Source organism: Ochotona curzoniae, unplaced genomic scaffold (assembly GCF_017591425.1).
Source record: "Ochotona curzoniae isolate NIBS_2020 unplaced genomic scaffold, NIBS_Ocur_1.0 contig_2699, whole genome shotgun sequence".
Classification (NCBI taxonomy): domain Eukaryota; kingdom Metazoa; phylum Chordata; class Mammalia; order Lagomorpha; family Ochotonidae; genus Ochotona; species Ochotona curzoniae.
In genome coordinates, this window is record NW_024465561.1 from 3,274,862 (window position 1) to 3,407,835 (window position 132,974).

At 57.0% G+C, this 132,974-nt stretch overlaps 11 protein-coding genes and 2 non-coding genes across 16 annotated transcripts in view; 5 read left to right on the forward strand and 8 right to left on the reverse strand.

Annotated features, from left to right (window-relative positions):
- RPS16 (ribosomal protein S16) overlaps positions 1-1,062 on the forward strand; it is a 1,619-nt gene extending 557 nt beyond the window's left edge. For both annotated transcript variants that reach the window (XM_040976327.1, XM_040976328.1), the window contains exons 3-5: positions 508-604; positions 700-747; positions 861-1,062. In XM_040976327.1, the coding sequence (XP_040832261.1) occupies positions 508-604; positions 700-747; positions 861-1,006 (291 nt within the window). In that variant the 3' untranslated portion in view covers positions 1,007-1,062. The remainder of the gene's footprint in view (positions 1-507; positions 605-699; positions 748-860) is intronic.
- A 3,156-nt stretch (positions 1,063-4,218) lies between these two features.
- PLEKHG2 (pleckstrin homology and RhoGEF domain containing G2) lies at positions 4,219-15,388 on the reverse strand. Of its 3 annotated transcripts, XM_040976329.1 has the most exons (19): positions 14,742-15,388; positions 14,109-14,225; positions 13,389-13,657; positions 13,209-13,309; positions 12,581-12,647; positions 12,421-12,467; positions 12,037-12,187; positions 11,661-11,798; positions 11,339-11,539; positions 10,965-11,057; positions 10,779-10,865; positions 10,608-10,641; positions 10,425-10,526; positions 10,289-10,336; positions 10,168-10,206; positions 10,023-10,039; positions 9,671-9,847; positions 8,658-9,573; positions 4,219-8,577 (listed from the first exon to the last, which is right to left on the reverse strand). In XM_040976329.1, exons 2-19 carry the CDS (start codon positions 14,200-14,202, stop codon positions 7,088-7,090), a joined length of 4,071 nt encoding a protein of 1,356 aa, XP_040832263.1. In that variant the 5' UTR covers positions 14,203-14,225; positions 14,742-15,388; the 3' UTR covers positions 4,219-7,087. The 3 variants fall into 3 exon arrangements, with proteins under 3 accessions (XP_040832263.1, XP_040832264.1, XP_040832265.1); XM_040976330.1 differs by lacking the exon at positions 14,742-15,388 and having other exon boundaries at positions 13,389-13,474; positions 14,103-14,421; XM_040976331.1 differs by lacking the exons at positions 8,658-9,573; positions 14,742-15,388 and having other exon boundaries at positions 4,219-7,141; positions 9,662-9,847; positions 14,109-14,421.
- Positions 15,389-15,807: 419 nt separating this feature from the next.
- Positions 15,808-15,900, forward strand: TRNAI-UAU. Its single transcript is given in 2 exon segments — positions 15,808-15,845; positions 15,865-15,900. It is a non-coding gene; the product is annotated as a tRNA-Ile (tRNA).
- Positions 15,901-17,098: 1,198 nt separating this feature from the next.
- ZFP36 (ZFP36 ring finger protein) lies at positions 17,099-19,476 on the reverse strand. Its single transcript, XM_040976332.1, has 2 exons — positions 19,368-19,476; positions 17,099-18,681 (listed from the first exon to the last, which is right to left on the reverse strand). Exons 1-2 carry the CDS (start codon positions 19,389-19,391, stop codon positions 17,746-17,748), a joined length of 960 nt encoding a protein of 319 aa, XP_040832266.1. The 5' UTR covers positions 19,392-19,476; the 3' UTR covers positions 17,099-17,745.
- A 6,812-nt stretch (positions 19,477-26,288) lies between these two features.
- On the reverse strand, positions 26,289-28,052 carry MED29 (mediator complex subunit 29). The gene is made up of 4 exons (XM_040976333.1): positions 27,807-28,052; positions 27,582-27,640; positions 27,283-27,367; positions 26,289-26,548 (listed from the first exon to the last, which is right to left on the reverse strand). The coding sequence occupies exons 1-4, from the start codon at positions 28,020-28,022 to the stop codon at positions 26,306-26,308; spliced, it is 603 nt and encodes a 200-aa protein (XP_040832267.1). The 5' UTR covers positions 28,023-28,052; the 3' UTR covers positions 26,289-26,305.
- A 238-nt stretch (positions 28,053-28,290) lies between these two features.
- Positions 28,291-32,118, forward strand: PAF1 (PAF1 homolog, Paf1/RNA polymerase II complex component). The gene is made up of 14 exons (XM_040976335.1): positions 28,291-28,469; positions 28,643-28,672; positions 28,757-28,849; positions 28,992-29,113; positions 29,205-29,271; positions 29,365-29,466; positions 29,558-29,663; positions 29,745-29,813; positions 29,901-30,004; positions 30,090-30,206; positions 30,292-30,420; positions 31,234-31,339; positions 31,437-31,527; positions 31,608-32,118. Exons 1-14 carry the CDS (start codon positions 28,423-28,425, stop codon positions 32,006-32,008), a joined length of 1,584 nt encoding a protein of 527 aa, XP_040832269.1. The 5' UTR covers positions 28,291-28,422; the 3' UTR covers positions 32,009-32,118.
- A 447-nt stretch (positions 32,119-32,565) lies between these two features.
- Positions 32,566-70,296, reverse strand: SAMD4B (sterile alpha motif domain containing 4B). The gene is made up of 13 exons (XM_040976334.1): positions 70,265-70,296; positions 56,732-57,131; positions 43,137-43,607; positions 39,169-39,408; positions 38,667-38,776; positions 38,447-38,533; positions 37,570-37,909; positions 37,039-37,124; positions 36,478-36,596; positions 35,937-36,135; positions 35,666-35,789; positions 34,404-34,487; positions 32,566-34,239 (listed from the first exon to the last, which is right to left on the reverse strand). The coding sequence occupies exons 2-13, from the start codon at positions 56,925-56,927 to the stop codon at positions 34,211-34,213; spliced, it is 2,085 nt and encodes a 694-aa protein (XP_040832268.1). The 5' UTR covers positions 56,928-57,131; positions 70,265-70,296; the 3' UTR covers positions 32,566-34,210.
- Positions 70,297-73,219: 2,923 nt separating this feature from the next.
- GMFG (glia maturation factor gamma) lies at positions 73,220-77,423 on the forward strand. Its single transcript, XM_040976337.1, has 7 exons — positions 73,220-73,305; positions 73,719-73,815; positions 73,911-73,960; positions 74,571-74,620; positions 76,493-76,575; positions 77,052-77,125; positions 77,224-77,423. The coding sequence occupies exons 1-7, from the start codon at positions 73,303-73,305 to the stop codon at positions 77,293-77,295; spliced, it is 429 nt and encodes a 142-aa protein (XP_040832271.1). The 5' UTR covers positions 73,220-73,302; the 3' UTR covers positions 77,296-77,423.
- A 10,093-nt stretch (positions 77,424-87,516) lies between these two features.
- LRFN1 (leucine rich repeat and fibronectin type III domain containing 1) lies at positions 87,517-93,152 on the forward strand. Its single transcript, XM_040976613.1, has 2 exons — positions 87,517-88,935; positions 91,511-93,152. Exons 1-2 carry the CDS (start codon positions 87,530-87,532, stop codon positions 92,391-92,393), a joined length of 2,289 nt encoding a protein of 762 aa, XP_040832547.1. The 5' UTR covers positions 87,517-87,529; the 3' UTR covers positions 92,394-93,152.
- An 8,472-nt stretch (positions 93,153-101,624) lies between these two features.
- Positions 101,625-103,037, reverse strand: LOC121153859 (interferon lambda-1-like). The gene is made up of 5 exons (XM_040976614.1): positions 102,858-103,037; positions 102,653-102,730; positions 102,035-102,187; positions 101,824-101,916; positions 101,625-101,723 (listed from the first exon to the last, which is right to left on the reverse strand). The coding sequence occupies exons 1-5, from the start codon at positions 103,035-103,037 to the stop codon at positions 101,625-101,627; spliced, it is 603 nt and encodes a 200-aa protein (XP_040832548.1).
- A 12,496-nt stretch (positions 103,038-115,533) lies between these two features.
- LOC121153919 lies at positions 115,534-115,641 on the reverse strand. Its single transcript, XR_005883448.1, has one exon. It is a non-coding gene; the product is annotated as a U6 spliceosomal RNA (small nuclear RNA).
- A 7,047-nt stretch (positions 115,642-122,688) lies between these two features.
- LOC121153791 (interferon lambda-4-like) lies at positions 122,689-123,980 on the reverse strand. Its single transcript, XM_040976534.1, has 5 exons — positions 123,834-123,980; positions 123,374-123,445; positions 123,158-123,301; positions 122,923-122,997; positions 122,689-122,784 (listed from the first exon to the last, which is right to left on the reverse strand). Exons 1-5 carry the CDS (start codon positions 123,978-123,980, stop codon positions 122,689-122,691), a joined length of 534 nt encoding a protein of 177 aa, XP_040832468.1.
- Positions 123,981-127,601: 3,621 nt separating this feature from the next.
- Positions 127,602-128,914, reverse strand: LOC121153793 (interferon lambda-4-like). The gene is made up of 5 exons (XM_040976535.1): positions 128,768-128,914; positions 128,290-128,361; positions 128,074-128,217; positions 127,839-127,913; positions 127,602-127,700 (listed from the first exon to the last, which is right to left on the reverse strand). The coding sequence occupies exons 1-5, from the start codon at positions 128,912-128,914 to the stop codon at positions 127,602-127,604; spliced, it is 537 nt and encodes a 178-aa protein (XP_040832469.1).
- Between the last annotated feature and the right edge of the window lie 4,060 nt (positions 128,915-132,974).

Here is a 132,974-nt window from a genome sequence, read left to right on the forward strand (position 1 = left end):
GGGGCAGAAAGTAGGCGGAGATGTGAGCACTGGGCTTTGCAAGTAGAACGTTGTGTTGGTGCTAAATTTCAGGTATCCAGACTTTGAATGTGGGGAGGTGTCAGACAACACAATAGTGTAGCTGCTTTGGAGAATAAAAGATGAGGGCTTCGGGAACCTCTTGGGTGGCTGATTGTGAAGCGTGTGGCTGGGTACCGGGACGGTTGGCACCAGTGCCCTCTGTTGCACTTGGGGGCCCACATCCCTGGCTCCCACCCTGAGAGGGAATTTGAGGGTGTTTCCAGAACACATTGGGGGTGTCAGGTCCTGAGTGGGGACACCTGGAGGGAAACTTCGGCCATGTTATCACCTCTTCTGGCTCTACTGGGGGGTCGTGCAGCCACAGTGATGCCCCCTTCCACTGTGGCGTGGGAGCTGGTGAGGGCATTCCTGAGCCTCGCAAGATCGAGGAGTGAATGCTTGGAGTGGCCAAGCTTACCCCTCTGGGCTCCGCTGTTTCCCCACCAGCTGCTGGAGCCCGTCTTGCTTCTGGGCAAGGAGAGGTTTGCCGGCGTGGACATCCGTGTCCGTGTGAAGGGTGGTGGTCACGTGGCGCAGATCTATGGTGAGTGTCGGAGCTGGGCACGGGTGTGAGGGGACCCTGTGGGCACAGAGGCTTCAGGAAATTCACAAGCCATCTGCTGTGTGTCTTCCCCCCAGCCATCCGCCAGTCCATCTCCAAAGCGCTGGTGGCCTATTACCAGAAATGTGAGTGAGCGGGTTTGGGTCCTTAGCGGGGGATGGGTTGGGACACTGGTGTGGGTGGGCCCTGTGGCCAGGGTGTCCCCATGGGGTCTGGACTGTCCTATTCTCACCTCTAGATGTGGATGAGGCTTCCAAGAAGGAGATCAAAGACATCCTCATCCAGTATGACCGTACCCTGCTGGTTGCTGATCCCCGCCGCTGCGAGTCCAAGAAGTTTGGAGGCCCTGGCGCCCGCGCTCGCTACCAGAAATCCTACCGATAGGCCTGCACTAGGATCGGGGGTTGGCTTTATAATAAATGGAGGTTGCGGGATTGTGAGAGTTGTGCTGTGGTCTTCTGTCATGGTGGGTCTTAGGGCGGAATGTGGGAGGGCAGCCCTGGAGGCTCAGGAGTGATGACCTGGCGAATGTGGCTGCATGGGGCGATCTGGCCTGCACTCCAGGTCAGTCCAGAGAATGAGCTATATCCCTCTGAGGCCATGAGTCCCCCACTAGTGCTGGATCTTTTGTTTCAATCCCTTTGTTGCTGTTTGCATGGCACATGTGGAAAGAGAAATACACAGTGACCTTTGAAGATGGGTAGGGAGAGACCAGGTAGACACTAAGAATGCACCAGGCCACAAGCAGGGAGCTGGATGGGAAGTGGAGCATCTGGAACGAGAATTGGTGACCAGTTCCAGTGGCATAGTGTAGTGTGTATAGTCCTTGCTTTGCACACACTGGGATCCTGTATGGGAGCCAGTTCTAATCCTGGTGGCCCCACTTCCCATCCAGCTCCCTGCCTGTGGCCTGGGAAAGCAGTAAAGGGCAGGCCATAGCTTTGCTTAGGACCCTACACCTGGAAGAAGCTCCTGGCTTCAGAGTGGCTTGGCTCCAGCTGTTGCAACCGCTTGGGGAGTGAACTATCAGACAGAAGATCTTCCTCTGTCTCTCCTCCTCTGTATATCTGGCTTTCCAATAAAAATAAATCTGAAAAATTTGGTGACCTTATGGGATGATTGCAATTGTAGGCAGAGGATTAATTAGTTATCTTACTGTCCCCTTTGGCAAGTTTTTTTTTTTTTTAAGATTTAATTTTTATTGGAAAGTCAGATATACAGAGAGGAAGATCTTCCATCTGCTAAATCATTCCTCAAGTGGCCACAACAGCCACAACAGAATTGAGCCGATCTGAAGCCAGGAGCCTCCTCAAGATCTCCCACATGAGCACAGGATCCCAAGGTCTTGAGCTGTCCTCCCAGGCCAGGGGCAGGTAGCTGGATAGGAAGCAGGGATGATTTATTACTTTGTTTACTTTTTAAGATTTATTTTTTACTGCAAAGTCAGATATACAGAGAGGAGGAGAGACAGAGGAAGATCTTCTGTCTGATGATTCACTCCCCAAGTGATCGCCAGTGCTGATCCAAAGCCCCGAGGCAGGAACTCTTCCAGGTCCCCACACGGATGCAGGGTCCCAAGGCTTTGGGCCTTTTTCAACTGCTTTCCCAGGCCATAGGCAGGGAACTGGATAGGAAGTGAGGTTCATATGAGATCATGGCGTGTTCAAGGGGAACACAAGCCACTAGGCTTCTGGGCTGGGCCCTGACAAATTTTTGTATGATTGCAGCGTATGATGTAGATCTTTGTAAGGCTGACACGAGGGCTTGCACAGATTTAAGGACCTTCCATCTGAGACCTGGCAGGTTGCATGTTTCAGGGCAGGTCAGCCTTTTCTGGATTTCCCATCATCCTTTGGCACTTGTCCTGCTGTTTTCCCTCCAGGGGCTGTGTCCTGGATCATTGGTACCTCTGGCCTCCTGCAAGCAGGTCTGGTTAAGGCTCCTTGACCATTTACCTGGTGTGTGAGAAGCTGCCATTCACTGGCTGCTTTTGCACTTGAGCGAATGGCCCAGGCTCTTGGAAGCCGTAAATGTTGAACTTGGACCCCAGCATGAGCCACGGGATCCCAGTCCCTGAACTCAAGCCTTCCAGTGTGACGTGCAGACCCTTAACCTGGGGATTGTTTTAAGATTCTGAGAACGTGTCCAACTGCTGTTCCTTCTGTGGAGTAAGGGCCAGCAGAGAAGTTTGGTGTTTTTCCAAATCCAACTGCTGCTCAGGCTTGCAGCTCCCTGAGGTCTACCTGCCCCCCACTGAAGGAAAGGTCACTGTCAAGGAGAAACTTCTCCGGGAACCCCCATTCCCGCAGGTGGCCAGAGACCCTGCAGGACAGAGGGTCCCTTGCCGAAATGGTTGAGTACTCATGCTGTCCGTCGCACTGGGCTGTCCCTGCCCTGGCTCTCCGGGGAGTCACACTCCACACCCACCAGGTACAAGGACAGTGTGGGCCTTGAATCCAGGAGGCCGGTCTCCTAGTCCACGTTTGGCAGTAACTTGGCAGTTGCCACAAGACTGTCCCGTCCTACACAGAGGCAGAGACTGTACTCAAACTGGCAGCAATGTATGATGGGATTGTTTTTTTTTTTTTTTTTTTTGAAAGATTTACAGACAAAAGGAGAGAAGCTCAGCCAGTTCACTCCCTAAACTGACAGTGGTCAGAGCTGAGCCGATCAGGAGCCAGAACCTTCTGGGTCTCCCACATGAGTGCAGGATCCCAAGGCAGAGAGCTAGATGCGAAGTGAGGTAGCTGGCCATGAGCTGGTGGTGTCCCTGAGTGCTATTTGCAGGTGGAGGTTTGGCTAGGAGCCGTCACGCTGGCCTGACAGTTGTTTCACAGCTGCTTAAGCTGCCATGAGGGATGCTTCCCATCCCAGCTACTCCCACTGATGCATGGAAAAGCCTCAGAAGGTGCTGAATGCCTGGGCCCCTGCACTTAGGTGGGAGATCCAGATGGGAGTGCCAGCCTCCTGGTTTCCGCCTGGCCCTTGGCAGCCATTTGTGGATAGGCCAGTAGTTGGCAGATTTCCCTGTCCCTTGGCCTTTCACAAGCAGGTATTGAAAGGTTTTATTTCCTTTGCTGTCTCGCCATCATCTTCCAGAAATGCCCCACCTTCTAGCTCTCTGGCTATCTTTCCGTGTTCACCTGGTCCCTTCACAAATAAAACTTCTGTTTGCAACAACAACAAAAAAGCATTTCCTCAAAGATGCCTCCACCTGTGAGTTTACGCAAACCTCAAAACGTTCCCACTGCAGGGCTGGGCCAGGCTGAAGTCAGGAACTTGCCTGGTTTCCTGTGTGGGTAACTTTTGGTTCGTCGCTGCCTCCCAGGTGCAACGACAGGAAGTTAGGTGTGTGCCTCACAACAGCTGCCATCGCTGCTGTCTTCCCTTCCATGAATGCTTTGCAGCCCTGAAATACGTAAGAACTGGAAGGACTGGATTTTTTTTTAAAGATTTATTTTTATTGAAAAGGCAGACATGCAGATAGAAGAGACTAAGAGGAAGATTTCCTAGGCCACAAGCAGGGAGCTGGATGGGAAGCAGAGCCACCGTGATTAGAACCAGCACTCCGAGGACCTTAACCACTACGCTATCGTGCTGGGCCCTGACTGTGGATTTAATAACCCTAGATGTTCCCTAGGCCCCCCTGCCCTGTTTTGTGAGGAAAGGGAGTAGCTTGCCAGAGCTAGTGTGTGGTGGGTAAGTGGCTTTCACAGGCTGGTGGTGTGGTCCCAGGTCCAGAAGCTCCTGAAGCTACTCCATAGGCCACAGTTTGAGGAGGGAGGCACTGGAGTCAGCCTGGGGCAGAGGTGTGGCTTGTGGGATCAGACAGATACCTGTTCCTGGCAGACTGGAGTCATTAGGTGAGCTCCCTGGGGGAGGTGACATCAGCTGGCCCGCTGAAGCAGAGCTGGAGATGGCGGAGCGTCTAGTTGACTGCTCAGTCTTGCCCCTCTCCCTGAACACCTGCTGGGCTGCCTGTTAGCGCTGGGGCATCGCAGCGACCACAGCCCAGAAGTCACAGGCAGCGAAGCATGTGTCACTAAATAGAGCTGGAACGGAAGTGGGTGACCAGCCTGGAGCGCTTCAGAAAGCCTCACTGCTATGTGGGGGAGGGGTGACACCTACTTAAGTTAGCAGCTTCAGTAGCCCCCCGCCCCCCCGGGGAGTCCTGCACTCTGATATGCCTGCTCCCTGCAGCCACATGCAGTTACCAAGCTGGGCTGCGGGAGGCTGAGCAGGTCCACTGGCCAGCAACTCGGGAACGGACAGTGCTGAAGGCAACAGGAGTGTGGATGCTTGGTCTGGCATGTGAGCTGGGCTCTGCCTGGCAGAGGATCCTGACGACAGCTTCTTGCCCTTGATGATGTGGACTCTGCTCAGGCAATTGGGTGTCCTCCACCAGGCTGAAGTTCCCAGCCTCGGCAGCTCTCCTGCTGCATGCCTGCGGCAAGACAGCTGTCTAACTCCCAACACAGGATTTTTTTTTTCTTCTCCTGTGAAGCTTTGGGAGTCACAGAGCACTAACTAGGTGCCAGGCTTCGCACTGGAGGCTTCCTCATGGTCACTCTGAGCTTGGTGGCACAAGTGTTCCCCTGTGAGACTGGGCAGCTGCCCTGTGGTAAGACACAGATTCTGGTTTGGGACTGGGCCTAGCTGGTGGTAACCCAGGCCTCCCAGTTAGGGCCTCAGGCACCACTCCTGTTCTTGAGCCCGACTTTGCTATGGCTCTCAGGAGCTGGGCCCCAGGAGGCCAGCGGATGAAGGACTTCTGAAGAGATGGCAGGATGAATCTTGAAGCACAAATAGGTGGACAGGATGGAATTCTCTAACACCAGGAGGATGGGTCTGTGGCCAAGCCTGCACCCAGGCCTCCCCAGAAGGTCCAAAGACCCCCTCTTGGAGGAACAGCTGGGACACATCTAGAGAGGGGGCTTGGCTCCCCTTTCATGCTCCAGGCCCTGGAGTAGACAGCCCTTCTTCCCTTCCCTGCCTCCTCAAATACCGGGAATTCCGGCGCCGCTGGGAGCCCAGGCCAGGCTGGGAACTTGGCCTCAGCTGGGAATGTACAGCTGGGAGTGGAGGAGGGGAAGGCTGGCCTCAGCCCTGACCTTGGGGAGGCTGTGTTGGCGTCTGCTCCAGGCCTCCGAGGGGCCCAGGACTCGGGCCCTGGAGCACAGTGGCCGTTCAGTAAGCACTGAGTAACAGGCACCAGCCTGCACTTACACGGGGTCAGGTGTTGAGCGCTGGCTGGAAGCCCTGGGCCAGAGCAGCACCTGGCATGCAAAAGGTACCCAGTCAACTGGAGGGCTCAGACCTATGCCTCAGTTTCCCTTATCTCTGAGAATTAAAAGGCATCCCTGCTTCCTTTTAGGGATGCTGTGACGGCTGAATGAGTTCACTATCAAGTGAGTAACTCTCATGGTATGCAACAACACTCAAGTTATACTTTCTTTGCTGTTGGCCAAAAATCCACATTCTGGAGCTAATAGGCTGGGACCAGATCCTAGGGGGTTGATGAGGCCAGTCAGAAATTCACACATTTGGGGATGAGCCTGGAGCCAGGCACTGTAGCAGGTGAGACTGGCTGGAGATGGAAGGTCATACACTTAGGAAGTAACAACCATCAGGTGCCTCAGAAAATGCCAACGGAGACACAAATGTGTGAGGGCAGCAAACTCAAGGCTGTCTTACTTTGTCCCCTTTCTCCCTGGGCACACCACAGCTAGAAGTTAGGGGCAGAATCCTCACAGAAAAGCCTTTTGTCTCTGCAGCACAGGTCCCACGCTGGTGGGTGTGACTATGATGTAGGCGGGCCAAGAATTGGGACATTCATGCAGACCAGGCTGGGAGGCAGGGATGGGAGTAGCTTCTCCCAGCCAGAGCCCCATTGCAGGAGCAGTGTCTGTGGCCACAGTACCCAGAGCCAGGGTGAGGAGGGAAGTGTAGTGGAGTTGACAGAGAGAGGGAGACGGTGCCCAGAAGGACAAGAGCTGGTGGGACAGATTGCACAGAAAGATGGCTGGCCGGAAGGCTAAGTATGGGGTGGGGCAGAGCTAGTCAGGGAAGAGATGGGATGACAGCTGGCCGCATGCCAGGGGAAGAGCTGTACAAATGAGCTACAGTGGGACACGTGGGCTGGTTGAGCTGCTATTCAGCTTTCCTGGCTAAGCAGCAAACAGTGGACCCAGTTATTCAGAAAGGAGTCAGGTTTTTCAGAACCTGTGTGTCTGTCAGCCCCCACTCCACCTCCAGAATGGGAAAACACACGATTTTGGTATTCATTAACAAAAAATATTAATGGAAATCCACCTCCGTGATACCTATCCCTGTCGGGTCAAGCCAGGGAGAGGTATTCACTGCTATGATTTGCAGGCCTGCTGCTGGGATCTGCAGGCACGAAGTCCAGGGGGCCTGTGGCATCCGGCTGTAGTCCCAGCCTTAGGGGAAGGTGGAAATCCCAGTTTATGTGTGGAAGCGGGTGTCAGGAGCTCCCTGGGCCCTGCGTAGGCCCACAGGCTCTTGGGTGGCCGTCAAGAGAGCCGGGTGGTTCAACCGGACCTGGGTCTTGGCTGGCCTTAGCCGCCCCCCACCCCCTACCTGGATGCTGACCGTGGTGGCGTAGCTGAGGCGCCGGGCTGGGGGAGGAGGGGGCTGGGGCTGGGGTGGTGGCGAAGGCGCCCGGGATGTGGGGGCGGAGGAGGGCCAAGGGCCCCGGGGAGCTGCGAGGGCCTCTCCCCCGGGGCCCTGGCGCCGAGCCAGGCTCTGACTGATGTATGAGGCTGCCAGGTACCTGGAGAGGGCAGCTGCACTGGGGCCCAGGAGCTGGCGACTTGGGGGTGGAGGGCTGTGGGGTGGACTCAAGTCTGAAGACATGGACCTGGCCACAGGAGAGACCACATGGCATTGGGGTCTGGACACAGTCATGGTGGTCTCAGCCAGAGCAGGTGACAGGTCCTCCATGTCCAGAGCAGGTCCATGCTCAGGCAGAGTCGTGGCCACTGCAGCCCTGGTGAGGCCATGTGGTGCTGGTGGAGGTGGGAGACTTGGGGCTCGGGTATCAGTGAGCAGGGGTCCTGCTGCCAGCTCCTGCACATCCAGGCCACCCTGCCTGGGCAGCAGTGGAAGGGCTTGGACCCGGGTGTCTGTGAGGCCCTGTGGGTGGGACGAGGCCGCGGCAGCTGAAACGTTTAGACCTGGGAGGTCTTGGGCCAGGGAGAGTGGGGCACTGGCTGGAACTGGAGCATCCAGAGCAGGCGAAGGTGAGGTATCTGGAACCTGGATGTCCAGGAGGTCACAGGCCAGGGGCAGTGTGGTGCTGGCTGGCATAGGGGGTTCTGGGCTGCTTCCACACAGGAGCGAAGGGCTGACGGCTAGACCACTGACAACAACTGGGTCCTCCACATTCCTGGGACCGCCCTGTGTAGTCACTGGCATGTCGGTGGGGCTTTGGACGTCCAGGCAGTCTTCTTGCTTGGGCAAAGGAGTGGTGGCTGATGCTGTGACAGCAGGATGGCAGCTCTGCGTGGGTGACACTGGGGGGACTCCAAGTTGGGTGTCCATGGGAAGTTCCTGCTCAGGGACCTGCATATCCACGTGGCTTCTATGCTCAACCAGATGAGTGGCAGCTGGCACTTCAACTTCCATGCGGCCTCGGTGAGGCAAAGCGGAGGCAGCTGCTGGCACAGGGATGTCTGGGGGGCCTTCCTGTTGGGTCAAAGGTGATGTGGCTGGAGCCTGTGGCTGCTGGAAGCCTCTTGACTCAGGCCATAGGGTGGGAGCAGGGGCACCCCTGTGGTCTGATACCTCCTGGTCACTCAGGAGGCCACCTTGCTTAGACAAAGGTGTGGCAGCTTGAACACGGGCTGCAGGGCCCAGGGGGATAGACTCCTGGGCGCAGGCCAGTGGAAGGGCCAGCTCACACACCAGCACATGTCCAAACGCAGCCACGGGCCCTGTATGCAAAGAGAGACCGGAGTCAGGATGGAGCCACCCAGCTGTGGCCACCTCCACTGCCCACACACTTGAACCTCACCTGGCTCAGTCTGCTCCTGCGGCAGGTGGGGGGCCGGCTGCGGCTGGGCAAGGACCCTTGGCCGGCGGCGGGGCGCGTTGGCCGATGCCCGGGTCTCAGCCCGCTGCATCTGCTGGATGCGCTCGCTGTAAAGACGGGCCAACTCTCGCACTCGAGACGCTGCCCTTTCAGAACCTGGGCCGCCTGCTTTCCCACTCACACCACCCCCTCCCAGGTCTGAATCTTCCAAGATGAGCAGTGGCTCTGGGAAGCCTGGCCGGGCCAGCTGCCCCTGTTCCAGGGCCTGCCATGCGCTCCGGATTTCAGAACAAGAGCGGAATTGCAGCTCCTCTGGGAATGGCTGATCCTGGCTGCTGGCACGCTCAGGCTGGAAGGCTGGGAAAGACACGTCATTCTCTTCCTGCTCCTCCGGTTCGGCCCTGCTTTGCAAGGGCAGTTCCCCCAGCGGCTCGGGATGGTTTGCGGTGGGGAACAGTTCTCTCCTGGGCGCTGGGGTCTCCACCGCCTCCTGCACACACTCCTGGAGCCAGGAGTCACAGGGCAGGGCGGGAGGGCTGGGAATGTCAGGGACCCTAGGCATGGCTGGAAGGCAGGGTAATTCAAAAACACTGGAAATGTCAGAGAGACAGGGAAGGCAGGGCACTTGGGGAATTTCAGAACAGCCGGGCATCTCGGGGAGGCTGGGCATGTCGGGGATTCTGAGAAGGCCGGGAAGGCTGGGAATTTCAGGCGCAGTGGAAGACTCCAGTCCCTCCAGGACGTGGAGTGGGGAGGGCTCCCTGTCTTCCAGCTCCAGCTCTTCCTCCTCCTCCTCCTCTGAAGAGTCTCGGCTGGGCAGGGCTTGGAAAGGGAGCGGTTCGTTGTTACCTGCCACTTGGGAGTCTCCGGGGAGATTGGGAATGTTGTGGGCAGATGGCTGCAGTGGACACAGGTTGGGGACATAGAGATCAGGGTGGGTGTGCTCACTGGGGACCCCCCCCCCCCAGGGCCCTCACAGGGGAAACCTGGCTTACCCCTGGGTCGCGGAGGCCTCTCTGGCTCAGCAGTTCCAAGATTTCCTCAGTGATAGAGGTTCCGGAGGGGTCCAGTGTGGGGGGTCCCGTGTCTTCTGGGTCCTCAGTGGGGCCAGAAGCTGAGCCTGGCACCTGAGGCTCTGTGGGTGTATAGAGCTCCCCCTCGCTGCCAGCATGCTGTGGACAGCAGGTGTACAAGGTCAAGCCACGGGGGGTGGGGTGGAGCTCCTAGCACCCCTGCCCTTAGGGAGGAGACCAAGTCCTCACCCGTTCTCCACCTGGGATGCTGTGCCCCAACTCTCCCCAGCCCCAGGAGCTGGGCACCCAACCCCTATGCCCTGGTGTTCCTTACCCTGACTCCAGGCTTCTCTGTGCACGGAGCGATGAGGAAGAGAGTGGGTGAGAAACGGGGATACAGGCACCAGTTACTCCATGTACCTGATGCAGCCCCCTCCCCAGCATCCTCCCCAGGAGACAAACAAGGACCCTTCACTGACCGTTCTGTACAAATACGACAGAGGAGTCCTTCACCGGCTCTAGGGATGGAGAGACAGATAGCGACGTCAGGGGACGCCCCTGCTTTCCTGGTCCCCAGTCACCACAGCTGCTGGCACTCACCGGACTGTCTGCGACCACGACGACTCCCAGAAAGGCCTGGAGATGGAGCTGTGGGAGAGGCAGTCAGGACCCTGAGGTGAGTCCACTCAGGGAAGTGGGTACTGGTGGGGTGTGAGGACACAGAGGCCTCCTTTACCTGTGCTCCTCCGGCCAGGGGTGAATGTCCTGGCCTCACGGGGTCGTGGGGAGCTGAGTGGGGGCGTCAAGGGCTCTGGGATAGGCTTGCTTTTGGGAGCACCTATGCAGAGATGGGGGGGTTAGCAATTTATTTTCTGGTGGGAGTAACCCCACGTGCTCCCACGCCTCGGCCCCAACTCACAGTGCAGGCTGTTCTCCAGGAGAACCTGTTTGGCCTGCAAGACAGAAGGACGGGGCTGAGGAGGCGGGGTCCCCAAGGGCACATTCGCGATGGTGTGGCTGATGGCTGGTGGGTGCTACCACAACCTGAGGTGGGCACCTGGCGGAGCTCAGCAGGTGGCAGGGGCTATACCTTGGCTGGGATGGAGGCAGGGTGGTTCTCAGAGAAGAGGCGCTGCAGGCAATGAATCCACAGCCTCTTCTCTTCCTGGTTCTTGGCCTGGAAGTGGCGGGGAGGAGAAGCCAGGAGCGGCAGGGATGAAGTCCAGCTGTGGAGAAGGACCCTGCCAGCCCAGACCTCCTCACCCCACATGCTCACCTGGAGCAGGTACCTGTGCTTGGGGATGGTCAGATCTGACACCTTGAACCCGAGAGGGTCTCGAGGACTCTCACTCACACTCAGGTTGCAGCACTGGGGCAGAGGACAGAGAGGGGTGGCCAGCTCATAGATGCAGTGAGGTACCCTTGGATCCCAACCCTCTGAAAGGTACCCCCCATTCCCACACCACACAGAGCCTGGCAGGCTCACTCCCTTGGCACCTGCCCTGTGGGCAAGTCCAACACAGGCTTGAACCCAGCACCATCTGGTGAGTCGGCTGGCCTGGCTTTGCCTGCCTTCTAGAACCTGAGAGAAACTACGGCCCTCCTGCCCCGCCCTGGGTACATAAATAGCCGCCGCATCCCCAGACTCACAAAGATGTGGCCCTTGTAGGTGTATTCTGGTCCCCGCCGCTTGGTCACGAGCAGCATTCGGGAGAAGAGAAAGAGCAGCCGCTCACCCCCACGGAGCCGGGGGCCGCCCCCGCCACCCCCTCGAAATGCACCCTCCAGCACCAGCTCCCCGAAGGCACTGAGCTCCGGGCCGGTCCAACCGCTCAGCCGCCGCTGCACTTCCTGCCAGGCACAAGGGCATGGTCAGCGGGACCCCACAAACACACCAAGAAGTAGGGGTCAGCCCTGAGCCACCTGACCTCGACTCCCTCCCCTGCCTTGCTCATGGCGCCCTGAGGACCACCTGCAGGCGTGCGGCGTGCTCCTGCTTGCGTTTCATGTCATTGATGTACCAGGCCACCGCTGTCATGGACACAATAGCTTCCTCCACCATCTCGCGGCCCCCGGCCCCAGGGCCCTCGGCCCAGTGCTTGCCTAGCTCCTGTCCAGCACACAGGGAGGGGGAGAGTAGAGGTGGGGGAAAGCAGTAGGTGTCTGGGCCTGGGCCCCACAGTAAGCAGATGCCTCTCCTGGTGCCCAGCATGGCAGGCAGAGGACAGATGGACAGATGCCTCCTCCAGCCTTGGAGGTTATGGTGTGCCCACCTGATGGGAGTCAGTGGGGAACCCTTGCCACATCGCTCTGCCCCCACCCCCGCTCCAGCCCAGGCCCTGGCTGACCTGCAGTAGCAGGTGGTACTTGAGGATGCGCTGTACAGGCTTCAGCAGGAAGCTCTGCAGGGGCAGCGAGTGGCGGAGCTGGGCCTGGCGCTCCTGCAACCACATGGCCGCTGGCGGAGACAGCGCCAGCTCCCGGAGCAGGGCCAGGGAGCTGGGGGCACAGCATGGGTCAGCCGGGGCTGGGGGCAGGGCTGGGAGGGCTCAGGGCATGGCCAAGGTTCAGAAGTGGTCAGGGCCTCGCAGGGAGCAGGGAAGGGGGCAGGGGGCAGTGAGGGCGATGCATTCCTGGAAGAAGTCATGGAGCCAGGTGGGCTGGGGTCAGGGGAGGGGGGCAGGTGGCACAGCAACTCGGACACAGCCGAGCAGGGGCTTCTGGTACCTCACCTCGGGTAGTTCATGCAGTACAATGTGTAGATGTCAAAATCCTCGCTCTGCAACGGACAGGGGTGTCAGGAAGACCCCAGTCGCCCACCACTCCCGCCCAGGGCTGCCCATGCCTCCTCCTCTGCAGCCTAGCCCAGGTTTCAGCTCCTGTCTGACTCACCCGCTGTACGAAGCACTGAGCAATGCCCCCTGCAGTGCTACAACCCTCTAGGTCCTCCAGGAGCTCACTGTGGACAGAGAAGGGTCAGGAGGAGTTTCCTGGGGACCGATATGTCCCCAAGAACAGTCCTCTAATGGGGAGCGGCATGTCTTAACCAGGCAAGGGGCACCACAGCTCCTAGTTAAAAGGGATGCCATGAGCCCCAAGAGCCCTGAAGATGCCAGGGTCCTTCCATGACCCTGAGAGAGCTGGCCAGGACACTCGGAGGGGCTGTGCCTGCTCCTGGGGGTTGGCAGTGTCCTGGCTGGGGTGACCAAGCCTGGGACAAGGAGCTCTCAGTGGTGAGCCTGGCAAATGAGGACAAGCTGGCCACACAGGCTCACTCCGCCCCAACCTCAAGACCCACAGACTCCAACATTCGTGGCACACCCAAGCTGGACATGGTTCTGAAAGCCAACCTGAGGCCACACCCCACCTGGGCTTGCACCCCCCCATCATGCTCCCACCCCAAACCCTGCTGTCCTGTGTGCCAGCCTGTAGGGAGCAGCTTGGATGAACACCACCCCCACCCCATCTCCTATCACCCACCCCAGCCAGGGCCCTTCTGCCCATCCCACCTGCCCCTGACCTGCTGAACTCGTAGATGTCCTCAATGTTGGCAAACAGCGTGCCCACCTGCTCCACACTCAGGCCCAGAACCCCACCGTCCAGCAGAGGGCCCAGGTAGTCCTGCGGGGGTGCCACAGTTATGGCAGGGAGCAGGGCAGGATGGGGATCTGTGGCCCTTACCCTGGGCAGCCGGCCTCACCTCCACAATGCAGCGCAGGTCGCGGACATAGGCCCGCTCCGTCTCTACGATCTCCCGGGCCACACGCTCCAGCCTCGAGGGCTTTACTGAAGCTGCGATGCCCACGGGCGACAGATCCAGGCGAATGGGCGGCCCTGGGAGGGGCTCAGGCCTGGAGACGGGGCAGGCTGGAGCAGGCGCTGGGGCTGGGTCCCCTTCGGAGCCCACCGTGCTCAGAGATGTGGAGCTTCCGGACCCTCTTGGGGAGGCCATGGCCGGGGCGGTGGAGGCTGCAGGGCATGGAGCAGACAGTCATGGCATCTCCCCTGCCGGCACCCTGGCACCGCCCTCTCCCACCCCCACCTCGAGCCAGTGACTTTCCCACAACTCCCCTCCTCCCACTGCCCCGTCCCTGCCCTGGCCCAGCCAAGCCGCTCTTCACTCAGTCTGGCAATCCCCCCCATTCGCCACACCCCAGCTGTACTGGTCAGCAAGTGGCTGGTCCTCACCTCTGAGCCTTTCCACATACTGTTCCCTGACTGTGCTGACTTTCCTTCCTGTCTGCCCCCCTCCTTCCTCTTCATCTCTAACTCTCTCTGCCTCCTAGAATCCCTCCCTAAGCTCTCATCCCACCAAGGCGGCTCAGCAAGCTCCAGTGGGGGTGGGCTGTCACAGGTCGTACTGACACTGGCTGTCTGTCACCCCCACACCCCCCACACTGCCTCACGCTCCCACACTTACCTGGCCGGGTCTCACACGCAGCGGGGCAGTCACACACCTCCCCAAGTCCGAGGCTGCGTTTGGCCAGGCTGGGTCCCCGGGCTCCCTCGGGCATGGCTGAGCGGGTTCAGCAGCGACCTGCAGCCAAGATCCCCGACCGGTCTTCTGACATGGGGGATCCCACCGGCCCCTCTGCGGCCCACACTGAGGCCCCAACACTCCCTCAGGTGTGGGTGTGGGTCATGCAAAGCCAGGGAGAGGCGCCCAGGCCGAAGTGACAGCCGAGGAAGAGGTGGGGGGGGGGCACGGAGAGAAAGAGAGACCTTCTAGACCCAGCCTGGGGGGAGGTGGAGACAAAGAGGCACGGAGGCCCCGGGCTCCTGGGAACGGCAGGGATTGGCGGCCTGGAGCGCAGGGCGAGGGGCAGGGCTGGGAAAAGCCGGGGGCGGGAGGCCGCGGGGTCCCAGGGGAGGAGGCTGGGGGACCGGATGCCAGGGTCCAGCCGCCGGCTCCCTCCCCCGCCCGGCCGGCCGCCCGCGTCGTCACCGCCGATTCCGGGGCGCCCGGAGCCCCCCGCTCCCGCGGAGCCCCCGCCGGCACGCCCCCCTCATTGTTCCCCGCCGCCCCTCCCCCAGCCCGCGCCTCCCGGCTCACCTCCCCCGGCCCCGGCAGCCCCGGCCGGGCCCCTGCCCTCGGGGGCGCGCTCAGGCTCCGGGGGCTCGCGCGGCGCGGGGTCCGGCGGTGAGAAGTTCTCGCTGTCCTAAGTTGGAGCGGGGACAGCCTCGACTCCGGAGTGGCGGATGGGCCGGGCCGGGCTGGACAAGGGTGTGTGTGGGGGGGATACCCGGAGTCCCGAATCTTCTACGCGAGGGTCCCGCACGGGGCTCCCCGAGTCCCCCCGAACTCCAGGGGCGCGCGGAGGCGGCAGCGCGCGGGCTTCTAACTTCCAGAGTCCCCTTTGCAAGTGATGGACACGGCGGCCGTCGAGCGGCAGGCCCGGACTCCCGCCGGAGGGGCTCGGGCCGCCCGGCCGGCGACTCGAGGAGGGAGTCTTGTGGCTCGGGGTCCCCGTCCTCTCCCCAGAGAGCTGCGGGACGCTCGGGGTCCAGAACCCTCGGGGGCGGCCGGTGTGCTGGCTCCTCAGGTGGGGAAGGGTCACCTGAGACGGCCCCCACACCCGGGCTCAGACGCCGGGACGGGGGGGACCACGGATCTCGGGGTCTCTACGGACGCGGTGCCGGGGTCCGAGCCTCGGGGCGCCTCGGGCTGCCGGCTGCACGGCACAGGGGGCTCCCGGGGTGGCGGCGGCGCCACATCTGGAGAGTCCGGACCCAGCTGTGGGGCGGGGGGCGGTCGCCCGGGGCTTCCCCTCCCCCAGCCGCCCCGGCGCATATCCTGTTCCCGCCCGCGGGGGGGAGGGGCCGCCTTCCGGCCGGCCCGCCAGCGAAGGGTTAAGGCCCCACCTTCCAGGCTCCTGAATATTCACGAGAGGCGAGGCCTCCCCGGAAGGCTCCGCCCCCACATTCCAAATGCCTCGCCGACTGTTTCCTTTTACAGCAAGGGGGCTCAAGGCGTGAGAATCCGCGACCGAGCACGTCCTGTCTCCTATTGGTCAGCCAGGAGGGTTCTATTTGCATACGCAATGTGAAGGCGGGGCTGACCGGCAAGTCACGTGGTCAGGAACGACTGAAGCAGTCACCGTCTGAGCAGCCCAATCGGGGCTCCAGTGGCGCAATCGGTTAGCGCGCGGTACTTATATGACAGTGCAGGCGGAGCAATGCCGAGGTTGTGAGTTCGATCCTCACCTGGAGCACTTTTAGTTTCTCCGCTAACTTTAAAAATTTATACGTCATGTTGGTTAACCCAAACTGCTAGATCGCTTAAAAGGAAACAACATTCCCGCCTGCCGAGTTTTCGGGCTTGGAACTCCCGCGGGACTTGGGCCACACAACCCCGTAGCTTTCCGCTGGGAAGGCAGTTTTCATGCTGGCCACCAGGGAGCGATGTCGCCTCTCCACGAGCTCTCTTTGGTGCTGCCAATCTGAATTTTGACACTCGCTAGCCATGTGTGCGGGTCCTGGACCAACCGTGCCTAGGACTGTTTTCCTCCATATTCTAGAACTTTCCGATCTTTTTTTGCAAGTGGCCACAGCCTAAAGAGAGTGTGTCTATTTAGGCTCAAGCGGTGGGCGGATGTCGCAGGACACGGGGGGAGGACGCAGCCGGAGGTGGGGTGTCCAAGGGCCTGTCAGGCCTGCGGACAGCGAGCGCCCCGGCCTCCCCGGCCGTGAGGGCTCCGAACCGGGAGCGCTTCCCCGCCCGGCAGGGATGGAGGAGGCGGCTTCCTGAAAGTCAAGTCCAAAGGTCAGAGCGAGCCAGCGGGAAGCGCCGGGGAGGGGGAGCGCGGGGCGGCCGGCGGGGGCGGGGCGCCGACTCGGGGCACGGCGGCTTCCGGGCCAGCGGCCGGCGCCCCGCGCCTCTTCCCTTGTATGGTCCGAGGCCGCAGCCGGTCGGGAACCCCGCCCGGCCTCGGACAGCGAGCCCCAGCCGCGGCCCCAGCCCCGCCGGGCCCTCCTCGAGCCAGCTTCCCGGGCCCGGAAATGCCCCAAGATCCCGCCAGGCCCAACTTCCAGGACCGGGCCGGCCCCAGGCTTCGCCCCGCCCGCCCTGGCTTCTAGAAGCTTCTTGGATTTGACTTGAGCGTCTCCAGAAGTCTCCTCGGAGGCGCGAGGCTGCCGAGCCCGCAGACCCCCCGCGCGGCCCGCTCGCGCCCGGCACATTCCGTCCTCTCCCCTGGCCGCCCGGCCTCGGCCCCTCGGGGATGAAAACATCCCGTCCCCGCCCCGGGAACCGGCTCGCCCGGTTTCGACAGGGATGGCGGCGGGGACAGGTGACCTCACCTGGCCCCGCCCTCTCAGGTGAACGGCCGGGCCCGGTGACGTCACTTCCTGCCAGGTAAGCGCCGCCGGGCGGCTCAGCTGCCCCCATCCCGCCAGCACGAGAAAGGGTTCTTTTACACGCAGATTCCTTTTATTTAAAAATTCCAAAAAACACAAAAATATAGACTTTTAAGGTACCAATATATATATTACTTCATATATTATTATAGGACACTTAGAACAATAATTATACCATCGTTTCCAACATTACAAAAAAAAAAAAAACGGGGAAGAAAAATAATTGGGAAGTAGACGACTCAATAGATATAAATATTATAAAATCTTATTAGAATAAATAAAGTCGTCATAAATAAAGGGCCCATTGGCCAAGGGGAGGGGCTTGGCAACGGTTTTGGCTACTTGCTCCTGGAGGGAAATTTAAGCACCAAAGAGTCTCCCTCGGGGACACTCCACCCGGCGGGGCCAGGAAAACCCGGGAGGGGGGTCGACTGTTCACAGCACATCAAGATTCCAGAACAAGGATTCCAATGGGGGTGAGGGAGAATGGCGGGGAGCTAGGGACTCACTGCCTCCCTGTATGCTACATCTGTAAGGAACCCCAGGAAACACTGTCCCCCAACACCATAAACACTGAGCTGGCACACCAGGGACCTGCCCCAGCGTGGGGTCCGGAGGGGAAAGGGGGGTTGTTGTTTGTGAAATTAATGCATTTTGGAATGTGGGGAGGGAAAGACACGTTTGATTTCATCGGGCACCTGTCACTCAGACACAGAGATGCGATTGAAGATGGGGAGCCTCCTGGGGGCTGCAGGTGGCTGGGGTGGTCCCAGCACCCCAGTCTCAAAGACAGGGGAGTCCGACCCACCGAGACTGCTGCCGCTGCTGGCGTACTCATCGGGGTCGGACCCCAGAGAGTGAGCCGAGGGGCTCCGGGCCAGACCGCCCAAGGGCCCCCAGATGCTGCTGGGATTGGCCCTGCGGCAGGAGGGGCAGCAGGTAGCAGTGGGGTCCCTTCGAGTCACGGGGGTCCCAGGGGCAGCCGAGAAGGCAGAGGGGGAAAGAGGGAGGTCCCCGGGTGGAGGCGGTGAGCTGGAAGGGGAGAACGACCAGGCAGACGCAGAAGGGCCGCCGGCCAGGCCCGGGGGTGGCGGCGAGGTCCTGCGTCCCGAAGGCATTCCGGAGAAGCTGACGCTCTGGCGCAGCACGTGGGGGTGGCCGGGGGCCGCCTGGTCCTCGTTGGGGTTGTGGATGAAATGGCAGCGGGAGCCGTAGGGACAGCGGCCCTGGAAGTAGAACTTATGGCACAGTTCAGTCTTGTACTTGGGGTGGCGGTTGGCCTGGCGCAGCTCGCTCAGGCCGTGGGCGAACTGGCACTTGGCCCCGTAGCGGCAGCGGCCGCTTTCCGAGAAGGTCCGACACAGCTCCGTCTTGTAGCGGGAGGAGGTGGTGGGGGTCGCGGTAGGCGAGGTGGGTGAGGGCGACAGTTCAGCAGCCGGGCGCGGAGCCAGGGGTGCAAAGCCAGGCGGCGGGGGCACCCAGCCGCAAGTGCGGCCCTCCACCAAGCTGGTGGAGCGGCCGGGCAGGCGAGAGGAGACCCCAGCCGGGTTGGGGTCCGCCGGGTTCAGGCCCCAGAGTCCCGAAGGCTCTGTCCCTCCGTGGTCGGATGGAGGGTCAATGTTCAGTGACAGGAGGCTCTGTGGGAACAGCGACTGGTTAGGACACCCGAAAATGCAGGGTGACGCGCGCCCCAGCCGCACTCGGAGAGCTTGCCAGTCCGGTTTGTGGGCTCCGTGCCGGAGCCCCACCCGCCCACGGGCCAACCCGGGGTTTCCGGAACCCAACGATTGAGAGATTGAGGGTTCTGCGTCGAGTCACCCCAACAGGGAGCCTGAAGCCAAAGCACACCACTGTTCCCCTCAACTTTGAGCGGCCTCCGGGTCTCCCCGGGAGACGAGGCGCGCACCGAGTTCTCTAGTTTCACAATGGGAGAGAGCGGGGCAAAATTGAGCCGGGGAGTCGGATCTTCGGGGTTTGAGTTGCCGGAGGAGAGTCGGGGCGTGAGAGGCACCCAGTCAGCTTCCCCAGGCCAGGACGTGGGGGAAGCCAGGTGTAGAACCGCTTCCGCCTCCAGCCAGCTCGAGTCCGAGCAAAGTCCCCCCCAGCTTCCACCTTCTCGGACCCTCCCCGACATCCAGGTGCTGGAGAGAGCCGCGGGAGGCGAGGGCTCCATTTTCACCCTCCCCATATTAAAGTCCCCGGAAAAGGCGGCTAGGCTCCCCAGGTAGCGGAGTTGTGGCACAGTAAGAGTTCCCAGCTAGCCAGAGAAGCTGGCGCCCCGGGCAGATATTTCCGGAGCTGGGGAGTCCGGCGGGGGACTCACCTCGTAGATGGCAGCGAGGTCCATGGCGGCGCGCTTGGCCCCGAGGGATCAGCACAAAGTCTGAGCGCTGAACCGGGCTGCGGCTCCGGGCTACGGGACACCTACTTATAGGACAGCTCAGTGGTCATGACGGGGCGGAGCCCGGCCGGGGGCGGGACCAGGAGGGGCGCTTCCCGGACGCGCGCCCCCGGCGCTGCCCGGCCGGCCCCCCGGCCAAGGCGGCCGAGGGCTGGGCCCGGGGCCGACCGCGGCCTGGACGAGGGTGCGGCAGGTGGTGGTGGTCGGGGAGGGAAGGGAAGGGCTCTGGGGCTGGGTGGAGGCAAGGCTGACAAGGGCAGAGGGAGAGAAAGAGGAAGGGAGAGACGCGGGCAGAGTAGAGGGAGGGAAAGACGGGGAGGGAGAGGTGTATACAGAGAGGGCTGGAGAGAAAAAGACTCAGGTAGATAGGCAGAGGGAAAGAGGAAGAGCCCGGAGGGAGAGCCAGGCTGACACGGGGAGGGAAGAGACACAGGTGTCCCGCATGCAACAGGTGGAGGCGCACAGGCGACAAGACACAGGGAGGAGGCGGTGGCCCCAGAGACAGAAGCGATAAGAATCAAAGAAAAACTCCCTTGTGCCCCTCACAAAGAACCATGAGACTTAAACACCTCCAGAGACACCTGGCCAAGTGCACGGAGAGAGGGAGGCAGGCAGCGCTCCTGGGAGGGAACGCTCTGTCGTCGGACACCTGCCTCTACCCTCGGGTGAGGTCTCAGATGCCTGAGGCCCCTCACCTGCCACGGGTAAGATAGTGGCAGATTCCTCTGGGCTGGGCTTGCTTCTAGTGCTTTCCATACTTGAACTCCCGGTGCCCAGGAACACCGCAGGGACACCTGAAGCTGTGACTGTCCCAGCCCCAGCCAGGAGAGCTGCAGCAGCCCAGCAGGAGGACATCCCCCTTCCTAACTCCACGCTTCCATCCCCCGCCTTGGAACACCCAGGAGGGGAAAAGGCGCCAAGTCTGTTATTATGGTGAAGGACCGCCTCGAGTGAAGGCTATTTTCAAGAGCAAGAAGTGGGTCAGCCCTATTGCCTGCCGATGGGCTGCTACAAGTCTAAATTAGCCAAGCGCGTCGCCATATTGGCAAGGCTTTCATAATCGAAGCGTTTGCCCGGCCTGAAGACTCTTCAGAACTGGGAAAGGGGAACCAAAAAAAAAAAATTTTTTTTTTAAACTTTTTAAAAGGGGATCTTGGTGAGCTGGCTGCCTCGTGCGAAGATGGTGGCCAGAGGGGTCACGAAAGCGCAGAAGTTCCCGCGCGCGGCGGCGGCTGCGGGCTTGTGTCGAGGTGGGGGAGACCCTGACAGGCTCGGGCGCCGGGGAATCCCTGGTGCGGCGCTCTCCGGGGCTGAGGGGCCTTCCGAGGCCGGTCCCGTGAGCTAGGCGGGCCGCGGGCGGCTTTGGCACGGTTGCAGCCTCCCCGCTCACCCGTGACTCACTCGCGCGGGGCGGGGAAAGGGGGGGCTTCCTGGAAGCCGTGACGAGGAGGCTCAGCCCGGACGCTCGGGTTCCTCTCTGGTAACCAGGGCTCGTGTCTCCTGTAAACAGAGGACAACGTGGGGAGGAGGGGGGACGAGGGGGACCTGGGACTTGCCTCAGAGCTGGCACTAGATCTTCGGGCTGTTTGTAGGACTAAAGCAAAACGCCCGAGTGCGCGTGCGTGGGGGGAGGGTATCTCCTGGGGGGGGGGGTCCTCCAAGCAGGGCTGGGCTCTGGCCCCGATCTCGGAGGAGGGATTCCAGTTTCAATTTCCTTGGAGACTGGGAACATATCGCATCCTTGAGTCAGCCTGGCCCCCTCCCCTCTCCCAACTGCTGAGTCATCTGCCTGAAAGCCTGGGACTTGGGGATTCCACCACTCCCTACGAATCCGGGACCTGGGCTTTGCACGAGACAAGGCTGTGACTTTTCTGCTCCAAACTCACAACTCACAGACTCCAAGCAGCCAGGCCCCTGCGTCCTGGGCCCGCTACCCTCCTCCCTCAGAGCCAGGGATCAAGGTCGCCCCCTTCTTCCCCCCCACCTCCAAGTCGTCCCCAGCCTCAGCGTCCCAGACCGGGAGGAAGTTCGCCCAGGACTCCTCCCCGTTCCCCACGTAGCCAGCGGGGAAAATCCGCGGCTCCAGCGGCGGCCGGGAATCCCCTCTGGAATGACGGTGGGGAAGGGGGAATGCCTGGGTCCCCGCGGGGCGCGCGAGGACGGGGTGGGGAGGTGGGGGGCGGGGGTCGCGGCTGGTCGCGTAGCGGGGCGGGGAGAAAGGGGCGGAAACCAGAGAAGCTAAAAATACAGCGAGCACTTCCGGCCCAAGGGGAGGGGAACGGAGAGCAGAGTTTCCAGAAAAACAAGCAGAGACGGGAAACGCGGGGGTGTGAGAGTCGGTGTGTGTGTGTGTGTGTGTGTGTGTGTGTGTGTGTGTGTGTGTGTGTGTGTGTGTGTGTGTGTGTGTGTGTGTGTGTGTGTGTGTGTGTGTGTGTGTGTGTGTGTGTGTGTGTGTGTGTGTGTGTGTACGCGCGGGCGAGCCAGATTGCCGTGTGCGCGCGGCACGTGTGCCTGGGCCGTGCGCGCTCCTGGCGGGGTTGTCGGCGAGGGCGGGTGGGGCCGGCTGAGTGCGACAGGGGCCACCCCGATGAGTGAAGCCCTGTGTGCACACCCGGTGGGGGTGTGAGGTGTCCCGTCGGGGAGCAGGTGTGCAGGGTTTCCTGTGCGAGCCTGTCTGCCGGTGCTACCTGCGGGGACAAGGGGCCTCAACGCCAGGCGCACATCTGCACAGCTGGGTGTAGCTGTGATCAGCAGTTGACAACGTGTGTGTCACCGCTGGGACTGACCCTGCGGGGCTGTGCACACCTGCGGAGCGTGGCAGCCCGCGGGTGGCTGCGTGCCAGCCGGCAGGTGTGTGGACATGGTCAGGTTGCAGGGGAAGCCACGATTGTGCCTCGCTCTGGATGCGGTTCCTCTACGGCCCAGTCACAAGGTGGTGAAACCCATGAACTTTGGTTACTGACGTGGACGAAGGCGCGTGACAGGGGAGGGACCTTCCGTGTCCCCCCTGCCCCCTCCCCCTCGGGGCTGTTTTGAGTCCCGCCTCTGGTGGGAGCAGACAGAACAGGCGCTTGCACCGGGGAAGCCAGTGCTTGTGTGTGTACGCGTTCGCGCCAGCCTCATCCGTGCCGAGTCCACTCTGGATCGTGTTTGGCGGAGAGCAGGGCTGAGTCAGCTGTGATGGGCAAAGTGCGATGGGTGAGAGATAGCGGCCTAAGTGGTGGTTACAGCCTTGTTTACGGACTCGGCCAGGTGGTTGGTGATGGGCTGGGCTAGTCAGCTGGCAGAGCTGAGGCTGTCCTTGTGTCCCCTGGCCTCACCCAAGCCCTATCCCTGCTCCCTCATGCAGCCACAGCCTCCTCACTGTCCCTTACACACCTGCCTTCCGACCCTGGACAGCCACAGGGCTCCCTCCGTCTCCCTCAAACCTGCTGTATCACCACTTCAATGAGATTCAAACAAAAACAAAACCAAAAACGAAACAACCTTGTTGTTTATTTATGGCAATTAATGCACGTAACACCAAGTTATTATAGGCAGTGTTTATGAAATTACTACTGCTCAACCAAAGTTCTAACACTTTTGTTTTAAATCAGAAGAGACAGACGACCCTGTCTGTGCTAGATCTAATTACTGGCACCATCACACTTCCTCTCGGGGTGGGGTGGGGGATCAGGAGCCGGAGGCCTACACAGGACCCAGGTGCTCCATGGTGGCATGGGGGCACCCAGCTGGTGCTCAGCCCTCGGGCCCCGCCCACCCCTGGCTGCCCAGAAGCTTTCTCCATCCCATCATGTCTCCTGCGGTTACAGATCTTCGGTTCTGGTCACACTCCACTGCCTTTGCCTTGAACCCTCCTCCTGCCGGCCGTGCTGTGCTGTGCTATGCGTCCTCTCGTTCAGGCTCCCACGGCATGGTCGTGGGCTCCAGGACCTGGGACTTGGCTGGCGCCAGATGCTCAGCAAGCGTCTGTTGAATGGTCTGCCTCCTGGTACGCATCTGCCACCGTGCATGGTGATTCATGTGCGTTCAGCACCCTGGTGACCAACTGGGCATCTCTTGGGTTGTGGTTTTATGTTCTTTTGAAGTTTTTTTTTTTTTAAGATTTATTTTATTTTTATTACAAAGTCAGATATACAGAGAGGAGGAGAGACAGAGTGGAAGATCATCCATCTGATGATTCACTCCCCAAGTGAGTGCAACAGCCGGTGCTACGCTGATCCGAAGCTGGGAACCAGGAACCTCTTCCAGGTCTCCCACGCGGTGCAGGGTCCCAAAGCATTGGGCCATCCCTGATTACTTTCCCAGGTCACAAGCAGGGAGCTGCCAGGATTAGAACCGGCGCCCGTATGGGATTCCGGTGCGTTCAAGGTGAGGACTTTAGCTGCTAGGCCATGCTGCCAGGCCCCTTTTGAAGATTTTTACCGGAAAGGCAGATTTAGAGAGAAGACATCTACTCACAATGGCTGCCAGAGCTGGGCCGATCTGAAGCCAGGAGCTTCTTCCAGGTCTCCCACACGGGTGCAGGGTCCCAGGGTTTTGGGCCGTCCTCGACTGCTTTCCTATGCCACAAGCAGGGAGCTGGAAGGGAGGTGGAGCAGGCAGGATACAAACCAGTGCCCACATGGGATTCCAGTGCATGAAAGATGAGAACTTTAGCCATTAGGCTATCTTTGTGTTCAAACTGACTTGTCCCGGAGTGCTGGGCAGAGGGCATGTTTCTGTTGATTGCTCTGTATGTGGCCTTAGCTGGGCCTGGATCAGGATGAGATTAGGAGCTAGACTCCATCGGGGTTGTCCATGTGGGCAGCAGGGACTTGAGTGCCTGAGCTAGCCATCTGCTGCTTCCAGGGTGCATCGGCAAGCAGTTGGAGTAGGAGCAGAGCGGCTGGGACTCGAACTGGGGTTGGTGGTAGATACAGGCATCTCCAAGCAGTAGCTTATAACCCGTGTCAGTCCTGGCCCATGATCCTTTCAAAGGCAGACAGACAGACAGTCCACCTGCTGGTATACTCTCCAAGCGTAGAGCAGGCAGAGGCTGGGAACCCTGGCCTCAGCTGGGTCTCCAACACACTTGGGCCATCAGCTGCCCCCCTGTGTACACAGAAGCGGGAAACTGGACAGGGATACAGGGCTGCAATGTGAAAGCAGACACTCCACCCTGGGATACCTCAAGGGATGCACCGTGAAGTCACCGTGCAGCACTGCTGGCCTCCAGACAGTGTGTGCTGCAGCACTGCTACTCCCCTGGAGGACCAACTATACCTCTGTCCTTTGCATGCGTGCCCACAGCTTGCTACTGGGCTCCCCTGCAGGGGTGTGGTGGGCTCCCCTGCACGGGTGTGGTGTGTGAACGTGTGGCGCCGGCTCCTTCTCACAGTACCCAAGGCACCTGCATCAAGCTGCACAAACAGGGCTTTCTCTGTGTGCTTATCATGGGAGTAGGTGTGGCTAAGATGATGTGGGTGCCCAGCTGGCAGGGGCTGGGCTGTGTGCGATCCTGCCATCCTGGCAAACCCCAGGCTGGATGGCATTGTGGAAGCATTTTGTAGCTAGGACTAAAGTCCATCATCAACTGACATCAGGGAGGGAGATGACTGTGGGTCATCGCAGGGGCCGACCCAGTTCAACAGGGGGGCAGGGCCAGGGCCCTCTCATTTGGGTATAAAGTTTTCTCCCCTGCTGGCCAACCCATCCTTCCATCCTGGCACTTCAGCAGTCACTGGGAAGCAATTTGCTGGGATACACACACACACACACACACCCCCTCCCTCCCCTGGCCACTTTCCCGTGTGAGACCTTGGGCTCTGGAGCCACAGGCATCAGGGTGCAGGGGTGCTGGGCGGGGCCGTTCTCTAGCCAGGCTGAGTCACTGGAGCCTTGCGCACTGCTGACGGCTCCTCCCTGTGCTTGCCCAGGCCTGAAGGCCACAGCTGAGCTCCCCAGAGCAGAGATCTGGGAAGTGGGGAGCGGGGATCCTGGGGGGAGGGTCCACCGGCCCTTCCCAAAGCCCCCTCCCCGTGGCTTGCTTCCCGGAGCTGGCTTCTTCCCCGGGACTTGATGATTCACCACATTTGGGGCCTTTTCACTTCTCCTTTGGGCTAAAAATATGGGGACCCAGGCATTCAGCTAGGCCCTGCCTCCCTGCCGATTGCACAATTCCCTTCACCCCACGTTCCGCTGACGCAGGGCCTGGGGATGGGTGTGTATGTGTGTGCGCCGGGAGGGGGGCGCTCAAGCTGCTCCCCCATCAGGCTTGCTGAGGTCAGGGCCCAGAATCCTGCCACTTCTCCTTTCCCAGGGTGGACTGACACAGGCAGGGCTGGGGGATCCTGGAAGGACAGTAAGCCCCACCTCCTTAGACCCAGGGGTTCTGGTTGCCCCCACAGTCAGTCTCAGGAAGGAGCAAGAGGCTGAACATGACCAGAGGGACAGAGAGGTGAGGGACAGGAGACACAAGAAAAGCAGAATGATTAAAAAAAAAAAAAAGAAAGAAAGAAAAAGATACCTAAAAATAGAGAAGACCCAGGACTTACAGGATGGAAATGGAGACAACTTGCCAAGAGGGGCAGCACAGAGGTGCCCAGCCTGGCAGCGCAACCTGGCAAGGTGGGAAGACAGCCCACAGCCTAGAGCTCCTGGGTGGGCCCAGGAGTCCACCGCCAAAGTCCAAAGTCCACTGCCCACACTGGGCAGAAGGGCCCGCCCTGCTGGCCTCTGCTGCCCCCTGCTGGTCTTGAGCTCGTGGCTCAGGCGAGAACAATCACAGCAGCCAAGTGCTTTGGCTCAAGCCATTCTTCATTTCCTTGCTGCCGCGCTTGCGCGCCACCCCACCCCACCCCCTGCCCTGCCCCGCCCCCTCACAGGGTGCCCCCCGGGCCGGCCGGTGGTGCCGGCGTCTTGCCCGTGACCTTGTTGGCACAGTCCAGCAGTGCCGTGTGAATGTCCTTGGCACAGGCGATCTGGGCTTTGATGACGGCCAAGTACTGCGGGTAGGGCAGGCTGTCGGGCTGCACCGCGTCAGGCTTGGTGGCTGTGGGCACCAGCGTGGGAGAGTGCTTGGCGCTGTCACAGCTCTGGGACAGGCATTCGTGTGCCAGGCGCTGAGGAAAGGCAGGCCAGGACGCCGCATCAGCCTTGCTCGGTGGGGGGTCCTTCCAGCCCCACCCCACCCGGCCCGGTGCACCACTCATGCCCTCACACACGCATCATTTCTGGGCCCCCAGACTTCCCCTCCTCCTGAATGCCCTGGCTCAGGGGTGGGGTAGTGTAGAGAATATGCCAACGGGGCACATGGCTCATCCTGCAAACTCCTCCCCAGTAGTGCATTAGTCCCATGGCATGCAGCCCCCCGACCTGCCCTCGACCCCGGGGCTGGGGGAGCAGGTAGTCCATCTCCAGCTTTCCTGAATCCCTCCTGGGGGTCCTCCTTTCAGCCCACCTCTCATCTGCCACCTGAACTTCCCCGACAGCCCTCAACTGATTTCCTCAACAGAGTAACGGTGTCAGAGGCTGTCAAGGAGACCTGGGCTTTGCGCCTGGGTGTCTGGTGGGTGCCTCACACACCTGGGCCGGGCTGATTGGGACCTGCAACTCAGGAACTAGAGCTGCAGGTGGAGGCTGACTGTCCATCTCACATCAGAGACCCTCCTCAGGACCACACACCCCCAGCCTCTCCTGCTTTGGGGGGAACAAGCTGGATGCTTGGGTCACTGAGCCTGGAGCTTCCAGAGGACAGGGCTCTGGACAATGCTGAGTGCCTAGCGAGTGGTAAGGGGTTCCTGAAGACCCTGTCGCCCTGCCCAACACCCGCAGAGCCACTGTGGCAGGTGCTCACCAGGCACAGCTCCAGCTGGTCACACAGTGCGTAGAACTCCTCCAGGCACTTGTCAAAGCGCTGGATGGGCCCATCACTGCTCTTCCTACAGCTCGAGAGAAGAGGCTGACTGAGGAATGCGCTTCCCGCTCCGGGCACAGCCCTGCCTGGCCCAACAGGAGTCGGGCCAGTGCACAGGGAGCCCCAATCTCTTGGACACGGTAGGGGGGTGTGTCCCAGTGGATGGGGGAAGACGGTCCCGGACTGGAGAAGGGCTATTCCGGGGCGCGGGGAAGGGCTGGGGAGGGGGCTGCACTCACTGTCCGTTGTCAATATTCGTGTTCTGGATCAAGTTCTGGGCTGCAACCTTCATCAAGGTCTACAATTCAGCAAAAGAAAACACAGCTCTGGCTGATCCACTCTCATCCCTGAAGATCCAGGTCAGCCCACTCGGCTCGTCCCACCGCCCCCACCGCGACTACCTCCCGTGTCCGGACAGCAGCCCCTCGGACCGCGCCGCCCCCCAACACCCGCCGGCCCCGCACCTGCAGACTCTCCTTCAGCTGCGGGATCAGCATCTTGTAGCGCTGCACAGGATCGAAGTCCTGCTGCTGCTGCTGCAGCAGCCCGCTCTGCGATGATCCCACCAGCTGTGCCGGCGGCTGCGGCGGCTGCTGAGGCCCCGGGCCGCCGGCCGAACCGGGCCCGGACACCCCCGCGGCCGAGGAGGCTCCCGCAGCCTGCTGCTGGGAGGCAGCCATCTTGCACGCTCAGAGCCCCGGAAGTGCGTCACACGCGTGTCTCTCTAAGGACTTCATGAGCTAGTTGGGTTCCGCCTCCCGAGAGTAAGCCAATAGGAGAAGAGGGAGGGACTTGCTCTTCGCAAGCTCCACCCCCAGATGGAAATGTCCTGCGACCAATCACAGGAGGGCTCTGCCCACCGTTCCGCCCTCTTCCCCCGCGTTGGCCAATCCGCGCGCGGCTTGGACGCGGACTCTGTTTCCCTAAAGGCCTCGCGGCCTGAGGCGCCTGTCGGAGCCTCAGCGTCCCCGGCGGCGGTTGGAGGGTCCGGGAGCTCCGCGTCTTCCTCAGGCTCGACAGCCCGGCTCGGCCCGCCCGCACGCCCCTTCGCGTCCCCCCGGCCGCCGTCGCCTCGGCGCTATGGCGCCCACCATTCAGACCCAGGCCCAGCGGGAGGACGGCCACCGGTAGGCTCCGCGCTGTGCTTCGGGGAGGGGGAGGCGGCTGCGACGTCACAGCCCCTCCGGGGTCGGGCCGTGACGTCAGGGACGCCCCCCGGGACGAACGGGGCTGCGGGTCCTTACAAGGCCTGGCACCTGTCAGCCCGCCGTGCTAGCACGTTTCCTCTTTCCCCCTTCAGGCCCAACTCCCACCGGACGCTGCCTGAGCGGTGAGCCCCTCTCTGCTGCGCCCAGGGCCAGGGTGGGGGGCGCCTGGGGGGCAGGGGGGCAGTTCTGAGCTGCTGGGTCCCCAGGTCCGGAGTGGTCTGCCGAGTCAAGTACTGCAACAGCCTCCCCGACATTCCCTTCGACCCCAAGTTCATCACCTACCCCTTCGACCAGAACAGGTGAGACCACCCCAGAGGGGGACTCCCCGCTGAGGGCACCGACTGCCCATCGGGGGTCCGGCTCCCTCGTGTCCCTCGTGGCAGCGGTGGCCCCCCCGGGAAGCAAACCCGAACCCGCCCTGGGCGTGCTCCTCCTGTCCAGGTTTGTCCAATACAAAGCGACATCCTTGGAGAAACAGCACAAACATGACCTGCTGACCGAGCCAGACCTGGGGGTCACCATCGACCTCATCAACCCCGACACCTACCGCATCGACCCCAATGGTGCGTGGGGACACGGGACGGGGCTGCCCTAGCTCGGCCGGGCCAGGCCTGGGTCTCACTTAGTCTCCTCTGTCTCCTCACTCCCCTCTAGTTCTCCTCGATCCAGCTGATGAGAAGCTTCTGGAAGAGGAGATCCAGGCCCCGACCAGCTCCAAGAGGTAAAGGTTGCAGGGTGGGGATCCAGGAGACAGGCTGAGGTGGCCCCAAGGGCAGGAGGGCGGTGGGTTCTTGAGGTGGCCTTTCTCACTCAGGTCCCAGCAGCATGCCAAGGTGGTGCCATGGATGCGCAAGACCGAGTACATCTCCACCGAGTTCAATCGTTACGGCATCTCCAATGAGAAGCCAGAGGTCAAGTACGTCCCCTTGGCTCACCCCGGCAAGCCAGGGAAGGTGCGGGCTGTGGAGGGCCCGGGGCTCCTAGCAGGTCTTGCTCCCCCCTCCCAGGATTGGTGTCTCTGTGAAGCAGCAGTTCACCGAGGAGGAGATATACAAGGACAGGGACAGCCAGATCACCGCCATCGAGAAGACGTTTGAGGATGCCCAGAAATCAGTAACGAAGGGACCGGAGTGGAGGGAGGTGGACCGTGTGCAGCCCGAGTTCATCCCTTTCACGTTGATCTCTTCCCACTAGATCTCCCAGCACTACAGCAAGCCCCGGGTGACGCCCGTGGAGGTCATGCCTGTCTTCCCAGACTTCAAGGTCAGGGGGAGGGTGGCACACAGCGATGGTGACCCATCATGGTGGCCTATTCTGGTCTGACCTGTTACCTCTGCAACTCTTCCGCAGATGTGGATCAACCCTTGTGCCCAGGTCATCTTTGATTCTGACCCGGCCCCCAAGGACACCAGTGGTGCTGCTGCCTTGGAGATGATGTCTCAGGCTATGATCAGGTGAGCGGGCCTGCTGGCCGCCCAGCTGCACTCCCCCACGGCCCTTTTCTCTGCCGTCGCTGACCCAGTACTTCTCCCGACCCAGGGGTATGATGGACGAGGAAGGGAACCAGTTCGTGGCCTATTTCCTGCCAGTGGAGGAGACGCTGAAGAAACGCAAACGGGACCAGGAGGAGGAGATGGACTATGCGCCAGATGATGTGTATGTGGGCGGAGCCAGGCTGGGGGCTCCTGGGAGGGGCCAGGGCTGGGGCTCAGCAGGATGCCTCGTTGCCCTGCCCGCTCAGGTACGACTACAAGATCGCTCGGGAATATAACTGGAACGTGAAGAACAAAGCGAGCAAAGGCTACGAGGAGAACTATTTCTTCATATTCCGTGAGGGTGACGGTGTTTACTACAACGAGCTGGAGACCAGGTACTGCTCATGGCTGACCGTCAGAGGAGCCGGGGCCATCTGTAGGCAGGCCATTCGGAATGGTCAGAGCTTTTGTGAGGGTGGACGGCCAGGTTCGCTGGCAGGAGACTTCATGTAAAAGCAAACCCAGCCCCATCCACGTAGGGAGACATAGAGGAAACCAGCGTGAATGTTTCCAGCAGGACTCCGCAGCACTGCCCTGCTGGCCGCAGGCACCCTGGGGTGCCTGATTTGGGAGGGCCAGACTCTTGTCTGGGAAGCAGAGATGATAGAATCCCACGGGACGTGAGAAACGTGGAGGCCAGGGGATCTAGGCCACCCAGAGCTCCCTGGCTGCTTGGGGAGCACCACGCCCCACCCATGGGGATGGGCCGCTGTGAGCAAGTTACAGTTCTTCAAGGCCAGAAACTGCTTGACATTTGCACATGCGCACGCCTGCACACAAAGGGTACTTGAAAAATCCATGGAATATGGGATTAGAGTGTTTATTTTGGTGCCAAAAAAAATCTTGAAATCTATGCATATGCAGGATATTGAGATAGTTCATGGAAAATGAATATTCTAAAAAAAGTACAGATTTCAATTTTTTTGTACCAAATTAATCTTTTAATTGTTTCCCACCACCTTTTGGAAGAAGCACGTGGCACAGGGCAACCTGGTGCTTTGAGCGCTGCCATCCTCCCTGCCCCCAAGCCCTTGAGGTAGTCTCCCCACAGTCCCTATTGGTCCTGGTTCGCTGGGGCCCACATGTCGAGAGGGAACCACGTCTCGTTTTGATGGCATTTTTCATTCCTCCCCACCTCACCACCCTAGGGTCCGCCTCAGTAAGCGTCGGGCCAAGGCCGGGGTGCAGTCAGGCACCAATGCCCTGCTTGTGGTCAAGCACCGCGACATGAACGAGAAGGAACTAGAAGCCCAGGTAAGAGGCTCTGCTGCCCGGGGCCCTGGTGGGCAAGGAGAGGGACAGGGCCTGGCCTAGCGCCTTCATTGCCCCATCCCAATGCTGCTGCTTCCAGGAAGCACGCAAGGCCCAGCTGGAAAACCACGAACCCGAGGAAGAAGAGGAGGAAGAGATGGAAACGGAAGAGAAAGAGGCCGGGGGCTCAGGTAAGGGAGGCTGGGCGGTTCTCCGGGTGGGGCGGTGGGGGGCGATGGGCTGTGCCTCACAGGGCTCGGCTCCGTGACAGATGAGGAGCCGGAGAAAGGCAGCAGCAGTGAGAAGGAGGGCAGCGAGGACGAGCGGTCAGGCAGCGAGAGCGACCGAGAGGAGGGCGACCGGGAAGAGGCCAGCGACAAGAGCGGGAGCGGCGAGGACGAGAGCAGCGAAGACGAGGCGCGAGCCGCCCGCGACAAGGAGGAGATCTTCGGCAGCGATGCTGACTCTGAGGACGATGCAGACTCAGACGAGGAGGACAGAGGCCGAGCCCGTGGTGGCAGTGACAATGACTCAGACAGCGGCAGTGAAGCGGGCGGGCAGCGCAGTCGCAGCGCCAGTCCCTTCCGCAGTGGCAGTGAGCACTCGGCCCAGGAGGACGGCAGCGAGGCAGCCGCTTCAGACTCCAGTGAGGCCGACAGCGACAGTGACTGAGCCCCCAAGGCTGGCGCGGACCCCGTGGGAGGGAGCAGGAAGGCACTTTTCTAGTGGTCTACTTGGGGAGCCCCTCATGTTGTCCCCCCAAACCTTTACTGTGAATAAAGCCACGTACTCAGCCATCCCGACAGCCCAAGGTCTCGCTCCGTGCCCTCCGCACCCCGCCCCCAGCTCTGAGCACCCCAGGTCGAGGTATCGAGCACGGCGAGCGGCCGCGGCTGCCAAGGGTTCCCAGGGACATGCAGCGTAACAAAGGTCACAATGCCTTTTTTTGTTTTGTTTTGATTTTTTTTTCCAAAATAAGCCCAGACCATTAAACAAGTGAAACTCCAACAAATAAGTCTTCTCCAACAGCGAGAAAAACTGTACAGTTACTCGAAGCTGATTCTGCCAGTGGGACTGGGGACAGAAGTGGGTGGGAGGGTGAACTCATGGAGGGGATGGGCTGGGGCTGGGGAGGCTCAGGGTCCCGCCCGTCAGAGTGGGGCCGCCTGCGTCCTGCCACTCTGCTGGCAGCTGGGGAGGGGCAGCTCGCGCCTCCCTGGGTGTGGGGGCGGGTGTTCCTCCCGGCTGGTGGGGGGGCAGAGCCTGTACACAGGGTCACCCTGCTGCCATCCACCCCACCTCCCCGCGGCCTGGGCCGGGGGTGCTGGAGGAGGCCCGGGAGCTGGAGGGGAAGGAGCAAGGCACAGAACATGGAGGGGCCGGGGTGGGGGGCTTGCATAGGTTGATGAGTGTGCAAGAGGTACATAAATAAACCTGACGCCCCACCCAGCCCGGCACTGGGAGAGGAGAGGGGGACCCAGAGGCAGGTCCCCAGGGCCACCCCACCCCCTGGTTTCCTCTCCGCGCCTGGGTGCAGGGCGCAGGGAGGACCACAGACCAGGACAGGGCCAAAGAGGTCTGGGGGATGGGGTGATAGTGCAGGGGGTGGTGGTCTTCAAATTTTTTTTTTTTTTGGTTTTTTGTTTTTTCCCAACATTTTGTATCTTTAATAACATACACAATGGTTACCAGCCATATTCATAACAAAAGTTATTCATAAAATGTATCTAAAAATAACATTTTTTTTTTCTTTTCGGTGTGAAAAGCTTGAGAATGAATGTCCCAGTGAGGGGGTAGGTGAGTTAGCGGGGAGAAAAGGGGAACCCTGGCTTCCCCAGTCTGAGCCCCCAAGCCCCTTCCCCCTGACAACCCCTCATCAGGAACAGGGCCTGGAGGGTCTGAGACTGGGGCGGGGCGAATCTCTGGGTTATGACATAGTGTTCCACGGAAGTGAGGTCATGACATAATTAGGGTGGGTGTGGAAAAAAAAGGGGAGGGCAGGAGAAAAACCCAAAAACCCAAAACCAAACAATCCCCTTTCCCTCATTCCTTACCCCCAAGTCTTTTACCAGCCAGACCTGGGAGGGGAGAAGGGTGTGTGTATTCCTGGGGAAGGGGATGTTAAGGCAACAGACTTCCTGACCTCACTGGCTGCCCACCTTCAACCTTCACATCTGGGGAGCCAGGGCCGGGGGGCCAGGGAAGGGCATGGGGTCTAGAGGAGGGGGCTCTGCCCTCTCCTCTGCAAGTTCAGGCTACCCCTGCCACCATCGTGGCTCTGGGAGAGGCCTGGGGAGTCTAAAAATGAGAGGGAATGATCAGAGAGAAAAACCGTTAAGAACTATATAAATATGCATCTTAAATAGGCCTAAGAAATTAATTGTAGAGAACCTCTGATAAACAGGGCAAAGGGGGAGGGGGAGGCGGAGAGGAAGGTGGCTCCTGTCCTTGGGGAGTGGGAGGGAAGTGGACCGCCTGGAGAGCAGGTCAGCTCCGCTGCTCATGCTGCCCGGGGTCAGCGGTCTGAGCAACTCCACAAGGTAGTGGTCAGTTTGTCTTGGAGGGAGTCTGCTCCCGTGGGGAAGGGCAGGGGGCCATGGCCGGGGCCGGGTGGGCACGAGGGAGGCCAGGCAGGGGCTGGCAGTCTGGCTGCTCCCTCCCACCTCCCCCAGCCTCGGCAGAGACCCTTCGATGGGCTTGGGCATGAGCAAGGCGAGTGCCAATGTTAAACAAAAGTTAAAAGGGTGAGAGAGTAGAAAAATATTAGAATGTATAGCTGAGCCAGCCCCCCTCGCTGTCGCGGAGAAGCCTGTTGGGGGTCGGCCCCCGCCCGCCGCCCAGGGAGCCTATGGGTGCGCTGGGCTGTGGGTCCTGTCAGATGGTGGAGGTTTTGTCTGTCCCATCTGTGACAAGAAAGGGGAGGGGGGTGGAGATCAGGAGCTGGCACAAGCCTGAGAAAAGGCCCTCTCATAGCCTGTCCCCCCCAGTGGGCTCCCCAGTGAGGCTTCTCTGTGGAGAGGAGACACTGGGTGGGCGGAGCTGGGTCAGGGAAAGAGGAAATGCTCACCCCCCAAAGCGTGCTCTGTCATGCTCAGACACAGGGACTCCAGGGTGGGATTGATCTCCAGGTCGGGCCCAGGGACTGGGCAGTCTGTGGGGAGAAAGCAAGACAAACGAGGGTGGTGAGGACCAACTGCGGTGCAGAGGAGAGCCAGACAGTGCCTGGTGGGTGGGCAGCAAGGCAAGACAGAAATAAGAGCCTGCAAGATCCACATGCTGGGATGGCAGATGTTACCTGGGCAGAAGAAGGGCAGAGGTGCGGCATGCACAGAGCCCGACCTGCTGACACAGGCAGTACTCGGGGCCACACCTGTGCCATGACAGTTGTGCCCGTGGACAATGCACTGTGTTGCCATCTAGCACGTGCCCCAGACCCTCCACACTCCCTGATGACCTGCTCTATACTTGGCACAGAGGCTGAGGTGAAACCCTCCCCGTTCCTTACTTGGGGCCGGATGGCAACTGGGCAGGCAGGACAAGGCAGGACAGCAGCCATGGCACAACACCAAGGTGCCTGGGAGGGCTTGACCCCCAGCTCATACTGGTGAAACCCAGCCTCAGATCTTCATTAGCACTGGGAGGGAACTGGAGCCTCCAACCTGGGTGTCAACTGCTGTGCACTCCCCTCACCCTGTCAGAACCCTGGGCTCTCACAGCATCACACACGCAACCTGCCTCCTTCTATGCTCCCAGGGTACAAGCATTTAGACATCTACTGCATGCCACACACTGGCAGTCACAGCATCTCATAAATGCAACCCCCAAAGTACGGTGGTTTGTGACACCAACAGCTTAGGGTCTTCTGCAATCTGAGATCTTAATAGAAACAGCCCAGTCCAGAACACCCTGTTTCTGCCCCACAGGCCCAACTGGTGGAGGAGCCAACCATGCATTACCCTGTGCCCACTCAGCGCTTGTCTGTTCCCAGCGCCCAGGTCAGTTTGTGAGCAGAAGGAAAACACCTGTTGGTTTTTTAGAAGTTTCTCTAAGCCCAGGCGCCTGGCCTCACAGGGTGTGCTGACGGACCTTGGTGCCCCTGCCAAAGCCTTCCAAACTGATACACACAGAGAAGCAGACAGAGGCCAACACAGTAACAACGACAGGGAGAAAGAAGTGAAGCAGGAAACAGGGGTGAGAGATGAGACACACATCCTCCACCTCTCCCTAGAGAAGGAAAGAAGAGGGGGAGAGAGGCGCAGCCTGGCAGGAAGCAAGGGGACATGTCCTCCGTCGAGAAGGGCCAGCTGAGCCTGGGCTGGGGTGCCTCACCTGGAGGGAACATGAGAATGGCCTGGGGTGATGAGTGGACCGGGAGCGAGTGGGTGCGTTGCACGGAGCTGCGGCTCTGGCTGGGCATGCTGTTGCTACCTCCAGGGTTGGCAAACCACAAGTTCTGCACAGGGAGAGGAAAGAGGGGATGAGCAGGGGAGGAGGCCCAGAAGCCCCCTTCCCCAGATGGAGTCAAGCAGAGGTAAGGCACGTATCCCAGGAACTGCCTCAACTCCAGCGGCCTCAGGGCCTCTGCTCCCAGTCAGCTCACCTGTCGGCCTTGGCCCCCAAGGCTGGGGCTGGTAAGGGCATGTCGAGGGGAGACGCCCGCGATGCCCGAGGGGCTCAGGAGGCCCATCCGGCCAGGTGGCAAGGCCCGGGGAGGCATTGGAAACTGGCGCTGGGTCCGCCGAGCCACTCCCATCCCCACAGAACCAGCTATGGGGAGTGAGTTGGAGCCAAAGGCCCAGCTGTGAGAGAGCAGAAGACAAAGGAGTTAAAGAGGGTAGGCTAGCTGCCCAGGCCTTCATGTCGGCCTTCCCTTCCCTCTAACCCCATCAGCTAGAACGGAACCTCATCTGGCTCTGAGAAAGGAGTCCCTGCCTTCTCATACTGTCTCCTCCCGATTCAGGGTCCCTGGGGTGCAGCTGTTACTTGGGGCCCAGGCACGCTGGCTGGCAGCTCAGCGCTCAGCACTCCTGGGAGGAGCAGGTCTTCCCTGGGTGATGTGCTAAGGCCAACGTGTGACTGGGCGGGCACCAGCTGATTCCCAGGCTACTCCCAAATGCAGGCCCAGCGAGGCCGCTGCCCACCCTTTCTGCTGCCGGTAGTTCTGCATTTCCAGCGTGGCTTTGCGTGGGAATGTCCGGAGCAGCTTCAGCACTTGCTGTTTCCAGGACAGCAGCCGTTTCTTCTGTGTCTCTGTGAAAGCCTGGAGATAGCGGAGGGGAGGTGTTGGGGAAGCACACCTCTGCCCCAGCCGTCGGGCAGGCCGGCTCTCTGCAGGGCAGTGATGGCTAAGACAAGCTTTTCTGGCAGTCCTGTGAGGGAGCAGGAACCTGCAGCAACAGCTAAGGGCTGGCGAGGCCTTCCCAGAGGTATGTATGTATGTATATATTTTAAAGATCTCTTTTATTTATTTCAAAGACAGAGTCTCAGAGAGATCTTTCTGCTGGCTCAGTCCTTAAATGTCTTTAAGAGCCAGGGCAGGGCCAGGAGTTAGGCGCTCCATCCCAGTGTGTTTACATAGGTTTGACTGAGCACGGAGGGCTGAGCAGAGGCCTGGCTCTGGAGAGGAGAGAGGCTGAGAAGGGGAGCTATGCCAGGCCAGCAGGGGTGCCGCTGGCCCCGGGAGAGCCTAGCAGAGGCCTCACCTCATGAGTCAGGCACTTTTCGATGAGCTGGAGGTAACTGGTGATGTTCTCTTCATCTGGTCGGGACACCAGCAGCTGGGTGCACACTGGAGGGGAGAGGGCAGGAGTCAGCCAGCAGGCCCGCCATGCTGTGGCTGCAGGCTGGACGCACAGGGCTACGAGCACACGCATAGCGCTGGCCACAGCGCCTTGTGTGCGACAGCGATGAAGGCATAACAACAATCTAGCTGACTTCTCTGAGGAGACACTAAGCCTCAGTCAGGTCCAGTCACTTGTTGCTGCTCCAATAGCTACGAAGATCTGGACCCAAACACGAAGCCAGCTGTGCTGTGCTGACCCCATGGTGAGCGCCATCACATGCCAAACTTGGCCCCGGGGCCCCTTGGTTCCTCTCACTGGCCAGCATGTTAGCATCAGGCCGAGCAGGCCCGAGGGCAGAAGCCTGTCCCCTTAGTCCTGCTCCCACCATCTACACGGGCTTGATCCCTAATGCCTGTCCTCAGGATTCCCGTGAGGCTCAGCTGGTCTCACCTTTGCCCATCACCCGTGTAAACTGGCTGGGGATGTCTCCGTCGGCGACGGGAGCCGGGGCTGGCTCACTGCCATCGGTGGGAGCCGGAGCTGGTGGAGGGGGGTAGCTCTCGGCAGCTGGAGGGTCCGTGACCTCGGTGCCCTTGTCTGCGCCTGGATGGGCTGGGGGAGGCTCAGCACCAGGCAGCTCCCCCCGGCTGCCATCCTTGGCAGCAGGGCTGGCAGCAGCAGCAGCGGCAGCCACCGTGGCCTGGAGGACACTGTAGGCTTTGATGGGGGTGATGATGATCTGCTGCAGCTCCTGCAGGGCATTTCGCAGATTCCCACCTTCCAGCACGTCCTGCGGGGAAGGGCACAGCTCTGGGCACAGCTCCGGGTCTCAGGCAGGCCTCACAGCTAGGCCCTGGGTCAGACAGCGAGGCATGGGAAGGATGTGGGGTTCTGGCCCACAGAGAAGACAGGTCATGCAGGAGTACTGCAGGCTGTGCGCTGACAGGCACACACACACACATTCCCCTCTCGCCTTAAGGTGAAGCTCAGAAATCTGGGCCAAAACATGGAAGGGGAAGAAGCAGCGAAGGCAAACAAAGGAGAAAAAAAGAATGCAAATCAAGGCAGATGCGGAATGAGACTGTGTGGACAGAAACAACCCAAACTGAAGACATGGTGCACACGGGGACACAGCTCTACTGGGAAGCCCAGTCAGTCAGTCAAGTGAAGAAAGACGAGGCAGTGAGGAAAGAGAGGGACCACAAATCAAGACAGCCAGTGAGGGGCCTTCGTGCCACCCTGCAAGTGAACCCTGGAGACTGGCTGCCCAAGGAGGGGCCCTTGTGCCACCCTGCAGGCTGGCTGCCCAGGGTTCAGGCCCCCTCACCTTTTCCAGGGACTTGAGGACGCTCTGCCGCTCACGCAGCTTCTGGATGCTCAGGGCTATCTTGTGGCGAGCCCCTTTGGTGACATTCTGTGTTGAGGGCAGAGGGGGACAGGATGTTGGAGCTGGAAGGCTGGGGGACTTGGGAGGTGTTCCCCTAGGGATCAAAGCCACAGGGGAGGGGTGGCTCTGGCTGCCAGGGGACTGCCACAGCAGGCTTCACCTGAGACTCCAGGTGTTGCTCGGTCAGTGTCATCATCTCCTCGTAGCTCATCTGTGAGAAAAGGGCCGCGTACTTGTGCAAGCGGAGGCTCTTGAGCCACGAGGGTACATCTGAGAAAGGAGGGAGAGTGAAGGTCAGCACTGGGTCCAGGTCAAAACTACGGGCAGTCTTTAAAGCTGCAGGGAATCCGGGCCGGGGGTGGGGTGGGGTGGGAAAGCCCAGAGTCCACGGGCTACTCCTCGGCCTACTCAGCTGTCCCGTCTGGGCAGCCTCCCCCGGGCAGGGGCTCAGACCCCGAGCTCTCGGCTGGATGTGTACCAGGTCAGCCTCCCTGACCTCCTCAAAGTCCTGGAGCTTCAGCTTCCCTGCGAACTGGGCCCCGTGTGCCACTAGCTGTGGGATCTCTGCCGTGCTGAGTTCCTTCCCTCAGGCCTGTCCCCTGCCAAGCAGGGCAGGAGGCTGGCAGCCCTCAGCTGTCAGTCCCAGGGCTGCCCTGCTGTACCTTTCATGCCGCTGCCGTCCTCCTGGAACGTGTTGCGGCTGCAGCCCTGCTCCTCCGTCTGCTCACTGCCGGAGGATGCCACGCTGCTCTGGGGCGAGAGGGGAGCGTGGTCGGGCGTGCTGAAGGCAGCCCGGGCGCCAAGCTCCTCTGGACTCGGCCACTCCCCAGGGGCCTGGGGGCTCGTGGGGATGAGTGACATGGAGCGCTTCAGCGGGCTGGGCTGGATTTGGCAGGGGAGACCTAACCAGAGGTGAGAGAAACAGGAAGTCAGGCTTAGGGATCTGAGTGCAGATCACAGACCCTATGGCCAGGATCAGGACAGTGGCTCGGCCCCATCAGCCTCCCGGGAAAGGGACGCTGGGTCTAAGAAAACCTGCCCACCACCCCACTGACGCCGCTCATTCCCTCACCCCAACACCCACTATTTCCTGTAGTCTAATGGCCTTACTGCACCCACACTGATCCTTCCAAAACCACAAACAGGACCAAAGTGCTCCTCTGCATAAAATCCCATGGCTTCTTTTCATGCTGAGCACAAAAATCAAACTCTGTCATATGCCCAAAAGGCAGGTGAGCCCTGCCCCTTGCTAATCCTTGCCCCTCTCTCCCATAATCAACTGCAACCCTCATTTGCTCCTGGAACACCAAGCTTGTTCCAGCCTCAGGCATCAGGCCTTGCTCTTTCTCCTCCGATCTCAGTTGCTGACTCTCTTCAAGCATCCTGAGGGTGGCCCTTCCCCGTCAATGTCCCAGCTACTCTGTCACATTATCCTATTTCACCTTTGTTACAACACCCACCACAACTGCAAATGCTTTTAAATACTTTGTTTACTTATCAACTGCTCTCCCTGCACTGGCAGATGTGTTATGGCAGGGCCCATCCCGTTTTAAACATTACACCTTCTCAGCAATGACGGGGCGGCTGGCCTGGAGGAGCAGCTTCAGAGGCTCAGGAATGGAGTGCAGGGGCTGCTCCCCGCACTCTTCTGCACTGAGCTTGGACCGGCTCCTGTGTGTGGCCCTGTTCCACAGGGAGGTCACTCCCTCTGTCCGCCGCATTTCTGAGGTGGCAGAGGGCTCCCACGTCATACTTAACCTCTCTCACGACAGGCTGGACACCATGAACTCCCAGACCAATAAATACACCATTCCCACAATCCAGCTCTCTCTTCTCCCACCCTTCCTTGCACCACTTCCACCTTCATGCCTCACTCAGGCATCCCCCGTGCCACCTCGAGTCTGGTGCTCACTGTCCTCCCCAGTCTGCCTGTGGGCTCCAGAGGATGCCACGTCCAGCCAACCCATCATTTCTGCATCCCCAGGATTGGGCGTGATATGACCCACGAGCCCTCCAGCAAGTTCCACAGAACAAGGGGTGCAAGGGACCTCTGAGCCAAGAGAAGGGGAAAAGGATTCACTCTGGGCAGGGAAGGGCAGCAAGGCCCACGGAGCTGTGGTCCTTTAAGAGGCTGGGCAGAAGTCAGGGTACCCCGGCCTGGTTTCTGACAGAAAGGCTTAGGTACCTGCCAGGGCTCTGCTGTCATTGGCCTAGGAGGCAAGACCAGTCTTCCAACTTCTGTTGACAGTATTGATACTTGGAGCAAGGAAGGCACCTGAGGGAGAGGCCACTGCCTCCCTCTGGGGTCTTCAGATCTCCTACCAAGCCTGTGGACTCCCTCAGCCCAGGCTGCTGGCCCTGCTCAGGACACCCTGACAAAGATAGCAGACTCGGAGCTCATGGGGCCAGCAACCTTTGATGCAGGTCTTTCTGCCTCTCCTGGCACCTATGGCCTCATCCTTCCTTCTCAGCTAAGAAGGGGGCAGGCAAGGCTGAGGGCACAGGCAATTATCCTGATTGGAACAATCATGTAGTTCCCGAGTAGCCTGCTGGGCCCTACCAAAGGCAGAGGCTGGCCACTGCCTGAGAGTTACAAAACAGAAGTGCCGGTCTGCGATCCAGGACCTCACACTCTCCAAAAACCCCTGCTCTGTCCTTGGCAGCACCCCAAACCCACAATGCCCACGTTCACAGGCCAATCCTTGCTCTCCACTCAAAAGACATTTCAATGGTTTCCTGTTTTCGGCAACTATGTGAAAATCAAAAGCCTTGTTTGGTCCTTCATCTAGGTGCCCCTTAGCCACACCCCTAAATGCAGCCCTAACATACTGAGCTCAAATCCTGACTGACAGCACCAACCACGTGATTTTGGACAAGTCTCTTCACCTGCCCCTTCCATTTCTATAGAAGTCCTCAGTGGAAGGGTCATTTACAAACATCTGCTGCCATGATTTCTCACTCAAACCTATGCCAGCCACATCTGTCTCCATCCTGTGCCCTCTGTAATTTGCCACCGCAGGACACAAGTGATGCCCGATTTCCTTTGGGTCCAAAGGAGTCTCCAACATTTTCAGGCTTGGCCTTTAAGCAGCTTTAGGGGGCCCAATCACGGGGAGCTCTGGAGGGGCAGGAAGGAAGACACTGAGAGGCTGTGCTACCAGGGCGAGGTTGAGCTTGCCTGGTCACCTCAGGTGAGTCAGGCAGCATGGCAAACAAGGGCAAGTGCTGTGCAACGGAACTGCCTGGACCTCGCGGCTGCGGTTCCAAAGTGTGTCATGAAAAAACCAAGCAGGGATTTTAGAAATGTTTACACCAAAAAGACCTTATCTTTCGATTTCATTTTGCAACGAAATTTCTGAAGTCTCTCCCTGAAGTTCTCACGATAGCGCCTAGCAAGACCAAGTGCTCAGCAGAACTATGGTTGAATGTATCCTCCCAACCCGGTGAGACCGGCAAGTTTCCAATTCTAGAAAACAAGATCCAAGCCGGTACAGGTTGTCACAGCTCCTGGGAAAGCATTCGCCTCCTTCTTCTCAGCTTCTTGTCAGTCCTGGGACAGAGGCAGGCTCAGGAACTGGGGAATAGATTGGCACGGGGCACAAGGAGCTTCCTCCCATCTGCTGGCACACATGACCATCCCTAGTCATGCTCCTGTCCTGCTTTACCCAACGCCTGCCCACAGGGGGGCTGACATCTCCAAGATGAAGCCTGGACCCCTCGCCTTGCTCAGGCATGCTAGCTTATCAGGATCAGAGAAGCCAGTTTCCCTCATGCTGTGCACTTCAACCAACATTTCAGAAACTCACTGGGATACCAAACGGTCACCTCCAACTCCAGGTGACCCTCACAAGAGCCTTTCAAGTCCGCAGCTGGGAGGACGGCACAGCAGTCGGAGGCAGGCTCCGGTACCTGCTTAGGTCTGAACCTCGGCCAGCTGCACCTTTTACTCTATGTAGCTTTGACTACGTAACACGACCACTTATGTGAGTCCCGCCTACTTGTCTTTCAACTGAAGCTAGCAATAATGTGACTGTGACGAGGATTTAATGGGACTGTATCTAAAAAGTGCTGAGAAGACCACTTAGCACCTTCAAACGCACAGCAATGTTACGTCACAGCAAGCATCTCACACAGAACGCTTTACAGAGTTCTCAGAAACAAGGCTGTAAAGAGGCCAGATAAAGTCCAGCACGGCCAAGGCTGAAGGGACCTCACGAAACAGTGCTGAGTCCTCCAGGAGGGATCATAAACCCACACCCTTGATGGTCAGCAGGTCCTGGGAGTACCCACCTGGAGGCGGTGGGAGCAGGGGGCTTTGGAGCATGTAACTGGGAGGGCTTAAAGGGGTGGCTGAGTGTTGGCTCCCTCTCACTGACACCAAGACCAAGGCTTCGAGTCACCAGATCTTTTTTTGTTTTTTTAACTTTAAAAGAAGCTGGAAATCTGACTTTTAGGGGGAAAGCTGTGATTTCTCCTATTACCAAATTTATTTGAAAATACCATAAAATTAAAGGGTAGATATAATCAGGTGAGACACAGCTTTGGGCTCTCTGCGGCTCCCCCCCCACACAGGGGCGCCAAGTCAGAGTCCAGGCTGGCCTCGGGCCAGCGGGCAGAGCCTCGTCCTCACCTGTGTTGGCGCTGCTCCCAACATTGTTGATGGCTGGCGGCACCGAGCTAGCTGGGTGGAAGGGCACGTGTCCATTTTCCCGGGGTGGCTTTTCCTGCCAGCCTGGCCCTGCCTCTCCAGGGCCCAGCTCTGCAGGGCCCCCCCACTCATCTGAGCTCTGGCGCGAGTGGTAGGAGGGCTCTGGCCGGGCACGGAAGCTGCTGGCCAGCCGCTCCTCGAGGTGGCTCAGCCAGAGGGCCAGCGCGTTGCGGTCTTCCAGGGTGGTGGCTGGGTGGATGAGAGCATAGGAGAGCAGCTGGCGGCTTTCCTCAATGAAGGCATTGCTCTCGATCGAATAGGCCAGAACTTTCTGCAGAAGCCTCATATATTCCGACTTGGCTTCCGTGTTGCCTGGTTGAAGCAGGGGCAGGTGGGACAACAGGAGGGACACCACCTTCTCTTTGGACTCCTGCTGCCACTGGCTGACGATGGCTACAGAAGGGATAGAAAAGGACATGTCAGGAGCCAGGACAGGAAACGTGTACAAGCCAAAGAGAGCTAATATGGTCCACACAGCTCCACCTCCTCCCTCTCCTACAGTCCCGGCCCCTGGTCCACACAGAGGGGAACTCACATCCCTGGGCTTCCACAGTAAGCTCTCCTGGAGCCGTCCATCTTGAGTCAAAAGCCTGCAGTGATTCCCAATCAGCCAAACTCGCTCTGAGATGTGAGCTCCTGGGACTGACACTGTGCGTTACAGCACAGTTGGTAAGATGTCATCTGTGATGCAGGTAGCCCATATGGGAACCAGTTTGTGTCCGGTTGCTCTGCTTCCTTTTAATAGCTGAGTTTTTTTTTCTTTCCTTTATTTTTTTTACTATTTTTATTGGAAAGCCAGATATACAGAGAGGAGACAGAGAGGAAGATCTTTCATTTGTTGATTCACTCTCCAAGTGGCCGCAGCGGCCAGAGCTGCACCGATCTGAAGCCAGAAACCAGGAGTTTCTTCCAGGTCTCCCACTCAGGTGCAGGGTCCCAAGGCTTTGGGCCATCCTGCTTTCTCAGGCCACAGGCAGGGAGCTGGATGGGAAGCGAGGCTACCGGGATTAGAACTGGCGCTCAGATGGGATCCCAGAGTGTACAAGGCGAGGACTTTAGCCATTTGGCTACCATGCCGGGCCCATAGCTGAGCTTTCTTTAAAAAGATCTTGTTAATTTTTATTTGAAAGGCAGAATTACAGAGTAGGGGACAGAGAGGGATTTTGCATCCACTGTTCACTCCCCAGATGGCTATATTGGCTAGTGCTTGGCTGGGCAGAAATCAAGAGCCCGGAGTTTCTTCCAGGCCTCCTATGTGGGTGCAGAGGCCAAGGATTTTGGCTGTCCTCCACTGCCATCACAGACCATTAGACCATTAGCAGGAAGCTGGAATGGAGCAGCCAAGATTTGAACGAGCACCCAGATGGTATGTTAGTGCCGCTGGCAGAGGTTTAATGTGCTACACAACAGTGCTAGCTCAAAGATGTGATATTTCTGACCGATTTTACAATGGTAACCAAGAAGTCTTAGGCTAACATTATCTTCTCTTTCAGAGCACAAATATTTCCCCCCAATTCATCCAGAGAAAGGCTCAATGCAGGGGCTGGTGCAATGGTTCAACTGGCTCATCCTCCATCTCCGAGCCTGGGATCTCATATAGGGGCCAGTTTGTGTCCCGGCAGCCTCACTTCTGATCCAGCTCCCTGCTTGTGGCCTGGGAAAGCAGTCGAGGACAGCTCAAAGCCTTGGGACCCTGCACTTGCAGTGGAAACCCAGAGGAAGCTTCTGGCTCCTAGCTTTGGATCAGCTCAGCTCTAACTGTTTCACCTGTTCAGGGAGCTAACCAGTGGATGGAAGATCTCTGTCTCTCCTCTCTGTAAACCTGCCTTTCCAATAAAAACACATAAATCTTAAAAAAGCAAAAAAGCATCCACAAAGCAAAACAACCCAGACAATTCAGGGTTCTCGCATTTTCCCAAGGCTCTCTGCATACTGCATGTATCCAGGTTTCCACACACAGGCCGATTCAAGGCTTTCCTTAGAGACTGCTTACAGTGCCTCTTCTCCAGCAAGCATGCTGTGCCAACACACGCCACAGTCATCTTCTGGCCCTGAACAGCCCACGCTCTGAGGGTCTGAGGCTGTCCTGGGGAGCTGAGCCAGGCTTTCCCTGTGTCAACTCAGAAGCAAGCTCTACAAGAACAAGGCCCCTGGCTGGTCCTGGAAAGGAACTGCTTCAAGCCTGACTGTTCCATCACCCCAAAACCCAGTGTGGGTAGAGTCTGAGAGTAGCAGAAAAGTGAGGGTTGGAGGTGGGGCAAAGGAGGACTCCTACCACACAGTTATGACTGCAGATGGGGAGTAACGACACAGAATGGCCAGAGGTGTCGCTGTGGGCCTGCTCCGCCACCTGCTGGCCATGTGACCCAGAGCCAAGGGGGCCCAGCCCCGAGCCCTGCTGCTTGTCTCTGCAACATGGAGCTGATGACTGCACTGAGTTAAGACAGGCAAGGTGCCTACCCACAGGCATAGAAATAGGAAAGGGCCCAGCATGGCAGCCTAGCAGCTAAAGTCCTTGCCTTGAAAACATTGGGATCCCATATGGGCTCCAATTCTAATCCAAGTGGCCCTATTTCCCATCCAGCTCCCTACTTGTTGCCTTGGAAAGCAGTCAAGGAAGGCCCAATGCCTTGGGACCCTGTACCCCCTTGGGAGACCCACAAGAGGGTCCTGGTTCCTGGCTTTGGATCGGCTCAGCTCTGGCAGTTGTGGCCACTTGAGAAGTGAATCAGTGGATGAAGATCTTCCTCTGTCTCTCCTCCTCTATGTAACTGACTTTGCAATAAAAAAAAAATAAATCTTTAAACAAAAAGACAGGGAAAACGTTCCTTCAAAAAAATTTTTTTTAATTTGAAAATCGACTTATAATGAGAGAGGGACAGCGGCAGAAAGATCTTTCTGCTGGCTCCCAAGTGATTACAACTGCCAGGGCCGGGCCCAGCTTAAGCCAGGAGCCTGGAATTCCATCTGGGTCTCTCACATGTGTGGCAGGGACCCAACTACTCAGGCCATTTTCCATTACTTTCTCAGGCACACAGCAGGGAATTAGATAAGTGGAGGATGTAGCACTCAAACTGTCAATCCCATGGGATGCCAGCATCACAGGAGAAACATTTAAACCACTGTGCCATAACACAGGCTCCAGAAAATGTCCCTTCTGTAATCTTTTCTCGTAATCACCCACTTAGAAATCTGTGGCCTGTGCAGCACCCGCTAGCGTATGCAAGAACTGGGTGTAGGGTGGGCTGGGCTGCAACATTCACTGGCACGTATAAAGGCCAATTCTGTGGGGGCAGAATATGCCAGGTAAGGGTCTAACAGCCGCTGGGATGGATGAGATCTGGGTCTGGGAGTGGGTCTCGTGGGGAAACTCTCCTGGCAGGCAACAGTTCCCACTGGTGAGCATGTGAGTCAGGGCTGGGTGTTAGTCAGACTGGGCAAGGCTGCTCTGTGGGTCAGCAGGTTGCGGGCTGGCTCTGTGGGGGTGGTGGCGGACTGGGCAGGACTGAGCCAAACCATAGCACACTGGCATGAGCAGGAGCAAGGATGGCATGCAGGACTATCATGCTTATCATTCTGAATAACAGCCAGGGATAGGGGAATCCTGGGCAGGATTAGGCAGCAGCACCCATCAGTGAGAGTTGGGACTGGGAGCAGGCCAGGCCAGGCCAGGTTGCAGCATCTGATGGCCAAGGCCAAGACGGGGATGAGTTATGCTGGGCTTGGTTGAAGCAACCACTGGCATGTGAACAATCTCTGGCTGAGAGCAAGTCTGGTCGGGAAGCTAAGGGGATGCCCTGGTTGGGCTGAGGTTCCCATAGAGATAGCCAGAATAGGGGTGGTGAAATGGACATGGCTGCAGCATCCCTTGGCATGAGTGTGGGGTGTGCCAAACTGGGCTAGGCCCTCAGCACCCGATTGTACTCATGAGAGCCAACATGGGTAGTAGGACCCATGTTGTCTATGTGTTGGGCTAGGTCTAGGCTCCTGCTAAGTCAACTGAGAGCTGAATCTAGGGTGAGCCAGCTAGAGCTAGATTGTAACACCCAAAGCTAAGACCTGGAGTAAGAGTGGGCCAGTCAGACAATGCTGCTGTGCCTGCCAGGACAGGAGGTGAGCCAAGTCAGGCTGGGCCAAGGACCCCCTGTGCATGGGATCTGCCACTGGGAGATGACCTGATAGAGGAGCTTGGGGAACTCCCTCTCAGGAAGCAATCCCTGAGTGTAGGTGAGTGTGCTGGAGCAGCCCAGACAGACTCAAGTTACAACAGTTTATAACACCCACTGGCAGATCTGAGAGCCAGGACTGGGTGTGGAACAGGCCAGGCTGGGCCACAACACCAGGCAGCGCACATCAGGGCCAGGACTAGTGGCTGGCTGGGCCAGGCTAGGCTCCAACACCCACCAATATGAGCTGGAACTAGAGGAAGGCTGACACAAGCCAGGCTGCAGCACCTACTGAGGAACGCCAAGATGAGGCCACAGTAACACCTATCAAGCGGTGAAGCGAGCATGATGGAGAGGGTGGAGGGTTGCAGGAGCTCCCTGCTGGGCACTGCTCCTGCTGGTGACTGTGAGAGCTGGGAATGGGAGCTGACCAGGCTGGGCTAAGTGACCATACCCACTGATGCAATAATCAACCAGAATCAGTGTGGGCTGGCTGGGCTTTGCTGCATCATCAGGTCATCATCAGCTAGCAGGTATTAAGACTAGGGGCAAGTCCTGTCAGGTCAGACCCCAGAGCTACCTGGAAACAGCAAGATCTAGGGCTAAGAGTGGACCTAGGGAAATCGAGGGCAACCCTCTGACACACTGCAGTTCCCACTGGTGAGTATGAGAACCAGTGCTGGGGGTGGGCCCGGCTGCACAGGTGGTAGCACCCACCAGCACAATTGTGGGCTGGATAGTGGGGCTGGGTTAGGCTGCAGCACCCATTGATACGTATGAGAGCCAAACAGGATGCGGGACACAGTGGACCAATAGGCTGCATATACTGGCATGCCAAACTGGAGCTCGGGGTAGACCTGGTAGGGTTTATTGTAGGTAGCTCCAACTAGGCCTGTAGTTCCTGTTGGTGTGCATGAGGCAGAGTGGTGGGTAGGGTTGGGCTGGGCCACACCATTCACTGGGTACGAGATGGGGCTGGGGACAGAACAGCAACTACCAGCATGTGTAGACTGAAGTGGGTGACAGACAGCCGGACCCTTCATTGGCTGGTACACACAGGAGTCAGGTCTGGGGTCACCTCTGGCAAGGTTTCTTTGGAGACCCACCCAACTGTAACACTGGATTCAAAACTCCAACCACAGGCCTGGTACAGTAGCCTAGTGGCTAATCTCGCCTTGCATATGCCAGGATACCATATGGGCGCCGGTTCGTGTCTTGGCTGCTCCACTTTCCTTTCAGCTCCCTGCTTGTGGCCTGGAAAAGCAGTCAAGGAAGGCCCAAGGCCTTGGGACCATGCAGCCACCTGGGAGACCCAGAAGAGGCTCCTGGCTTCAGATCAGCTCAACTCCAGCTGCTGCAGCCACTTGGAGAGTGAACCAGTAGATGGAAGATCTTTCTGTCTCTTCTCTCTTTAAATCTGACTTTCCAATTAAAAAAAAAAAAATCTTTAAAAAAAGAAAAACAAAACAAAACCCTTCAGCCTCAGGGAAAACCACTGGATCTGTGGTCTGACCATGGAGTGCATGTGTCAGAACTGGGCCTCCTCAGTTGCTGGAGCCTGTGCAGTGGACGGCATGCCCAGATGCACATGGGGGACGTGTCAGATCACTGAGGCTTGCAGAGGACATCCAGCACCATGGACGGCAGAATCAGACAATTGGCCCGGCCAAGCTTTCAGAGCAAGCATTTGCTTGAGTGGAGATTCTAGGGTGGACTGTGTAGCCAATGAATCTTGGAAAGATCTCCTCAATCTTGTAGCGATGAAATCAACATCTGAGAACTACGGAAACCATGGAAACAGTGCCCTTGGAATATGCCCCGCACTGTGGATCCTAGGGTGGCATCGGTGCCATTCCCCGTCCCCAGGAACTGACTTGGTTAGGCTGCCAGGAACAACCCTTTCTCCCCTTCCCTGGCCCTAGATAAAGGGGGAAAAAAAAAGGAAGCAACTGTCTCATCCACTTTCGCCCATATCTTGACCCTCCCCACTCTAATCAGACGTACATATGGGTATACATTCTTGCCAACTTTGTAAGTAACATCAAGAATAAATTTAAACATAAAATATTTCTTCTTCTAATTGGAAAACATTTTTAAAATCTACTGCCTGGAATTCGCATAAACTTTCCATTCTGGCAGCAGGTGTTTGGCTCATCGCTTCACCTGCCACCTGGATGCCCACTTCCCATCCTGCAGTACCTGGTTTGAGTCCCAGATAGTCTAATTGCAATCCACTTCCTGCCGATGTGTGTGCTCTCTGGGAGGCAAGGGACGCTGCATCAGATACTGGAGTCCCTGTCACCCTGGGGGGACCCAGACAGGGTTCCAAGTCCTGGCTGTGGTGAGTATCTGGGGAGTAAAACAGCAGACGGAAGATTTCTCTGCTATTCTCTCTCCCTTTCACATAAAATGTCTGTGGGGGTGGGGTGCAAGAAGGAAATAAAAGTGCAGTATATTCAAATTCTGCTTAAAACTGTAGCTTTACGGGCCCGGTGCAATAGCCTAGTGGCTAAAGTCCTTGCTAAGCATGCTCTGGGATCCCATGTGGGTGCTGGTTTGCATCCCAGCTGTTCTACTTCCCATCCAGCTCCCTGCAGACAGCACTGACTGTGGGTCAGGCACTGTCCACTCAGACTGTAACGCATGCGCTGCCCGGCCTCCTGGGCACCGGCGTTCCCACCTTGCAGGGAGGACACAGGCTTGGAGTGGTGAAGTCACTTCCCCGATGACAGCGCTAGCACGTGAGGCAGGGCACGCCCGGACCCAGTTCTGTGTGCTTTCAGAACCGGCAGGAGCGTGGACCCACAACCTTCTCTCTCCCCACTGCTTCTCTGCCAGCTTCCCAGAGTCCTTTGGGTCCTGGCTACTCCCAGCCGAGCAGCTGAAAGCACTCCCCCTGCACTGGGGAGCCTGCCCAGGCGGCACAGGGCTTTCCGGGGCCTGCATCCTGCAGCGGGCCACAAGGGAGGAGCTCTCAGAACTGCCCTTGGCTCAGTCCTAAGTTTTCAGTTCCTTTTTTCTTTTGAGATTACTTATTTATTTTAAAGGCAGAGTTAGAGAGGGGCAGAGAAAGACCTTCCACCTACTGGTTCACTCCCTAAATGAGCCAAGGTTTGCTGCTGGGCCATATCAGCCAGGAGCCCAGAACTCTGAGCCTCTCATAGGGGTGCAGCTTCTCACTAGGCCATCATCTGCTGCTTTCCCAGGTGCATCACCAGGGAATGGAAGCAGAGCAGCCAGGATTCAAAATGGCACGGTGATATGGGATGCCAGCATCACAAGTGTCAGCTTAACGCACTGTGCCACAATGCAGTCCCATCTAGTGTTCAGTTCCTGATGAGCCATAAAAAAGCAAGAGAGGGGCCTGGTGCGACAGCATAGTGGTTAGTCTTCACCTTAAACACACCAGGATCCCGTATGGGCGCTGGTTCTAATCCTGGCAGCTCCACTTTCCATCCAGCTCCCTGCTTGTGGCCTGGGAAAGCAGTTGAGTATGGCCCAGAGCCTTGTACCCTGCACACATGTGGGAGACCTGGAAGAAGCTCCTGGCTCCTGGCTTCAGACTGGCTCAGCTTTAGCCATTGCGGCGCTTGGGGAATAAACCATCAGATGGCAGATCCTCTGTTTCTCCTTCTCTCAGTATATATCTGCCTTTCCAATAAAAATAAATGTTAAAAAAAAAAAAAAGCAAGAGGGGTATTAGGGACAGAAACTCAAGGTCTTGTATCCAGCCACGTTCTATGTCACACAGCTGCCTAGGCAGTATGCTCCCTCCTGTTTCAAACCGGGCTCGCAAAGCTGCAGAGAGCCCTGAGGCGGAAGACGGTACCAAGCTCCTGGCACAGTCTGCCCTCAGGAAGCCCTGGGCAGGGGCTCAGCCAGGGGCACCGCCCCTCCCCCAAGCAGGCAGCCTGCCTCTTCGGCCCTGCCCTGGCATTCTCAGCGGTGGTGGAGGCCTTGCAGGATAGCCAGAGGCATCTGGGACAGAAAGAGGCCTTGTCTCGTCCCTCCCCCACCCACAGGACTGCCAGGACTCCAGGGCTAAGGGACACAGCCTCTTCTCTGGTACTGCCAGGGGACATGACAGAACAGCCCCAAGGGTTGGGCTCAATAAAGGACCTTGTTCTACTTCCAAGAGAAAGGGGAAAGTGCTTTGGGCAACTGGAGGCTGAGCTCCGGGTGAAGTGTGTGTGTTCACGCGTCTGTGGTGTGTGCGATGGTGGTAGAAAGGGCAGGCCTCCGGGACTGGGAAGTGTCATTGGGAACTGGAAGTGGCCCAAGGAAGTGAACAGCCTCAGCCCACTGAGGGTGAGCCCAGCTGGGGCTGCTGAGGACGGTTCGAGGTGGGGAGGGAAAGCCGGGTTCGAGGTGGGGAGGGAAAGCCGGCTTCCTGTGCCGCCGAGTGCAGGCCCAGCAGGAGCCCAACTCACACCTGCACAACTGAGCCTCATGGCCCCCTGGAAGGCAGTGGGGTCTTTGTGCATCCAACTGTCTCCTCTGGGATCTTCCCAGCCTCAGGTCCTAACAGGGTGTTACATTAGGAGCTCAATGTAAGTTCAACAGCAAACCTGCCTGGTTTCAAAATCCTGTTCTACCTTGGCCATCAAGGTTGATCTAACAGTGGACCAGGATTGTAACTTCTTTTGAACCTTTTCTTTCCCCTTGTTATGGGGGTAGTCAAAGTGCCCCCTACATCACAGGGTTGTTGCAAAGAGGCAATGGGACAATTATGCAAAGCACCTGGCACATTCTCCCGGATGAAGACCTGGAGCTAGTGCTGTTCCGGGCCCAGGGGAGCAGATCATGGAAGACAGGAAGCACATCCAGGGCCCCCTTCTGGAGCGTCTCAGCAGGGGTGGGAAATTTTATGCAGTTATTTACTAAACACAGACACATCTCCAGTCCCCTGAAGCTAGCAGCACAACAGTGATGAAATTCTGGGGGTGGGTGGAGGGGGAACGCTGTGACACCAGTGGGCTGCACCCCAGGCTCTGCAGACCTGGCGAGGCTGGGGAAAGACCAGTGCCCTCCTTGGCTGCTGTGACCACAGAAACAGGGCTGGTCGGGGGGGGATCAGAGCTAAGCAGGTCATGACCCAGGTCCTAGCAAAGCACAGGAGCCAGAGCCAGGGCCAACCGGCTGCTTTAAGAGCAAAGCCTTTTTATGCGATGTGCTGGGCTGTTGGCTGTTGCCACAACCGGGGCAGCCTCAGGCACCAGTCAGGGGCTGGGCCTCCTTGCCTCAGCCTGGCTCCCAGATGTGGGGGAGGAACAGGGGGCTCTCATTTTTCTTGGATGAACTGTGTCAGCACAGCCTGAGCATGGAGGGTGGAGGCATCAGGGCTGCGCTCTGCTGGCTCACTCACCTCGGCCCCCTCCTGACCTCAGTTTCCTCACTCAGAATCAGCAAGCCAGAGAAGGAGGAGCCCAACTCTGCTAGATGCAGGTCTGACTCAGAGGACAGGCGGCAGGAAGAAAGGCCAGGACCAGGGAGGGAGACAGAGTCCTGCTCCTCACTCTTGTCCACAGGAACATCAAATCAGCAGTGTGGAAAAGACAGAGCCAGGCTTCCTGGCCCAGCTCCCAACAGGCAGGGAACAGAGCACCAGGACTGAGACCAGGATGGGCACAGGGGTCTCCTCACGCCCTGTGCTGAAGACCCCTGGAGTTGGGTTTTCTCTGGCTGGTTGTATGTTTTTCTGTTTCAGGCTGCTGCCTCGGGGCCATCTGGGCTGCAGCACTTTCCTCCACCCTTTCAGCTTCTTGAGCAGACACAGCCCAGGCAGTGGACCCACACAGCAGGTCATATGACAGCATCCTCAGCGCCGCCTGGAAGCCCTCAGAATCAGCATCAGGACCAGGAGAAGAGGTGCTCACTGCATGTCTCCAAGAGTCAGCTGGAGATCTTTCAATCTCCAGGACAGTACCTAGACCTTAGGCCTCATATTACTGTTAGAAAGTCCCTGAGGGATTGTGGCTCAGAGCCAGCGCTGGGAAACCCTGGCCTGGGTCAACCCCTCTGTACCCTCCATCTTACCCCAGGTGATAAGCAAGTTGGCAACTCTGACCCAAATCCAAACCAAGGGTCTCTGGAGAACTGGGCGAGGCAGCAGGGTTGGGAGGGTAGAAACAGGCAGGGATCTGCCTCCTTGGTCAGGGAGTGGGTCTGGGGGCATCTAGGAGGGAGGGAGGCTCTAGTGGGCAGCTCTCTGGTGGGGTAAGTATGTTCACTGGGCAGAGGGGGTAGATTTCTGAGAGCCCTCCAACACACAGGAAGAAGTCTGCCCCGTGAGAAGGGCGGGTGAGGCTTCCAGAAAGTGGCACGCGCAGCTGTGGTTTTGCCTTCTTTGGCACATTGTTCCAGGTTTCTCGAAAGTATCCTGCTGTGCAGATGGGAGGGGCAGGACTGACCCAGGCCACAAGAGGCACTAGGAGTGGTAGAGCTGGATCCAGAGCTCTAGGGTGGCGCGACTCCTTGTCACGTGCCTGCCAAGTGAATCACGCAGCAAGGCACGGCCTCTCACCGCCTGGGAGGCTCTCAGGCCCAGCTTCTTGGGATTCTGACTTGGCTGGGGACAGCAGCCGTGGCAGGAACAGGAGTGACAGCTCCCTCCGCCAGGCCCTCAGGCCCAGGGAGCAGGCCCTTCCTTGAAGGACAGGGTGGGACTGTGAGGGGGGCCGCTGGGGTACGAGGAAGCAGGCGGTCAGGTGCCTACAGTGTCACTGCGGATCACTTTTCCCTCACATTACGATGTGTCTCAGTGCTGGCAGGCTTCAGCTGATTCTGGAATACACCAAGGCCCTCCCTTCCTTCCTAAGCTTCCTTACCTCTCTACCCATTCAACCACCAGTTTGCTCTGTTCTCACATTCTGACATGGGGTTGTGGAAAAAGACTGATTCATTAAAAACGAGACAAAGATAACTAACTGGTTATCTTTAACCAGAGCTTTGGTCTTATTTACACTGGGCTCTAAATTCAGTTCTCCAAAAATCACAGAAATTTAGTTTTGTAATAAATGCTCCATTCTGGTGAGTAATATACAATTATACCTTATACTGATCTAGATCACTTAATAAAACCATCTCCACAGAAAACCTAAACCATTGAGTCCTACTCAGAACAAGTTCACTGTATCGTGACTCAGAATGGTTTTAAATAGCATATATTCCACATAACTGAATACCACTGATTTATGAAAACAGATCTGTATAATAATACATAATCTTCAAATAAAATACAGTCCCAGTGTAGCAAAAAAAAAAAAAAACACAAACTTGATTCACACGTTTGCGACTCAGCTCATGGCACACCTGTTCCTGGGTTGGCATGACCCCCAGCAGTCTGAGTGGGGCATCAGCAGTGTCTTTCAAGGCAATGTGAACAGAATTTTTACATGCACATTCCTCCTGACTAGCAGGGCCACAGAATTCTAGGACTGTCTCCTAGAGGTGCTGGGAGGCCACTCAACTCACTCCAGCAGTTTGCAAGGACGAGACCAAAAAAACCACACAGTCGAGCCTATGGGCAAGGACTCCAAAGTCCAATTTGAGTTCTAATTCTGCTCAATCAGGTCATTCAGAGCAAGAAATTTAACTTCTCCAAACCTCAGTCTCCTCATTTATACAATGGTGCAGCAGCATAAATGATCTTAAAGCACTGTTGTAAGGGTCACACTCATACTAAAGGTGGAGTACCGCTTGGCACATCGCAAGGCCCTACAATGTGACCCGCTCTCTATGACACAGCCATGAACAATAATGGGGCAGACACAGAGGTGCAGACCGGCGGCCAGCCTTCACAGCACCATGGTGAGCTGAAACCAACCAACTAGGGAAGATGCACGCTGCTCAACTGCTTGTGCTGAAACGCCTGAAACACTGACAAAGCTGGAAGGAGAACAGGGATGTGCCTCCACACGCACAGAACTCATACACGGCAACAACAAACTGGGAACACGGGCCCCCCCTTGTCATTTTCTGTATTTTACTACAAGTGCTAAAGAGACAAAAAGCAGAACCTAACGGTGTTCTCCAACAGCGACACACGCTGCAGGGGATGCTGCTGCACAGGCAAAACCCCCATCGGAGGCTACTCAGCCAGAAGGACGGCGGTGTGGGAATCATGACCCAGACACCCTGACTTATCCTGGAGAGCCACAAGAGGGGAGCCCTTCTTGGCGGGGGGACAGGAGGTGGGGAGTGGTGAGCCCCGAGCTGCTGCCGCTGGGTCTGCTGCCCTCCCTGCCTGCCATGTGGGTCTGGGGATCAGGATCATGTGATTCCTGTCCAAGCAGCTCACAGCCAGGTGTTCCTGTGATTCACACACGGAAGTTCGACAAGGGCCGGCGCTGTGGCGCTGCAGTGCTGTGGGTAAAGCACTGCCTGCAATGCTGGCATCCCGGATGGGCACTGGAGGGAAAAAATGAAAAAAAAAAAAAAAAAACACAAAAAAACAAGCCAAAGGCTCACTGTCACCAAGGCCTGGGGCTCTGTGGCTCCCACTGATCTGTCCCAGCCTTCATCCGCCAGCAGGGAGGCCAGCAGCACCTGGCGTGGCCCATGGAGGAGTAGATGAGGCATAACAGACACGACGGGCGGGTATCGGGTATCCACGCATGCCAGGCTCTGCCCCGAGGGCTGCACTGCGACCTCACACCCACCCGATAAGGCAGATGTCAGCAACACCTTCATCTTACAAAGAGGGAACCGAGGTTAAATTACTTGGTTATGTGGTTAAGTGAAAACCCGGGATTAAACCTAAGCAGCCTGATTTGAAGCCCATTGAAGAACACTGTTTTCAAAGTTCATCTGTAAGTCAAGTCCGCACTGTGCTTGCAGTCAAGGTTCAGTGTGAGCTGTGAGGATGAAGGATGAGAAGAGCGGGAAGAGTCGTGCCAAGTTCAGACAAACCCGGCATGGAGCCTGTGGGCCCCTGCCCGGGGCTTTCAGGTATCTGTTCAGCTTCCTCCCCACGGGTTTCTCTGTTTCCCACCCATCACTGGAATCAACAGCTGTCCACCCAGGCCCATGGAGGCCTAAGTTCTAGCGAATCCTGGCTCATCCATCCCTATGCTGACCTCACAAGACACAAGAGTACCTCCCTATGATTATGGAAGTTCCACCAAAAACACTAGCTGAAACCAAAACTCTCCCGTTTAAGCCTTAAGTGCAACCTCACTTTGGGACTGAACACTATTGTAGGCTGACTCGTCAATCTTGGAAGAATTCTGCCGTTCCCCTATTCCCCTCATCAAGCTTGCAAACCCCATTTCTCAGCCCCGCCATGGGGTCAGCCTCCTCAGCCTGCCCCCGTCCTGCTGCAGAGTCCCATTACTGGGGGTGAGGACTCACCAGCACTGTTGGCTTCCGACTCCAGCAGGTGGATGTCATTGCATTCCGCCAATGAGTGCTCCAGGCAGAGCTGCAGGAAGCGGGCCTGGGTACGGGTGACCCGCTTCAGAAGAGACAGCAGGGCTACTGTCTGCTCACACTCATTCCAGCCCTTGAACCAGCCAGCGAGGATGCCCACCTGGTCTCGGAACATCATGGTGCCGGGCCTGGGGCCAGGGTTGGGGGGACGGCGGTGGCAAGGGCCAGCGCCGTCACATGGTCTCGGCTCTGGGCTCCTGCTCCCTCTCCCCTGGGGGCCAGGGTTCGAGGATGTTCCCTGGCGTGGCAGCAGAGGGCGGTGAGGGGAGGAGCGAGCGTGTTCACATTGGGGGTCTTGATCCAGCCACGTCCCTCCAGACTCCTGGAAAGGGAAACAGAAGGGTCAGAGAGCACGAACGGGCAAAGCCCAGAGAGTACCAGTCAGTGGTGCCAGGGAGCCTGCAGGATTTCCTCTCTCAAGGGATTTACTCTGCTAAACTTCTGGGAGAAGGGTGACGCCAGCACAAAGGACACCTGAGGGACTACCAGGAAGATGCTACTCCTCACAGCTGGCTGTCGCAGGGACAAAGGGAACGGAACCTGAGCAGCAAGTAGGCAGCTGGCACTGGGATGCAGCAGGATAAACCTCCACGTGTGACACCAACATCCACAGCAGAGACCCAGATGCTCCACTTTGGATCCAGCGCCTCGCTCACGTGCCTGGGAAGGCAGTGGATGCTGGCTCAGGCGGGTGGGAGTTCAGGCTCCTCTTCAGCTTGGCCCAACCTTAGATACTGCGGGCACTGGGAAGTGAACTAGCACACAATTCTGCCTTTCTCCTTCTCCCTCCCACTCCTGTCTGCAAGCAATTTTTTTTTTTTTTTTTTACTACAACAAAGTCAGAAAATATTTTTCAGAAATTGAAACTAAGAAAGGTTGAGCACTATGGGAAAAGACCCAGAGTAATGGAGCTCTGACTTTGGTGACAAGACTCAGCAGACACACAACCATGGGCACGCCCCCTGAACCTGCTGGTCTCTGGCCACCTCTGCAAGTTGGACAGAATGACTGTTCATCTGCTGAATTATTTTTTTAAGATTTATTTACTTTTATTGGAATGTCAGATATACAGAGGAGAGACAGGAAGATTTTCTGATGATTCACTCCCCAGGTGGCCACAACAGCCAAGCTAAGCTGATCTGAAGCCAGGAGCCCAGAGCCTCCTCCAGGTCTCTCACATGGGTGCAGGGTCACAACGCTTTGGGCCATCCTCGACTGCTTTCTCAGGCCACAAGCAGGGAGCTGAATGGGAAGTGAGGCTGCCGGGATTAGAACCGGCGCCCATGTGGGATCCGGCGCATGCAAGGCGAGGACTTTAGCTGCTAGGCTACCACACCAGGCCCTTACTCGCTGACTTTTTAAGGCCCACAATACTAGAGTGGAAGTAAATGGTAGAGGGGTGACATGAGTACAGATCGGGGATATGTGAACAGCCACCTGACCAGCAACTGGCTAGCAATCTGTGAACCCCGAGGCACTGGAACGGGCATGTTATTTCAGATCAACAATAAGGGATGGCTATTTGGTGTAGCAGTTAGGTTGCTGCTTAAACACCTGTAGCCTCTACTGTCATGCCTTGGTTTTGTCTTGGCTTCTCCACTTCTGCTCCATCTTCCTGCTAATGTAATCCCTGGGAGGTTGTGATGGTGGTTCAAGTACTTGGGTCCCTGCCCTACATGTGGGAGACACAAATTAAGTCCTATGCTCCTGGCTTGGGCTGTCCCTGCCCTGTTGTTGCAGGGATCTGGGGAACCAGGGAATGAAAGGTCTTTCTCTGCCAAACTAAAACTTATTAAAAAGGAAAGAAAAAAAATCCTCAACAGATTGAGAGAATCCCGGCCTTAGATCCTTCTCTCCCAGCTGTCCTCCTTATCCCCCCGAAGGCTGCTCCAGAACCAAGACCTCTGGCTTCCAGAGTCACCAGCCTGTCACCTAGACTCCAGGGAGCCAGATGGATGTCACCTGAGAGGAAGGGGCCAGAACAGCCAAGCAAGTAAATGTCCAAATTCTGCTTGAGGCATGAGCCACAACAAGGTGGTTTCCACCAGGCAAACAACAGGCTTATTCTTCAGCTCACTGGTTTCTTGGCTCTCTCCTGAAGTTTTTTTCTAAGTGACTCAAACTGCAAGTTTCCACTCATTTCCTGTCTGCCCCTCCTGCAACTGGTACCCTTGGCTCCATCCCCATCTGGCTGCCCAAGAACTAAAGTTCCTTGGCCTGAGACCTCCTCGCAAAGACCTCCTGACCCCGACTGACTCAGGTCTCAGGCAGCTCCTCCCACCTCCTGCAACTGCCAGTAACTAGGACTCGCCTCACCGTCCCCTGCAGGACCCCAAGTAGAGTCAACCAGCCCCGCTGCCAATCCCAGGAAATTTTAGGAAGAGGAAAAGGTGTAAGGGAAAAGGAAACCTTGCTCCAAGGTAAACAAGCTTCTCAGTAATCTTTTTAAAGGGGAAATCAGATGTCTCGATGGCTTAAAATCCACCAATGACTTCCATTTGCACTAACCCTAACGCTGTCTGGCCTAAAGGCCCCTGCAAGGACCCCTAAGATCTTTCCAACTTCATCTTACACTAATCTCTCGTCCAAAGAAGATCTCTTTCCCCAGGAGCCGTCACGGCCTTAAGAAGAACAAATCTAACCAACCCAATCTAACAGTCTCACTCAACTGATGCTACTTCACTTCCTTTACACAACTTGGAATCTTCAAACATCTTTTTTTCTTTTAAAGGTTTATTTTACTTGAAAGTCAGAATTACGACAAGATAGATGGAAAGACAAAGATCTTCCGTCTGCTGGTTCACTCTCCAAATAGCCACAACAGCTAGAGCTAGATTGGTCCGAAGCCAAGGGCCAGCAGCTTCATCCGGATCTCCAATGTAAGTTCAGGGCCCAGGTCCTTGGGCCATCCTCCACTGCTTTCCCAGGCCACAAGCAGGGAGCTGGAAGGGAAGTGGAGCAGCCAGGATTCGAACTAGCATCCACATGGGATGCTGGCGCTACAGTCAAAGAACTAGCTTGCTAAGCCACTATGCCAGCCCTAAGATACTGTTCTTCTGGTAAGTTCCCCAAGCAGGAACTAGATAGTACTAAAACAGTGCTAGGCACAAACATCAATATGCATCTGTTGCATGAATGGGGAGCTAGGGAAGAAGGCGATGTGGAAGCCACACTTGAGATCCACAGCCGTGGAGATGATAGGAGGAACAGCCTACAGGATGAGAAGGGATGAGAAACTTGAAGGCACTGAAAAAATCACCCCCCAAAGAGGAGGAGATAACTAGCCATGAATGTCTTAAGAGGTGGCACACAGGAGGGACGTTAGATTTGTTCCTTTACACCAGGACAGAAAATCAGGATAGAAGGTTAAGAGGTGATATGGGAAATGCTGAAAGTCAAGAAACATTCAGCTCTAGTTATGCTCTCGCCATTATTTCATTCTGATTTGAAGCTAGTCTATTTCTCTTCTCTAAAACATGGAGGTGAAGCAAGTGGCCTAGCGTAGACAGAGCACGCCAGTTTGCCTCACAGGCCAAGTGAGACAGGGAGAGGCTGCAGGCGCACTTAGCAGAAGGATCCAGAAGAAATGGAGCTATGGGGATATTTCTCGACAGAGAATCAGCACTAAAATTTTTGCTAAATTAATTTTTTTTAAATTTTATTTATTGGAAAGGCAGATATACAGAGAGGAGAGAAAGAGAGGAAGATTTATTGCCTGATGATCCACTCCCCAAGTGGCTGTAACGGTCAGAGCTGAGCTGATTTGAAATCAGGAGCCAGAAGCTTTTTTTGCATTTCCTATGCAGGTACAGGGTTCCAAGGCTTTGGGTCGTCCTCGATTGCTTTCCCAGGCCACAAGCAGGGACTTGGATGGGAAGCAGGGCTGCCAGGATTAGCACCAGCACCCATATGGGATCCCGGCAGGTGCAAGGTGAGGACTTTACTTCCCAATGCCCACAATAGAAGGGCTCAGCCAGGCCAAAGCAAGGGGCAGCCCTCATGTGGACAGCAGGGACCCAAGAACCTGGGCCACCATCTACTTCCTTCCCAGGGCTGGGTCAGAAGTGGAGGGAAGACTCAAACCAGAACTCCAGCAGGAGATTCTGGCTTCACAGTCAGTAGCTTAACATATCACACCCCAATGCTGGCCCCTCAAATCACTAATCCTTTTCCGCTTCGAGAGTTCAACCCAGTGGTTAAGACATTGCTTCAAACACCCAATGCCAGGCCTGGTGCAACAGCCTAGTGGCTAAAGTCCTTGTTATGCAAGCGCTAGAATCCCATATGGGTACCAATTCGTGTCCTGGTGGCCCCGCTTCCCATCCAGCTTCCTGACACACGAGGACGGCCCAAAGCCTTGGGACCTTGCACCTGTGTGGAAGACCTAGAAAAGGCTCTAGGCTCCTGGTTTCAGATTAGCTTAGCTCTGGCCATTGCAGTCACTTGGGGAGTGAATCATCTGATGGAAGATCTTCCTCTCTGCATATCTGATTTTCCAATAATAAATAAATAAATAAATAAATAAATAAATATTTAAAAACAAAACAAACAAAAACCACCCAATACCCACATGTCACACTGGCGTCCCTGGTTTAAGTCTTAGCCCCTGTTTCTGATCCAGCTTCCTGCCAACATGCACCATGGGAGGCAGGGGATGACTCCAATAGCTGCAAGTTTGTAAAGAGTTGAAATTAAAATACTGCAACTTTCTCATGAACTTTGTAAAGCTCCCCTGTAAGCGTATAGCACAGTCGTGGGAATGTCCAGTCTAGGGGCCATATAAAGCCTGTGAAATCATTTCACTTTGCCCTGCCAAGACAGCTGCAGGTAGGAACTGTATTGCTGGGGCCAACACCATGGCTCAATAAGCTAATCTTTTGCCTTCAAGCGCAGGCATCCCATGTGGGTGCCAGTTCATGTCTTTACTGCTCTACTTCCCGTCCAGCTCCCTGCTTACGGCCTGGGAAAGCAGTGGATGGCTCAACAACCTGTTCCCCTGCACTCACGCTGGAGATCTGGAGCAGGCTCCTGCTCTCGGACTAGCTCAGGTACTGCCGTGCGCCATTTAGGCAGTGATCTTTCCCTCCGTCTCCTCTCCCCTCTCTGCCTTTGCAAAAATAAACAAACCTTAAAAGAAAAAAGGAATTGCATTGCTAGAACGATCCAGTAAATCTACAGCAGGCTAACTTTTAAGTTAATAGTTTTGTTTGGTCCATGAATGATGTCACAAATACTCACATGTCCTTTGGCAGAGAAAAAAAAAATTCTCCAGTCTTTGCACAGAAAAATGTGTAGAAGAATACACTCCATTTACATTGTTAGCTTGGAGATGGTAATTATTATTATTAACACTCTATGTCACTTTGTGCCATTTCACTAATTTCAAGTGAACCACTGGTATTTTTATAAGAACTTAGGAGTCAGTGTTGTGGCATAATGGGCAAAGCTAATGTCTCCAGTGCCACTATGCCATGTGGGCACCAGCTTGGGGCCTGGCTGCTCTACTTCTGATCCAGCTACCTGCTAATGTGCCTGGGAAAGCAGTGGAGGATGGCCCACATGCCTGGGCCCCTGTACCCACATGAAACATGCAAGAAGCTCCTGGGTTCTGGCTTTGGTCTGGCCCCGGCCATTGTGGTAGTAAAATGACAGATGGAAGATTCTTTTTCAAAGAAATATATCAAACTTTAAAAGAGAAATAATTAAAAAGCAAACAAAACAAAAAACCACAACCTTAATACTGCCTTCTGCTTGCCGACCGAGTCAGAAAGAGCACTGTGATTAACTATCAGCTAATGGTCAGTGCGTCCTGGACACAGGACAGACGGGCAGCAGCTCACATGCTGGAAGAAACAAAATCCCTTTCCTTCAGAGCTCCAGCAGCTGCCTCAACATACGAAAGAATCTGAAACTGCATCTGTCCCAGAATGGGGCTGGCTGCCATGTGAGGTAATGAGGGCCATGGCTGCTGGAAGTGGTCAAGTGGAGGCTGGCCCAACATCCCCAGGGAGTGGGAGGGATTCCTTCGCTGGGTGGCAACTCCTGAGAGGGAAGGCCACGTTACTATTTCAGAGAGAACATTTGTGACGTGAGGATGGCTAAGCCAACAGCACTGACAGCACAAGGATGACCCAGTCCACAAGCAGACCCAAGTTGTGCATTTTCCTTCCCTAACTTCATTCACCGGGTTGATACTTTCCTAAGCAGCAGAACTGTATTCGCCAAGTGAGCTGCTGACGAGCCACAGAGCCAGCCTCCTGCCTTAAGCCCTGTGCTAAAAGCAGAGTCTGGGGACAGAAGAGGGTCTCAGACATGATGTTTACGAGGCCAGGCTTTGCAGCAGGCTCACTGGTGGGAACTACGCTGAGTGGGGGCAGCCCTGCATGCCTGAAAGGAAAAGTCACTGCTCAGCTCTCAGCCATGACAGCCAGGTGGGAACGTGGGTCTCATTCTGTCATGTCTTACAATATTTTTCAAAGAACTGGAAATCTGGCTTTTAGATAAAATTGGGGCAAACACTGCCCAGCAGGTTAAGCCATCATTTGCAGCGCAGACATTCCATACCGGAGAGCTGGTTTTTAAGTCTCCGCAGCTCCCCTGATGCCCCTGGGAGACCACAGTCAGTGGCCCGAGTGGCTGGGGCTCCTGCTGCCTTCGTGGGAGACCTGGGTGACGTTGGCAGCTCGTGGCTTGGCCCTGGCCCAGTCCTGGTTGTTGCAGCCACTTGGGAAGTCAATCAGTAAATAGAATACCTCTCTGTCTCTCCCTCCTTCTCTGTCACCTTTTCAAGTGAATAAATAAAACCAAGTTTCATTTTCTAATAATATTGGAAAGTGATTCATATTTAAGCAGCAACACTGGGCCCAGCATGGTAGCCTAGTGGTTAAAGTCCCTGCCATGCATGGGCCAGGATCCCACATTGGTGCCGCTCTGTGTCCCAGCTGCTCCACTTCCCATCCAGCTCCCTGCTTGTGACCTGGGAAAGCAGTCAAGGACGGCCCAAAGCTTTGGGACCCTGCACCTGTGTGGAGATAGGGAAGAGGCTCCTGGCTCCTGGCTTCAGATCGGTGCAGCACCAGCTGCTGCGGCCACTGGGGGAGTGAATCAGTAGACATAAGATCTTTCTCTATCTCCTTCTCTGTATATCTGCCTTTCCTAAAAAAACAACCAAACAAAAAACCTTCAAAATATATACTTACACGTATACATATATACGATCTGCGATACAGAAATCTAGCAGTGCCCTCAGGTGAGACACAGAAGGTCCAGCCCTCGCCCAGGCCAGCGCGATGACCCAGGCCGTGTCACTGAGGTGAGATGCTCCAGGTCAGCCACCTGCCTTCAGAGCTCCTGCTGCTCTAACAACGCTCCCGTCTCCTCTGCAGTTCCGGGGCAGGAATCTGCTTTCCCTCCCCTGTTTTCTCATCAACAGCATGGCACCTACTCTCAGAGCTGGAAGGATCCATAACTTAGCTATTCCCAGATTCCTCTCTCTTAAATCCCACCAAGTCCTGTGTCTCTACGCCCAACGTCCATCTGCTTCTCCCGCCGCCCACCATCCTCAACCGGACAGATGCCTCCCAGCTCACCTGCTCTCCCTCTCACCTCTGGGCTCCTGCACCTGCTCACCCCCAGATCACGGGGCCAGTGCCCTCGTCAGTCAGATCTGGCCGTGCGTGCCCCAGTTTTACTTTATTTCCCCAGCAGGAAGGAGTCTTTGATGTCATCACTGAGATGTTTTCCTTCAAAGATTGCATTTCTACATTTCTTCCACAAACGCCTAGACTGTAAAATCCACGAGGGAGAGGAAGGCTGTGTTCGTGACTCAATCTCCCACGACCAGCCCAGCACCCGGCACACAGCAGGTCCTGAAAAAATATCTGCAAGCCGCTTCCCAACCTGCAGCAGTTCTTTACGTGCAGCAAGGCTTGGCCGACAGTCCTACGCCCGGATATGCCTGGATATGCCTGCAGTCGGCGCCTCCTGACCTTGCACGCTACACCTGACTCCACCCACTTGTTGTTTGCTATAGAACATAAGCACCACTGAGTCTCAGGACTTGGCTTGATTCGTGTCTGTGCTCTCTAGAGCTCAGAGTAAGTGCCTTCACAGGTTGTTTAGCAAACGAGGAAGGCTAGAGACCTGTGACGCCATACCCTGCTCTTCTCTAACTTTCCCTCAAGCAGATTCTACTCCAAGTTTACACTAACTCAGACAAAACTCCACTCACTGAAGACTACTGCTCAATTTTCTTACAAAGTTCCAAGGCCTTGGGCCTGGTGTGGTGGCCTAGAGGCTAAAGTCCTCGTCCTGAACGCTCCAGGATCCCATATGGGCGCCGGTTCTAATCCTGGCAACCTACTTCCCATCCAGCAGCGGAAAGCAGTGGAGGACGGCCCACAGCCTTGGGACCCTGCACCCGCGTGGGAGACCTGGAACAGCTCCTGGCTCCTGATTGGCTCAGCACCAGCCGTTGCGGTCATTTGGGGAGTGAATCATTGGACGAAAGGTATTTCTCTCTGTCTCTTCCCCTCTCTCTATATATCTGACTCTGCAATAAAAATAAATAAATCTTTAAAACAAAACAAAAAGTTCCAAGGCCTTGACATCCAAAACTGAGGTGAGGGGACCAAACATCCGTACTCCCAGATTCCACTGCCTTGAAGCCAACACCACTCCCAGTTGACCATCTCACCCTGCCTCTCCCAGTGAGTCCCCAAAGGAAGGTCCACTTAGGTCAGGCAGAGCATCAACTGGCAGACAGGTCACATGGCAGAACTCAGTTCTCTCTGGCTTAACAAGAAGATGGAGCTCAGCACCCAGAGTTCAGAGCACATCTCAGGATCTCGACTCCAGATGGGAAGTCTCAGCAAAGGAACCATTCTCTTTCCTCTGCAGCCACTAAGTGCTAGGCCTTCAACCTGGAGTTACTGGGACCCATGTTGCATTGTAGTGGATAAAGCTACTGACTACAACATGAGCAACCCACATGAGTGCCAGTTTATGTCCTGGCTGCCCCACTTCTAATCCAGCTCCCTGTTAGTGTGCCTGGGAAAACAGCGGAAATGGTCCAAGCGCTTGGGCCCCTGCAGCCATGTGGCTTCAAGCCAGCCAACCTCTGGCCTTTGCAGCCATTTGGGGACTGAACCAGTGCATGGTTTGGACTCTCCCTTTGAAACAAATTTAAAACAAAACAAACCTGGAGCTGTGGAGGGCCCTCTCTGTCACCACAAGGCAGAAAGGTCAAGGAGGAAGCGATCAGCAGAAAAACGAGAAGAGACAGCTGAGAATGTTATTTGTACTCCTGGATCCAGCCAAGTCTGAAATCATCCCAGCTATGGACTTTTCAGTAACAAGAACCAATTAATTCCCTTTCTGATTAAGCCACATTGAGCCAATGTTTTGTCACTTACGGCATTAAGAGTCCTAGCCAACATGACCCTTTGCTAACACTGAGCATGTATGTGCAAAGCACTATACTAGTCTAAGTATTTTATGTGTATTACTTTATCTAATCTTTCTAACAATTCTATGAAAAACAATATCATCATTACCTTCATTTTTTAGCTGTGGAAAGCTAAGTTCTGGCAAAGTCAAGTAACTTGTCCTCAGTCACAAAACCGGGAAGTACTGCTGTGGGCTGCCAACCCACTCTGGTGGAAGAGGGTGAAAATCTGATAGCGGCACTTCACGCCGCCCTGCACCCAGCCCTCCATGACAGGGAACCCTCCGACCGCATGACAGAGGCAGCATCACCTTAAAACAGGCCTTCCGTTGGGTCCACCTGTGGAAGATGAGGACAACACTCGTTTACCTACCTCCTGGGGTTCCTGGACTCTGAGACAGCAGAAGCCAAGCACTTGAACAGTGGCTGGCCAACAGTGAGCATTCCCTAACAGCAGTCAGGGTCATCCCTCTGTGGGTGACTAGAGTGCAACTGGCCAAGGCCTTGCAAATGCAAGAGAGCGAGACAGAGAGAGAAAGATCCTTTGCCTCTCTGTCCGCCGGGGGAGGGGGAATGGTACGATGGGTAAGGCGAACAAACCTGCTGCTAAGCTGTTCGCCTGCACAGGAAGCACCTGTGGAAATGCTGGCCAAACAGTGCAAATGCCACCTTTCCCAAGAAGTTTTTCCAAAAAAAGGGGCTCCCTCTTAGTGCTAAGCTTCCACAGCACCTAGCTGGGACCTCCCGTCCTTCCTATGTCCTCTCCTGACTGTCAGCTCCCTGGCAGCAGCATGTAGTGGGACCCGTTTGTTCTTCTCAGCCCTAAAGAAGAGAAAGCCCTGGAGAAAGTGGAGTCCTGCGGAGGCCCCAGACTTACAGAGGCTAAGGGGGTGGGGGGAGGACAACCAGGACGGGGTGGAGACGGGTCCTCAAGAACAAGACTTGGCCCTGGTCACTCAAGAGTCAGGAGATAGCACAGAGGAATGTGCCACGGTCAGGACAAGGTGGGCTGGGCAAAGAGAAGCAAGCAGTGTGTGCGCAAAGCCTGACGTGGGGAGACAGCTGAGGCACCTGGAGATTTTGGTCACATGCAGGAGAAAGATGTGTTCCTTCTCCACAGACTGCCCAAAACGTGCAGAGGGAAAGCGCCCTCTACCCACTGCAGGATTCAGAGAGGGACAAGACATCCCTGTGCTTCCAGAGCTCCCAGCCCAGGGCGACTGGCTGGACAAGCACATCCAACTAGCCAAGTAGCGCTCTAGGAGGCACAACAGAGGACTCAGAAGCTGAAGGTCAGAAGGCAGAGACCTGAGGGTGCCTCGAGGAGAGGGCGCCACCGTGGAAAGGGCTGCATGAAGAGAGGAGTGGGAGCAGAGACATGAGGCTGAAGGTGGGCTGCAGGGCGAGCTGGAGGAGAAAGTGCTGGAGAACTTCTGCAAGCTCATGTCTGAACTCGTTACTCAGAGGGTGGATGACCCTGTGGGGACATCAAGAGCCTTTTCAAGTAGGGGTAGGGATCCTCCTGGAGAAGGAGGATCTGCCAAAGGAACTCCAGGAAAACATGGGGTGCAGTGGGGTCCAGGTGCACACCAAGACAGCTTTCAAGTGACTTTTTGCAGGGAAATGGAATTCCTGCTGCGCGGGGGCTCTCAAACTTGAGCATGCAACAGAATCCAAGCTGGGCCCAACCCCTGGGTCTCCGACTCCTGGTCTGCATGGACCCAGGAATCTGCATTTCTAGTGATACTGCTATTGCTGCTCCTGGGACCACACGTACAGAACTGCTGCCACAGGGAAGGAACCACTTTGCCAGGAAGCCCCCAAAGGGAAAGAGGCAGAAGGCAGTGGGGAGAGTGGTCAGGAAGCCTCAGAGCAAGGGGGGCCGAGGGACCCACCACCTCCGAAGGATGGAGAGGAAGGTGTTCATGCGGGATGGGGGGGTGGCAGTGTCCCCGGGGGGCCTTTCAAGGCAGACAGGCGGAGTGTGGAAGATGTGGCGGCCCCTGCAGGGCAGGCCCAGGAAGGCGCTGAGGCAATTCTGGAGGAAGGAGAATGAGGACCCAAGGGCAAGGGGATTCCCAAGGGGCACCTCCAACAGGGGCCTACAGAGACTCTGGGCACACAAGTCTCAGGAGGCACCAGGGGCAGGTGGCAGATGCAGGGCAGCTGAGGGGAAATTGCTGAGTGTCTGGGGGAAGGCTGCGGGAGCGGGGCAGGTGGCAGAGGAGCCTCAGCTCAGGTGCCATCTCTGAGGGAGGTCCACGAGGGAGATGGGGATCTCCCCCAGGGGCCGGGCGCAGCAGGGTACAGAGTCACTGCAGGGAAGGGACCGGGACATTTCTCCAGAGGGTTTAAGGGAGTCCGTGGGAGAACTCTCCAGAAACTCTGTCAGTAAGGCAGGTCTCTGAGCAGTCATGGGGGGGGTGACCTCTGGGAGGGGTTTCCAGGGCCCAGAGCAGAAGCCTTGAGGGCGGCTGCTGGGGCCCTTGAGAAAGTTAAGGGGGAGCAATCCTAAAACCCCATCTCTGAGGGATCAGGAAGATCTTGGGGTGTCCAGGGGGCTGTGGGGAGGCTCCTGAGGAATTTCAAGTAGGCTGATGCAGGGCAGATTTTGAAAGGTTATCTAACAAGGGTTCTTGAGAGGATGACAGAAATTATGAAGGAACTGCCTGGAATCCTGAAATAATTCCTGGAACATGTGGTGTGGGTTACTGGCAAGGACCTGGGAATACACGTAAGGGGTTTGGGAAGAGGATTTTGGAATATGGGAGAAAACTCTTCTGGAGATTTTAAGGTAAAGATATATCAAGGGAAAAAAAAGTGGAGGTCCATGAGAGTGATCTCCAAAATATTCCAGGATGGGCAAGATCTGGAAGAGGCAGGGATTGGTAACTGGGGGCGTGGTAGTGCGAGGCAACTGCATTAGGGCAGGGATGGGGTGACTTCGGAACCTGGGGGCTTTTCAGGGTCTCTGAGGAAAAAAATTTTGGGGTGTGTGTGTGGTGGGGGAGGATCTCCAGGGGAGGATGTTCAAACATCCATGAACAAGATCTCAAGTATTTGGGGGGGGGCTATGAGGCAGAAGCTGCCAGATTTCTGGAATGGGAGGGGTAGGTAGGTGGCAAAAATTCTTGGGTTAAGTCAGTGTGGGGGGTGGGCGGTGGAGACGGCTGGGATTCTGGAATGTCCGGGGTTCTGAAGGGGATTTTTTTTTGGGGGGGGGAGTCTCCCCCTGATGGAGGCTGCCGCGGGCCTTTCAGAGAGGCCAGTCCCCTGGAGACACAGCGAGGTGACTGTGGAGCTGAGAGGCAGGGTGGCCTCAGCTGCGACACCACTGCCTACTGGGGAAAAGATGGGGCGCTGGGGAGGGGGGCTGTGGGGAGAGGCTGGAAGATGGGCGCTGGGTGGGGGCTATAGGGCGCTGGGGAGGGGGTGCTACGGGGAGAGGCTGGAAGCTGGGGCGCTGGGGTGGGGGGCTACGGGCAGGGGCTGTAAGATAGGGCACTGGTAAGGGGGGACGGCTACAACCAGAGGCTGGAAGATGGGGCGCCGGGGTGGGGGCTACGGGGAGAGGCTGGAAGCCGGGGCGCTGGGGAGGGGGTGCTACGCGGAGAGGCTGGAAGATGGGGTGCTGAGGGTGGAGGGCTACGGTCAGAGGCTGACGGCGCACAAGGAAGGTCTGGAAGGTCAGGAGCCAGGTCTCCCGGGGCCCCTCGGCCATCCCACCGCCCCCACCCCGAGGTGAGCAGGCTCTCCGAGGGAAGCGATCTGACGAGGCCTGGGAGGAGGCAGCCTCGGCCACGGCGGCAGGGCTCCTCTGACGGCCTCGGCCTCCCCACCCGAGGCCCGCGTGCTGGGTCCCGCCGCCGCCACCGCCGCCACCGCCGCCCCGCGGCTCGGGGTCCCTGAGGGGGCGGGGCCGCCGCGCGGCCTGGGTCGCCCGGAGGGGAGCCCCGCGCGCCCCGACCCGCCACCGCCCCGCGCTCGCCTGGCCTGGCCTGAGAACTCACCGCCTCGGCCTCGGCCTCCTCCTCCGCCGCCGCCGCCGCTCGGGCCTCCTCAGGGCACTGCCGCCGCCGCCGTCGCCCCCTCTGCGGCCCGCGAGCTCCCCTCCCTCCTCCTCCCGCACCGACCACCACCGCCGCCGCCGCCGCCGCCGTCGCGCTGCGTCACCGCGCCGTGCGTCACCGCCCCTGACCCCGCCCCGACGAGGCCGCCGCGCGCTGCCATTAGCTGACGCCCAGATGACGAACAGCATGTCAGCCAACCAGTGGCGAGGGCAGCCCGAAGGGCGGGAGGTGTGCTCCGAGAAAGGCGGGGTCCTGGTAGGGAGGAGAGAAATGGGGCTGGAACGAGGTCCGAGAGGCCCGCCCCCTCCTCCCTGGGATTGGTCGAACGCGAGGGGTGACGGGCAGGCGGCCAGGCCCTGGAGGCTCGAGGCTGGCGAGGCGGGGAAGGGGAGGGGCGCGCCAGCGTTGCCAATGGCAACGGGCCCGACGGAGACAGGGATTGGGCCTCCAGGCCCGCAGGGGGCAGTCTCGCGCCGGTTTACCTCAGCGGCCACGCGCCAAGTCACAATTCCTATTCTGGCGTTCGGGGGTAGTCTCTCTTCCCAGACCTCCCGACACACCCCGCCTCAGGCATCTGACCCCTGTGGGCTCCCCCCGCCAATGACTCCGGGGGCCAGGCTGAATTCCTGGCTCCAGGAATCTTGGGGATCTCAGCAGCCTCTCCCCGAGCCTCTGTCACATGGCTAGAGTGAGGCAAGAGCTACCCCTTTCGTACGGAATGCCTGGCGAGCGCTTGGCACCCAGGAGGCCTCAAGCCGTGGGAGTTGTTACTCGGGCTTCTGTGGCAATCTGGTTCTTCTACATACTGTCCCGGATGAGAGGGCACTGACCAGAGAGCGACCGATACAGGCAGGGCTGGTTCCTGGAACTCGAAGAAATGCAGTCAGGGTGGGGTGTGGAGTTCAAGACAGGGAGTGGTGGTGAGACAGGAGCCAGAAGTTTGGCCACTTTTGAGAGAGTTTGGACTTGTCCTGAGGTAGCTTCAAGCTGGGGAGGGTCACGGTGAGTTGGAGTTTGGGAAAGATGGCTTTGGCTTACCTAATGGAGGGCAGATCTGTGGAGGAAGACGTGAATCTAGGAGCAGACAGTGCAAGGAGACACCTGAGGGGTGGGTGGAGGAGAGAGGAGCGATTGCACTAGGACCAGAATTGGGCGGGGGGACACCCAGAAAGTTGAGTGTGCAGGACCAGACTGGCTGGAGGGTGGGGTCTCAGAGAAGCCGTTGGGGCAGGTGCCTTGCCCAGTGTTGGAAGCCCAGGGGGCTGTGTAGCCTAAGGGAGGCTGGAGGCAGGGTTGTGAGACTATCCAAGCTGGTAACTGAAGGTGTGGAAGTTAGTGGCCTACTGGGGGAGGGGAGACGAAGGCCAGGTGGGGATATGCAAGGTTCCAGCCAAAAAACGGATTCTCTCCAGGAAGGCTGAGGTGATGTGGAGCTGGAGGGGTGAGGAGGAGAACCCTGGCTCTTCTTGCTGTGAGGAAGGCCATTTCCACCATCCCCAACCCCATTCCCCACCTCCTACACTCAGCACCAACTTTCACATAGCACACTGTGTTTGATGAATGCTGGTTCGGTCATTAATATTCCTTAAGTAACAACAGGTGCCAGGCTTTGCCTAGAGTGCTAGAAATGAAGGCAACCTATGAAGCAGCCCTGACTTCAGGGATCTCTTATGGGTGCCAGTTCTAATCCAGGCGGCCCCACTTCCCATCCAGCCCCCTGCTTGTGGCCTGGGAAAGCAGTTGAGGATGGCCCAAGGCCTTGGGACCTTGTGCCCACGCAAGAGACCCAAAAGAGGCTCTGGGTTCCTGGCTTCAGATTGGCTCAGATCGGCTCAGCTCCAGCTGTTGCAGTGGCTTGGAGAGTGCATCAACAGACAGAAAATCTTCCTCTCTGTCTCTCTTCCTCTGCATATCTGACTTTCCAATAAAAAAAAAAAATCCTAAAAAAATGTATTTTTAAAAAAATAGAGGTAAATTTTTTAAAAAGAGAGAGACCAATTGGGAAGATAAGCTGGTGCAGCCCGTGTGGAGGATTCTTTCAAAGACATTTTGCTGAAAAGTGAAGGAGGTGGCTTGCAGGTTTTAGCTCAGGAAATGATGCCATGTGTCAGCTGGGGGAGAGGCTCCGTGTGCGAAGGTCACTGAGGGAGGGGTGAGGGCGGCTGCAGGGGGGTCCTTGAGCTGCTGGGGGATGGGATCCAGCGGGAGAAAGGGAACCAGCAAGGCTAGCCCTCAAATAGGCTGAGGTCCCGGAAAACTGGTCTTTTGTTGGCTGACCACTTCCCCCTTAAATCCGATGTGTTTTCTGATAAATTCGATTGGCTTTTATTATTTCTCCTTTATGTATGTGACAGGATATGATATTGATGTTTTTTTTTAAATGTATGTGTGTAAGTAGCAGACATTATCCAGTGCTGTAATTTCAGGGGGTGGGACTGGGGGAGACAAAGCCTTGCTCTTGAACTCCCAGGCCCTGGTGAGGCCCACGAGGGAGACATTACCGTCACCCAGGCTGTGCAGCGGTGGCCCTCTAGTTGCTCCATCACCATCATGGACGGCTGACTGCCTAGCACAGGCCTCCATGCTGTCCTTGTCCAGCTCTGGGAGTTAAGGACTCACCAGCAGGCAAGTGTAAGAAGATTTCCTGGAGGACAAGCATGAAGAGCTTTTGCCTCTGATGGGCCGCCTTTTGGACACAGCCTCCGGGCCAGGAGAGGCGTGAGGCTACCTACGCACCTTGGAGAAGCAGAGCTGAGCCTGGCTGCTGAGCCTGGCAGGTACTGGCAGATGGGTGGGGGAGGAAGGAAGGAGGGGAGGAGCCCTCCGTGACAGTTGTCCCGGAAGGGGCATAAACAGGATGTGGTGTTGGATGCAAACTTCCCCCTGCCCCCATAGCCCGTCCCCTGCAGCCCCAATCCGGTCCCACCCCCCAGAGGCGAAGGAACTGAGAGCAGAGGAGGCCTCTGGACAGAAAAGCCATGGTCAGGAGGCGAGGAATCCCACGGGAAAGGCGGGGGGCTGGGAAGGCAGTCGGGTGAAGGTCTGCTGGGGAATGGAGGTCCTGTGCTGGACAGAGACCCAAGAGGGATGGTGGTTTTGGCTTTGATCCAGGCTAGTAGGGCTCCTGGGGCCACCTGGCGTGTTGGCTCAAGGTATCAACTGGAGAGGGTGGGGGTGGGGTGGGCAGCATGTTGAATGGTCTAAGTCTTGCTTTGCTCCTGGCCTGGCTAGCATAGCCTCTGTCCCAAGGGTTTCCCTGATTTCCTCAAAGCCTCAGCTGGGCTGGCTGGCGGGCCCTCCCCTCTGCCTTCGTGCACCATGGAAGTTTGGGGTGAAGGGATGGGGCCGCAAGGCTGAGACCAGACCAGCTGACCTCCTGCGGGGTCCCTGGCAGTCTGACTCCCTGGTGGTGTGCGAAGTGGACCCAGAGCTTAAGGAAAAGCTGAGGAAATTCCGCTTCCGAAAAGAGACGGACAACGCAGCCATCATCAGTGAGTGGCCTCTCCCTTCCCTGATGGGAGAGTGGGGGCTGGCAGGGAGGGTGGGCACCTGACTGCCTCCTGTGTGCCCTCCCTGCTCCCCCCAGTGAAGGTGGACAGAGACCGGCAGATGGTGGTGCTGGAGGAGGAGTTTCAGGTGAGGGGCTGGAGGGGGGACAGGACCAGGGGAGGGACCCGTGGGACTGAAGGCCACAGGGACCTGGAGGTGACGTTCCAGTTCGGCTGTGACCCTGGGCAGTAGATATTACCTGTTTGTGTCTCTGTTTCCTCATTGGGGAAGTGGGAGGAACATGGGGCCCCCTTTACGGGGCTGTGTGCAGAGCCAGTGTCGTGAGCCTTGGAGAGTGCAGAGAACAAGGCCTAGCTCAGACTGTGGCCTTGGTAAAGTGACGTGAGGATGGTGGGAGCAGAGAAGTCGGCCAAAAGCCTGCAGAAGCCCTCCATTCAAGGGTGGCCCTCCCCAGCGCCTGGCGTCACGTGGACACGGGTCTGGGGCTGCTGGGACAGAGAAGGGGTCCCTCTGACAGGAAGTGTTAGTCAAGGAGTTACAGCTTGACCCCAGGTAAATCTGAGATCTCTGCCTGCCACCCGTGCAACACTGGGAAAGTTGGGGATGCTAAGGGGTCCCGCTCCGTGGGCTGATGGGAGAATCAGTGACTTCACTCGCAGGCCTTTCTGAAAATGGCGTCTCTGCTTATTTCACAACCATCATTCCCCTTCCTGCCTCTCTGACATCCTTGCCCCAGAACATCTCCCCAGAGGAACTCAAAATGGAGTTGCCAGAGAGACAGCCCAGGTACTCGGGGTGGAGGGCTGGTGGGGAGGGCCGGGCTGTGGGGAGACGGGCCATGAGGGAACTAGGCATCGGGGAAGTGCTTGACTTCCAGTCCTATTCACGGGCTCGGAATCTCTATTTGAAGCCTAGAGTTCAAAGTCTAGAACTTTCTGTTGTCATAGTAATGTGTTTTTACATGATTTTTCAAATTTACATTTGCTAAGATTTATTTATTTTTATGGGGAGGCAGATTTACAGAGAGTAGGAGAGACAGAAAGATCTTCCATTAGCTGGTTCACTTCTCACAGAGCCACAATGGCTGGAGCTGCGCCTATCCGAAGCCAGGGGCAGGAGCTTCTTCTGGGTCTCCCATGTGGGTGGGTGCAGGGGCCTCAGGCTTTGGGCCATCCTCTGGTGCTCTCCCAGGCCACAAACAGCTAATTTGGAAGGGAATGGCCAGGATTCAAACTGCCATCCATTGGAATGCCAGTGCTATATCCAGAAGCTTAGCCTACATGGCAATTCGCCAGTCCCAGAAGGTGCATCTTAACTGCTGTGCCAAATATCTGTCCCCTTAAATAGCACGTTTTAGAGGAACACGATGGAGGCTGGCATTGTGTTGTCATGGATTCAGCTGTTTCCTGTAGTGCTGCCATCCCATACAGGTGCCGGTTTGAGTCCCGTTGCTCCACTTCTGATCGAGCCTCTTGCTAACACACTCAGGGAAGCACTGAAAAATGGCCCACGTCCTCAGACCCCTGTGCCCATGTAGGAGATCCGGGAGACGCTCCAGGCTCCTGCTCTGGTCTGGCTCAGCCTCGGTGGCCACGTGAGGAGTGGACCAATAGATGGAAGATCTCTCTCGCCCTCTCGCTGTAATTTTTTTTTAAAGATTTATTTACTTTTATTGTAAAGTCAGGTATATATAGGGAGGAGGAGAAGCAGAGAGGAAGATCTACCGTCTGCTGATTCACCCACCAACTGCCCGCAACAGCTAGAGCTGAGCCGATCCAAAGCCAGGCGCCGCTTCCGGGTCTCCCACACAGGTGCAGGGTCCCAAGGCTTTGGGCTTTGGGCCGTCCTCGACTGCTTTCCCAGGCCACAAGCAGGGAGCTGATGGGAAGAGGAGCAGCTGAGAAACAAACTGGGCACCCATATGGGATCCTGGAGCGTGGAAAGCGAGCACTTTAGGGCCCGTCACTGTAGCCTAGTTGAGGCAGTCGAGGACGGCCCAAAGCTTTGGGACCCTGCACCCGAGTGGGAGACCCAGAGGAGGCTTCGGGCTCCTGGCTTTTGATCAGCTCAGCTCTGGCTATTGTGGCCACTTGGGGAGTGAATCAGAGGACAGAAGATCTTCCTCTCTGTATATTTGACTTTCTTAAACAAAACAAAACAAAACAAAAAGGTGAGGACTTTAGCTGCTAGGATACCGCGCCAGCCCCTTTTTTAAAATCTTAAAGTAATAGATCATAATTATTGTAGAGGGAGACTACTAAGAAAAGGGGGGGAAAAACTCTTTTGTGAACAAGAGATCTCCTATATTCCTTTTTTTTTTTCTTTTTTTACTCGATTTGGTGCATCCTGTATCCAGTGCTGGTCACAGCCCAGGTTCTAGTACACGGACCTGACATGGAGCACTTCCTGGCTCCAGCTCTCTGCTCTCTCCGACCTTGGCACAAGTGGCCCTGGGCCTCAGTCTCCCACTCCACAGAGACCTGGGGAGGCAGCTCAGCACTTACTGTCAGCTTTGAGCTCACCAGCCTGGGACGTGGACAGGAATGCCAGGTTCCCAGACCCTGTGACGATGGCAGGCATGCGGACACAGATGATGGCGGTGTGGCCTTGGGCTCCCTGGCCAATGTCCCCAGCTTGAACTCCCTCTCGCTGCTGCAGGTTCGTGGTTTACAGCTATAAATACCTGCACGCGGACGGCCGAGTGTCTTACCCTCTGTGTTTCATCTTTTCCAGCCCTGTAGGTGAGACACAGCTCATCTCGCCTCTTGGATGATGTGTGGGGTGGAGGGAGGCAGGTGCACGGCAGTGCAGGTGTGCGCATGCGTGTGGATGCGTGCCTGCACCCGGGTCGGCCGGCCCTGCATTAGAATGGGATTGTGACAGCCCGCGTGTGTCTGGGGGAGCGTGGAAGGGTGAAGGCGGGGAGGTGGAGGGTGGGTTGGTTCCGTGCCCTCCAGGACCCCCAGCTGTCTTCCTGCTGAGGGCCCAGAGAATTCCTGTCTGGCTCTTAAGTCATCCTGAGAGCCTCAGAATCACTTAAAACAACCAGAAACAATCCAGAAACCCTCGAGCACAGCCTCCAGCCCCCCCCCACCCCGCCCCCACCCCAGAAGGTTTCTGAGACCCTCAGGAAATCGGCTGGGCCCAAGGAACGTGACCTACGTTTTCTAGAACCTGGGTCCTCCTCTGTGGCTCACCCTTCTGCTTCTCCACGCAGGCTGCAAGCCCGAGCAGCAGATGATGTACGCTGGTAGTAAAAACAGGCTGGTGCAGACGGCCGAGCTCACGAAGGTCGGGGTGCAGGCTCTGGAGTGGGAGGGAGGAGGGACTGGGACCTGGGAGCTGCAGGAGGAGGGGTCAGAGGTCCTCACAGCCGGATTTGTTCTCAGGTGTTTGAAATCCGCACCACCGAAGACCTCACCGAGGCCTGGCTCCGAGAGAAGCTGGCTTTCTTTCGTTGACTCTTCCGATCTGGCTTGGATTGCTGACGTCCGATTCTCCAAGGGGCTGGGGACTGGGGATCCATCCCCCCTCCCGCACCAGCACGAGAAAAAGCTGAGACCTTAAATAAATTAAAAACTCAGAGGGAGCTCACCACCTACTGGCCTCCTGGCGGTTTTCTGCCCGTCGAGGAGGCAGTTCCTGCAGTCCTGGCTGCAGCCGGCAGGGGGCGGGCAGAGCCAGTGGAACGCAAGCTGGGTGCCGGGCGGAAGGGAGAAGCACCTGTTGGCACGGGTGTGGTGGTGGGTGGGGAGGCTGGGGTCTCCTGGAGGGGATGCCTGAATCTGCGGAGGGGTCACTGCTGAAGGGAACCAGGGCACCCCAGGGTCAAGCCTGTCTGCTTTTCTTCCTTGTCCCCCTCATCCTCCACCCAGTTCTGGAGGCTGGTAGACACTGGCTGGCCTGGAATGCTACCTCTCTGAGCTGAACCCTCAGGAGCGAGATAGTTAAAGAGCAAAAGTTGTCAAAGCAGCACCCACGCCTGCTTCTTGGGCATAGGAGTTGCTGCGTGTGGATGGTTGGGGGGGGGAGGGTCACAGAGATGTCCCCCCACACAGGGTCCCAGGCTTTCTGCAGGTGAAGATGATCTAGGGTTTCCCAGTGGTCCCCTGGAGGGATTGAGAAAGCAGGCAAGGCTGCCCTCAGCCCTCTTGGAAGATTCTTCTCTCTGCTGGCATCTCTGGGTATTGCACTCCACCAAGGCCTCCATCTCTGTCTGGGAGGGGCATTGACTGAGCACCCACTGTGAGGCCCGGCCTCTGAGAAGACATGGTCCCAGACTTGGATCACGGGCCTTCTGCCTCTCTCTCCTCCATGCCAACGGTTACTCCTGCCCCTGCAGTAGGGGCACCTGAGAACTTTCTCCCCACAACTCCCCTTTCCAGGTTCCTTGCCAAGAGGCAGCTGTTGCTATGGGAGCAATGACACAGTGACCTTGAACTGATGCTGGCACACCTCCAATTTGGTCGGCCTGGGGAGGACCCCAAAGCCTTGTTCCAACTCCCCCCGGCCCCACTTAGCCACAATATTTGATCCCTTCACACAGCCTGCCACCCAACATCTATTCTCTTGTTCCCGGTCAGGACCAACCTCTGCATGGAGGGGTTAACATCACTCTCCACTGGGTCATGGAGAAATCCTACCGCCCTCAATATTCTAGGGGCAGGGGTGGGGTCTTCCTATCCTTCCTGCTACACCCCTCCTCCTCCCCGTTTCTCTTTTGCTCTGGTCAAGGTCCCAGTTCCATGACGGCTGGGGATGGACAGGGAGGCAGATGGTGAGGGCTTCCTGTGTGCACTTCCGTAAGCATTCTATAGGTCTTCACTCATCCAGTCCTTACACTCTTCCCTGAATATTCACGACTTAAAGATTAAACTGAGGCTCAGAAATTAAAGAAAAGAAAACAGGTGCCTGACGCCACAAGTAGGAGGCACAGGTACAACTCCAACTTCCGGCTATGCTGTGATCCACAGCCACGCCCTCTTTCAGGCAAGAGATTTAGGGAACGCCCCCACCCCCCATGCTTGAACTTGCTTGTGTCTGGGCTGATTGCAAGCAATCCAATCAGAAACAGGCATATACAAAGATTTGCCCAATCAGGAGCAAAGCGTTTGAAAAACAGGTACCAATCAGAGAGAGTGACTCAGAAGGGCACTCTCAGAGTGGCTATGGCTAAGGGAATTGTGGAAGAACCAATCCGAGAGGCCAAAACAGAGCTGAGTGTCCAATGAAGAGTCATGGCCTGGGGCTTGGCTTTGAGGTGGGACAGAGTCCGATGGGCGCCATTTCTACCAACCTGTCCTCGAAGCTCCTACACGTGCGGGCTCTTTGGTGCGGGCATCCGAGCCCTGGACCGTGCCTGCGGGACTTCCCGTGGTCTACGTGACCTTGGCTTGTTAGAGGGGCAGAGCTGAAAGCAGAAGAAGCATCCCAAGTTTGAAGAGCCCTTTCTGGAGTCTCAGCCTGCAGGTGGAGGGGCGGAGTCAGGGTAGGGGTGGGGCTTAGTATTGTGGGCGGAGCCAAGATTGAGGACTTCCGAGTTTTAGACACTTTTTATTTATTCTTTTTTAAAGATTTTATTTTTATTACAAAGTCAGATATACAGAGAGGAGGAAAAACAGAGAGGAAGAGCTGTGCGATGATTCACTCCCCAAGTGACCACAACGGCCAGTGCTGTGCCAATCCGAAGCCAGGAGCCAGGAACTTCTCCAGGTCTCCCACGCGGGTGCAGGGTCCCAAGGCGTTGGGCCGTCCTCGACTGCTTTCCCGGACCACAGGCAGGGAGCTGGAAGGGAAGTGGGGCTGCCGGGTAGAACCGGCGCCCATATGGGATCCTGGCGCTTTCAAGGCAAGGACATTAGCCTCGTATGCCCTAGACGCTTTTTAGAAAGACTTTTTCTTTTCTTTTCTTTTTTTTCTTGGAAAGGCAGATTTACAGAAATAAGGAGAGACAGAGAAAAGATCTTCCATCTGTTGGTTCACTCCCCGAGTAGTCCCACTGGCCGGAATTGAGCCGATCTGAAACCAGGAGCCTCTTCTGGCTGTGGGGTCTCCAGGCCTTGACCACTGCTTTGTCAGGCCACAAGCAGGGGGCTGGATGGCAAGTGGAGCAGGCGGTTTACAAACCTGTGCCTCTATGGGCTTCCAGCGCTAGAAGCAGGGGAAGAGAGGGAATTGCTAAGTGAGCCATTGTGCCGTGCCTTTATTAGACACTGTTGCATGGCCCCTACACACAGGCTAAACAATGACCCTTAGGACTTGGAGTGGAACCCCAAAGACAGGGGTGGGGCATCTGCTTGGAGGTGGGGCCTGAACAGTAGGCACCCAAGATTGGCCCTGGGTCTGTATTGAGGTTAAATTCCTATGGGAACAGTCATACTACTTGGGCCCATTGCCCTAGCTTCCTGACCCTTCCTTCCAGTGACACCCCACACACAGGGAAAGTTGTGCATACCCCTTTGCGTACGTTGGCCTTGCTGCCTCAGATTTCTCCAGGGGCACACCCAAGAAGGAGTTTAGGGGTGGGCGTTGGGCATGGTGGTTCAGATGCGGTTTGGGACTCTCGTGCTCCAAGGTGAGTGTCTGGTCCATTCTCCACTCCTATTCCAGCTCCCCTGGAGGCAGCAGCTGATGGCTCAAAGTGGCTGCGCCTTTGCTGCCTCTCTGTAGGAGACCTGTACTGCAGCTGAACCTTCCTGGTGAGGTCTCTCAGCCGGGCCTGCTGCGGACCTTTGAGGAGTGAACCAGCCTGAGCTTTCTTCCTCCCCTCCGCCTCTGCCTCCTTCCTCCCCTCCCCCTCTGCCTCCTTTTAAAAAGATTCCTTTCTTTGAAAGGCAGAGTTACACAGAGAGAAGGATAGAAATCTTCCATCTGCTGGCTCACTCCCCAACATTTACTATAAATTTTTCAGATGCGCTGCGAGATTGAAATAGTCTTCCAGTGAACACCATGTAACTACCTCCAGGATTGAACCATCCATAGCTCTCGCTGTATCTCGTGTCTATCCAACCATCATTCCATCAAGCCTTTTTAAAAACATTTATCTATTTTTATTGGAAAGGCAGATATACAGAAAGGAGGAGAAACAGAGAAGAAGATCTTCCCTCCAATGATTAACTCTGCAAGTGACCACAACAGCCGGAGCTGTTCTGATCCGAAGCCAGGAGCCTGGAGCCTCTTCCAGGTCTCCCACACAGGTGCAGGGCCCCAAGGCTTTGGGCCGTCCTCAATTGCTTTCCCAGGCCACAAGCAGGGAGCTGGATGGGAAGCGGGGCCTCTGGAATTAGAACCGGCGCCCATATGGGATCCTGGCACGTGCAAGGCGAGGACTATAGCCACTAGGTCACTGCACTGGGCCCATCCCTTTCTTATTATTTTTAATGTGGGTTTTACACTCATCTGCAGGCATCAGCATTGGTGTGTGTGTAAAAGGGAAATGGAGACAGAAGGTCTCTCTTAGCAGCACGTCTGAGGGCTGACCTGCATGGAAAGGAGGAGCTGGCCATGTGAAGGTCCCGGAGCCTCTGTGCACAGGCGCCCGGTAGCTCAGCCTAGTCGTGGTGGACACTGAAGGTGGCTGGGAATGGGCGCGGCAGGTCCACAGCGGCCAGGGAGATTCAGCCTGGCTCTCCTGCTCTTTGTTCCTCCCCCTCTGTATCCATCATCATCTCTGCCTCCCCTCCCCTTTCCGGACTCCTACCCAGCCCAGGTTGCCTGCTCCCCGCCTTCTTTCCCCTTCAACCTCATCCCCTTGTGCCACTGACACTCTCTGTATGACCTTGGGCAGGTGACCAAGTCCCTCCCTCACCTCCATTTTGCTAATCCATAAAATGGGGATAGCGACGGGACATGTCCATCAGGCTAAGGGTGGAAGGAATTCCAGTACACCCTTGGAGCCACCTCTGGACCATCTCAGCCATCTTCTTGTCTTATTCCTTCTCTTATTTGCCTTCCCAGCCCCAGACCCCCACACCTCATGTGGGGCCACAGGGATGGTGCTTGGGTGCTGGAGATCATAGGTGGGGTTTGGAGAGAAAGGGGTTGTATCTGCAGGGGTCAAAGTTCACCAGAAGGAGGAACCCCCAGGGTGAGTGTGGTGGGAAGACAGGCTTCAGGGCAATTCAAGGAGGGGCTATGGAGGGGCCCTCCAAACAGGGGGCAGGGCTTAGGGTTCCAGGAATTTGGGAGAGGGCAATAGGGCAGGTCTAAGGGGAGACTTATTGGGTCTGGGGTTCCTAGAGCCCATCTAGGGTCTGGGAACCAAAGGGAGGGGGAGAGGAACATCCAAAGGTTGGGGGTAAGGCTGCTCGCAGGGGACCATGGGGAAAGGTTAAGGGTCTCCAAATGGGAGTGGGAAATATTTAGAGACCCCTTTCTAGGTATCAGACATAGCTTGGGGTCCCTACTGGGTGGCGGTGGAAGGACGTAAAGCGCCCCCCAAAAGGAGCAGGATCTGGTTGTGGTCCCCTGGGGCTGTGCAATGCAGGCGGTTCCAAAGGGACCCAGGCAAGCCTGGGTGTGGACATTAAGGTCTGGGGTCCCCGAGGAATGGGGTGTGGTCTGGGGTCCACCTGAATGTTGGAGTACAATGGCGGGTCCTTGGAGGTCAGGGCGTGGCCTGGGGGGTTCCTGGATTTGGGTGGGAGGTAGGGTCCAGGGTCCCTGCTGGGCTGTGGGCAGAGTCTGAGGTCATCAAGAGTAGGACACCGCGTGGGCCCTCTCTGGGTGGCTCGGCAGCACGGGCCAGGGCCTCGGAGGAGGTGCGGATCTCCTGGGCACCGAGTCGTGGCCAGGGACCCCGGAGGTCTCAGGGCCCGTCGGGGCGTGGTCTGGTGGTGGGGGGGGGTCTCTAGAGAGGCCGGCGCGGCCGGAGGTGGGGCTGGGGAGGGGTCGGGGGGCGGGCTCGCCGCAGCTCCGCAGTGGCGAGGGGCTCTGCGGCGGCGGTCCGGGGCGGGGGTCTGGGGCGCGCAGTCGCCCCGCCCGGCGGTCCCCTCCGATCGGCGTCCCCTCCCCGGCTCCTCCCGGCGGCGGTGGCGGCGGTGGCGGCGGCGGCGCGGAGGGCGGAGCTCGGCAGGGAGGGCGGGAGGCGGGCGGGAGGCGGCCCCGCGGCACCGCGCCCCCTCCCCCGGCCCTCCCCCCACCATGGCGCGGAGCGAGGCGGCGGCGGCGGCGGGGCCGGGCCCGGGGCCCCCTCCGGGCTGGGTGAGCGCGGCCCGCAGCGGCCCGGGCGGGGCAGGCGGGCGGGGGCGCCCGGGCGAGCGCGGCGTGAGTGTGAGTGTGAGTCCGCTGCGCTGCAGCGGCCCGGCGTGCGCCCGCGCGGCCCTGTGTGTGTGTGTGTGTGTGTGCCCGGCGCCGGCGTGTGCGGCCATCCGGGTGTGTGCGGCGGCCGTGCGTGTGTGTGTGTGTCCTCCTCCACCCCCATCTTCTCCCAACGAGTGGCCGCCCCTCTGCCTGGGGGAAAAGGGGACGCTGGGGGAGGGGGGCTGTCGCGCGCCCCTCGGAGACGCTGAGTGCAGGTGTGTGTGCGTGGGTTGTGTGCCCAGGTGTGGGCTCCCCCAGCCAGTGTGGGTGCGCGGCGAGCTGTGTTATGTGTTTGTGTCCGGCCTGGATGTCTGTCCGAGGGTCTGTGTAGCCGGGTGTGCCCGCCGGGTGCCCATTGGCGTGTGTGTGTCTGTGGGTTATATGCCTCCGAGGGTGTGTGTCCCCAAGTCCACGACAGGTTCCCTGCCGGGGGGCTCAGGCTTGGGGGATGTGGGGGAGCCATATGGGTTCAGGCCTTTCTGTGTGTTTGGGGGAGGGGAGTTCGGTGCTTTCTCAGTCCATGTCAACTGGGGGGGTCGTCCGTGGTCCACAGGGGAGTCGGCCATGTCTTCCCCTTCCCGGTGGCTGGGGGAGGGGGGATGCGCAGCCAGGAGGTGGACAGATGGAGGGATGAGAGGCCTAGGGATGGACAGATGGGCCCTGGGGTGGGGAGGCGAGGACCTGGCCCTTCCCCACCCACCTCCCCACCCTCCTTCCCCCAGCCGCCAGAGAGATGCGGAGGGGCCAGAGTGGCCAGTTGCCTGAGGGCCGGAGGTGGGTGGGGGCTACTGGTGGGGAGAACTCTTCTGGTGGATGCTGTAAGACTCAAAGCCCCTCCCCCACCCCATCTCCCTGGGATTCCACCTGCTGAACTCTGACCTTTGGCTCTGGCTGCTTTGGGGGTGGGGGGTGCCGAAGGTGCCGAGAGGGATGGTGGAATCTCTTGGCCTGGGAAGTGGGTGGGAGGGATGTGTGTCCACGGCGGCGGCATGTTGAGTGTGAATCTAGGCCCTCTGTTGGCTGTGCTGCTGGGAGCCAGGCTCGGGAGTGCATGTGTAGGTGTGTAAGCCCCTGGCAGGACAGCTGTGCATGAACACCTGGGAGGGCCTTGCCTGCGTGCTGGGTCTCGTGTCTGTCAGCCTTTCATCTGGGTATGCTTGTGGGTCTGGGTGTGTATGTGTGTGTGTGGGGGGGTGCATGTCGCTTGTGTCTGCATGCGTGTGGCTGCTGGTATGACTGGGGGAATGTGTGAAGTTGTGTGTGTGTGTGAGCATCTCAGCCTGTGCAGCTGCATGGCTGCATGCCCTGGTGTGTTGGTGAGTGTGCAAGGTGTGTCTGCTACAGGTGCCTGGACCTGTTTGTCTTTTAGGGGGCATGTGTATTTCTCTGTGGTCCCTGCGGGTGTGAATGTGCAAGGGAGAGTCAGTGTTGTGTGTGTTGTTGTTGTGCAGCCTTGAGGGTGTGTGTATGCATTCTGTGTTATGAGTCCATGGGGCTTCAGGGTTGGTCTCTGGGGAGTGGGGTTGGGCATGATTAACTTACATGGACAGGGCACCCTGGCACAGGGATCACCTCACTTCTGGGTCCTGTGAGATTGAGGCCCAGATGGCAGGACCCGGGGTATGCCGGGGTCAGGGGGTATAGTGTGTCTGCACCCTTGTGGCTGTGGAGGGTGGGGGGCCTGCAGCTTCTGCTGGCATGTCTGCTATAATCTTAAGGTGGTACCTTGGGGGTGGGCCCATGCAGGTTTGGCCAGGCCCACGCTGACCAGGGAGGGCAGGTGTGTGACAGCTGGGGCTAGGGGTTCTGGCCTCCCCTGGGAGGCTGTTGATATGGAGGATGGTTCAGATGTGAACTGCTGAGTTCCAAAAGAGAACCAGGAGACTGTATTCTGGTCCAGACCCCTGGGTCTAAGGAAGGAAGAGCATGGGAACTTAGAATTTGGGTCTGAGGGATCTGGAGGGCTGGGGGGCAGGAGGGCTGGGGGGCTCTGGCCCTTGAGACCCCTGGAAGACAAATGGCTACACTCTCATGTCCAGAGATGCTGCCTGGGTCCCCCAGGGGCCACATGCTTGTTGGAGTGGTACCCTCCCGCCGGCAGCCACGGGGGTACTAACAGGGTGGTCATGTTCCTTTGTAGGTGCTGGCCCAGGCCCTAACTCCCTGAAGAGAGGTGAGTGGACTACAGCCCTGCCTGGCATGGGCGTCCGTGTGGAGGGAGGGCAGAAAGAGATGACCCACGCTTCCCTGCCCAGCCCCCCAGGCGAGGGTGGCAGCATGGTGGCTGGGTAAGGACACCAGGAGGCAGCCCTGTCTCAAGTGGTTTCTTCCTGACACCAGGCAAGGGGGCAGGAGAGTTTTGGTGACATGAAGCGACCATGGTGTGGAAGGGGTGAGAGTGAGGGCGGTTAGATGGCTGCTGAGCTGACACAAGCCCGCAACCTCCTGATGGCTGAGACAGAGCTAGAGGCCGTGAGTGCATGAATAATACCGACAGTCACTGCCCACAGCAGCAGCTCTGCCCAGCGCGGTGCCTGGCTTGGCATCTTACCGACTCTCTCAGCAGCTCTAGGCAGCAGGTGCTGCTCTGGCCCCCTTTGACAGATGAGCACACTGAGGCCCACAGATGGGAACTCACTGGAGTTAGGAAGCCAGGTGGTGGCGGCGGGGTCCAGGTTCTGTCTAGGACTGCACTACGCCTGAAGAAACGCTTGCCATTTTCATTGTAGTTATGATGCTTTCCATCTGGGTCCCACCCTGGCCGTGGCGGGAGGCAGAGCTCTGTCCTGGTGTTTCCTAGATGGGGCGTGTGAGTCCTGGAGACTGCACAGCCAAGCAGGTGCAGGGCTGGGCTGCTGGGCTGTCTAGGCCAAGTTTTTTCAATTGAATCCAACCACATCCTTGAGAGATGGACAGAGGGGCAAATTGGTGGGAGGAAGTCCCAGAAAGAGAGTGGGGTGCCCCAAGCCTATCTCTTTAGCTCCATCACAGTCTCTGTCTTTTTTCCTCTTTGCTTTTCTACTAACTTGCTTCCCCTGCCTGCCTCTCCCCTCTCAGTTCTTACCTTTCCCTGTGTCTCTTAGCACCTCTCTGTGACTTGGTCCCAGGCCCACGTCCCCTCCCCATGATGGGGGGAAGTGCTGACAGTGAGGAGAGGAGTAAGGACACATAAGGCCACAGTCCCAGTGACAAATTCCTGGGAGGTGAGCCTGCCAGGACTGGGTGGGGGAGGAGACAGGGCAGGGGAGGGTGGAAGCAGCTTCAGGGACGCCCCCTTCCCATCTTTGCCTCCTACCCCCCTTCCCACCACGTGTTGTGATAGGAGCTGACAGGTCGTGGGCTGCAGCCGCCGCAGGGGGAATCCCCGCCGGAAGGTTCTGCCTGGAGCAGAGGCACAGTGGGAGCGTGTGAGTGTGTGAGTGTGTAGGCATGCATGGGGCCTTGTGTGTACCCACTCACGTGAATACAAGGCAGTTCTGCTCAGAAGCCCCCGAGGAGCCCAGGGGGAAAGCTGACTTGGAGAAGGACTTCCTGGGGTCGAGATCACCCTCCTGCTTGTGTCTGTCCCCTCCCACCTTTGTGCGCTCTGTGCCACCTCCAAGGGTGCAGGAGGCGAGGAGGGGGACCCTCACCCCAAGCTGAGCCCTGCTTGTGAGCAAATTCACTGAGGAGGTGTCAGTTGTCATTCTGATGGACAAATCCAGAAACGGGAGCATGAATGGGGAAGTCATTGGTTGGGGAGATGGGTGGAAGCACAGCTAGTGAAGGGAAGGGGCTGGAGGCTGGCCCAGAGCCTGTTTGATTTCACAGGACTTGCTCTTCATAACTGCCCAGTCCTAGGCCTGGCACATGGTAGGCATGGACCGATGGAGACCATGCTAACAGCCCCTGTGTTCTTGGCACTTCCTCTGTCCAGGCCGTGGTTGCATGAACAAGGTGGTCATGACTCTTGCTCCTCCCAGCATAAAGGCCTGTTTCTGTCTCTGTTTTGCAGATGAAGGAGTTTTGGAGATTCAGAGAGGTTCAGACACTTGCCCGAGGTCACACAGCTAGTAAGTGTCAGAGCTGGAAGTGGAACTGGGAAAGCATGGCTAGGACACCCATGGGCCTTGAACCCTGGTTAACAGGGATTTTCAAAAATCCATAGGGACCACAGGAGGGCCCAGGCTGGGAAAGGGTGTGTGTGGGGTTGGGGAGGGGGAGTCTGGGAGCTCCTGTGGGAGGGGCAGAGGTGGGCAGAGCCTCTCAAGAGAGGAGACCCTTCCCCACCAAGGTGTTAGCAAGGGCTGTCGGGAAGGCAGGGAATCACCCTGGGGCAGCCAGGTTCTGGGCCTGGGTGACCTTTCCTTGGCTTGCAGGTCTCACCTCCCGCTGCTCCGGTCTGCCCGCTGCATCATGGCTCCGGGTCCCTTCTCCTCGGCGCTCCTCTCGCCGCCCCCCGCTGCCCTACCTTTTCTGTTGCTGCTCTGGGCAGGGGCCTCTCGCGGCCAGCCCTGCCCCGGCCGCTGCATCTGCCAGAACGTGGCACCCACGCTGACCATGCTGTGCGCCAAGACCGGCTTGCTGTTTGTGCCGCCGGCCATCGACCGGCGCGTGGTGGAGCTGCGGCTCACCGACAACTTCATCGCGGCCGTGCGCCGAAGGGACTTCGCCAACATGACCAGCCTGGTGCACCTCACCCTGTCCCGTAACACCATCGGTCAGGTGGCAGCAGGCGCCTTCGCCGACCTCCGCGCCCTCCGCGCCCTGCACCTGGATAGCAACCGCCTAGCTGAGGTGCGTGGCGACCAGCTCCGCGGCCTGGGCAACCTCCGCCACTTGATCCTCGGGAACAACCAGATCCGCCGGGTGGAGTCAGCTGCCTTCGACGCCTTCCTGTCTACCGTGGAGGACCTGGACCTGTCCTACAACAACTTGGAAGCCCTGCCCTGGGAGGCAGTGGGCCAGATGGTGAACCTGAACACGCTCACGCTCGACCACAATCTTATCGACCACATTGCCGAAGGCACCTTCGTGCAGCTCCACAAACTGGTCCGCCTGGACATGACCTCCAACCGCCTCCATAAACTGCCACCCGACGGGCTCTTCCTGAGGTCACAGGGTGCAGGACCCAAGCCGCCCACGCCCCTGACCGTGAGCTTCGGAGGCAACCCCCTGCATTGCAATTGCGAGCTGCTGTGGCTGCGCCGGCTGACCAGAGAGGACGACCTGGAGACGTGTGCCACTCCTGAGCACCTCACGGACCGCTACTTCTGGTCCATCCCCGAGGAGGAGTTCCTGTGCGAACCTCCGCTCATCACGCGACAGGCTGGTGGCCGTGCGCTGGTGGTGGAGGGCCAGGCTGTCAGCCTGCGCTGCCGTGCTGTGGGTGACCCCGAGCCGGTGGTGCACTGGGTGGCACCCGATGGGCGGCTGCTGGGGAACTCGAGTCGGACCCGAGTCCGCGGTGACGGCACCTTGGACGTGACCATCACCACGCTGCGGGACAGTGGCACCTTCACTTGTATCGCCTCCAACGCGGCGGGGGAAGCCACGGCGCCCGTGGAAGTGTGCGTGGTGCCCCTGCCGCTGATGGCACCCCCGCCAGCCGCCCCACCGCCCCTCACTGAACCTGGTTCTTCTGATATCGCCACGCCGGGCCGACCCGGGACCAACGACTCAACGGCAGAGCGCCGGCTGGTGGCTGCGGAGCTCACGTCTAGCTCGGTGCTCATCCGCTGGCCGGCACAGAGGCCCGTGCCCGGCATCCGCATGTATCAAGTCCAGTACAACAGTTCGGCGGATGACTCCCTTGTCTACAGGTGCGTGTGGGCGGCACCCTAAGCCCCAGGGACTCTGGGCCCTGTAGGCTCAGTCAGGGTCTAGCTGGCCATGTGGGAGCAGCGTCTAAGCCACTGTCTATTAAGTTAGGCTGATCAAGTATGTACCGGTTCTAATAGAACGACACTTGGGCCACACAGCCAACAGGAGAACCAGTTATTTCCGGGCACTAGGGGATGGGCACCGTGCATTGCCTTTATGCAGCGTAGACAGACATCCTGGTGTTCCCTGTCCCTTCATGGCAATGGGTTTCTTCCTCTTGGGTTCTTAGACACTCAGCCCCACCCCATGCAAGGCCCTGAACTGGAGTACCAGGGACACAGAAAGATGGAGAGACCCAGCAGCACCTGTTTCAAGGTTCAGGCAGCTCAGGGCCAGCGTTCCCCCCTCCGTGCTGTGCATGACTGCCTTGGCCTCATGGTTTTTAATATGGCTCCTGGCTACAGGTATGACACACACAGCATGCCCTTGAGGCGTGCCGGTTCATGGTGGGCGCCTCTCTCTCCACCTGTCTTGTGCACATGGTAGAACCTGCTGGATGTCATTGCTGGGCTTGGCTTTCCTTGGAGGTGCCACAGGGGCCTCTCTCTTTTTTCCTTTTCCCTCTACCTTTCTTAAAGGCCTTTTCTTTCTGACTCTGGCCACCCAATGCTGCCTGAGTGCCTAAGTGTGCTGGACGCCCTGTTGGGATCTGGGGAGAGAGCTTAGGCCCTGCCTGGCCCAGACTTGCATCACAGGAACAACATAGACAGACCTGCAAGATCTCTCCAAGGATGCTACCTCTGCCAGCAAGCAGTGACAATCCTGCCTCCCATTTTACAGACAGAAAAACTGAGGCTCCGAAGGGCCAGGCCCCTGCCTGAGGTCACACAGAGAAAGGGGATGAGATGTCTGTTTGCAAGGCGGGACCAGAGGGCAAGAGGATGATTCTGTTGTGTAAAAGCTCCTGTTTGTGTGGTTACCACATCTCAGCTTCCCTCTTTCCTCTTCTCTGACCTATGACCACACAGGGCAGGGGGAGAACAGCTTTATGGGGCCCCCAGATTCTGTGTGTGATGCAGGGGTCTTTGGCCTGCAACCCCCAGCTGAGCATCAGACCCTAGCATTCAGTCCTCCATCCCTGCAACCCGCCCCCCATTGCTGAGGCCTGTGCTGCAGCGCTGCAGGGGTTAACTGCCTCACTGCTGCCATGGGCTGAGGTGACATCCAACCAGAACCCCGCTCCGCTGATGGCTCCCGGCTTGTGGCCAATCAGAGATGTGGAGGTTCCAGCTTTCTTAAGGAGCCAGCGTCTGTCCTTGAAAACTGGGGGGAAGGGGCGCCCCTAGCAACTGGTTATTTGGGGGAAGGGAGCAGGAGGACTCTCCAGTTCTTCCCGAGAAAGGTGAGATGTGGAAGAGGGACCTAAAGTTGGTTGGGTGGGTGGGGTGGGGTGGCGATGGGTGGTGAAAAGGCAGGCAGGGGTAGGGACGTGGGGGGCGGAGGGGAGGAGTTGGTCGGCCTTTCTGAGACGGTGTCACCCTTGCCTGGAGTCTTTTGGTGGGAGGGTGGCCCCTGGTGGGGGGGAGAACCTCCGGGAGCTGCAATAGTGAGAGAGTGGGGTGGGCAGGCCTGTGGGGTTGGGGTGTGGTCTTCCAGAGGAGGTGGAGCCTCATCTGCATCATCTGACAGGGAAGGGCCTGGCTGGGGGGAGGGACGGGCTTAGCAGCTGAGGGCCAGGGCCCTGAGAGGGAGGGGCCTCCAGAGGGCAGCTGGGTGACAGGCCCACCCTGGCCAGGACACAGCTGATAAAGAGAGCATTGAGTGTCAGGATTGGAATGTGTTCATTCATTCATTCATTCCTCCCACCACAGATGACAGGTGCACAGAGAGGTTAGGAAGTACGCTTGAGGTCACAGAGCTAAGTGAGGAGGGGAGGGATGGAGGCAGTCCACTCCCAGACATGGTCACCTTGACCACTCTACGCTCTACCCCTCACAGAGGAGCAGACAGTAAGAAAGGAGTGTCCTTGCCTGGCTACATGAGACCCCGCATTCGGTGGCAGATTTGATCCCTCACTCCTCCAGGGCCACTGCAGGGTGCTGGCTTGGAAGTCAGTTCAGAGGGTGGCCTGTAGCAATGGCCTGGGTGTGCATGGGAGTATGCAGGAGAGGGGCTGGGAAAGGGAGCCAAGAGAGATTTTACGTGCAAGTTTGTTTGGCTTTCTGATGGGAATTGCAGGTGAGAGGTATCTTGGGTTCCTATTTGCATCAAAGACGAGCTAGTGGACTTACAGGAATCAGCTAGGTGCTGTGGGTTCACTGTAGTAGGTGCCACGTGCAGATAAGGGCCAGTGACCCTTGCAGCAAGTAAAGGAGGGAGCTTGCCAGTAGCGGTGACACTGGGAGACAGGATGAGAGCTGCCGTTGTGCAGATGAGCAGTGGTGAATAGCAGATAGTGCACCTAGTAGGTGGGGCGGAGGGCTGGGGACGCGGGCATCAGAGAGCTGGACAGAAGAAGGGGCGTGGCTCTGGTGGGGCTAACTCGCCCCATCCCCCCCTGCCTCCCTCCTGCAGGATGATCCCGTCCACCAGCCAGACCTTCCTGGTGAACGACCTGGCGGCTGGCCGCGCCTACGACCTGTGCGTGCTGGCCGTCTATGACGACGGGGCCACCGCTCTGCCGGCCACGCGGGTGGTGGGCTGCGTGCAGTTCACCACGGCCGGCGACCCTGCGCCCTGCCGCCCACTGAGGACCCACTTCCTGGGTGGCACCATGATCATCGCCATCGGGGGCGTCATCGTCGCCTCGGTCCTCGTCTTCATCGTCCTGCTCATGATTCGCTACAAGGTGTACGGCGACGGGGATAGCCGCCGGGTCAAGGGCACGTCCAGGTCGCCCCCGAGGGTCAGTCATGTGTGCTCGCAGACCAACGGCGGAGCAGGTGCACCCCAGGTCCCACCCGCGCAGGACCGCTACGAGGCACTGCGTGAGGTGACCACCCCGGCCGCGGAGACCAAGGCCGAGGCGGCTTCGGCAGAGGCGGAGGTGGCCCTTCTTGGACGCTCCCTGGGCGGCTCGGCCACCTCACTGTGCCTGCTGCCGTCGGAAGAAACTCCCGGGGAAGAGGCTCGGGCTGCCACGGGCCCTCGGAGGAGCCGCTCGGGGGCCCTGGGGCCGCCGGCTTCGGCGCCCCCCACGCTAGCCCTGGTTCCTGGGGGGACCTCAGGCCGGCCTCGGCCTCAGCAGCGCTATTCCTTCGACGGGGACTACGGGGCGCTCTTCCAGAGCCACAGTTACCCGCGCCGCGCCCGGCGGACAAAGCGTCACCGGTCCACGCCGCACCTGGACGGGGCCGGAGGGGGCGCGGCCGGGGAGGATGGAGACTTGGGGCTGGGCTCCGCCCGGGCGCGCCTGGCTTTTACCAGCACCGAGTGGATGCTGGAGAGTACCGTGTGAGCGCCAGGACGCAGGGGTGTCCCGCAGACAGACGCCCAGCCGCCGCCGTCGGACTGGCGGGGAGCGGCGCCCTCCTCTTCCTCCTCCTCTGCCTCCTGCTCCCGGGAGGGGGGGTGGTTTGGCTCGAAGTCAGGCCCCTCACGACCAACCCGAGAGGGAAGGAGGAGGAGGGCGGGCTGCGGCCTCCCCTCCCCGCGGGCTGTTCGCCCCTCTCCCGGCCCTCCACCCCCGCGCACTCGCGGACCTCGCTGGAGCCGGTGCCTTACACAGCGAAGCGCGGGGAGGGGCAGGGCCCCCCCACCACTGCAGCACTGAGACACGAGCCCTCTCCCCCAGCCCGGGACCGGGGCCGGGGCGAGGGGCCCATTTCTTGTATCTGGCTGGACTAGATCCTATTCTGTCCCGCGGCGGCCTCCAAAGCCCCCTCCCCCGCACCCCACGTACCTCCCTGGTCCCGTCGGGTCTGGCTTGGGGTCCTCTCTCTTTGCCTCCCTTACCCCCGTTTGTCTCTTCTGTTCTCCGGAGTCTGTCTTATGTCCCTGTCTTGTGTCTCGTCTCCCTCTGCCCTCCCTTATGGGTCCAGCGTCCCTGTGTTCCCCGACCCCGACACCCACCCGAGTCTCTCTCCACGCTACCCAATTCCCCCCTCCCCGGGCGGGTCCCACTGGAAGGACCAGACTCTCCCTGTCTCCCCAGGTAAATCCCCACATGAACAAAATCCAAAACCAAATCCTACTCCGCACTGGAGCTGGGACCCACCGCCGCAGCAGAATTAAACTTTTTTTCTGTGTCCGAGGCCGCTCTGCTCACCTGCGTGTGTGTCTGGGTGTCCTGGAGGGGGGACACGGGAGGCCTAAGTCACTGCTGACAGAACTCCAGGGAGACACCTTGGAGAGTGGGCGGAGGGAGGGAGGGTGACAGCTATGTGATAGCCCACATTTGGGGTGTTTGCTGGGTGTCAAGCGCCTTCCAACAACAGACAGGAATGCAGGCCAGTGGTGAAGCCACTTGTCCAGTGCTTGTAGGGCTGACAGCTCGAGCCACCCCTACACCTCCCTCTGCAGAGGTCAAGGGCATGTCTCTCCAAGACCCCTCGGGGGAGCAGGGGTCTGGTCGGCTTGGTGGAGGGAGGGGGCTTTGGAGGTGGGATTGAGCACTGTGGCTGAGGGAAGGGGCAAGGCCCAGGGAGGAGCAGGTGACCCAGCCCTTGCAGGGGCCCTGCAGTGAAACCTCCTTCTTGATCCTCAGGAAGAGAGACGGTTTCAAGCCAAGCAGGGGCCCCCTGAGGCCTGGCGAGGAGGAGGAGAGAGAGAGACGGAAATAGAAACAGAGCAGGCGGGGAGGAGGGCGGATCTGGGCAGACCGGGTGGGAGGCGGCAAGGACAGCCGCACCAGAGAATGGCAGGCCAGGAGGGCCCCCTCAGCCACTGGCCCAGCCCCCTTCCTGCCACCACTCACCAGCCTACAGCACTAACCCATCCAGGGTCCTAGGCACCTGCTAGTCCCGTGCCTGCAAGGCCATTCCCCGTACCTGCCACAGAACGCTCAGGAATGAAATTATTCTGGCAATGAGCGTGGTTGCCTTTTAAACCGGCCACGGTGATGTGCTCCGTGTATGCGCACAAAGCACAGAGAGGTTAGGCAGCTTGCCCAAAGCCCCACAGCCAGTCTGTAACAGAACTGTGTTCAAACAGTAGGCTGCCTCCAAACCTGGCACAGCAAACCATCACGCTATGCTGTCTCAGAAAGCTTCCTTGAGCAGGTACCGTGTGTCCGGCCTTGGGCAGGGGGCTCCTGCAGCAGGCAAAACCTGGAAGGCCTGCCCCATGGGGCTGGTAGTAAACACATAAGCAAGTGTGTAAGGAAGTGTCTGATGGCGGCAAAAGGCCACGCAGAAGATGCAGTCAGGCTAAGGGCACAGGGAATGACCAGCAGGCCTGCTTCAGGTGGGGGGAGATCCAGGAGAGAGCGGTCCTGGAGCTGACAAAGTCCACTGTGGGAGAAGCGCTTCTGACAAAGGGGGTTGATTGAGCAAAGGTGCCGAGCCAAGAGCGTACATGGTGTGTGGTGGGTGCCCGTGCTGCAATGATGGCAGGATGAGACGAACAAGCAGGGAGCAGGCTCTGTGGGACCCAGGATTAGGGGCTGGAGGCAGCTGAAGTCAAGAGTTTGTTGTTTTCCCCTTCTGAACTGTGGGAAGCCAATGGGAGATTTCATGTGGATCAATTTCTGTGGAGACCCCTGGGTGAGGGATGGAGTACACCTGCCTTCAGGATAGAACCAGGGGTGGGGTGGGGAGTGGCATTTGGCGCTGTCAGTTGAGCTGCCACTCGTGACACCAGCGGCCCATTTCGGCATGCTGCTTTGAGTGTGTCTTGGCTGCTCCTCTTCCGAAGCTCTGCTTCCGCAGGTGGGAAGGCAGCAGATGATGCCCCAACTCCTTGGGTCCCTGCCACCCACGCATGTGGGAGACCCGGATGGAGCTCCTGGCCCCCCGCTTTGGCCTGACCCAGGACTGTTGTGATCTCACAGGGGGAGTGAACGAGCAGATGGAAGATCCCTCTCTCTACCTTTCAAACAAAGAAATAAATACTAAACCTTTTAAACACACACACAACCGAAAATGCACAACTTTCCTTCTCGGAACTTGACCTTCACCGTGAACATACATGGAGCACCCACATGGTACCTACCCAGCCCTCTGACTAGCACCCTCCCTCCCTTCCTGCACAGCCCTGAGCCCTTCCTGTTACAGAAACATGTGTGTCAATGTCGTGCTTGTCATGTATTTATTTATATTTATTTATTATTATATTATTGACAATCATTACATAGTTAATTAGGGTGAAAAGGTTCAAGGGCTGTAGGGAAGTGGGTAAGACTATTATTTCCATATTGTTTCCTTCAAGTATCTGAGGTAAAGGGGGATGTTGAGGGAGAAGCCCCACCCAGTTTCCCACCCACCCCAGGTCCCGGATGTGGGGCATGCTCTGAGATATTTGCTCAAGTGGGTTTGATAGTTCAAGAGTTATGAATTGCTGCCAGTCTCGCCACTCTGAGCACGATGAGGTCATTGAAGAACCCACCAATTGACATAGTCCATCATAGAGTCTCCGTTTGCCCAGTATTTCACTGCCAATACACTTTGAGGTATTTCCAGACCAGATTCTTGTGTGTTCTAGCAAGCACAGGGCCCGGCACAGTCCATGGCCCCAATCAGATGTTGGTTGCAGTTGCTGGGTTGGTTCTGTTTTCAGCCCCGACTTCCACTGGAACCAATGGGCATTGCAGTCCAGTCTGGTTCTGCCCAGCACATACTCGGCCCTCACATAAACCAGTGGGAGCTGCAGCCTAGTCAGAGCGACCCACAATAACCCTCACCAGGCCTGCCCCCTGGTTTGCCAATAGTGTAGCAGACTAGTCCAGTCTGTCCCACATCCCCCTTGGCAGTGGGTATTGAAGCTTAGTTCCATCTAACCAGCTCAACTATCCAGACCTCACAATGTTGTTGCGTGTTTCTCTGTCTAGCCAGCCCAGCCCCGCCCCCCCATCCTGGTTTTCATGCCCTCCCGTGGGAATGGTAACCCAAGAGGGAGGAGCCCACTATTTCCCTCCCAGGTCTCTCTCATTCCCGGTTTATGCACTCTCCAGGTGGCTTTGTGGTTTGACCTGACAGAATTAGCCCCCAGTGCTAGCTTCTGCCAGCTGATGTTGCGGCCAAGCCCAAACAACCCTCACCCACTCTAATTTACGCTTGCACCAGTAGGAATAATCAGCCCAGCCTGGCTTTTCCCTGATCTAGTCCACTTGAGGCACACAGGTGTTGTAGCCCTGCTTAGTTTGATCTGTTCCCATCCCAGCCCATGCTCTCCAGTGGGAGTAGCTGTCCGGCAAGGAGTGTCCCCCCATACTCCCCCTGCCGGATTTGCCAGTGGATGACGTGAACTGATTCAGTCTGGTCTGCCCCTGACCCATGCCAAATGTATGCCAGTGGGAAACTTTCCATGGCCTATTCTGGGCTGTTTCCTATCATGCTTCTTGCACTTACCTGCAGGGACTGTGTCCTGCCAGAGGAGTTGCCCAGGCTCCTCCATCAGAACCCCTCCCAATGCCAGATTTTGTGCATACCAGGGGGTCCATGAGCCAGCCCTACTCAGTTCACCTCTTGTCCTAGCAGGAACAGTGGCTTCTCCTGATGGCCTTCAACCCAGTCTGGTTCTTGCTGTTGGATGTTTCAGCCCAGCCATGGCTCGTCCATACCCACATACGGCTCACACATGGCTCAGTAGGGGTTGAGACCTTGCCTAGTCCATCCCACATCTACCCTGGTCTTCCAGGACACCAGACGGTGTTGGGGTCTGGCCTGGCCTGGTGCATCCAGTCCCAGTCCACACTAGTGCCAAGGGAGACTACAACCGTTTCCTGATTAGAATGCAGCCCCCATTCCAGCACATGCGCCCCTTGGTGGGAACCTCAACCCAGCTAGGGTTGTCCCCTTAGCTCCCCAACCGGGCCTGTTCCCAGCCATAGATCACGTGCATGCCAGTGGTTGCTCTGACTAAACTTGGCTCATCCCCTCACCTGTCCCAATCTCTGCCTTAGACACTGTGGCTTAGCATCCCTGATTCTCGCAGACACTAAGTGCAAGAGCCTAGCTCGGCATGACCTGTGCTCCCTCCTGGTCTCTAGTTTTCCTTGTAGGCTAAGGTTTGCTCATTCCTGCGCAGTCCACCCTGTTCGATTACCAATTTACACGTTAGCCAACTGTTGGAGCTACTTTGCCCAGCTTGTCCGACCCCCAGGTCTGGACCACATGTTCACCAGTGGGAGCTAGGACTTGCCAGGGCAGTTTCCCAAGTTCCTCCACTTGATCCACTCTCAGACCTAGTTTTCATACATGCCACTGGGTTTTAGGCCAGTGCCTGATGCAGTCTGGCCTTTCATTTGGCCATGTATGAGCTCGTGAATCTTGCAGCCCGGCCCACCCCACACTCTATTCATGATGCACACTCAGGTGTTGCTGCCTTGACCAGTCCAGACTGTTGCGGGTTCCTTTACCTCTGATGGATGGCAGGCTCCTTGGTCACACCTAGCTTAGTCCATCAGCACCCCAACTTTTGAGCTAGCCAGTGGGGCTAGAATTTCCACAGGGTGTGGCCCACACATCGCCCACAGAATCTACCCCAGGATAAGGTTTTAGAGTGCTAGTTAATGTCATGGCCCTGCCTAATGTGATCCGTCTGCTGATTCATCATCATGTCAGGTAATAGGACATCCTGCTGGACAAGCCCTGAGCCTTAGCTTTTGGGTGAACTGGTGTTCGGTGCTCAGCATAGTTCAGTGATTAAAAGTTCTTCAAAGGAAGAGTTACTGTCACTGGGAATCTTTAGGAGTGACTCATATTCCAGAAGCACAATGGGTTCAACCTGGAGCTACCTTAGCAGCGATTCAAAGAACCAAAACCCTAGAGCTCCCCAGATGGGCGGCCTGCAGGCAGAGCCTGGCATCAAATGGCACGCTGGCCACTCGGGACAGCCCACCATGTGCACGTGGTGGCTGTCCTTGGGATCCAAGCAAGACGCCCCATCCTGAGGTCCACTGTGCTTGTCATTTAAAGCCATGTTCTCTACACCCTGGATGGGGTGAGCGAGGTGGAAGTTTTCAGTGTTCAAAGCACCGAGTCTGACCCAGCAGACCCAGCTTCTGCCTTCCTGGAACTTGGACAGATGAAGAGTGTGGGTGTGTGGGCTGTGAGGAGGAGCACAACTCAATTCAACTGGATTCAACATGGAAAAGGGGACATTTGAGGGCAGGTGTCAGAGTCACCACGGTGAAGATATCACTTGGGGTGCCTGCAGCCCGTAGTGGAATGCGTGGGTCCACGGCCCTGCTCAGCTTCCCAGGCTGCTTCCTGCCATGTGCATTGTGGGTAGTTGCAGGTGACGGTGGCTTGATGACTCTGCTCCCTGCCACCCATTTGGGAACCCCAGATGGAGTTCTGGACTCCTGGCTCCAGCCCTGCCCAGTCTCAGTACTGAGACATTTTGGAGAGTACAATGGCTAGGACACATCTGTCTTGGCCAGTCTAGCTGTCTGTTTATCACTCTGCTTTCCAAATAAAATAAAAATACAAAAAATAAAGGAGGCCATTGGTTGGCTCATATCGACAGAAAAGGAACAGAATTAAGAATAAAACAAAACATGGTCCGGCGCAGTGGCGTAGTGGTTAAGGTCCTCGCCTTGCACGCCCGGGATCCCATATGGGTGTCGGTTCTATCCCTGGCAGCCCTGCTTCCCATCCAGCTCCCTGCCTGTGGCCTGGGAAAGCAGTCAAGGACAGACAGCCCAAGGCTTTGGGAACCTGCACCCGCGTGGGAGACCCGGAAGAGGCTCCTGGCTTCGGATTGGCATAGCATCGGCCGTTGCGCTCACTTGGGGAGTGAATCATCGGACGGAAGATCTTCCTCTCTGTCTCTCCTCTCTGTATATCTGACTTTGTAATAAAAATAAAATAAATCTTAAAAAAAAAAAAAAGAATAAAACTACAAAGCATGGTCCTCAGGTGGCAGGAGCCAGACACGACCTCCCCAACCTGCAGAACCCTCTCCCCATGCACCTGTCCTCTCCACCCGCCTTAGCCCAGCCTCACCCCTTTCACCCACAGGTGGCAGGGGAAATGATCCCTGGTTTAGAGATCGCCCAGTGTTTCTGTGACCCAGAGAAAGAGCGGCAGAGCCTTTAGTCCTAAATGGGAAAAAAAAAAATCCCAGGCAAGGATTTGTATTAACTCTCTTAACGGCTCCAACAGTGAGGGGCTCCAGCAAAGCAAGAGAGAAAGACTTGCATGTCCTGGGCTGGACACCTTGCTGCAAATCTGCTATCCCCAAACTAGGGGGTCTGGTGGTCCCAGAGGATGCAGAGTAGTGGGAGGGGCTGGGGGATGTCTCTAGGTGGCAGTGCACTCCAGCCCCATGTCACTCATAATCAAAACACAGCCAAGAATGCACGGGAGCGTTCTGGGCTGCGGGAATGACTCTGAAAGTCCTGTCTTAACAAAGCCGTGTGACTCAGAAGCTTTGGTATCTGACTCTGGGTGACACACGTCTCAGTGTGTGGTGACGGGTGGTGATGAGCTGGTGGCGGGCCCATGGGCCCAGTGGTCTCATAACAAGCCGAGTGACAGCTGGGTTCATCTGTTGGGGTGGCTGCTGCTTCACCCCAGTGTCCGTTTCCTGGGCTAGGAGTGACATCCCCAGGTGGGTCTTTTCCCTGTGCGCAGAGCTTGGTGGTGACACCTACACTGGGAGGCAGGCACAGCATTCTGAGTGTGTTCCCAGAGAACTGGGCAGACTTGACCTCCAACACAGGCCACTGAGGAAGGGGTCCCAGGTTTTTGTTCAGCCACATGGGGGTGAGGGAGGGGATTGGCTTCACTCCTTGATGTTAAAGAAGTGTGGAGCGGGCCCGGTGTGGTAGCCTAGCAGCTAAAAGTCCTCACTTTGCATGTGTCAGGATCCCGTACGGGCATATTCATGATTCATGTCCCAGTGGCCCCACAGTCCATCCACCTCCCTGCCTACAGCCTGGGAAGGCAGTTGAGGATGGTCCAAGGCCTTGGGACCCTGTACCTGCAAGGGAGATCCAGGAGAGGCTCCAGACTTCTAGCTTTGGAGCGACACAGCTCCGACTGTTGTGGCCACTTGGAGAGTGAATCAACAGACAGAAGATTTCCCGCTCTGTATATTTGTATATTTGACTTTCAAAAAAAATTTTTTTTTTAAAAAAGCATAAAAGAAAAAATATATGAAGAAGTGTGGAGGAATTCATGAGCCCTTTTGAAGGACCACAGCAGTCACCGAGTACAAAGCGTGTGTTCCAAGAGCTTCCAAAAGTTCTTGGGAAAAGCAGATGAAGGTAAGTTGTAGGGTCCAGTGTTGGGGTGCAGCAGGTTAAGCTGACAGCCACAGCACTGGCATTCCTTGTGGGCACCGGTTCTGGCTGCTGCACTTCCCATCCTGCTCCCTGATAATGCATAAGGGAAATCAACGGAGTTTGGCCCAAGTGCTTGGGCCCCTTGTCACCACGGGAAATGCAAATGGAATTCTAGACTCCAGGCTCCCGGCTTCAGGCGAGCCCAGCCTAGCCTCAGCCATCACAGCCATTTAGGGAGTGAACCAGAGGATGAAAGATCTCTCTCTCTCAAATAAAAACATCTTATTGGAAAAGTAGAATTAATAAGTAAACTTTCTGGACCAAAGCCTTGAGATCTTGCACCTGTGTGGGAGACCTGGGACAAGTTCATGGCCACTGACTTCAGATGGGCTCAATTTTGGCCGTTGTGGAGTCAGAAGCTTCTTTTGGGTCTCCCAGTTGGGTACAGGGTCCCAAGGCTTTGGGCCGTCCTCAACTGCTTTCCCGGGCCACAAGCAGGGAGCTGGATGGGAAGTGGAGCTGCCAGGATTAGAATTGGCGCCCATATGGGATCCTGGCGCGTTTAAGGCGAGGACTTTAGCTGCTAGGCTACGCCGCCGGGCCCTATTTTCACTTTTATCTTAATTTATTATTATTAAGGATCTATTTATTTAGAAGGCAGAATTACAGAGAGAGAGAGAGAGAGACAGGGAAGGGCAAAGAACCCCCACCCCCCGGATCTTCCACGTGCATGGCAGGGACCCAAATGCACAAGGACAAAGGCCCCTGACTGATGCCAATCCCCTTCTGTCCCAGATGTTCATGGAGAAGAGTCAGGGAGATACAGTCACATGGGTATCACGACGCACACACACACACACACACACACACACACGTGACTAGAATTCTGCTGCGATGTGTCCACATCTCGGGTCAGATGCCGGCCTGGACTGGTGTTCCCAGAGTCACGGAGGCCAGTTGCTCAGGCGCTCACGGGCCCTGCCCCAGTCTGCTCCCCACTCCCCAACACTCCCAAAGTATGAATCTTGCCTACACCTTATCTGTAGTCACACACACACACATACACACTCACACGCACACATGCACACACACTGAAGGAATCGCCTGCTACAGGAAGTTCCAATGCTTGGCTTTTTATTTGCGTATATTGTACAAAAGTAGAAAAATAAACCTGGCTCTGGACCCCAGCCAGGACTCTGCTCCATAAATACAGGTAAGAGGAAATAACTTAAGGCTCATTTCATAAATAAGGGCTGAGGTTCCGCTCGGGGCGGGAGGGCAGGAGGGCAGTCCGTGCTTTCAGACACACAGGGCCCCACTGGCCACGCACTTGAGGTCCCACGTGAGGAGCCGGAACAGGTTGAAGGTGACGGAGGCCTCCAGGCACTCAGGGGTTTCCTGTGGGGGCAGTCAGTGGCTGAACGTCATCTCCCCCATCTGCTGTCTCCCCACCCACCATCTGCCCCCAGCCCCAGGTCTGGGCTCTCCCCAGCCTCACCTTCTTGGAGGCCTCCTGGAGTCGGTGCAGCCAGTGGGGCAGGCGGCCTCGGGGCCTGGTGCCGGCCATGGGCTGAGGAGGTCTGGCAGGAAGCTGTGGGCAGAGGAGGAGGACCATGTGTGAGACAGGGCCTGGGGCACAGGGAAGGGAAGGAGGGGGCAGAGCCCTGTCCACATCCAGGCTGTTCCCCTCAACTCTTCCAGAGACTCACACAGGCCCGGATCTGGGTGTGGATGTGGTGCAGCATGCGGAGGGGCTGGTCGAGGACATCGCCCAAGGCTGAGTCTTCTTTGGCAGCTGTGGCTTCTAGAACCTTCCGTGTTAGGGCCAACTCAGCCTCCAAGGCCACGGGACGCTCCCACAACTGAAATGTGAGAAAAGACAGGTGTTATGGGAGTTGGGAGGCAGAGCCAGGTGAGTAAGATGCAGAGGGGGAGGCTTGGAGGGGGTGGGCAGGCTGCAGAGTTTTGGCAGACAGGAGGTGGCCCAGGTGAGAGCAGGTCAGCGAGACAGGTGAGAGGCAGCGTGGACAGGTGCAGGAAGGAAGTGAAGTGTTGAAGCTGGAAGAAGAAAGTGAAAGGAGGATGCTGAGTGTGGTGAGGAGGTCAGGAAAAGGTCCAGGCAGGCAGGGCTGCAGCGGGCGGGAGACAGGGAAGAAGAGATGAGGAGGCAGCAAAGAGAAGTGAGAGAGGCACAGGGGAGGCATGTCGGGGTAGGATCAGGAGGGGAGAGGTAAGCCAGGGAGTGGGGCTGCTGAAGGATGCAGGGGAAGCAGGGGTGAGGTGAGGTGGGGGAAGTGGTGGGAGAAGGGTCTCAACTGCCCACGCACCTGCAGCTGCTTCAGGTCCCAGGCCCGGGGGAAGAGGCGGGAGGTGCATTTGTAGTTCTTGAGTGGCAGCGACTCTTCCTGGATAGCAAGGATACAGGTTAGCTCATGAGAGCCGGAGGCTAGCCCAGCACACAGGGCTAGAGGCTAGCCGGCAGGATCAGGCAGCAGCAGAGGCTCAGGAGGAAGGGTGGATGAAGGCACTTACCAAGGCATCCCTGGCTCTCTTGAAAGCTTCCAGTTCCCGTGGAGAGAGGGACTTGAACCTGTCCATGTGGCAGGCCTTTCCAGTGGTGCTGGGCTGAGTGGTGGGCACGGGGCCAGCCCTGGCCGAGGCCAGTGCCATCACACCCAGCGTGAGCAGGGTCAGGTTGGTTGCTGCGGCCATGGCTACTCTGTGTCCTGGACTGCATGGCTGTGCCTTTTTAGCCCAGTGCAGCGTGCAGTCCCAGATGATGTATCTAAAATGAAAACAGCAACACCCAGGCTGATTCTAAAGGTGTGAGTGGGCGTGGCCAAATAGCTAAGCCAGGTGAGCCAACAGGTGTGGGTGTGGCCAGGCAAGCCTGGAGCTGTACCTAGAAGGAAAGAGAAACTGAAATTCCTAACTCAGGATTGCCAGGAATCTCACCGAGGACCGATGGGCCCGGGAGGGGGCGATCTTGGAAGCTGTTGACTCCTGAAACCCTGAGTATGATGAGTGAGGGGCGACAGCTTGGCCTGGGGCTTGGGGTGCAGGGTGTGGAGGAGGCTGTCTACACGGCAGAGAGAATGCGTCCATCACAGGTTGGAGCGAATTCCACCGAGGAACTCCTGTCCTGCTTCCAACAGTCTCAGCAGTAGTTCCTTGCACTATTACAATGATAAGCATGAACTGTCCCCTCACCTGGCAGGGGGCTCCCCCTTCCCTACCCCAGACAGCATTAGTTCTGGGGAGGACTGTGAGGGAGCATTCTGGAAGAGTCTGGCTTTTGAAAAATGTTTATTTGAAACCAGAGTCTCTTACACACACACACACACACACACACACACACACGCGCACACGCAGCTCTTCCATCTGCTGGCTCACTCCCCAGATGTTCCTAACAGTTGAAGTCAGAAGCCAGGAACTCATTTGCAGAAACTTCATCGAGACATTTTGCTTTCCATGGGTTTTAGTCTCCATCCCTTGTGGACACTGGGAGATACCTGGAGAGCGCAGACCGGGTCTGTGCACAGAGGAGAAAGCCAGTGTTCGTGTGTTTCCTTGTTTGTAGATGTCAGCGTTGGATGTAGCTGGTGGTTTCCATTATGGACAGCCTGGTTCAAAATACCCATCGTTTATCCTTGCAAATAGCTGCACCTGCTTCCCTCCCCTCGAGGAGTGCTGGCCCCTGAATCCTGGCACTAGTGTTGCTTCCCCAGCTCCCAGATGTTGAGGTCCTGGTCAGCCTGTTGGGACAGAGGAGGCTTGCAAAATTGTACAAAATAGCTGAGTACATTTTGCACGTGGAAGGAGTGTACATACTTTGTGGCTAGAGAGCAGGTGGCAGAAGACTGTCTTTGACCCTCTTACCTCCTACCCTGGATTCTAACATGGTCTGTGTAGCTTGCACGTGAGCGCAGGTGCTGCCAGACGCTCAAGGTAAATCAGAAATTGTGCACCTCCTGCTTGGCTCCCTCGAGGTTGTCACTCTGGGGAAAGCTGATCACTGCGAGACTCTTGTGTTCCCACACTTACTTGGCATCAACTGCCAATCACGTGATGGAACCCTCCGGTCCTGCTCAAGGCTCAAGGACCTCACCCAACCAAAGGCTGTAAACTATTTCTGTTGCTGTAGTTGCACTGCTCATGTACCGCTCATGTACTGCCCAGGGTGCAACACACACACATATGAATATATATGTATGTATAAATATATATATATATATATGACTGTTTATATATGTCCCTATTTTTAAAAATATTTATTTACTTTTATTGGATAGTCACATATACAGACAGGAGGAGAGACAGAAAGATCTTCTGTCTGATGATTCACTCCCCAAGCGGCTAAAATGGCCAGAGATGAGCCGATCCAAAGCCAGGAGCCAGGAGCTTCTTCCGGGTCTGCCACATGGGTACAGGGTCCCAAGGCTTTGGGCCGTCCTCGACTGCTTTCTCAGGCCACAAGCAGGGAGCTGGAAGGGAAGTGGAGCTGCCAGGATATGAACTGGTGCCCATTTGGGATCCCGACATATGCAAGGTGAGGATTTAGCTACTAGGCTATCACAGCAGCCCCATCTGTTATATTTTTAAAGTGATTCTTGTGGGGTGGACATTGGGGTGCAGAGGTTAAGCTGCTGCTTGGGATGCCCTGTTCGTATTAGGGTGCCAGGGTTGGAGTCCTGGCTCTCATGTCCCTGCCAGCTTCCTGGAGGGCAGAGATGATGGTTCCAGGAGTTGGAAGCCTACCGACTACGTGGGCGACCCAGCTGAGTCCTGGGCTCCTGGCTTTAGCCTGGCGCAGCGCTGGCTGCCGTGGGCATGTGTGGGTGGGAGAGCTCTGTCTGTCTCCTTGCCTTTCCAATAAGGAATAAGAGAACAAAAATGTTTCAAGAAATCAAGTGACTCTTGTAAAAACACTTTTTCAAGCCATCAAGGACACTCTTGAAAAAAGTTTAAAAATCAAAAATCTCAGCAAAGAAACTGAAGATGAGAAAAACTGAGTGGAAATTTTCCAATGAAAAGCTTACTTCTGTTCAAAAGAAAAAAAGAACCAAATAGCGGAATAGACAAGAAAGGGGGGGGCGGGGAAACTAAACTAATTCCGTGAACTAGAAAATAGCTAAATAGAAATGATTCATCCTGAACGACGGAAAGTAACTGGCGAGTGGATTCGAGATCGCATCAAAGAGAGAAAGCAGACAACGGTCCTTGGTGACCTTGGGACAATGACAGATGACCACACACAGGTGTCCACACATCACTGCAGCTCAGGGTCTGAAATATTTCCCATGCCGCGGAAGCAAACCCTCCCCAGGACAAAGAACTCCAGGAAATGCCATGTGTGCCAGAAGAGACCTTGGGGAGAGGTGGGCACGTGGAGGTGTGCAGCTCAGAGGCCTGAAATGTGTTCGCTGGGTTGTGTGAGCATCACCACGGGCCAGCCCCGGACCTGCCTTCACCCTGGGGAAGATGAAACTGCTCCTGTGGAGGAATAACTTCGCATCTCGCTTCCTCTACATCCTGGTAACCACGATGCCACCTCCGTCTTTGCATGTGAGCATCCCAAGCAGTATTTCTCCCTTTGTGACTGGCTTATTGCACTTATTTCCCATTAAATGTCATTAAAACACACCCCTGTAGCGTGTAACCTCTTTCTTTTTTAAGGAAAAAGGATCCTTGAGTGGTGTTTACCTTCTGACTATTGCAAATGGTCCTACGATGGTTGTGGGTGCACGCGTCTCTCTCTAAGTCTCTGCTTTCAATTCTTTTGCGTATCTATCAGAAATAGAATGGCCAGGTTGCATGACAATTCTGTTCAATTTTTTAAGGAACCATCACATTGTTTTTTTTATAGTGGCTGTAACATTTTATATCTCACCCACACTGTGTCGATTTCTTCATTTTGTTCAACATTTGTTATTTTCTGTTTGTTTTTAAATAGCTATCCTAATGTGTGAGAGATTTCATCACTTTCATTTAATATAGTACAGGAAACACTAGGCGGTACAATAAGGAAGAAATAAAATGCATAGATATTGGAAGGGAAGAAACAGAACAGTTCCTATTTGTAGCTGGCATAAAGTCCTAAGGAAATTATAAAACTCCAAGAACTAATAAGTAAGCTTAATGAGGACACAAGGTGGACACACAGATTATATTTATGCTAGCAATAAACATTTGCCAATGAAAACTTAATGTATTCTTTCATTTATAATTACTAAAAACAGACATAAACCTAACCAAAAAAAAAAAAAACATGAGCAGTGTCTGCATGCTGCAAAGTGTAAAGTTCTGGTGAAGACACAGAAGGAGACCTAAGTGAAGAGAAGGTATACAATGTTCATAGATTAGAATGTTCAAAAACAACGAAGAATCCAGTTCTGAAAACTGACCTAGAATACAACGCTTTTCTTGTCACAATCCCAGCAAGTCTTTTTTGTATGTCTAGACAGGCTTAGATATAATTTATATGGAAACGTAAAGTAGCTAGAATGGCTAGAAAAAAAAAACATTTTTTTTTTTTACTGTTTTTTAAAAATGTTACAACTGATGGTTACTTTGTTTGAAAGGCAGAAAGACAAAGAGAAATCTTGCACTCACTGGCTCATTCCCTAAATGCCCGCAATGGTGGGGGTTGTGTGAGGCCAAAGCCATGAGCCCAGAACCCCAGCCAGGTCTGCTGTGTGGGTGTCAGGAGTCCAAACACTTGAGCCAACATCTACTGCCTCCCAGATATGCATAAGCAGAAAGCTGAATCTAAAGTGGAGAAACCAGGACTCGAACCAGGCTCCCTGATATGGGGTGTGAATATCCCAAGTAGCGACTCACCTGCTTTGCCAAATGCCTGCCCCCTGAAATAACACTTTAAGACAAACCCGCAACCTAATTTCAACACATGCTATGTGTCCAGAGTAATCAAAACAGTGTGGTGGGCCCGGTGCGATAGCATAGTGGTTAAAGTCCTTACCATGAACGCACCGGGATCCCATATGGGCGCTGGTTCTAATCCCGGCAGCCCCATTTCCCATGCAGCTCCCTGCTTGCGGCCTGGGAAAGCAGTTGAGGACAGCCCAATGCTTTGGGACCCTGCCCCTGTGGGAGACCCGGAAGAGGCTCTGGGCTCTTGGCTTCGGATTGGCTCAGTTACAGCCGTTGCAACCGCTTGGGGAATGAATCAATGGATGTAAGATCTTCCGCTCTGTCTCTCCTATCTGTATATCTGTCTTTCCAATAAAAATAAATAAATCTTTAAAACAGTGTGGTTTTGGCGGAAGTACAGACACGGTGGAATGGGAGAGGACCCAGAGTAGCGCCGCGTGAACAAGCTGAAGTGAGTTTTGACAAAGCTACAAAGGTGCAGTGCACGTGTGATCTTTTCAACAAACGATATTGGGACCATCAGACAGGAACAGTCAGAAAAACAAGCCGACACCTAGCTGAACTTCACATGGCCTAGTGGCGCTGGATCCCATATGGGTGCTGGTTCTAATCCCGGCAGCCCCGCTTCCCATCCAGCTCCCTGCTTGTGGCCTGGGAAAGCAATCGAGAACGGCCCAAAACCTTGGGGCCCTGCACCCACATGGGAGACCCGGAGGAAGTTCCTGGCTCCTGGCTTCAGATCGGCACAGCACTGGCCATCGTGGTCACTTGGGGAGTGAATCATTGGATGGAAGATCTTCCTCTCTATCTCTCTTTCTCTCTGTATATCTGACTTTGTAATAAAAATAAATAAATCTTAAAAAAAAATAAGGAAGCAATGTACTGATTTCTTTTTTTAAAAGGTCTATTTATTTTTATTGGAAAGGCAGATTTATAAGAGTGAAGGAGAAACAGAAAGATCTTCTAGTCCACTGGTTCACTTCCCAAGTAACTGCAATGGCCAGAGCTGAGCTGATGCAAACGAGGAGTCAGGAGCTTCTTCCGGGTTTCTCACACAAATACAGGGTCTCAAGGCTTTGGGCCGTCCTCTGTTCTTTCCCAGGCCACAAGCAGGGAGCTGGATGGGAAGTGGGGCCGCTGGAACATGAACCAGTGCCCATATAGGGATCTTGGGCGTGCAAGGCGAGGACATTAGCCACTAGACTACCACCCTGTGCCCACAAGTCACTGATTTCAAGAAAATATTTGTGACCATGTGACAGATAAAAACAGGTCAAAACAGCCTGTGTCCACCTCCCTATCTATTCTATATAGGTAGTTTATGGGTGTTAGCATTTATTCCAAAAGCTCTTGAGAGGGTGAGTGTTGGGGCATGTGGGTAAAGCCACTGCTGGCAATGCCAGTATCCCATGTGGAAGTTGGCTGGTGTCCTGCGACTCCTTTCTGATCCAGATTCCTGAGATAGCAAAGGAAAAGCGGTGGAAAGTGGCCCAAGTGTTTGGATCCTTGCCACCCACATGGGAGACGCGGGTGGAGTTTCTTGTTTCTGCTGTGTCTCAGGCCTGGTCATTGCAGCCATCTAGAAGGAAACAGAAGGTGGAAGCTCTCTCTCTCTCTCTGTCACTCGTCCTGTCTCCCCTTTCTCACTCAATAACTCTTCAAATAAATAAATTAAAAAAAAATTAATGAAAATGCCAGGTGGAAGCCAGCAGTCTGGAACTCCATCTGGGTTTCTAACAGGGGTGGCACGGGCCCACGCACTTGAGCCATCTTCTGCTGCTTTTCCAGATGCGTTTGTGGGGTGCTGGATTGGAAGGGAGTAGCCGGGATTCATTGAGTATTTCAATATGGGATGCTGGCATGGCAGGTGGTCTCCTGCACTAGCCCTCGCTTAGTATTTCTTAGCCTTGACTGCATATTAGAAACACCTGGAAGTGGTAGCAACAATAGTAATAATAATACAAAGCTACAACTGTTTGGGCACTGTTACTGTGTTCGTTACTACAATTGAATGAGGGCCCCAACCGCTTGAGGCAACACTGTTGCCTTCAGGGTCTGGGGTCCTAAGAAGCTAGAGGCAGGAGCTGCTGCTGGGAGCCAAAGCCAGGGTCTCCGCTTGCAAGTGGCCGTGAGCATCCCAACCCAAACCCTAAGCCAGACTCTCATGCCCGCCCGGGAGCCAGAATGCATGCGTGACAGTGGCTCTCCAACATGTGGACTTTGGCCGCTTGCATCAGCCTCACCTGGGAACTTGCCAGAAATGCAAATATACTGAGCTCCTCCTTCAGCAGTCCTGGGGGTAGGACTGGGCAATCCCCATTCAAGTTCAGGAGCGACTGCTAGTACGTAATGCTTCAGGCGAATGAAATTGCCACTGCTGCAGCCAGGACCGGTGACGTGAACAGAGAGGCACTCTTCCCACGCCCGCCGGCCCTGCTGACTTGAACCCAGCAATTCTCCCCTCCCCGCCCTAGCCACCCCAAGTGACATGAGGACAGGGCCGGGGAAGCCCCAGTGTGGGTGGTGGCCAGGAGATGACAGATGGAAGGATCCGGAATATGAAAGAGAAACAGAAAGGAGGTGAGAGCCAGGCGCCGGAAATTCCGCGGGAAAAGGAGATTCCTGGAGAATGGGGGGGATCCACGGCCTGGTAGGAGTAGAGGAAGTTGCCCTGAGTCACCCCCATTTGCTAGGCACAGTGAGAACACACAGTAAGGAGGAAGATGGGTTTTTTTTTAAGAAGCGGGATTGGAGGACAAGGAGGAGGCCTCTCTCAGAATCTTAGGGGACAGGTGTGGGTGTCTCGTGGGAGTGCCAGCAGCGGGATGATGAGGGGTTTGGATGACTTGTCGCAAACGTGGCCCATAATTAACGCTGAGTGGCGGGGACTTGGCCTCGTGACATGTGCTCGATGCCTGTGCCCACAGCCACGTGGCTCCCTGGTGCCAGCCCCACGCCTAGCACTGTGGGTGGTTGAGGCTTCATTGCACGTTGTAACTTTTTCTCTCTCTCTCTCTCTCTCTCACACACACACACACACACACACACACGATAACATTTTCAGAGCACTGGCAAATCCTGCTGCCTGCACTTCCGGTGTCACCTACCTCTCCCCTCCTCCCACCCCATCCTGGGCTCTCTGCTGTGGCCTCCTCCCTGGACAACGAAAGCAGCCTCTCCCTGGTACCCTCACCCTCATCCCCTGTGTAGTTAACTCCATCCCCCATCCCTCTCATGACTTCAATTTCAGTCCAAATTAAAAAAAAAAAATAAATCCAACCCCTTGCTGTGCTAGCACTGTGCAATAGCAAAATACACTGTTACTTACATCTCTGAGATGGCTGCTCCACTTCCCATCCAGCTCCTTGCTAGGAGCCTGGGAGAGAAGCGGAGGATGGCCCAAGTCCTTGGGATCCTATACCCACGTGGGAGACGCACAAGAGCTCCAGGCTCCTGGCTTTGGCTTGGCCCAACATCAGCCATTGTGGCCATTTGAAGAGTGAACGAGCAGATGGAAGATCCTTGTCTCTCTCTCTCTCTTTTTTGCTTATAAAAGAATTTAAAATTAATTTGTTAGAGAGGCAGATTTACAGAGAGAAGAGGGGACAGAAAGATCTTCCATCCAGTTGATCACTCTCCAAGTGGCTGCAACACTCTGAGCTAAGCCAATCCAAAGCCAGGAGCTTCTGAGTCTCCCACATGGGAGGAGGAGCCCGCGGCTTTGGGTTGTTCTCCACTGCTTTCCCAAGCCACAAGCAGGGAGCTGAATGGGAAGTGGAGCAGCTGGGATTAGAACCAGCACCCATACGGGATACTGGTACTTGCAAGTGGAGGATTAGCCAGTTGAGCTATTGGGCCGGCCCCTCTGTCTCATCTTAGGAAACAACACCCAACAACCCACCCCTGCCACCCTTGGCAAAGCTCTCGGCGGTCTGGACCTTTCCACCACGTGCCCTCTCCGCTTCCTCTCTGCCACACAGGCCTCCTTGCTGCTTCTGGAACAATCGGCCCTCGCCTGTCTGTTTCTCTCAGGCTCTGCTTGCACACAGCGGAAGTCACACCAGTTGCTTTGAGTAGAAAAACGCACGGCCACACCCATGCTTGCTGCTGGGACTGGGAACCATCAGGATTTGACTCCAAAGCCCCAACAACCCGGGGCTTCCCTGGCAAAGGCGGACGGACGACAGTCTTTTTATGGCTACTTCCCCAGTGGCTCAGTTGAAAAAAAATCTAATATTTATTGAGTATTTTATATCTCAGGTACTATCATTTATTTCTTTAGCTCTCACAATCATGTCAGTGCTATTATCATCTCAATCTTTATATATATATATATTTTTTAAAGATTTATTTTTATTATTTTTTATTGGAAAGGCGGATATACAGAGAGGAGAGACAGAGAGGAAGATCTTCCATCCGATGATTCACTCCCCAAGTGCGCGCAACGGCCGATGCTATGCCGATCCAAAGCCAGGAGCCTCTTCCGGGTCTCCCACGTGGGTACAGGGTCCCAAAGCTTTGGGCCGTCCTCGACTGCTTTCCGGGGCCACAGGCAGGGAGCTGGAAGGGAAGTGGGGCTGCCAGGGATAGAACCGGCGCCCATATGGGATCCCGGGGCGTGCAAGGCGAGGACCCTAACCACTTGCACCACCGCGCCGGGCCCTATCATCTCAATCTTTAAAAAAGATAGATTAATGGTGCCAGTATCCCGTATGAGCACTAGTTCGAATCCTGGCTGCTCCACTTTCCAATCCAGCTCCCTGCTTGTGGCCTAGGAAAGCAGTCGAGGACGGCCCAAAGCCTTGGGACCCCGCAGTCATGTGGGAAACCTGGAGGAAGCTCCTGGTTCCTGGCTTCAGATCGGCTCAGCTCTGGCTATTGTGGCCATTTAAGGAGTAAACCAGTGGATGGAAGATCTTTCTTTTCTGTCTCCTTCTCTCTGTAAATGTGCCTCGCAAATAAAAATAAACCAATCTTTAAAAAGGCAATAGATGTATTTATTTGGTAGTTATCTGAAAGAGTTACAGACAGGGAGCAAGGTCCACGGGTTCACTCTCTGACCACAAAAATCCAGGGCTGACTCAGCCAGCCGCAAGTCAGCTACTTGATGTGGGGCCCTCACGTGGGAAGCAGGCACCCACACACTGCAGCCACCCCGTTGGCTACCTTCCCAGGTGTGCATTAGCAGGCTGTGCTGGGACTTGAACTAGACACCTCAGCAGTACAGGGTGGCCAAGGTATTTTACCCATTGTGACAACAACCTGCTCCTGGGCTTCCGCATTCTTTTGCACTTTCTTTTTTTTTTTTTTAATTGTTGTTAACATTGTATTATGTGATACAGTTTTATAGGCACTGGGGATTCCCCCCACCCCTCTCATACCCCTCCCCCCATGGTGGATTCCTCCACCTTGTTGCATAACCACAGTTCAAGTTCAGTTGAGATTCGTTCCTTGCAAACACATATCTAGCATAAAGTCCAGCGTCTTATTGTCCAGATAAGTTCAGTGGCCTCTTGGGGAGACCTTCTCTAGTCTGAAGATAGGGCTGACAGAGTAAAGATCCGGTCAGTTAAAAGCCCCAACAAAACCTCAGTATCAATATACAACATTATGGAATTAATTGACATAGTATTGGGTAAACAATATGTTAATCTTTTGCACTTTCTGAGATTGCATTTGATAGACGGAGCTCGAGTCACGCGTCCCCTCCAGGTCACGTGTCTGTAGAACTACATCCGAGATGCGAGCGAGTCCGGGAGTGTGAGTTTTGGCCTCTTACCAGAGGAAGCAAGTGTCTCCTCCTGTGTGGTAAGTTTTCCATTAATTGCTTCTTCTTTGCCAGGCTAGGTACTTGCTCCGCTTGGCCAGTAGAGGGAGATGGAGGGACACTGCGGGAGGAAGGGCCGTGGCCTTCCCTCTTCCCGCCTTCCCGCCCACGGCCTTTGCCCTCGGTTAGGAGTTTGCCCCGTGCTGCCTCCTCGCCTCTTTTTCTTGCAAGACGCAGTCTTCTCCATGAGCTGACCTGTATGCCTGGCCGCAGGGACTGGCAGCTGGCTGTTCCCTGAGCGGTAACTGCACTTCACCCTGGCCACCCGGTGCACCCGCTCCCGAAGCCCAGGTCGTCTCTAGCGCCCTATTTGCTTTTATTTATCCAGAAGATGTGGGCGGGGAGAGAGCTCTTCCATTTGCTGAGTCATTTCCAGGAGCACCTTAAATAGCCAGGGCTGGGCCAAGTGGAAGCCAAGAGATGAAAACTCAATCTGGGTCATCACTCAATCTGGGTCATCGACAAGGATCCAGCCACCTGAGCCACCACCTGCTGCCCGCAGAGTGTACATGAGCTGGAAGCTGGCCTGGAAGGAGGTAGGACTGGGTGTCTCACATGAGTGGCAGCGCCCCAAGCTCTTGTGTCATCTTTTTCACTTCCTTCCTAGGCGCAGGGAGGTGAAGCTCCCGGGACTTGAATTGGAGCCTCTATGGAATGCCAGTGTCACAGGCTACAATGCTGGCCAGTAGATGATGTTTATTTATTTAATTATTTTTTAAGACTTATTTTATTTTCATTACAAAGTCAGATATAGAGGGAGGAGGAGAGACAGAGAGGAAGATCTTCTTTCCACTGGTTCACTCCCCAAGTGACCACAATGGCCATTGCTGAGCCAATCCGAAGCCAGGAGCCAGGAACCTCCTCCAGGTCTCCCACACGGGTACAGGGTCCCAAGGCTTTGGGCCGTCCTCGGCTGCTTTCCCAGGCCACAAGCAGGGAGCTGGATGGGAAGCGGGGCAGCCGGGATTAGAACCAGCATCCATATGGGATCCTGGCACGTTCAAGGTGAGGACATTAGCCGCTATGCCATGCTGCCAGGCCCAGCACATGATGTTTAAAATGATTTCACCACACACCACAGATAAGAATAGAGGTGTTGCCTGTGTTAATGAGCTCACTACAGCCATTACCCAATGCATTCTTATTCTGAAACATCCTGTGGTGCACATTGGTATGGCTTGGGGCAGCATTAGGGCGCAGTGGGCTGAAGCACTGCTCCCAATGCTCACATCCCCTGTTAGAGCACTGGATAAAGTCTTGACTACCCTGCTTTCAATCCAGAATCCTGCCAATGTGCCTGCAAAAGAAGTAGAAGATGGCCCAAGTGCTTAGGTCTCTACTTACTGTGTAAATAAGATTGTTTTTATTGGAAAGGCAGATTGATAGAAAGAGAAGCAGAGAGAAAGATCGGCTGGTTCACTCCCCAAAGTGGCCGCAACAGCCAGAGCTGAGCTGATTCAAACCCAGGAGTCCGGAGCCTCTTCTGGGTCTCTCATGCAGGTGCAGGGTCCCAAGGCTTTGGGCCGTCCTCCACTGCTTTCCCAGGCCACGAACAGGGAGCTGGATGGGAAGTGGAGCAGCCAGGACACGAACCGCTGCCCATTTGGGATCCCGGTGTGTCCAAGGTGAGGATTTAGCCACGAGGCCCTGGATAGAAGTTTTGCCCGGTCCAGATCTGTCTGTTGTGGTCTGTTGAGCAACTGGATAGAAGATCCCACTCGCTCACTGTTTCTCCTATCTCTGTCATTCTTCCTTTCAGATAAATAAATGTTTAAAAATATATACAGTGCTTGTTTCAGCAGCACATGCACTAAAATTGGAAGGATAAAAATATATACAATTTTATCTGTTCACACACACATATATATAATGTTTGAGAAGATTTTAAAAAATTCAAGGCAATGCATGTTAGAAAAAAACTGAATGGACTTCAGAAGTGTTTGCATTGGGCCCAGCGCAGTAGCCTAATGCCTAAAGTCCTCACCTTGCATTGTCGGGATCCCATATAGGCACAGGTTCTAATCCTGGCTGCTCCACTTCCCATCCAGCTCCCTGCTTGTGGCTTGGGAAAACAGTCAAGGATGGCCCAAAGTCTTGGGACCTGGCACCTGTGTGGGAGATCCTGAAGGGGCACCTGACTCTTGGCTTCAGATCAGCTTAGCTCTGGTTATTGTGGCCTCTTGGGGAGTGAATCAGTGGATGGAAGATCTTCCTCTCTGTCTCTCCTCCTCTCTGTATATCTGCCTTTCCAATAAAAATGAATAAATATTTTTAAAAAAGTTTTTGCATCAAAAGATAATTATAACTCCATTTTGTGAAGTGTTTGAAGTGCCCCCTGTGCATGTGTGTTCATGTATGTATTTATGTGTTTGTCGGAAACCCAGGCAGGGGCGTGGCTTTGGGAACAGGGCATTGTAGTTGGTGTTGTTTTGCTTTGCTCTGGAATGAGTCTACACATTTTTTGTAATGTTAACCTTTTTTTGTGTGTGTGTTAATATGGAATGCTTCACGAACTTGCATGTCATCCTTGCAGCAGGGGCCACGCTAACCTTCTCTGTGTCGTTGCAGTTTTAGTATATGTACTACCAAAGTGAGCACTGTGATGTTAACTCTAAGAAATTTGTTCATTTGGGAGGCCAGGAGACCATAGACACACATATGCACTCACACTCACATAGACACACCAACACTCACACTCACACACACACACACAGCCTGCCCTCATTGGCTCATTCCCCCAGTTGTCCATGATGGCTCCTGGGCAGGGCTGAAGCCAGGAGTGGAGGACCCAGTTCAGGGGTCCCAGCCGACAGCAGCGGCCCAGTCTCTGAGCCCCTCACAGCTGCCATCCCAGGTTGTGCATTGTCAGGAAACTGACCTGGCAGCTGCAGCTGAGTCTGTAACCCTGGGCACTCCGCCCATGTGCCCAGGCATCTTAGCAGCCATCGGAACCACACCCCTGCCCCAGCACTGGCGTTTTTGGAGAGTCCAAAGTAGTTTTTCTGTAGGATATTTTGATTGCAGTCATCTAATTCTTTCTCTTAAAATTTTACTTCTTTTTGAAAAGCACCCGGTGTAGGCCCGGTGTGATAATTTAGTGGTTAAAGTCTCGCCTTGCATGACTGGGATCCCTTATAGGTGCTGGTTCTAATCCTGGCTGCTCCACTTCCCATCCAGCTCCCTGCTTGTGGCTTGGGAAAACAGTCGAGGACGGCCCAAAGCCAGGGGATCCTGCACCCATGTGGGAGACCCGGAAGAAGCTCCTGGCTTCGGATTGGCTCAACTCCAGCTGTTGCGGCTGCTTGGGGAGTGAACCGTCAGACAGAAGATCTTCCTCTCTGTCTCTCCTCCTCTCTGTATATCTGCCTTTCCAATAAAAATAAATAAATCTTTAAAAAAAAAAAAAGGAAAGAAAATCAGAGTTATACGGAGATCTTCCATCTGCTAATTTGTTCCCCCAAATGGACACAATGGCCAGAGCTGGGCTGATCTGACACCCCACAATAAGGTCTCCCTCCTACTATGGTGGGTTCTCTTGTGGGAGCCTTATCCAACCGCCTCCTGCCTGCTGTCCAGTCTGTTTCTGGGGAACCGACTCGGAGGCCTTTCACACTGGAAGTGCTTTGGGCAATCAGACTTTGTCAGTGGTCCTTGGAACAGAGTCCTTTGCTAGTGACCAGCAGGGGGGATGCCCTTGGGTGATGTGGTGGGGGGTAATGCGTAGACAAGCTGTGCTGCACGGCGCAGTGGTGAGCATGCTCTCCCACGGTGAGCAGGGGTGAGATGTGGAGGGAGAGGAATCCCACTGGGGAGGCACCCCTGGCTCCAGAGGGACACACAGGGGTGCTGGGAACCGGGGGCTCGGCCTGGGACTCCTGACTCCCGACGCAGGGTGAGGAAGTCTCTGGGGGCTTGGCTTTGAGGCCTGCAGAACTGGTAACACGGGAGATGGAAGGCAGCGTTGGAGGACTCCCCAGGGGTGGATCTGCCACATGGGACCTGCAGATGCTGGAGTAGGTGGTGGGCAGATGCACAAGAACCTTATGTGCCCAGACCCCGAGCCCCCCAGGACGCCCCCCAGACCCCGAGCCCCCCAGGACGCCCCCCAGACCCCGAGCCCCCCAGGACACCCCCAGACCCTGAGCCCTCCAGGACCCCCCCAGACCGCGAGTCCCCCAGGACCCCCCCAGACCCTGAGCCCTCCAGGACCCCCCCAAACCGCGAGTCCCCCAGGACCCCCCCAGACCCCGAGCCCCCCAGGAACCCCTCCAGACCCCGAGCCCCCCAGGACCCCCCCAGACCCCGAGCCCCCCAGGACTCCCCCAGACCCCGAGCCCCCCAGGATGCCCCCCAGACCCTGAGCCCTCCAGGCCCCTCCCCCAACCCAGACCCTGAGCCCCCCCAGCCTCCCGACCCTCTTCCTGCCACCCCCAAGGCATCACAGGTTAAAGGCTTCACAGGAAGCAAGTGTACTAGTTACTGTGTTAGTTCCCTGTGGCTACTTTTTTTTTTTAATTATTTGTATTGGAAAGGCAAATATACAGAGAGGAGGAGAGACAAACAGGAAGATCTTCCTTCTGCTGGTTCACTCCCCAAGTGGCCACAACAGCCAGAGCTGAGCTCTGATCTGAAGCCAGGAGCCAAGAGCCTCTTCCAGGTCTCTGGATGGGATCCCAGTTCTGGAGTTCAGAGTCCAAGCTCAATACTACTGGGCCAAGATCTCAGCATCCCAGGGCCACCTTGTCTGAGGCGCCCTCCCTGCCTCCCCTCTGCCAGGCTCTGGTAGCCACCCTCAGCCCTTGATTCGCAGCCACCTCACTCCATCACCCAAGGCTCCTTGCTCCATCCTCACACACATGTGAGTCGGGGTCCATCTGGCTCCCGCTCAGGAGGGTATGTGTGATTCCACTTAGAACCCACAGCACCCAGCATCCTCTGCTCACCTCAAATTCTGTAACATGATTGCCTGTGCGAAGACCCTGCTCACCTGTTCCAGGTTTGGGATGTGGACAGTGTTGGGGGTCACTTGTTTTATTTATTTTTGTTGGAAAGGCAGATTGACAGAGAGAAGGAGAGACAGAGCGAAAGCACTTCTGTCCTCTGGTTCACTCCCCAAGTGGCTACAACATCCAGAGCTGCACCAATCCAAAGCCAGGAGCCAGAAGCCTCCTCTGCATCTCCCACACAGGTGGAGAGTCCCAAGGCTTTGGGCTGTGCTCTACTGCTTTCCCAGGCCACAAGCAGGGAGGGAGTTGGATGGGAAGTGGAGCATCTGGGACATGAACCAGTGTGCATGTGGGGTGCCAGCATTTGGAGGCAGAGGATTAGCCAATTGAGCCATTAGAGCAGCCCTGATTGGGACTATTTGGTGGTAAACACACAAGATTCACTCACTCTGGATCATTGATCAGGCTGGAAACCCCACAAAGCCTGCGTGGGGTGTGCTGGGCCTGCCAGAGGGATTGAAACCACCACCCCATCCTCTGGGCATTTTGGGATACAGTTGTCTACATCATCAGGGGGAGCCTGAGTGTGTCACTTCACAGGGGATTCAAGGTCTACTTCTCAGAGGTAGGTCTTCTGTTTGTTTTTAGACTCCATGTAAGGCTGTGGACTCAGAAGCCTAAAAATTACTTGTTCGACACCTGACCCCAAAGCTGTGTGGCTCTGGGTGGCTGGTTTCCCATCTGTTCTCTGTCTCCCTGCATTTCAGCTGTGTGAGGATGACAGCACCAACATCAGGGGGAGGTTGTGGGAATTCAAGCAGGGATCCTTGGGCAGCCACGAGGATAGACGCTACATGATGTCTCCTTGGCCATCTGTCACTGTTAGACCCAGAGGGGGAGGGGTGGTCTCCTTGTCCTGTGACCGCGCTTCATGTTAACTCTTGTCTTCATGAACAAAACCTGACCGAGGCTTCCCTGCTTGCCCAAGCAGGCAGGGACGCAGGAGGGCTTACAGATTCAGGACCATGGAGAGCGATCCTGTTCCTCTTCCCCTACCTACCCCCAGCTGCCAATGCAGGTCCGTCAAAACCACTGTGAAAGTCAAATTCTCAAATTTGTTAAACCTTGCCAAATCAAGAGCAGCCACGGCCCTGGGCACTGGACACTCAAGGCCACCACTTATGCTCAGAATGTCATAGGGAAGCAAGGACTGCTGCTGACGGATGCTGGGCACAGCTGTGTGGCCCAGGGATGCCCACAGCCGAGCTCCACTCCTTGTCACGAGGCATCTGCATCATTCCAAAAGGTGGAGCTGTGGTCTTTAAAAAATATTTATTTAGTTAGTTGAAGAGCAGAGAGAGAGCGCGCACTTGGCATTTATTTGTTCACTCTTCAGATAACCTCCAAGAGTAGGACTGGGCCAGGCTGACAGGCATTGTGCTCAGCAGACCCAGCGACCAGGCTGAGCATGTGGTCTGGGGTCTGTCTTGGTGCTGTCGGGGTCTCCAGGCTTGTTCTCCCTGGCGAATGGGGGCCTGTGCAGCGTCCCCATTCTGTCTGGCTCCAGAGCTTCGGCGGGGACACGCGCCCCGCAAGAGGTCGGGTGATGCGAGTTTCAGCCAGCGCACACCGCGGGCCTGGCTGATGCAGGGAAAGTGAAAATCCGGCGGTGCTTGGCCGCCAGCAGCTCCCGTTCGCAGCAGAGCATGGCGCGGGAACCCGGGGTAGCGGGAGGGCCTCAGGTAAAAGCTTAGCCTGGGTCAGGCAGGGTGCCTGCGCCAGAGGGCGGAGTCCGGGGCTGGGTGGGGAACCAGCCGGCGCTCTGCCTCCTGCAGGACTCCAGGGCTGGGGGTGAGGGTGTCGGGTTCCAGGACTGAGGACGAGGGTGCTGGGATCCCCGGCTGGGGATGAAGGTGGCAGGAATCTGGAGTAGGGAGGAGGGTGCTGGGATCCCAGCCGGTGCTGTTATCTTGAGCTGCGGGAGCTTCCTACAGGAGGCTCAAAGAGCAGGGAAAGACTAGTGGGAGGGGAGGCAGCAGGTGGGAGACTGCGTGAGAGCAGCTCCCCGCCATCTCCCACCTATGAAGAAGGTGCAGGTGCCCCACAGCTTGCTATAAGCTCCAAAGCACAGTTAGAGAGAGAAAACCTAGCTACAGATTCTCTCCAGAAATGGGCTGGGCCAGGCTGAAGTTAGGATCAGGAGTTGCAGCTGGGTCTCCCACGTGACGCAGGAGCCCAGGGTTGGCCTCATGTGCATTCCCGGGGAGCCGCATATGTGAAGCAGCTGGGACTGGGAGAGTCTCCTGTACGGAATGCCTACGTGGCAGGTGCTGACTGAATCCCTTTCACCACTGCATCAACCCCATAAAATATTTGTTTAATTGAGGGCCTGGCGCGGTGGATAAAGTCCTCAACCTTGAAAGTGCCAGGATCCCATAGGGTCACCGGTTCTAATCCTGGCCGTCCTGTTTCCCATCCAGCTCCCTGCTTGTGGCCTGGGAAAGCAATTGAGGACCTGGGAGTCCGAGGCTCTGACTAGGATTTGAAGGTCCCCTGGCTTGGGGACCACTCAGGCCCTATTGTGTGGCAGTCACAACTGGTGGGGGTGGGGCGGGGGCAGCAGGGCCTATGCATTGGGAAGCAGGATCAGAGCCAGCACCCTTTCCGGAAGTGTCATGCAGTGACTCTGTGTGTGTGTGTGTGTGTGTGTGTGTGTGTGTGTGTGTGTGGGTGGCACCTGTCAGGCAATACAGCAGAGAGAGCAGGATGCAGTGCACCCAGAGGTGGTACCAGGTGATACCATGGCTTTGGGGTAAGGATGGCACAGCTTGACTGTGGAGCCTTCTAGGCCAAGGTCAGAGCCGCTGCAGGCTGCCAGGCTGTGCGAAGCTCTGTCGGGTGGCACCCAGTACCGTCAATAGACCCTGGGCACGAGAGGCCTCCATGAGCTTCAGGGGTCAAGGGACATCAGGGGACACTCTGGGTCACACGGCCAATCAGTAGGGAGGCACCCGGAGGTGGGTCCTCAGCTCCAACACCCAGGGGGCATCCTGGGAGAGGGTACAAAGTTCTCTAGGATCCCCTGACTTTCTCCCTCCCTCCTCATCCCAGCTGCAGGGAGAGCCTGAGCTGCAGGGACCCAGCACAGAAACACCCGCCCTCACGGAGAGGAGGGGCCAGACCCCAGCCATATCCGTTGGTCACATCCGTGCGTGCCTCAACAGGTTGGAGGGGTAGACCCCTACAATTCCTCCATATCGCACTAAGCTTTGCCTGGACACACGCAGGCCCAGCAGAAAGGGCGGCTGTGCAGTGGCCTGGTTGGGGCCTGAGGCCGGAGCGTGGGTGGGGGGCTGGCTGAAGGAGCGGCAGGATGCGGGTCCACAGGTTACACTCACATTCTCTGTGACACACGCTGGCATATTCTCACACACTCCCTCACACAGTACACACACATTCCCACACGCACAGTCATGCCACAGCTATGGCTGTTCTCCGCTTGATTCCCTGGTGCAGACCACTTATTAACCCTTCCTGACCTTGGGAGTGGTGTGAGCCTGACTTTAGAGAGGGTCTTGGAGGTACAGCTTAGGCCACCCCACAGGACCCATGCACCCCATGAGGCAGAACCTGGGGTCCAGGCCCAGCCCAGCTCCCCTCTCTGGCCTCCAGCTGAAGCCCAGCAGGGAGGCAGCACAGGAAAGCTGAAACAGGTGACATTGTGCCATCCATGTGGGGTACCCTGGCTCAGCCTTGGTCCCCGAGATCTGCCTGATGGGAGCCTTGAGGAATGAATAATGAATGAAAGATATTCTCCATCTCTCTCTGCTTTAGCAGGTACAGAACTAAAGCACGATTTAAAAACGTGTATGTATCTCTTCTCTGCCATTTGGCTAAGATCAAGTATAAAAACGTGTACCTGACGTCGGTGCACGTCTCTCCGCCTGGCAGGCTGAGCTGGGCGGTGCAGGTGCATCCAGCAGCACGTGGCAGGGAGCCAAGGGCGGTGAGTGCTGCTGCAGGACACTCAGGATGACCTGATGCTCTGCCGATGTGAACATCACAGCCCCTCTTGTTAGTGTCACTCCAACCACCGCAAAGGTGATCGGAAGTGTTGTGGGCTAAGGAGTTGCTGTGACTTGAGGAGGGGAGGGTATATAAGGAGAGGTGAAGGAGCAATGAGGAGAGACTTCGCTGAGACTTTTACCATCAACGGCCTCCGGTCAGTGCTCCACCCTCAGACCCACTTGCTGTCCACATAACTGCCTTTGCAGGTCGGAGCAAGGAAGCAGCAGGTACACGACGAAGAGATTTAATAAACACAAACTGATAAGCCAGGAGGCAACAGGACTATGACACTCAGAGCATGCCTCTCTCACTTACTCATACACACACACAGACTCAAGTAACAGTATCCAGGGGTAGAATAGCAGAGGACTGTCGCGACGCTTCTTATCACTCAGGAGTCCGGAACTCGCCCAGGGGCTTCCACAGCAGCTGATTCACCATTCCACAATGCTGGGACTCGCAGGAGCACAGAGCAACCCAGGGTGGAGCTCCGCAAATGCCGGAGAGCGGAGGCGGGTGAGGACCCACTGCGCCCTCCGGAGACCCGCCTTCTCTTTCTGCAGCCCTGGAAACCACACCTGCACGGCGCGCCCATAAAATAAAGTAACGCTTGCAGCGGCGCGTGCACCGCTCACGCGCGGACCGTTTCCGCCACCAGCCTGAGGTCCCAGGTGAGCAGCCGCAGCAGGTTGAAGACGACGGCGGCCTCGTGGCAGCGAGGAGGGTCCTGCACAGGGGACGCAGGCACAGTCAGGCTTGGTGGGCTCGGGCGCGTGGTCCCAGTCCACGTCCCCGCCCCGGACCCTGCTTGGCCAGGCGCGGCTCCCCGGCGCTGACCTGGCGCCGCAGGCACTGCCGCACTCACCGCCCTGCGCGTCTCCGCTCGCCTCCGCGTCGCTCGGGAGGACTTCCTGGAGAAGCGTGGTCGCACCAGCTCGACCTGGAGGTGCGCGCAAGGGGAGTGAGGCTCCGCCAGCCTTCCGCAGGTTCCCCGCGCGCTCTGCCCGGCACTGCCGCCCACAGAACCCGACCGGGAGCCGCACGCGGGGACCCTTTCTGGCGCCAAGCAGCCAGGGACTCTGGGTGCAGGTGTCACTTACGCAGGTCTCCACGTCTCTCCTGGCCGCCACCAGCAGCTCCAGTGTCGGGCCGACGCCAGGGAAGCGATCGAGCCGATGGAGGCTAGTCAGCACGGCCTGGGCATCAGCGAGGCCGCGGGCCACGTGGCGGAGTCGGGCGCAAGACTGCGGGAAAAGGCGGCGGTTAGCGCGGGCCGCGCCAGGTGCCCACGCCCTCCCCGCAGGCCCCGCACTCACCGACCGCCTTGGCGGACCCCGCCTCCATCGGAAGGAGCAGGTGCGGAGTCTCCAGCCCAGCGTCTCTTCCTCCTGCGGGTGGAGCGCCGGCTTAGCGTCACTGGTCATCGGCCGGGACCCCAAGCTCGTGCCCGGGACCCCAAGCTCGTGCCCGGGACCCGTGCCTTCTGGGGTTCCTACAGCCCGACCCCGAATGCCGCTCGTTCTCCATCGTGTCCGCACCAACCCACGCGCCCTTCGAAAGCCGATCGGGGCCAAAGGCCTCTGGGAACCCCTTTCCGACCCTGCACTGGGTCCCCCAGCCCCGGGTACCCCGCGCTGGCTGAGCGCCCTGTTGTGCGTATCCTGAGTTGTGACCCTGTTTCGGTGGGAAGAGCGGGCACATCTCTCGGGCTGAGCTCAGAGTCCTGGGAGAGGAGCTGGCGGCCCTGCGCCCTGGGTGGGGCTGTTTGTCACTCACGTAGCTGTCTCTCAGCGCCAGGGCGGCTTTCAGCACCTTGGGATCCAGTGAGCGGTAGTGCGAGAGCAGGCATCGTCGGGGCGCGTTCTCCACCGGCTGCGCTGTCGTCACGACCAGCATCCACAGGAACCACAGCCCCATGGTCATCGCCAACGCCGCACCGCCCGCACTCATCTTGGCTCCTGCGGGAGGCCAGGGGGCACGTGCGCCTGGGGCTGGAGGCGCCCGAGGCAGCCCGCCCTCCTGTGGTGTCCTGGGACCCCCTGGGCTCGGGCTCCGGCCTGCCCCCGCACCTGCTGGGAGTGCTCACTGGGTGCTGTGTTCTGCAGCAGGTTTGGTCCGTCGGTGTCCTCTGGTCTCTGGGTAGCGCGGGGTCCATGTCGAACTGTGGCTCTGGGCAGCCCATGGTCGCTTTTAAGGTCTGAAATTTTCCTGGGGCGATACCACACCCAATGGTAAACATAATTTTCCTATGCAGCGGGACCAGTGATGTCTTTCGTAACTTGCTATGAGTAATAAATGCCTCCTGAGTCCACTCCTCCATGATTTTTTCATTTTGAAATGGGAAACCAAATTAACCATGTAAAGATTGTTAAAATAAAAAATATTAATAAAAAAGATATATAGGTGAAAAAAAAAAAGAAATGGGAAACCAAAGCACCTTTTTTGGTCTTCCTTCGCGGCTGCAGCCTGGCCGAGCCCCCCAATCCCTGCTCTGCAAGGCAGTGGCTCCCCAGCTGCTCCCTGCAGCCTCTTTCTGTTCCATGTGGCCCTACTTCAGTGTTCCTGTGATGAACTCCTGCTTCAATTTTTGAATTTTTTTTTAAATTTAAAAAGCAGATTTACTGAGAAGGAGAGACAGAAACATCTTCTCCCTGCCGGCTCACTCCCCAAGCAGCTCCAACGGCCTGAGCTGAGCTGATCCAATCCCAAACCAGGAACCAGGAGCTTCTTCTGGATCTCCCACATGGGTGCAGGCTCCCAAGAGTTTAGACTGTCCTCTACTGCTTTCCCAAGCCACAGGCAGTGTTTCAGAATTGCCAGCGTCATGCAGCAACAAGCAGAGTTACAGCAAGGGGAGAGAGGAAGACCTTCCATCTGCTGGTTCACTCCCCAGATGGCTGCAATGGCAGGAACTGAGCTGATCTGAAGCCAGGCATCAGGAGCTTCTTGCAGATCTCCCATGTGGGGTACTAGGGCCCAAGGACTTGGACCATCTTCCGCTGCCCTCCCAGGCCATTGGCAGGGAGTTGGATCAGAAACAGAACAGCCAGGACTCAAACTGGGACCCATAGGAGATGCCAGCCCTGCAGGCAGAAGCTTCAAGTGCTGTGCCACAGCGTCAGCCATCATTCAGCTCGAAATAGCACAGCGGGGTGGAAGCCAGGTCTGTGCCCTCCCTACTCCCGCCTGGTTGTTTGATTTAAGCACAGTGGTTGCTGCAGCACCTCCATGGAGGCCCATCTTGCCTGCCAAGGTGGATTACATGTTGGGGTGCAGGAGTTGCAGGGGGCTGTGTTGGCCACACACTTGAGGTCCCAGGTGAAGAGGCAGAACAGGTGAAAGTGACAGAGGTCTCCAGGCAGTCAGGGGTTACCTGTGGGGTAGAAAGGCAGGGGTCAGTGGTTGTCTGCCATCTCCACCAGCGCCATCACCCTACCATCCATCTCCACCACCTGCCAGCATTCTAACTTCCATTTCTCCCATCTGCCGTCACCCCGCGCTCATCTCCTCCGCTTTCCACCACACCCACCTTGCCATCATCCCACCTTCCATTTTCCTAGCCTACCATCAACCCTCCCTCCATCATCCCTACCCTGAATCTCGCCCACCTGCACCCCCAATTGTGCCCACCGGCTGTGCCTGTTCATCTGTTAGTACCTCACACCACGGGGGCTTTCTGATATCCATTCCTACCTCAAGGAATATGGGTTAACCTACTAACCCCTTCACCCTGCCATGTGCTAGATCGTACCCTCATGCTGTGGACCACCCTGCACTCTGTTGTAGTGGGTACCTGCACCCTCATGCTGTAGGCTAGCCTGCATCGTCCTGCCATGAAGTGTGCTACACTGCACCCTTGTACTGTAGGATAAACTGCACCCTCCAGCATGGCTGTCTCCTGCTCTCCTTGCAGTGGGGTTCTCTGCACCATCACATCCTCCTGGGGTGCCCAGTCTCGTCTGGGAGTCTAAGGCGAATGTTCAGGGATGCCCCTGGGCTCTGAGCTCAACCCTCCTACGCACCCTGGGTGCCTGGGTGCTGGCTGCTGATGAAGTAGTACAGGTTCCTTTATTTTGTTGTTTTTTGGGTAGTAGCACAGGTTCTAAGCAGCCACAGGTGGGCGGGCAGGGAGAGGCAGGCCAGTCCTCACCTGGCCCCACAGCTTCTCCTCTTCATGTCCGTGAGGACACACCCTTCATTGTCCTCACTGACTCCCAGTGGCCACACCAGTTTGTCCCCCTCCTGCCCCCTCCCCCTTCTCTGTACCCCTGCCCCTCCCCCATGTGCTCATCCTGCTGGGAGCCCTCTGTCTTGCATGTCTCATTCCTCAGTGGTGGGAGTGTCCTGTGGCCTTGGAGGCTGAGTTGGCCCTAACACAGAAGGTTCTAGAAACCATGGCTGCCAAAGAGGACTCGGCCCTGGGTGAAGTCCTGGACCAGCCCCTCTGCATGCTGCACACATCCACACCCAGATTCGGTCCTGAGTGGGTCTTTGGGGGAGTTGTGGGGAACAGCCTGGATGTGGACAGGGCTCTGCCCCCTCCTTCCCTTCCCTGCACCCTAGGCCCTGTCTCATACATAGTCATCTTGTCTCTACAGCATCCTGTCAGACCTGATTTTCCCTGGCGGGCCAGATCCCGAGGTCGCCAGTTAGAGATATTTAAACTATGCCAGGAGTTCTGGAAGAAGGTGAGGTGGGGAAGGTGTGGTGCCCAGAGTGCAGTGGGGTGGAGAGGAGAATGGGAGATCGAGGGAGGGGTAGATGAGGGTGGCAGAGATGTGGGGTGGGGGTGATCCAGGATGGTGGTGGTGGAGTTTATGAAAGATGCAGGGTGGGGTGATTGAGAACGGGGGTAATGGAGGCTGTGGTGATGCCAGCTGGGGATGAACACAGGAGAGGGAGATGGAGGGTGGGATGCCACCATCATTAACAATGGACAACTCCTGACGCTCCAGGTGGTGCCAGGTGACTAAGCAGGAGACCCATGATGACTCGATGACGTGCTACCCCGGCAGTCCACTAGTGCCTCTCCACATAATGATGACCAAGAGCAGAAAATACAAAACAAGCATTCTTTAATCAACGGCAATAAATAAGCAAGGAGGTAGCATGGCCATGTCTGTCTTTCACACTCTCTCTCTTTCACACACACACGCACACACACATATACACAGACACACACACACAGACACACCCACACACAGAGACACTCGCGCAGGCGCCGAAACCCACAAACACACTCTAAAATAACAGTATCCAGGGGTAGAATAGCAGATTCTGCCACGACAATTCCTCTTCTGATCCCTCAGGCGCACGGGGCTCCCACGGCTGCACGTTCAGCAATCCACCCTGAGGGGCCCGTGGAAACCCAGACAAAAGCATCAACCGGATCCACAACTGCTGCTGCCCCCGCAGGCAAGGCAGAGCCGAGTGAGGATGGACGCCGCCCTCCGGAGACCCGCCTTCTCTTTCTGCAGCCCCTGGGGCCACACTAGCTCAGCGCGTCCAGACACCAAGTCATTCTAGCTGTGGCGCGGGCACCGCTCACACACACGGCCCGTCCTGTGCCACCAGCCTGAGGTCCCAGGTGAGCAGCCGCAGCAGGTTGAAGACGACGGCGGCCTCGTGGCAGCGAGGAGGGTCCTGCACAGGGGACGCAGGCACAGTCAGGCTTGGTGGGCTCGGGCGCGTGGTCCCAGTCCTCGTCCCCGCCCCGGACCCTGCTCGGCCAGGCGCGGCTCCCCGGCGCTGACCTGGCGCCGCAGGCACTGCCGCACTCACCGCCCTGCGCGTCTCCGCTCGCCTCCGCGTCGCTCGGGAGGACTTCCTGGAGGAGCGTGGTCGCACCAGCTCGACCTGGAGGTGCGCGCGAGGGGAGTGAGGCTCGGCCAGCCTTCCGCAGGCTCCGCGCGCGCTCTGCCCGGCACTGCCGCCCACAGAACCCGACCGGGAGCCGCACGCGGGGACCCTTTCTGGCGCCAAGCAGCCAGGGGCTCTGGGTGCAGGTGTCACTTACGCAGGTCTCCACGTCTCTCCTGGCCGCCACCAGCAGCTCCAGTGTCGGGCCGACGCCAGGGAAGCGATCGAGCCGATGGAGGCTAGTCAGCACGGCCTGGGCATCAGCGAGGCCGCGGGCCACGTGGCGGAGTCGGGCGCAAGACTGCGGGGAAAGGCGGCGGTTAGCGCGGGCCGCGCCAGGTGCCCAAACCCTCCCCGCAGGCCCCGCACTCACCGACCGCCTTGGCGGACCCCGCCTCCATCGGAAGGAGCAGGTGCGGAGTCTCCAGCCCAGCGTCTCTTCCTCCTGCGGGTGGAGCGCCGGCTTAGCGTCACTGGTCATCGGCCGGGACCCCAAGCTCGTGCCCGGGACCCCAAGCTCGTGCCCAGGACCCCAAGCTCGTGCCCGGGACCCGTGCCTTCTGGGGTTCCTACAGCCCGACCCCGAATGCCGCTCGTTCTGCATCGTGTCCGCACCAACCCACGCGCCCTTCGAAAGCCGATCGGGGCCAAAGGCCTCTGGGAACCCCTTTCCGACCCTGCACTGGGTCCCCCAGCCCCGGGTACCCCGCGCTGGCTGAGCGCCCTGTTGTGTGTATCCTGAGTTGTGACCCTGTTTAGATGGGAAGAGCGGGCACATCTCGGGCTGAGCTCTGTGTCCTGGGAGAGGGGCTGGCGGCCCTACGCCCTGGGCGGGGCTGTTTGTCACTCACGTAGCTGTCTCTCAGCGCCAGGGCGGCTTTCAGCACCTTGGGATCCAGTGAGCGGTAGTGCGAGAGCAGGCATCGTCGGGGCGCGTTCTCCACCGGCTGCGCTGTCGTCACGACCAGCATCCACAGGAACCACAGCCCCATGGTCATCGCCAACGCCGCACCGCCCGCACTCATCTTGGCTCCTGCGGGAGGCCAGGGGGCACATGCGCCTGGGGCTGGAGGCGCCCGAGGCAGCCCGCCCTCCTGTGGTGTCCTGGGACCCCCTGGGCTCGGGCTCCGGCCTGCCCCCGCACCTGCTGGGAGTTCTCACTGGGTCTCGCGTTCTGCAGCAGGTTTGGTCCGCCGGTGTCCTCTGGTCTCTGCGCAGCGCGGGGTCCACGTCGAACTGTGGCTCTGGGCAGCCCATTGTCGCTTTTATGGTCTAGATTTCCCGCGCTTTCGTGACGTTTCCTAACCCAGACACCGTTTCGGAACGTCAGCGCGGGCTGCTGGCCGGCTGCTGCCAGTGCAGAGAACTCTCCTGCTGCCCAGTACTGCTGATTTCTCATCCCAGCGCCTGTTGAGTAACTTGGGATGAGTAATCCTGTGAAATGCCATGACTTCACCTTTTGCTCTTGCCACTCCCTGCTCTGCAACGGAGTGGCTGCCCGGCTGGCAGCCTCTTCACTTCCATGAGGCCCTATTTCAGTGTACCTATGATGAACTTCTGCCTTAAATTTTTAAAAAAGATTTATTTTTTTTTTATTGAAAGGTCAATATACAGAGAGGAGAGACAGAGAGGAAGATCTTCTGTCCAATGGTTCACCCCCCAAGTGACCACAACGGCCATTGCTGAGCCAATCCGAAGCCAGGAGCTCTGCTGGGTCTCCCACGCGGGCGCAGGGTCCCAAGGCTTTGGGCCATCCTTGACTGCTTTCCCAGGCCACAAGCAGGGAGCTGGATGGGAAGTGGAGCAGCCAGGATTAGAACAGGTGCCTATATGGGATCCTGCATGTTCAAGGCGAGGACTTTAGCCTCTAGGCCTCCACTCTGGGCCCTTCAAATATTTTTCTTAAAAAAAGGTTGATTGAGGCCAATGGATGAAAGGTGTGTGTGTGTGTGCGTGCGCACATGCCTTTAAAAATCAATTAATCAAGATTTTAAAGAATTGATTGGCACAGAAATGTTTTGAATGTTCGCCTGGAAGAAAAATGAGGAAAAATGGAGCTGGCAAAGGCAGAGGGGGTCCCAAGCAGACGGAGACAGGGACCCAAAGGAAGGTGCTGGCTAGGGGTTTTGGGGGAAGGGAAAGTTCTGCACAGGCAACAGGCTGGGGTGCTATCCCTCCTCAGCCACATGGTACCCAGGACAGGCCCTCAGTGGAGCATCTGAAAGATGGATTCAGACTGAGTCCTTCTCTAAAGCTAGGATGCAACAGCTGTGAATCAGAAAAATAAAAAAAATCAAGTCTGACTCAGAGTAACCAACACAGACTACTTACAACAATATAACAAAATAAATACCCCTCAGGTAAGACAGGGCAGCAAGGAAGCAGGAGAGACCGGGAGACACGTTGGGCAGCAGGAGGCTTCGGACCAAGCCATCAGCTGGCACAGGACCACAGGAGGGTAAAGTCCTCTTGTCTGCCAGAGTTTTCGGGCCCCATTCCCGCTCTGACGTTCCGAAACGGTGTCCTGTGCCAGGGAAGCCCATTTCCACTTCAGACTCTCTCCCTGGACATTAAAAGCAACCATGGACCGGCTAGAGCCACAGTTCGACGTGGACCCCGCTCTGCGCAGAGACCAGAGGACACCGACGGACCAAACCTGCTGCAGAACACAGCACCCAGTGAGAACTCCCAGCAGGTGCGGGGGCAGGCCGGAGCCCGAGCCCAGGGGGTCCCAGGACACCACAGGAGGGCGGGCTGCCTCGGGCGCCTCCAGCCCCATGCACACGTGCCCCCTGGCCTCCCGCAGGAGCCAAGATGAGTGCGGGCGGTGCGGCGTTGGCGATGACCATGGGGCTGTGGTTCCTGTGGATGCTGGTCGTGACGACAGCGCAGCAGGTGGAGGTGGCGCCCCGACGATGCCTGCTCTCGCACTACCGCTCACTGGATCCCAAGGTGCTGAAAGCCGCCCTGGCGCTGAGAGACAGCTACGTGAGTGACAAACAGCCCCACCCAGGGCGCAGGGCCGCCAGCTCCTCTCCCAGGACTCTGAGCTCAGCCCGAGAGATGTGCCTGCTCTTCCCATCTAAACAGGGTCACAACTCAGGATACACACAACAGGGCGCTCAGCCAGCGCGGGGTACCCGGGGCTGGGGGACCCAGTGCAGGGTCGGAAAGGGGTTCCCAGAGGCCTTTGGCCCCGATCGGCTTTCGAAGGGCGCGTGGGTTGGTGCGGACACGATGCAGAACGAGCGGCATTCGTGGTCGGGCTGTAGGAACCCCAGAAGGCACGAGTCCCGGGCACGAGCTTGGGGTCCTGGGCACGAGCTTGGGGTCCCGGGCACGAGCTTGGGGTCCCGGCCGATGACCGGTGACGCTAAGCCGGCGCTCCACCCGCAGGAGGAAGAGACGCTGGGCTGGAGACTCCGCACCTGCTCCTTCCGATGGAGGCGGGGTCCGCCAAGGCGGTCGGTGAGTGCGGGGCCTGCGGGGAGGGTTTGGGCACCTGGCGCGGCCCGCGCTAACCGCCGCCTTTCTCCCCGCAGTCTTGCGCCCGACTCCGCCACGTGGCCCGCGGCCTCGCTGATGCCCAGGCCGTGCTGACTAGCCTGCTCGATCGCTTCCCTGGCGTCGGCCCGACACTGGAGCTGCTGGTGGCGGCCAGGAGAGACGTGGAGACCTGCGTAAGTGACACCTGCACCCAGAGCCCCTGGCTGCTTGGCGCCAGAAAGGGTCCCCGCGTGCGGCTCCCGGTCGGGTTCTGTGGGCGGCAGTGCCGGGCAGAGCGCGCGGGGAACCTGCGGAAGGCTGGCCGAGCCTCACTCCCCTCGCGCGCACCTCCAGGTCGAGCTGGTGCGACCACGCTTCTCCAGGAAGTCCTCCCGAGCGACGCGGAGGCGAGCGGAGACGCGCAGGGCGGTGAGTGCGGCAGTGCCTGCGGCGCCAAGTCAGCGCCGGGGAGCCGCGCCTGGCCAAGCAGGGTCCGGGGCGGGGACGAGGACTGGGACCACGCGCCCGAGCCCACCAAGCCTGACTGTGCCTGCGTCCCCTGTGCAGGACCCTCCTCGCTGCCACGAGGCCGCCGTCGTCTTCAACCTGCTGCGGCTGCTCACCTGGGACCTCAGGCTGGTGGCACAGGACGGGCCGTGTGTGTGAGCGGTGCCCGCGCCACAGCTAGAAGGACTTGGTGTCTGGACTAGCCGAGCTAGTGTGGCCCCCGGGGCTGCAGAAAGAGAAGGCGGGTCTCCGGAGGGCGCGGTCCATCCTCACTCGGCTCTGCCTTGCCTGCGAGGGCAGCAGCAGTTGTGGATCCGGTTGATGCTTTTGTCTGGGTTTCCACGGGCCCCTCAGGGTGGATTGCTGAACGTGCAGCCGTGGGAGCCCCTGGGCGGGTTCCGGGCGCCTGAGGGATCAGAAGAGGAATTGTCGTGGCAGAATCTGCTATTCTACCCCTGGATACTGTTATTAGAGAGAGAGAGAGAGAGAGAGAGAGAGAGAGAGAGAGAGAGAGTGTGTGTAAGAGCGAGAAAGAGAAATAAAGAGAGAGATGCTCTGAGACGCATGGGCATGCTACCTCCTTGCTTATTTATTGCCGTTGATTAAAGAATGCTTGTTTTGTATTTTCTGCTCTTGGTCATCATTATGTGGAGAGGCACTGGTGGACTGCCGGGGTAGCATGTCATCAAGTCATCATGAGTCTCCTGCTTAGTCACCTGGCACCACCTGGAGCGTCAGGGCTCCTACCTGTTCAGGGGTGCAGCTGCATGGCCTTGCCAAGCAATGCAGTTCCAGGCCCCAATTCCAGAGGCTGATGTGAGCCCCTGCTCAAGCCTCTGTCCCCTTGCTGGCCACAAGAGGGCACTACTGTGATGGACTTCTGCCCCTCTGGCTAGGCCAGCTCCAGCCCTGGACACGTTAGCCCCTCATACCCTGGGGACCCCATGATACCCAGTGCTGCCTAAAGGAATACGGATTGACCGGCTAACCTATTTCTTCCTGCCATGTGCTAGATCGTACCCTCATGCTGTGGACCACCATGCAACCTTATGATGTGGGCTATCC

What these genes read in the sequence shown, in the direction of transcription:
- PLEKHG2 (XM_040976329.1), bottom strand. Translation starts at nt 14,202, where the DNA reads ATGCCCGAGGGAGCCCGGGGACCCAGCCTGGCCAAACGCAGCCTCGGA. An exon ending in ACCTGCGCTGCATTGTGGAG is followed by an intron (nt 13,310 to 13,388) that starts GTGAGGCCGGCT and finishes GCACCCCCGCAG; the next exon opens with GACTACCTGGGCCCTCTGCT. An exon ending in AGCACGCCGCACGCCTGCAG is followed by an intron (nt 11,540 to 11,660) that starts GTGGTCCTCAGG and finishes TGTGCCTGGCAG; the next exon opens with GAAGTGCAGCGGCGGCTGAG.
- ZFP36 (XM_040976332.1), bottom strand. Translation starts at nt 19,391, where the DNA reads ATGGACCTCGCTGCCATCTACGAG. An exon ending in ACCTCGCTGCCATCTACGAG is followed by an intron (nt 18,682 to 19,367) that starts GTGAGTCCCCCG and finishes CTGTTCCCACAG; the next exon opens with AGCCTCCTGTCACTGAACAT.
- MED29 (XM_040976333.1), bottom strand. Translation starts at nt 28,022, where the DNA reads ATGGCTGCCTCCCAGCAGCAGGCTGCGGGAGCCTCCTCGGCCGCGGGG. An exon ending in AGCTGAAGGAGAGTCTGCAG is followed by an intron (nt 27,641 to 27,806) that starts GTGCGGGGCCGG and finishes GCTGAATTGTAG; the next exon opens with ACCTTGATGAAGGTTGCAGC. An exon ending in ACGAATATTGACAACGGACA is followed by an intron (nt 27,368 to 27,581) that starts GTGAGTGCAGCC and finishes CTCGAGCTGTAG; the next exon opens with GAAGAGCAGTGATGGGCCCA.
- PAF1 (XM_040976335.1), top strand. Translation starts at nt 28,423, where the DNA reads ATGGCGCCCACCATTCAGACCCAGGCCCAGCGGGAGGACGGCCACCG. An exon ending in TACAACGAGCTGGAGACCAG is followed by an intron (nt 30,421 to 31,233) that starts GTACTGCTCATG and finishes TCACCACCCTAG; the next exon opens with GGTCCGCCTCAGTAAGCGTC. An exon ending in AGAAGGAACTAGAAGCCCAG is followed by an intron (nt 31,340 to 31,436) that starts GTAAGAGGCTCT and finishes TGCTGCTTCCAG; the next exon opens with GAAGCACGCAAGGCCCAGCT.
- SAMD4B (XM_040976334.1), bottom strand. Translation starts at nt 56,927, where the DNA reads ATGATGTTCCGAGACCAGGTGGGCATCCTCGCTGGCTGGTTCAAGGGC. An exon ending in TGGGAGCAGCGCCAACACAG is followed by an intron (nt 39,409 to 43,136) that starts GTGAGGACGAGG and finishes ACCTCTGGTTAG; the next exon opens with GTCTCCCCTGCCAAATCCAG. An exon ending in TCCTCAAGTCCCTGGAAAAG is followed by an intron (nt 37,910 to 38,446) that starts GTGAGGGGGCCT and finishes CCTTCCCCGCAG; the next exon opens with GACGTGCTGGAAGGTGGGAA.
- GMFG (XM_040976337.1), top strand. An exon ending in GGACAACGCAGCCATCATCA is followed by an intron (nt 73,816 to 73,910) that starts GTGAGTGGCCTC and finishes TGCTCCCCCCAG; the next exon opens with TGAAGGTGGACAGAGACCGG. An exon ending in CATCTTTTCCAGCCCTGTAG is followed by an intron (nt 76,576 to 77,051) that starts GTGAGACACAGC and finishes TTCTCCACGCAG; the next exon opens with GCTGCAAGCCCGAGCAGCAG.
- LRFN1 (XM_040976613.1), top strand. Translation starts at nt 87,530, where the DNA reads ATGGCTCCGGGTCCCTTCTCCTCGGCGCTCCTCTCGCCGCCCCCCGCT. An exon ending in GATGACTCCCTTGTCTACAG is followed by an intron (nt 88,936 to 91,510) that starts GTGCGTGTGGGC and finishes TCCCTCCTGCAG; the next exon opens with GATGATCCCGTCCACCAGCC.
- LOC121153859 (XM_040976614.1), bottom strand. Translation starts at nt 103,037, where the DNA reads ATGGCCGCAGCAACCAACCTGACCCTGCTCACGCTGGGTGTGATGGCA. An exon ending in AGAGAGCCAGGGATGCCTTG is followed by an intron (nt 102,731 to 102,857) that starts GTAAGTGCCTTC and finishes CTTGCTATCCAG; the next exon opens with GAAGAGTCGCTGCCACTCAA. An exon ending in TCCAGGAGGCCTCCAAGAAG is followed by an intron (nt 101,724 to 101,823) that starts GTGAGGCTGGGG and finishes CTGCCCCCACAG; the next exon opens with GAAACCCCTGAGTGCCTGGA.
- LOC121153791 (XM_040976534.1), bottom strand. Translation starts at nt 123,980, where the DNA reads ATGACCATGGGGCTGTGGTTCCTGTGGATGCTGGTCGTGACGACAGCG. An exon ending in GGAGAGACGTGGAGACCTGC is followed by an intron (nt 122,998 to 123,157) that starts GTAAGTGACACC and finishes GCGCACCTCCAG; the next exon opens with GTCGAGCTGGTGCGACCACG. An exon ending in GAGCGGAGACGCGCAGGGCG is followed by an intron (nt 122,785 to 122,922) that starts GTGAGTGCGGCA and finishes TCCCCTGTGCAG; the next exon opens with GACCCTCCTCGCTGCCACGA.
- LOC121153793 (XM_040976535.1), bottom strand. Translation starts at nt 128,914, where the DNA reads ATGACCATGGGGCTGTGGTTCCTGTGGATGCTGGTCGTGACGACAGCG. An exon ending in TGGCGCTGAGAGACAGCTAC is followed by an intron (nt 128,362 to 128,767) that starts GTGAGTGACAAA and finishes CTCCACCCGCAG; the next exon opens with GAGGAAGAGACGCTGGGCTG. An exon ending in GAGCGGAGACGCGCAGGGCG is followed by an intron (nt 127,701 to 127,838) that starts GTGAGTGCGGCA and finishes TCCCCTGTGCAG; the next exon opens with GACCCTCCTCGCTGCCACGA.